This window comes from Heptranchias perlo, chromosome 27 (genome assembly GCF_035084215.1).
Source record: "Heptranchias perlo isolate sHepPer1 chromosome 27, sHepPer1.hap1, whole genome shotgun sequence".
Taxonomy (NCBI): Eukaryota; Metazoa; Chordata; class Chondrichthyes; order Hexanchiformes; family Hexanchidae; genus Heptranchias; species Heptranchias perlo.
The window spans coordinates 11,339,342-11,461,237 of NC_090351.1; the positions used below are offsets into that span (position 1 = coordinate 11,339,342).

Here is a 121,896-nt window from a genome sequence, read left to right on the forward strand (position 1 = left end):
TGTAGGGGTAACATATTAGCATGGATAAAGGATTGGTTAGCTAACAGGAAACAGAAAGTAGGCATAAATGGGTCATTTTCAGGTTGGCAAGATGTAACGAGTGGAGTGCCACAGGGATCAGTGCTGGGATCTCAACTATTTACAATCTATATCAATGACTTGGATGAAGGGACCGAATGTGTGGTTGCTAAATTTGCTGATGACACAAAGGTAGGTAGGAAAGTAAGTTTTGAAGATGACATGAGGAGTCTGCAAAGGGATATAGATAGGTTAAGTGAGTGGGCAGATGAGGTATAATGTGGGAAAATGTGAACTTGTCCACTTTGGCAGGAGGAATAGAAAAGCAGTATATTATTTAAATGGAGAGAGATTGCAGAACTCTGAGGCACAGAGGATTTGGGTGTCTGAGTACATGAATCACAAAAAGTTAGTACTCAGGTATAGCAAGTGATTAGGAAGGCAAATGGAATGTTGTCATTTATTGCAAGGGGAATGGAATATAAAAGTAGAGATGTTTTGCTACAGTTGTACAGGGCATTGGTGAGACCACATCTAGAATACTGTGTGCAGTTTTGGTCTCCTTATTTAAGAAAGGACATAATTGCTTTGGAGGCGGTTCAGAGAAGGTTCACTCGACTGATTCCTGGGATGAGGGGGTTATCTTACGAAGAAAGATTGGACAAGTTGGTTCTGTATACACTGGAGTTTAGAAGAATGAGAGGTGATCTTATTGAAACATATAAGATCCTGACGGGACTAGAAGGGGTAGATGCTGAGAGGATGTTTCCCTTGTGGGAGAGACTAGAACTAGGGGCCACAGTTTAAAAATAAGGGGTCTCCCGTTTAAGACGGAGATGAGCAGAAATTTTTCTCTCAGAGGGTTGTGAGTCTGTGGAACTCCCTTCCCCAGAGAGCGGTAGAGGCAGGTTCATTGAATATTTCTAAGGCTGAGTTAAATAGATTCCTGATTAATAAGGAAGTCAAAGGTTATAGTAGGTAGACGGGAAAGTAGGGTTGAGGTCACAATCAGATCAGCAATGATCTTATCAAATGGCAGAGCAGGCTCGAGGGGCCGAATGGCCTACTCCTGCTCTTAATTCGTATGTTCGTATGTACAGCTTTTAAAAAGTAAGCTTTACATCGTCCAACCACAAAATCTTGGTTTACCACATCTTCTCTCCATTTTTCAAACCTGGCAGAGTCTAACACTATGGCCTTTGGCCCTTGGCTTAGGCTTCTTAATCTAAAAAAAGGAATTCCATACTATGGGATTCAACGGGAATTGAAATTCTCTGTTAGAATCAGCTGTAATCAATACTGCAATTCCAGACTGGGTCACAAAAATCAGCTTATGGGGTACTGGGTGGTGCAGTGAAAGAAGTGAGTTTCACCTCTTGGTTCTGGGTTCAAAGCCAACCCAGAGTAATGGGATGAAAGTCTCCACTCCACACTGACTGTAAGGGTCTGTAGAAACGAGTTCAGTCAGTCTCAATCCCATTCCTTTTGGGCTTGGGCCCACAGTCGAAAAACCCACCCTGGTTCAGCATTAATCGGCATTGAATTGGCACCGTCACTCACGATAGCCTGTGTGGGAAATGGAAGTGGTCACATTGGTGCAGTAAGGGATGTTCTTCTGAGGTTAGGGCAGAGGAGAAGAAGCTTTAATCTGCATCTAACAAAGGTATAATTGGCCTGGACATGTTTGATGCTGGAACTGAGTGACTCCAAATGGAAAATGTTCATTTCACAGCATGAACTTATCTCATTTTGACAAAACTCCTCACAAAAAAAAGAGAAAAGAAGAAAAAAAGGCTTTCATCTCAATGCCATTGTGTGCTGTGCAAGGTAAGTAATATTTTAATTGTCCAAGTCCCCACAATGAAGTTCACGTCATTTGAATACTTAATGCCACCTCACTGATCAAACACAATTTTAAAAGCAGCAACAACCTCAAATAAATAGCTTATGAAATGAACAAATATATTTTATTGTGAGTGAACTCAAGTGAAGCGATGCTGGCAATGAGCTCCCAAGCTATTTACCTATGAGCTCATTCTATTCTCCTATCTCCACCCCTGTATTTACTGTTAAGAGCAGGTCCAGTTACAGTAAGTTGCGTGAATGAATCGACCTCTGGCATTGACCCAGACACGCCTGCCTGGCAAGCAATTAATTGCAGGCATATTCAGGCAGCTTTATAGAAGTGAGACTCGGCCCTTGGGGTCTACAGCGGCTGACTTATTAACAGAAAGAATGCAGCACACCATCCTCCAGTTAAAGAAAATGAAAACAAAAAGCATATTATTTTCATTCAGCGGAAACCCTCATCTATCCAGCAACCTCCTTCCCTCACTCCCCAACCCTCTCTCGTACACTCATCCGGCCACATACTCATAAAGTCCCTAGAAACATATATAGATTATACATACAGATAAAAAGCAGAAGGAGATTATTAGAAAGTAAACACAAGCGAAGTAAGAGACAATAAGTCTCTATAAACCGGAGACGGGAATAGGATAATGGCAGGGAATATAAGTGAAAATGGACTCTCAGGGAGTTTTCACAGCCACCAAAATGTTAAAGTGCAGGTGGGAGCTTTGAAGGGCACGAAAGGTGAGATAGTGTGGGAGGTTGCAGTATGCCAAAGCTTTTAAGAACTGCTTTCACCATAGATGTGATGTAATTTCTAAAAATAGGTATATAAAATGCAAAAGATGCATTTCTGCTTGTGGAGAAAATAAGTGTCAGCATAAGAAAGGCCCAGCCATCCATTAATGGTCATCAAGAGATTTGAGAACTTAAAAACCCTGGAAAAATGTTAGAAGCTGCTGGACGCTGTGATGGGAGAACTAAGGGACTAATTCCACGGTCCCAGAGGGGGGAAATGCACTCAAAGGGAACAAGTGCTATAACATTTTAGCCCCGATTCTTTGGCCTGCACTCCCTGTGACTGTGGTTTTTCACTAGTGCTGTGGAAGATATAATTAGCCCTTTTTTTGTTGCATGAATGAGCTAGGCTTGGAACATTAACCTTCCTCGTCCTACTTATGACCTTGTGAAGATTCACAAAGCACCAGGCTGAGGTAGAATGCTTTAGGGTGATTAAAGATAAACAAGTATAGAAGGAAGGGAATTCTGTGAAGCTCATGGACAAAGGATGGCACAGGAGGATGGAAAAATAACTAATATTGCTCTAAACTTTTACAAAAGTCTGGAGCATTGAGATTAGGAATTATATTCTATTAACTTGACATCTGCAGTATGACAGACATTGGTGTCCCCTGTAAATGATGTAGCTTAAGAATATGTAATATCTAAAGCAATAAATTGAAGTCACATGGATTTATGAGAAGAGAAGTCATGTTTATGAATTCCTTGGAATTGTTTAATTGTGTAACTGAGTTAATGAGTGAGGTTAAGGTAGTGGATATTATATAACTTGCCTTTCAGAAAGTACCTTATAGGTGATTCATGGTTAAAGTGAAAGTTTGCAGGATCCCAAATAAAGTTGTATGTTAGACATCAATTGGCTAGATACCAGGATACAGAGTGTAGGAATCAATTGTAAAAGTTTTTATTGGGGATCTGTGATCAGAGAAATCTCCTAGAGCTCAGTTTTGGAGCCCAGACATCTCATGCTATTTCTGAAGAAAGTTGTTTTAAGTAGAATGTTTAAGTTTGTCATTGGCGTAAACTAAGAAGGAATGCCTGGTGCTCTGTCTTCTGAACCGGTTTGGTGCGCAGTCTATGGAGACCAACAGTATGGAGAGCAGAAATTGTAACAACTCCCTTCACTCTCAATAAAAAAACATGTTCATGAAACATGGCTGTTTGAATCATTGACAAATGTTAGCTTCTCAAAAATATTACTGACAACATGCAACATGGACAAGAAGTGAGGTTGACTCAAAACGCTGATCTCTTTATGGAGAGCTAGTAGATTGCTCGTGGTTCACAATCTGGAGTGTGATTTCTGATTTTTACCGGGGACCCACTGCCGCATGTGACAGTGTGACAGTGATCACCCATTGCTATAATATAGCAAATAGATCACATGACTGACATAACAACTATGACACACCTTATTGATACAGACCTCGTACACATAATATTTGTAACACTATTTACCTACCGCTTAATAAGACTTGCTTAAAATGCAAGTAAATTTTTTTATCGATCATCACCTAACCAAAGACTCCTATTCCCAATTATTTACAATGTATTCTATCTCCACCATTTAACTTGCCCCCAGGGCGTAAATCTGATGTTGGGGCTCAGCCGCCCATTATAGAAACCGTCAGATTCCTATTCCCATCGAAATCAAGCGAGATGAAAACTGGGTTGTTTCTATAACTGGTGGACAAACCCCCAACGCAAGTTAAAATCTACACTCATAAATTTAAGATGCAGCTACGTTATGTGCTGCATCTTAAATTTATGCATTCTTCCTCCCTCCCTCCTCAAAACCGTTCTCTCAGAAGCTGAAAATCCACAGCATCCAAGGCCTTGGTGAATTTTCCAGTTCAAACTATAGGCCCCAAACACGGGTGGCAAGCCTATGTAAAGGAACCTTCGTGCAGGCATCGCCAACATAAATAACAAATCTGTGTCTGTATACTGATATCTTTTATGACAGTTATGTTTTAAATATTGGGGCAAAAGAATCCTTGATCCCACTCCACCACCAGAACGGTGGTCGAGCGATGGCTTCCTCTGCGCTGGCAACTTAAAAGCCCGGACCCATCGGAATTCTTAGTTGCAGGTAGCTTAGATAAAGTAGGCAGGTGCCCACACCAGTATCAGCCCAGTCACGGCGCCCCCAGGTGTGGCGGGAGATATTGCAGGTTGGTCAGCCGCTGAAGCCCAGTGCTGGTAGGTCCGGCCGAAGAGGGAGGCAACACTGAGGGAGGCCAGTCTCCTTATTAAGCAGCTGATCACTCTGTGACCGGCTACAGTCACTCCTCCAGCTCTACAACCCTCCGAGATCTCAGCGCTCCTCCAATTCTGGCCTCTTGCGCATCCCCGATTTTCATCGCTCCGCCATTGGCGGCCGTGCCTTCAGCTGCCTAGGCCCTAAGCTCTGGAATTCCCTCCCTAAACCTCTCTACCTCTCTACCTCTCCCTCCTCCTTTAAGATGCTGTTTAAAACTTACTTCTTTGACCAAGCTTTTGGCCACCTGTCCTAATATCTACTTATGTGGCTTGTTGTCAAATTTTGTTTGATAATCGCTCCTGTGAAGCGCCTTGGGACGCTTTACTACGTTAAAGGTGATATATAAATGCAAGTTGTTGTTGCAGTTGTAAGAAAACTTGCCTTTCCAACTTTGGTGGGCCGCATTTCAACCGGCTTAAAGGACTGCTACATGCATACAGTACATTAGGAGGTAGCCCGAGGTGGTAACTAGCGGGGATTCTGGCAGGTGACATCATTCTGCCAGTCTCCTTTTTTTGATGTCACCTGGAAAAGGGGTGAGCACAAGAGGCGCGGGTCCCACCGCACGAGGAAACTCCCAGTGCAGGACAAATGGAGAGCAGCCCCACGTAACTGGGCTCTGCCGCAATTTCCAACCTGGCTCGCCCCCCCAACCTTCCCCAGTAATGCCTCCAGAAGGCCGAGAGCCCCAAAGGAAATTTGGAGCCATTATTTCTAGATGTATAGGTTGGCCTGAGTGAAGAAGTAAGATGGCAGCTGAAAGTGTTAGTAGAGAAATTATTTAAGAGGTTTGATGGTTGATTTTGCTAGATTGTGAATGGAAGCGTTGAAAAAAACGGAAGGATTCGGTTTTCTGCTCATTAATTATTCCTTATTGGTGCTTTTTGCTACTTTGTGATTTGTTTGCACTTAAACAGTCAAATATTTGATTACCGATTTAACAGGTAAGATATTATTTGAGCCAATCCTGATTTTATTTTGCCTCCGGGGCTTGCAACCATTTGGACATGTTATGGCAATATCTCTGATGTCATGCTTTCAGATGTCACACCGTTGAAACGTGAAAAGCTACAGATGTACGCTAGATGTAAAACTTTTAAGCATAAAGTTGATGTGGCTACACGCTTCAGATTAATCTGTGCAAACTAGGTCACGGAGGAAAAGATTTCTGCAATCAGAATGGTCAGGGACAGAATAGGAAAAGTTAATCAGTCAATAAAATGCTAAAAACTCCCACAGACATAATCAAAGCATTCGTGTAGAGTATCAGCTACCAGAGGCAATACCTTGGAATTATTTAATTTTTAATTGATCTGTAACATAACACTTGATAGATAACAAGTTACATTTCAACACCTTATTAATTATAGTCTGTTGCAGAGGTGGAGCAAATTAAATATGAAGGGAGAGTCACGGAAAAAAAAATATTTAAATGACATTAAATTAACCAATCTTAAGTGTCAATGTCTGTGCACTGTTTTTAATACAACTGGCCATTCTTTGTCTCTCTCTGTCTCTCTCTCTGTCTTTGTAATCTGACCGCTTGCGTATTCAGTGGTCTGGGGTGTAATGTTCCCCTGTCTGAACACCATCCATGCAGAGGTGTGATAACAGGCAGTTGGAAAGATTATCTGTAATCACCAGGCATTGTTCTGTGACTATACATGCGGTGCTTTTATGGAAACCTTCACACACCTGACGAAGGAGAAAAGCTCCGAAAGCTTGTGATTTTCAAATAAAACTGTTGGACTATAACCTGGTGTTGTAAGATTCCTTACATTTGTCCACCCCAGTCCATCACCGGCATCTCCACATCATGTGCACTTCAAAGACGATTTGCACCAGTTGTAGTCAGGCTTATGCCCCTCCATTATGTATGTGTTATCATCTGCAGATTTTCATTGCCCTAAAGCTATTTCACTTAAGATGTATAAAGCATTAATATTTGAGCTTGTAAAAGATGGTGTTAAGCTATCAGTTTGTCAAGCAATAATGTATTTTCTGCCAATTGAGGTCAAATTCCTTTTCTTTTTACCTGTTACCACTAAATGAGTTCAGTTGATGGAGCATCTTGGACCTCCATTGAATTACTTGGCTAGGTAGTACATGGGTTCACGCATCACAATCTCAGCCAGATCACAACCAGAAAGGGCCGAGCTGAGGCCCATGTTTCCCTCACAAGGAGGGAGAGAGAACCCGAGAAAGAGTCACCCAAGCCCCCCTCACAAGATCTCAGCCAGGAATGGTCTGTGGGACTGGGGAGGCAAGCGACAGGAAGGGACAGATACCTTCAAGTTAAACCAAAAAAAAATCAGAACTAGTGATTCTAAGAGCTAAATTAGAGATTTACGTGCAGAGTGATACAAAGGGAGCCTAGCCCAGATTTGGCAGATCTGGCAGATCATAATTACAGTATTGCTTAAAAATTCAGTAGCTGATTTTGACTCAGTGGCAGGTTATTACAACAACTGCAAGTCTCTGAGCTTGTGAGACTGAGTGGAGCCAATGATTCATCAGCAGGAGCTAGTGTGCTCAGTCGGTACTGGATATAATAGGAGGGCGGAGCCAGGAAAGACTGACTCAGCAAATAAAACACACGAGTGAACAAATAGGATGAAAATAAATACAGTGCATCTTTTTTTGGAAGATCCTTTCGATTAGAAGTAAAATTAATATTAATAACTGGAACAAACAAAAATGGCAGTTGTAAGTCAAGGTGGCTTTAACTGACTTCCTTTTTGTCATGTTAGTTGAGTGGATGGTAGATTTGTCACCCTGTGTCACTCCTTAACAACAACAACAACTTGCATTTATATAGCGCCTTTAACGTAGTAAAACCTCTCAAGGGGCTTCACAGGAGCGATTATCAGATAAAAATTGGAACGTTTTTGAAGTCCACCTGGCTTCCATGCTCCTTATTCCCATCAGCCCTCATTTCCATCCAGCAAAATGGATAAAGGACTCTTAAAAGCGTCTCAAACACTCAGCGGGCGCAGAGACAAGCATATCATGCTACCTGGGAGAAAATTTGGTGAAACAAAATCAATTCTGGCTTCACCTTGAGCTAGGCCCTCAGCAGCACTTCTTTACCAAAGTAAAAATGTTTAATACTAAGAAGATTCTTTTAAGTTTATTAAGAGTGCCTGTGGGTCTGCTGTGACATTGGCTTATATTAATTCGAAGGGATACACTGGGCCCGATAGTGGAGGGAGGCGGGTTGGCAGCGGGGGGTCTACTGGGCACGTGTTTCCGGGTTTCCCGTTGCAGGCCTGTCAGCAGGAGCAGCCCTGTTTAAAGGGGCAGTCCTCCAATGCTCCTCCTGCAGCAAAGAACCGAACTAATAGAATGGAGCAGGCCAGAGGCAAGCCTGCTCCAAGGTTTTCTGACTCCTCACTCCAGGTGCTGCTCGATGGGGTGAGGAAATGTTTTTCCCATCAAATGGGAGGAGGTGGCCTGCCTCTGCCACCAAGAAGGCCTGGCTCGAGGTGGCCGAGGAGGTCAGAAGCAGCAGCAATGTCGCCCGAACCTGGGTCCAGTGCAGGAAGAGATTTAATGACCTAGCCAGGTCAGCCAAAGTGAGTATACTTACGCATTCTCCCACACTCCGTCTTCCACATCACCTCCACCACCACACAACTCCTTCTGCACTGCCACCACAATGCTCTCGCATCACTCCTCACATCCACTCAACCATCATCCTCACCTTGCCTGCACATACTGACTGCCCCAGTTCCCATTCGAACACTACCACGCAACCCAGCCATCACTCAATCACGCCTCTCTGTGTTTTGCCTTGATAGGAGAAGAGATGCCAGAATGCCCGGGAGAGGGCAAGGACCGGAGGGGGCCCGCCACACCAGGTGGTCCTAACGGAGCAGCAGGCAATGGAAATAAGCTGCACGCTGGAGTGCCTGCCCGTGGCAGACACCGAGACTGCGAGCACACAAGCGGCTGGTGACAGAAATCTAACACTCAGCACTCCTGATAGCGAATGATCTTAACATCACTTGGCATCTGCAGCACCTCAACATCTGTCCACATGTTCTCTTGCAGGGCCACCTGTGACCGCCGTGACTGCGGAGGGCGATTCCTCAGAGGACCTGCTGACCTCTGAGGGGGCATCATCACATCATCACATCTGAGCCAGCCATCCACCAGCGCAGATACACACACCTCGGTGGGTCCCCGTCCTCAGTTAGTTGGGCTTGCACATGGTGAGTCACCACGCACATGTGAGCACGAGCAGACCCTGGTGGCAGGGGCAGCCGTGGAGAGTCCGCGTCGCTGGGAGCACTCTTCTCCAGGCTCTGCTTAGCTGGACCCAGATGCTGAACCCTGGGGGCCAGCCATGAAAAGGAGAGTCATCGAGGGCCAGCAGCACATTGCCAAGGTGCTGGGACAGGTGCCACGCGCGCTCTCCACAATCGTGCAGAGGATGGAGGAGTCCAACTCCTGCATGAGTGGAACACTGTCACAGGGACGTGAAGGCATCTCTGAGATAGTGTCGCAGGTAGGTGTGGGAATGTCTGCGATGGAGGGAAGGCTAGCCTCCATCGAGCGTCAAGCACGGCTCAACAATGAGTCCATTCAGGCCCTGACAACGGCCGTTCGGATTCAGGGTGAGCAACATTCTGCCGCCTTAAACAGGCTGACAGATACTTTACAACTGGCCTTCCAAGGCTTCACACAAGTCCTCCAAACTGTCATCCAGCAGGGTGGAAGGAGTGATGTGGGCCTGGCCCAGGAGAGGGATGATGGCGAAAGGGGACATGGAAGTGGGGACGCCACTCAAAGCGCTCCCACGTCTCACCCGTTGCCCCCCTCTCAACCAGTACCCGCACCGCTGCCTCGTCTCCAGGTGGCCAAGTCTGCCCCTGCACAGGTGCAGGTGGAGCAGTCTTTGGAGGGGCCCTGACGGGCACCGAAACCTAGAGGGCGTCCGCACAAAGCATCTCATCGGTCAGGGCATGGACAAGAGCAACCTGCCACTACCTCTGCTGAAGCCACAGGGGTAGCACCACATAGGGGTTCCCGCAAACGTAAGGCTAAGGTTTTGTGAGCACAAAGGGGATGCACAAGGGTGTATGACAGAATGTCATGTTTTTCATTTAGTTTTGTTTGTTTTGCCAAGCACATTAAAATTTGTTATCACCACTACTGCCACGTCTTTGCAAATCTTGTCTGGTTTGTGCAATAATTCCCTTTCCTGAGGATCACCATGAAGACCCACACCTGATGCCACCCATTGGGTCACTGCAGAGTGGGTGTAAGTGTATTTTCAGGGTTCTTTTGTGCAGACGACTGAGAGACGCCGGCGATGTCCCCAGTGGCACCCTGGAAGGATCCGAAGGAGAAGTTGTTGAGGGCAGTGGTGACTTTGACAGCGACAGGTAAGAAGATGGTGCTTGGGCCAGCCGGGAGCAGCTCGGCATCAAGGAGGCTGCAGATGTCCACGACTACATGTCGAGTGACTCTGAGCCTACGTGTGCACCGCTCCTCAGAGAGGTCCAGGAAGCTGAGCCTTGGTCTGTAGACCCTGTAGCGTGGGTAGTGCCCCCTGCGACGCATCTCTCTCTGCGGTTGCCCTCCCTCCTGCTGTGCAGGTGGATGTGTCACAGCACTGTGTTGTGGAGCTCCACATGTCAGAGGTGGACGGTGTGGCCGGCGAGGCTGGTGATGCTGCTCGTCCTTCAATGAGATCATGACTGCAGCTATGGCGGCCCCCATCCGCAAGATGTACGTTTGAGGGGGTCCGCGAGGTAGGTAAATGTGTCTGCAGACCGGAGTTGAGGTTCCAAGTTTGTGAATTTTTGTGTTAGGAGGAGGGTGGTGGAGGCCAAACTTTGTCCAAAGTGACAGAGTGGCCTCCTGCAATGAGTGAGGGTCTCCCCCCTCCCCCTCCCACCTCTCAAATGGACCTTTGCAGCTCCCACAGGCTGGTGGCTGCAACGCATCTGTTTCAACTGGGAGTGTTTCCCCCAGTACGGGAAACACGCTCAGTTGATTTGAAAATCCCACCCCTCCTAAAATATCCTCCCAATCAAGTCTGCAAACGACCTGAACTATCTAATTAATTGGTTTAAGTGGGATCCCGCTGGCTTTAATTGCCGGTGGGAGTCCCGTATGCGGGGGCTGCGCGCGCATCTAAGCACGTCACTGGGGAACCCGGAACTGGGCGGGTTGGAGCCGGGATCTGGACCCGCCCCGGGAATCCCAAATTTTAGCAGCCCCCCCGCCACGAACGCACCTGTTTGGCCATCGGAAACAAGCACTGGGGTGTTATGGCAGGTAATGCATAATGTATTATTCTGCTGCTAAGGCGGAGTTGTGTATAAATGGGCACAAAGTGTAATTGCTGTATCTAGGCATATGTTGAAATTAATTAGAGGATAAACACATCCTGGGATCAATTAGAGGGTAAAATAAAGAAAGAACTTGCATTTATATAGTGCCTTTCAGAACCTCAGGATGTCCCAAAGTGTTTTACAACCAATTAAATACTTTTTTTAAGTTTAGTCGCCATTGAAATGTAGGGATACACAGCAGCCGATATGCAAAAGCAAGGTCCCACAAACAGCAATGAGATAAATGACCAGATAATCTGTATTTGATGGTGTTGGTTGAGCGATAAATGTTGACCAGCACACCTCCCCTGCTCTTCTTCAAAAAGTGCCCTCGCTCTTTTACGTCCATTCAAGAGGGCAGATGGGGCCTCAGTTTAACATCTCATCCGAAAGGCAGCACCTCTGACAGTGCAGCACTCCCTCAGTACTGCACTGAAGTGTCAGCCTGGATTATGAGTTCATGTCTCCGGAGTGGAGCTTGAAACCCCAACCTCCTAACTCAGAGGCAAGAGTACGACCACTGAGCCATGACTGACACTCAAGAGTACTCGTGGATCTGGGGTGGCATTGCTTATGTTAATTCAAAGGGCTATACTGTTTTATAAAGACAAGGGTGTTATATCAAGTAACGCACGTGGTAATTATTTCTCTGTGGATTGGTAAGTGCTTGTAAATACCTGGCATGTCCCCAAAATCAGAAGCCCAGCAGGAAATGTTTGGCTTTGTTTTACTTTTTGCATTTTTTAAAGACTGTTTTGAATCTGTAACAAAGTGTGGCACCTTGAAGTGCAATGAATGTGAATGCATGCCAGGAACAGGACAGATATAATAGAGCAGTTTTCCAATTAGCAGCCCGGGTATAGAACTGACGTTGTGCATTGGGCACCATTTATAGAAACCAGGCGACCAATCCCCATCGTCAGTTTTATTGGCAAATTGAAAATCTACCCCCATTATTTGAGATATTATATCCTTCCATATGTTTAGCCACTTCACCTAGATAACTATGAGGAGGTCAGATAAATGAATAATTTGTGTCCTAAACAATGAGAGAGGAACTCAAGCTGTTATTCAATCTTATCAGACCCCCCAGTATATGGTACTAGTTGAAACACATGATCAAATAAACGCTAGGGACATAAGGAATTTTGGGAACAAGAAAAGGCCACTTCACCCAAAAAAAATCCCCTGCCACTTTATTGGTTAATCACAACCCCACTTTCACTGCTGAAGACCTCTGTTCTGGTCCAAAGAATGACTCAACCATTTAACTCCCTTTCCTATTCCCACTTTGTCTTTGGCCTCCTACTCTGCAGCAACCAAGCTCAACGCAAGCTGCAGAAGCAATATCTCATCTTTTGCCTGGGCACTCTGCAGCCTTCTGGTCTGAACACTGTCCTTTATTAACTTTGGACCTTATCTATAATCCCCCATTTGTTTTAACAGCAGGGGATGACAGGGGGTTGACCGCGGTGTTGGTGTCTGGGGCGAGTTGAGAGGCAGATTGCTCTTCTGGATGTAGGCCCTTTGTCAGAATATATTTCTGGTGTTGGGGCTGGATTCTGCGCCCTCAGTGTTGGCTTGTTTTTTCTCCTTCTGGGATTGACGTACCCACTGTTTTCCAGCATTGCATTTAGACGTGATTCTGCAGACTCTATTTTCCCCATTTTCTTCCCTTTCCCTTTGGATAGGTTTCCAAGATGTGTCAGCCATGGCTCAGCGGTAGCACTCTTGCCTCGGAGGCAGAAGGTTGTGGGTTTAAGTCCCATTCTAGAGACTTGAGCACAAATTCTAGGCTGCTACTTCAGTGCGGTAGTGAGGGAGAGCCGCATTGTCAGAGGTGCCATCTTTCAGATGAGAAGCTAAACCGCAGCACTGTCTGCCCTCTCAGGTGGACGTAAAAGATCCCGTGGCACTATTTTGAAGAGCGGGGGAGTTCTTCCTGGTGTCCTGACCAATATTTATCCCTTAAGCAACACCTAAAATCAGACTACCTGGTCATTATCACATTGCTGTTTGTGGGACCTTGCTGTGTGCAAATTGGCTGTTGTGTTTCCTCATTACAACAGTGACTACACTTCACAAAAAGTATTTCATTAGCTGTAAAGTGCTTTGGGACGTTCTGAGGTTGTGAAAGGTGTTATATAAACACAAGTTTTCCTTTCTCACCACCTTCACTATTTGCACGTCTTTTGTTTTTTTAACATCTTTCATTGCCTCATTGAGATGATGTTTTCGATCATCTTACAAACCCCTGCATTTCATTTAACCAGGTTGCAAGTCATTCAACCCATTCACTTTCTCTCTGTGATCAGATAATTGTCTTTTTGTTGCTTTTCCTCCCCTTCCTCTTTTTTTCCGATTCTACTAAAATACTTATCTCTCAGTTTTCAGTTCTGAAGAAGGGTTGCACGTGAGACGTTACCCTGCCTTTCCTCTTTACAGATCCTGACCAACCTGTTGTGTATTTCCAGTATTTTCTGCGTTTGTTTCAGATTTTGAGCATTTGCAGATTTTTCTTTCCATTTTAATTGTTGGATGGTCTTTAACAATCCCTTATCTATCCTATGACTTTTTTTTCAACCACATTACATGACGACGTTATTTCCCCATAATCAACTGTTGGTAATTAACAAATATACAGTTGTTACATTGGAACTGATACTCCTTCAGTGTGAGCATCATTGCCCATCAGTGAATCAAAGATCAACAGTTGTGGACCTCAACATTGTAGGGTGTTGCGAGGGACAAAACATGGATCCAAAACTGAATAGAGCCGCATCTATAAATATGTATTTTAGAATCATACAGCTCAGAAGGAAGCCATTCGGCCCATCATGCCTGTGCCGGCTCTTTGAAAGAGCTATCCAATTAGTCCCACTCCCCTGCTTTTTCCCCATAGTCCTGCAAATTTTTCCCCTTCAAGTATTTACCCAATTCCCTTTTGAAAGTTACTATTGAATCTGCTTCCATCGTCCTTTCAGGCAGTGCATTCCAGATCATAACAACTCGCTGCATAAAAAAATGTCTCCTCATCTCCCCTCTGGTTCTTTTGCCAATTACCTTAAACCTGTGTCCTCTGGTTACTGACCCTCCTGCCAGTGGAAACAGTTTCTCCTTATTTACTCTATCAAACCCCTTCATAATTTTGAACACCTCTATTAAATCTCCCCTTAACCTTCTCTGCTCTAAGGAGAACAATCCCAGCTTCTCCAGTCTCTCCACATAACTGAAGTTCCTCATCCCTGATACCATTCTAGTAAAAATGTATATGGTATAAAAATAATAGACTCTCTGAACTGAGGTCATGGCTTTAACTCTTACTGCACTTGTGCAGAGGTATCTAGCCTGCACACGATCTTCCTGCAGTGTCAGTAAGATATCTGACCAAGCAGTTGAGGTGATCTATTTGGTGTGAAAAAAATAGATGGACCCAGTCATGTCTGCAATCTAAATTATGTCAATCTTTAGACAACTGAGCCTCAATAGGCTGAAAAAACAGCCTGTAGAGCAAATCAAAGCCCAATTTTTTACTTTTGGCTCCGAACTCCACAATGGATAATGAGTCCCAGAGGTAAAGGACTTGTTTTTTTTATATATAAATAAAAAGATATAAAACAAAGTAGGATAAATTAGATAAAGTCAAAGCAAATGTAAAATATTTTTTAAAATACAAGGGAGGAAAAGGGCAGAGAGGAGAAGCCAATGTAAAGTCTCACAATTTTTATTGTTATTTAAAATGGTGTAAATATTGCAGTAATAAAGCTACTGCTGACATCTCAGTGGCTTTATTACACTGTAATGTCTGTACTTGCTTCAACATCACAGACCAGCAGGCTTGGAATTTCCCAGGATCTGCTGGCAGTCTAAGGGTTAATCTCATTCTAGAGTTCAGATGATAGTTATAAACCATTTAAGCTTCTTTCTCTCAGGTTATATTACCTGAACCCTCGAGGCGACTTTTGCCTAGCAATCTCTCGCAAGTGTTCATTAGTCTCTATAGTAATCTGTGTGTACATTATTACCTGATGAGAAACCTGGTACACCTATTGTACTCAAGTGGCATCATGTACTTATTGTCCTTGCACCCTTTCACATACATCATTTTGTCTCTACATTCCTACCTCCCATAAGTAAACTCAAAATTGATATTAAGTTTGACATTCCACCTGCCTAGGTCAGTTTAAGCTGTCAAGGCTCTGATATTCATAACTCACTCCACTTTGCTCTCATAGTAAATGACCTCAACCAAATCATTTGATCGAGTTGCTGCCTTTGATTCATTGCCAGCACTCTGTTACCCTGTGATTGTTACATTGTACATCTTGGTTTTTCTCCCCCCTCAATCTTCCTTTTCACATTTGCTTCTGAACTGATAGCAATGCATTAGCTTTTAGAAATAATTTTATCCACATGAAGCTGTCAGATAATAAGCTGCCCTACTTAAAGTCTGGGTCATAGGACGGTCAGGCTTTATTAACAAATGAACTGAAGGGATAGGGTCTTATTGTGACAAAGGTAAGAGTTTAATACACTAAAGTCAGCCATCACATTCAGCACAGAAGAACAGCCAGTGTCGACAGTAGATCACATTGGTGCAGTGCGCCTCTGTGATAGAGGTTAAGGAGTCGTTGGCAGATTAGAGGCTGCTTTCCTGTTCATCCAAGTGGGCTGTATCTGAACTGGGAGCACCTGATGTAGATATGTAGTACAAAATCCAGGGAAATGTCCCACTTGCAACACTGACAAAGACCCAGATCCCACAGAAAGAATATTTGTGCTTTGTGAGTGCAGAAAATGAAGAGTCCACTCTAAGATTATAAACTTCTATTTCAAACAGAGACAAGTTTGACAAAGTCATATGATTCAGACACATGAGACAGATGGGTTTAGATTTTAAATTTGTTTTTATTTGCAAAATATCAATGTATTCTGTAGGAAAATAAAAAAGTACATACAGATCCATAATTACATGTTTGGTGACTTAAAATCTATCAACCTATTTAGACAATATTTACCCTTGTTTCTTTTCAAAATCATATTTACAGTCATAATCCAGTGGAAATTGTACCAGTCCAGCTGAATAAGTTCCCAACGTTTCAAATTGCCACGAAGGGATGTCAATATATATTTTTATATACACACACAGGTTGTCAAACTCCATAAAACAGATTTTGTACAAAACACACTTCCTGCAATACAGCTACACATAGCTGTATTGCAGGACAAACCACGTCAGCAACACCAACAATGCCAGGATAGAATAAAGAGATTGTTTCTTCGAGCCGTTCACTTTTGCCCAGTGTCTGGAATATCTGTTGTGCACTCAGAGGGTTGTGATCAAACAGCTTGTAGCATGTCCATAACAGTTTAATTGGTTTAATAACCTACTTTGGCCCAAATATAGGCTTACTTTTTCCTGTGCCACCTTTATGACACACACATTTGGCCCTAGAAAGGCTGGAGTCTGATAATGTGGAGAATGAAAAACAAACACAAACATCCATCTTCTCACAAAATTCACCACTTAATGCCCAAGGAGCACATCCCCCAAATGGATCAACATCAGTCCATTGCAGGCCAGGTTATCTCACTCCATCCGATGGAATTTGTTTGCCAGCAAACATCTCTGTAGAGTTTGTGAATTTTATTGGGGGAAAAAAAATAAAGCTTTTTCTGATCATGCATCTCCAACTCTCCAACCACTCGAGTTCTTTCCAAACTTGTAGACCAGCCTTCTCCCATCCACTCGCTCCAGGATTTCACGCTTGTAATAATATCTGCAAGAGAAATGGGAATGGTTAGAGCGGATTATATCCCTGCGTTTCTCTCAACAGCTCTGTACTCCTAGCAAGCATGTTGCTTAGCAACAGAATGTTTAACTAGTTCTTAATTATGATCCTCTCAGTTAAACAAATGAATTAAGTTGTGGAACATATAATCATTCAAAATTAACACTCGTGACACAGATCCATATAGATTGGGTTCCATTTCTAAATACTCAGTTCTTCTTTACCCAAACCATGGGCTGATCAAACAAGATGGCAGACAGATGGTCCACAGTTAGCGTAAGCAGCAGGAGGGGGTGACAGAGTCCCACGCCATCGTGGCTTGGGCATATATCACCGTTCATTCGTGCTCACTGGGTCAAAATCCTGGAACTCCCTACCCAACAGCACCAAGTGTACCTTCGCCACATGGACTGCAGCGGTTCAAGAAGGCGGCTCACCACCACCTTCTCAAGGGCAACTAGGGAGGGGCAATAAATGCTGGCCTTGCCAGCTATGCCCACATCCCCAGAATTTTTTTTTTTTTTTTTTAAATCTACGATCCTCTCACCTCATGGCTCTGCTGAGCTTTTCGTATGTCATGCTGCTGTTCTTTTTCTTCTCTCCCCAGAGCTGAGCGACTGCCTCGGATTTTAGAAATTTAAAGATTCCTTCGGACCGGTCCTCCCATTTCAGAAGGCCGTTGTTGATCTCTGGATGAAGGAGGATATCCCTAATAAACTCCCAGAGATGGGTGCCACGTGGGGCTGCAAAACGAGAGACACACGAATTTAGAAACAAAAACCAAAAAGGATTAAATATATGGGCACAACAGAACATCATAAGTTCAAGGGAGTCCATCAACAAAGTCTCCTTGGTCAACCTAAGTGTTTTGTTGTTACTGAAGATATTAATGGCAGTTCCCAGCTTGGAGTAGTACCAATGAATAAGGCTCAAGTCCAATCAGGTTAGCAAAATCATAATATTAGCATCTCAAAAATGAAATGTCTCAAATTGCTTCACACAATGAAATACTCTGGAAGGGCACTGACTGCTGTTATGTCGGTAAACAGAAGCCATTCTGCAACGACCATGTTTCACAAAACATGAATAATCGGTCCTTCTGGTTTTTAAGTGATAGGAGAAAAAAAAAAATCCAAAAAAGTGGAGGGGTAATGAAGGGAACAGATGTCAAGGGATGGAAGATCAGATTTGATAACAGTAGATGGCTGAATCCAAACTGAATGGATCAGTTAAAGAGCTATCGCCAAGAAAATACATTTAAATCTCATCTGCGAACAACTTTAATGAGAAGGCTCATCCAGAATTGGCTGCCCATTGAATAGAGTTATTTTTGAGGTGCTTTTATTTGGGGATACAGGTTTCTTGTACCATAGTGACAGTACTGACTCACTTACAGTGTTTGCTTTTCTTGGTTTCTACACAGTTCTTTCCTTCCTTGCCAAATTTTCTTGGCCGTCCTCTTCCTCGTTTGGGAGGTTTGGAATCGCCGTTTGAAATTTTGGGAAATCCTTCTGCATTTAAAAAAAAAAGACAGCAAAAATATTAGCCCCATAATATTGGATTATCCACTGGTCAGACTGAAATATATTGAAATTGCTCAGATAGCAATGAGTATGAGGACACGATAATGGACTTTGAGAAAGTGGTTTCAAATGCAGTATAGAAAGGATCAATTACAGTCTTAACTACCAAAAAAATTAATGGTCCTTTATCTTGAAAGAATGGAGCATAAAAGAAGATAAGTCAAAGAAGATAGTAAAACTACACAATTTTTTTTTACATTGTGGGTTTTCTTAAGAAATGAACTTCAATTGTAATAGAAAATATACATAAATAAGGATCTATTGGGATCAGCACAAAGTCCTTCCACCACTATGACCTGGATTCAAGGCCAACTCAGTAGGCAATGGAAGTCTCCTATCCTCTCTCATTTTACTGAGCTCTACAAATAGTGAGGTTTCAACTTTACTGGGTACTAGTCGACAGTGCAAAACAGGCCATAATTCAGCCTTCACTGACACTAAGTGATATGGCTACTGTGAGTAAGACTAACACGGTTGATGTATATGGGAATGTTACAGGAGGGGAGGCTCGTGTAAGATTTGATTTGTTTGGGATGGGGGGGGCCGGCGGAGGGGTGTTGGTTACAGGGCATTGTCAGGACAGCTAACCCTGACCTGGGAGTACATTATACACTGGGTGGAGAGAACAGAAAATATCAGTTCCAATATTCAGCACAAACATCAATTGATAAACAAACCCCACCCTCTTAAAAAAAAGTGAAAGCGAACATAAATGAGAGTTGTTGCATGTCACCCGTCACTTTAAAACAAATTGAAGAAATATTTACCACTGTGGATTGCATATTGACTAGTTCTTGTTGTATGATCAAAATCTGATTCGCTTCCACCGGAGTCTGGGGAGTTAGGTGTCTGGGAACCTGCAACACAAGAAGAATGGAACACATTACATCAAGTGCATCACTGAGTTCATTTAGCTGGACTGTATAACTAAGCAATAAAGGAGAATGTTAAAAATGAAAAAAAATCTTCAATTAACAGGTTTGAATCTCCCAAAGCGATTTACCACAATACAAACCAACATAGCCTTAGGTAATACGGGTACCAAAGACACAGCAGAAGTGAGTATTTGAGCCCCTCTCCCTCCCCAACAGCAAAGGCCTGACTGAGTGGCCCAATAGAACTGCACTTTGCTTGCCTGGTAGACAGGATGGAAGCCAGTGGATGGATCACCATGTGGTGCATGGAGCTGTTCCAACTCAATGGAGAGGAGACAAAAATGGCCTTGCACTTGTTTGCTCACTGAAGATGCCACCTGCTGGCCAACCATGAGCCAGTACTGCCAATGGCCACAATAAGCACACAGCCCAAGCTATCCAACACATCACACTGGGAGATGACCGTCTGGTAACTCCCAAACTAGGGGAGAAAAAAAAATGTATTTTAAAGAAAAAAAAAGTGGAATATAATGAAATCCAGAGTTAGTTCCTACATTGTTTCATGCAGATCTACAGTTCTTATCTACATAAATGGAAATATTTAAATTTCAATACATAAAGTAATGGCCTTTAGCAGTTTATTGTACTGAATGTCTTAATTCAGTACATTGGCTGGTATATTTCACTGGCTGCTCTGATTACTCTCAAACAATGTACAGATTTTGTTTTAATACCTAGTGACTTCAGCCCATTACTTACCCATCAACCGTATAACACAACTAAGCTTGTTGTTTGTAGGAGGCTAGGTCTGCTGTGTACTTTGCGTTGGTGAATCTCACACAGGGTATATTAACAAGGGTCAATTTACCTGGATTGGAGTCATCAATGCTGTATGGAGATGTGGGTGCAGATTCATATCCAGGGTCACTGGGTTGGAAATCAGGCAAGGTTTTCCAATGATCTGGTGATTCTTCATTGTCTAATTCATTCCAGGCTAGGAGCAAAGGAAATGAGTTAGTGAAGATAGAACAGTTTGATGTTTACACAAAACCATGACAGATAAAGGCAACCTTATTAAACACAAACATCACCTCAAGATTTTTTTAAAATGCAGCAAAACTCCATGTTTACTTGGCCAAGGACATAGTAGTTGGCAAGTAAATGAGGACAAACTCCAATAGTTCTAAAAGAATGCAGTTGGCATCATTTCCACTGTCAGGGGTGATGATCACTTGCATCTCCTAGGGACCTTTAAGGGATCCCAAGTCCCTTAACAGCTCTCCCAACTTTTCCTCTTGCCTCCCAATGCAATGCACTGAACTTGACAATCAATTTATTTTGAACGCACAGGTATTGTACCAGCAACTCCTTAGTGCATTTCACATGGAAAAGGAGTTTATAAACTAGCAGCTATAAGCTCTAAAATTGCTGCATGGTCTCCGTCCTCAATCTTCCCTTTTTCTTACCCGCTACAGGCTTTTAAAACTCAAAACTAAGCATCACCTATCCACGATGGGGCATATTTCCTTCTATTCATTAATGTTAAACAAGAAAGTCGAGGTATTGAGTGGGCTCCCAGGCTTATACTCATGCTATTTCACTAATGTAATAAAAGGAATATAGTCTTAATTCATAACTCATCTTTCCAATGTACATCGGGGTCGGCACCACGAACTTTGGTTCCTCAAGAGTCGCACAGTACACCCCTTACTCCAAATTACCAAAGGGTTTTCATTTGGGTCGGCTCAGATTAGTGCAGCCATTAATACCCATGAAATGTTGAATAATAAAAAGCCCTCATTCTTCTCTCAACTCAGTTGAAAGCTTTTTTTTAAAAAAAAACTTACTAATTACTGTGTCCAAGAACTTGTACTCGCTACCATCTTCTGGCAGGATACCTAGCAAGATGTCGTTAATGTCATCGGTCATCAGATCAAAACCTGGCACCAATGAAAAGCAAAATTAATCCATTTTTCTTGCACAACATCTAAGAATATAATCAGTTGCAAGGCTCGTAGATGCTTAGTTTTCTCAACATTCATTTCCAATATCAAACATTAATATATAATCTTCCAAAGTACCTCACACTAGGCATGGGATACATAATATACTGGAGAATTTGCTAACAATGCAGTGACCTTTTAAATGACTGCAACATTAAGGTGAATTGCTAAGTAACAGCAATTCTAACCAAACTAGCTCACTAAGGCAGGATCCCCCCCATTTCTTAAAGGGTACCAGTCAACGGGTACTCGCTGCTACGGCCACTGAAGATCTAAATGATCAACTGCAGCGTCCCCATTTGCCTCAAGTTATTGCTGGCTGACATTAGAACTAGCCACTTGCAAGCAAGTAATTGCAAGTATTAAGTCTAGCAGTAGCCCCTTATGCTCAGTTAGTACTCTAAGTTTACTTCCAATTTATTCAACCATTATTATACATTTCAACTGAGCATTGTCCATTAGGACAGAGACTATGCAGCCACTATGGATAAACAAGCACTTTGCCTAGCTGATGTTCAGCATACTATAACTGCTGCTTTACTTACTGTTTTTACTTAAATCCTGCAGGCTTTTGTAGAGCTCGTCCCCCAGTGGACCAAAGATAGCCACAAGTTGGCCCTTTGTCAGCATCCGGAGAGTGGTTCCATCCATGTCACAGAAGGACAGGTTGATATTGTTGGCATCATACTTGTGCTTCTCGACCTGGTAACTGATCCATTCCAGGACGTGCTGCTTACTCCACAACTGAGGGTCAAGCTGAAACCAAGAGGTGGAATCTAGACAAAAGAAATCAATCCATTAAAGATGATCACGTAGTTCACTCACTGTACAGTCAGCTGCACCGCCCTGAGAAACTCCCCAACCCTACTCCAGAGTTAAGCAATGAATTAGCACAATTCATATTTCCATTTACATCAGCATTTCAGTCTAAGCAAATATGCACTTTTTTTTAGTTTTACTGGCTGCAGATAGAACAGCTGCTCATCACTAACTTTATATGAAGCAATCACCAGATGATTTTAGGTGGGGGTGAGGTCACAAACATTGAAACCAGCAGAAAGTTAAACTGTTAAGAAACCCCAACTGATCCCATAGAATGCTGTTAAAATTGTCCTTTTTTGCAATAATGACAGACTTTTTCAAATTAATGACTGGATATTTTCACCATAGAACCAATTGGCAGGTGTGTTCCAATAGGTTGAGGGCCATCTAGTTAAGCAACACCCAGTGAGGAGCATTCATAATCCTAGCTCTTCAGGAGTTACTTTACTCATTAAACAGTCAGATTTACTTCACATTATACTGCCAAGTCACTGCAACATACAATTTAAAATTAAAACAGATCTACTTCTTTCCAAGATGTGCTATCCTTCAGTCTGTATTTTCCCCCTCCCTTAGCATAGCTTCCTACCCATTGTTATGTATTTTTTCTCTCGCTCACCTAGTATGTCTGTTGGAAGCATTGGGCTGGGTAGCTGTTCCCTGGCGCCAGTAGAGATGGACTGATTCTCTTCAGTCTGATACACAGAGCGCATCACATCAGTCAGAATATTGCCAATCCCATAGGTTGAAGCCATAATAACTCCTGCAGAGAGCATTTAATATTTAGTAAGATACCTACAAGCAAGCACACATTTCTAGAGCTCAAACAGCATTGCAATAAAACGAGTGCACCAAAAAAAATCAATTTGCAATGTAAAAAAGGTGTGAATTTGAGCAAATAAAACTTATTGATTAAATTATTTTAGCTTTTTACTCGCACTGCGGCATCTGTCTATAAACTGGTCAGTAAAATCTACCTTTAAAAGCAGGTCTGGTTCAGCACAACCCGAATTGTAATCCGTACTTTAGGTTGTTCCTCACAAAAAGGTGTTTGAACTCTGACTAAGGATCTCTCACATCCGCACACCTGCCTTTTACCACGACTGCTGGCTGTATTTTGAGAATCGTCATCTTATATAACTCGCCTCGGATCACGAGATGAGATCTCCAGCCAAAAGCCCCACCTTCGGGGGAATTCCTACCTGAGCCCGGGCCATGGTCAACGAGCAGGGATTTGCATAAAAGGGAGAGGAGGGAGATAGAGAAGCACATTATACACCTGGAAATGGGCCAACCCGCCCAGCCAGTGACGGGAAACCAGATCCCTCCCATTAATCATTGTCAGAATTGATCAAATCAACAGGTTTTGCAATGGTGAAGATATGTGTGAACTATTATGGCTTTTATCGCAGGGAAAGTTACAGGGTCGTGATTAAACACGAGCTGGGTGTATTTTCCAATTGCTTCTGTTTGTTTCAAACTAAAAGTTTGCAAAATGGTAAATATTGTCTCTGCACATTTTCAGAGCTGTTAAGGGCACCATCTACTTCACTGGTGTAATTTAAAACTGAACAGTCTGTGACTTGCCCATACTCCCACTCACATAGCTTCTTGACTGCCTGTGTGTCGAGAGTCTGACTCAGGGCCCGCTGGGGACGTTTCATTTTGCTTTCTATCAAACTGCGCCAAGTTTTTGTTGCACCTGCTCCAACTCAGGTGAACAGGTGCATGGCCCTTCATGCTGCTCTCTGCTACCCCCCTACGGTTCATGTGGGAGAAGCACCTCTGTACAACACGCTGGTGTTGCATAGGAACAGCATTAGGCCATTCAGCCCCTCGAGCCTGTTCGGCCAGTCAATTAAATCATAACTGATCTGTACATCAACTCCATTTACCCACCTTAGCTCTATATCCTTTGATACCCTTACCTAAAATCTACTGCTCTCAATTTTGAAAGCTCCAATTATCCCAGCACCCACGGGGGAGAGAGTTCTATATTTCCACTACCCTTTGTTGGAAAAAGTGCTTTCCTTCTAAATGACCTAGATCTAATTTTAAGATTTTGTTCCTTTGTTCTTGATTCCCCATCAAAGGAAATAGTTTCTCTGTATCTACCCAACCGAATCCTTTTAACATTTTAAATAAGTAAATAAACCAGTATTCAGCATTGAATACCAGTGAGGACGATGACTCCTCGAAGGAGTGTAGTCCTGAGCACGGCACCATGGGGCAAAGGACTGCACAGGGGGCATAGTGAAGTGTAGAAATGCAGTAGTCATAGGGGATTCGATAGTCAGGGGGACGGACAGGCATTTCTGTGACCACCGATGTGAGTCCCACATGGTGTGATGCCTCCCTGGTGCCAGGGTAAAGGACATCACGGAGAGGGTGCAGCACATTTTGAGGGGGAAAGGGGAACAGCCAGAAGTCGTGGTCCATCTGGGTCCCAACGACATGGGAAAGAAAAGGGATGAGGTCCTGCAGTCAGAGTTTCAGGAGCTAGGGAGGAAGTTAAAAAGCAGGACCTCAAAGGTAGTAAACTCCTGATTACTCCCAGTGCCATGCGCTAGTGAGTACAGAAATAGGAAGATAAGGCAGGTTAATGCATGGCTAGAGACCAGCATTTATTGCCCATCCCTAATTGCCCTTGAGAAGGTGGTGGTGAGCCGCCTTCTTGAACCGCTGCAGTCCGTGTGGTGACGGTTCTCCCACTGTGCTGTTAGGAAGGGAGTTCCAGGATTTTGACCCAGCGACGATGAAGGAACGGCAATATATTTCCAAGTCAGGATGGTGTGTGACTTGGAGGGGAACATGCAGGTGGTGTTTTTCCCATGTGCCTGCTGCTCTTGTCCTTCTAGGTGGTAGAGGTCGTGGGTTTGGGTGGTGCTGTCGAAGAAGCCTTGACGAGTTACTCACCTCGCCAGTACTCATCCCGCCACTACCACTCAACCCAATCCTCATACAATCTCATGGCTCTATCTCATACTCACCCTCTCGTGCATCTCTTTCATGGTCAGCCTCACTCAACCTGCCACTACCTGTGCTGCAGCCACAGGGCATGCATCAGATATGTGCAGTAGGCAGCGTAAGGCAAATGTGTCGTGAGCATGAAGGGGATGCACAAGGGTGTTTGAGGGTTTGTCATGGTTGTTACTTATATTGAATTTCTGACCACTCACATTACATATTATATTGGCACCACTACTGCCATGTCTTTGCGAATCTTGTCTGGTTTGTGCAATAATGCCCTTTCCTGAGGATCACCATGAAGACCCACAACTGATGCCACCCATTGTGTCACTGCAGAGTGGGCGTAGGTGTATTTGCAGGGCTCTTTTGTGCAGATGGCTGAGAGACGTCGGCGATGTCCCCGGTGGCACTCTGGAAGGATGCGGAGGAGAAGTTGTTGAGGGCAGTGGTGACTTTGACAGTGACAGGTAAGAAGATGGTGCTCGGGCCAGCCAGGAGCAGCTTGGCATGAAGGAGGCTGCAGATGTCCAAGACTACATGTCGAGTGACTCTGAGCCTCCATGTGCACTGCTGCTCAGAGAGGTCCAGGAAGCTGAGCCTCAGTCTGTGGACCCTGTGGCGAGGATAGTGCCCTCTGCGATGCATCTCTCTCTGCGGTAGCCCTCCCTCCTGCTGTACAGATGGATGTGTCACAGCACGCTGTTGTGGAGCTCCACGTGTCAGAGGTGGACGGCGTGGGTGGCGAGGCTGGTGAGGCTGGTGATGCTGTTCGCCCTCCGAGGAGGTCATGACTGCAGCTACGGCGGCCCCCATCCAGAAGATGTACATCTGAGGGGGTCCGCAAGGTAGGTACATGTGTCTGGACCCCGGGGTAAGTGTGCAAGTTGGTGACTTTGATTGTCCGGAGGAGGGTGGTGGAGGCCAAACTTTGTCCCATGTGACAGAGTGGCCTCCTGCAATGAGTGAGGGTCTCCCCCCACCACCTGTCAAATGGACCTTTGCAACTGCCACAGGCTGATGGCTGCAACAGGTCCATTTGAACTAGGAGTGTTTCCCCCAGTACGGGAAACAGTCCCAGTTTGCTATAAAATCCCACCCCTCCTCACATAATCCCTTAATCAGGTCAGTTAATGACCTGAACAAGCAAAATAAATAGCTTCAAGTGGAACCCCGCTGGCTTTAATTGCCTGCGGGATTCCCACCAGCGGGGGCTGCGCGCGCACGCCGGCGCGTCAGTGAGGAACCCGGAAGTGGGCGGGTTGGAGTCCGGTTCCCGACCCACTCCGGGATTCTCCAATTTTAGGAGCCCCCCCGCCAGGAACACACCTGATAGCGGGTGCTAAAATGATGCCCTATGTGTGTAAACGCACAAAGTGTGGTAAATAAGGTTGGTGAGCTGCAGACCAAATAGTCACATGGGAATATGATGTTGTGGCGACAACAGAGTCCTAACTCAAAAAAAGGGCAGGATTGGGTACTAAATATTCCTGGATATAAGGTGTTCAGGAAAGATAGGGAAGGAAAAAAAGAGGTGGGGGGTGGCAGTATTGATTAAGGAGAATAGTGCAGTGCTGGAGAGAGAGGATGTCCTTGAGGGGTCAAAGGCAGAATCTATTTGGTTAGAGTTAAGAAACAATAGAGGTGCCATTACACTACTGGGTGTATTCTATCAGCCATCAACTAGTGGGAAGGATATGGGGGAGCAAATTAGAAGGGAAATTACAGAGAGGTGTGAGAATTATAGAGCAGTGATAATGGGAGACTTCAACTATCCTAATATAGACTGGGATAGTAATAGTGTAAAGGGCAAAGAGGGAGAGGAATTTCTGAAGTGTGTTTTATGCTGATTGGCGGAAGGATTAGAGGGGACATGAGGAAAAACTTTTTTACCCAAAGGGTGGTGGGTACATAGAATTCGCTGCCCGAATTGGTGGTAGAGGCAGGGACCCTCAACTCTTTTAAAAAGTACCTGGACCTGCACCTAAAGTGCTGTAAGCTGCAGGGCTACGTACTGGGTGCTGGAAGGTGGGATTAGAATGGGCACCTGGTTGTTCTTCGAGCCGGCGTGGACACGATGGGCCGAATGGCCCCCTTCTGTGTGCTTTCTATAGTGCTATGGTTCTATGTGTTCAGGAGAACTTTCTTGATCAGTATGTTTCTGGCCCAACATTGCTGGATCTAGCTCTGGGGAATGAGATGAGTCAAGTGGAGCAAGTGTCAGGGGAGGAATATTTCGGGAACAGTGATCATAGTATCATAAGATTTAGATTAGTTATGGAAAAGAACAAGGAGCAACCTGGAGTAAAAATACTTAATTGGAAGAGGACCAATTTCAGTGGGTTGAGAATGGATCTGGCCCGGGTAAATTGGAATCAAAGATTGGCAGGCAAAACTGTAATCGAACAATGAGCAGCCTTTAAAGAGGAAATGGTTCAGGTGCAGTCTAGGTACATTCCCACGAGGGGGAAAGGTAGGGCAACCAAAGCCAGGGCTCCATGGTTGACAAAAGAGTTAGAGAGTAAGATGAAGCAGAAAAAGGGTGCTTATTACACATGTCAGGTTAATAATACAAGTGAGAACCAGGCTGAATATAGAAAGTACAGAGGAGAAGTGAAAAAGGAAATAAGAGGGGCAAAGAGAGAGTATGAGAATAGACTAACATAAAAAGGAATCCAAAAGTCTTCTATAGGCATATAAATAGTAAACCGGTAGCAAGAGGAGGGGTAGGGCCAATTAGGGACCAAAAAGGCGATCTACGCATGGTGGCAGAGAGCAAGGCTGAGGTACTAAATGAGTACTTTGCATCTGTCTTTACCAAGGAAGAAGATGCTGCCAAAGTCACAGTAAAAGAGGAGGTAGTTGAGATACTGGATGGGCTAAAAATTGCCAAGGAGGAGGTACTAGAAAGGCTAGCTGTACTTAAAGTAGATAAGTCACCCGGTCTGGATGGGATGCATCCTGGGTTGCTGAGGGAAGTAAGGGTGGAAATTGCAGAGGTTCTGGCCACAATCTTCCAATCCCCTTTAGATACGGAGGTGGTGCCAGAGGACTGGAGAATTGCAAATGTTACACCCTTGTTCAAAAAAGGGTATAAGGATAAACCCAATAACTACAGGCCAGTCAGTTTAACCTCGGTGGTGGGGAAGCTTTTAGAAACAATAATCCAGGTCAAAACTAATAGTCACCTGGACAAGTGTAGATTAATAAAGGAAAGCCAGCATGGATTTGTTAAAGGCAAATCGTATTTAACTAACTTGATTGATTTTTCTGATGAGGGAACAGAGAGGGTTGATGAGGGCAATATGGTTGATGTTGTGTATATGGACTTTCAAAAGGCATTTGATAAAGTGCCACATAATAGGCTTGTCAGCAAAATTGAAACCCATGGAATAAAAGGGGCAGAGGCTGCATGGATGCGAAATTCTTCGAGGATATAACGTATAGGGTGGATAAAGGGGAACCAGTGGACATAGTGTATTTAGACTTCCAGAAGGCATTCGACAAGGTGCCACATAAAAGATTATTACTTAAGATAAAAAATCACGGGATTGGGGGTACTATTCTGGCATGGGTGGAGGATTGGTTATCGAACAGGAAGCAGAGAGTTGGGATAAATGGTTCATTTTCGGACTGGCAACCAGTAACCAGTGGTGTTCCACAGGGGTCGGTGCTGGGTCCCCAACTCTTTACAATCTATATTAACGATTTGGAGGAGGGGACCGAGTGCAACATATCAAAATTTGCAGATGATACAAAGATGGGAGGGAAAGTAGAGAGTGAGGAGGACATAAAAAACCTGCAAGGGGATATAGACAGGCTGGGTGAGTGGGCGGAGATTTGGCAGATGCAATATAATATTGGAAAATGTGAGGTTATGCACTTTGGCAGGAAAAATCAGAGAGCAAGTTATTTTCTTAATGGCGAGAGACTGGAAAGTACTGCAGTACAAAGGGATCTGGGGGTCCTAGTGCAAGAAAATCAAAAAGTTGGTATGCAGGTGCAGCAGGTGATCAAGAAAGCCAACGGAATGTTGGCTTTTATTGCTAGGGGGATAGAATATAAAAACAAGGAGGTATTGCTGCAGTTATATAAGGTATTGGTGAGACCGCACCTGGAATACTGCATACAGTTTTGGTCTCCATACTTAAGAAAAGACATACTTGCTCTCGAGGCAGTACAAAGAAGGTTCACTCGGTTAATCCCGGGGATGAGGGGGCGGACATATGAGGAGGTTGAGTAGATTGGGACTCTACTCATTGGAGTTCAGAAGAATGAGAGGCGATCTTATTGAAACATATAAGATTGTGAAGGGTCTTGATCGGGTGGATGCAGTAAGGATGTTCCCAAAGATGGGTGAAACTAGAACTAGGGGGCATAATCTTAGAATAAGGGGCTGCTCTTTCAAAACTGAGATGAGGAGAAACTTCTTCACTCAGAGGGTGGTCGGTCTGTGGAATTTGCTGCCCCAGGAAGCTGTGGAAGCTACATCATTAGATAAATTTAAAACAGAAATAGACAGTTTCCTAGAAGTAAAGGGAATTAGGGGTTATGGGGAGCGGGCAGGAAATTGGACATGAAGCTGAGTTCGGATCGGTCAATGCCCTGTGGGTGGCGGAGAGGGCCCAGGGGCTATGTGGCCGGGTCCTGCTCCGACTTCTTGTGTTCTTTAGATTTGTGGTTGGGATCAGATCAGCCATGATCTTATTGAATGGCGGAGCAGGCTCGAGGGGCCGATTGGCCTACTCCTGCTCCAATTTCTTATGTTCTTTCTTATGTTCTTATGAAATTGGCTAAGAGACAGGAAACAGAGAGTAGTGGTGAACGGTTGTTTTTCAGACTGGAGAAAGGTTTACAGTGATATTCCATAGGGGTTGGTACTAGGACCACTGCTTTTTTTGATATATATTAATGACTTGGACTTGGGTGTACTGGGCACAATTTCAAAATTTGCAGATGACACAAAACGTGGAAATGTAGTAAACAGTGAGGAGGATAGTAATAGACTTCAAGAGGACATAGGCTAGTGGAATGGGCGAACACATGGCCAATGAAATTTAACACAGAGAAATGCAAAGTGATACATTTGGCAGGAAGAATGAGGAGAGGCAATATAAACTAAATGGTACAATTCTAAAGGGGGTGCAGGAACAGAGAGACCTGGGGGTATATGTGCACAAATCTTTGAAGGTGGCAGGACAGGTTAAGAAAGTGGTTAAAAAGCATACGGGATCCTGGGCTTTATAAATAGAGGCATGGAGTACAAAAGCAAGGAAGTCATGTTGAACCTTTATAAAACACTGGTTTGGCCACAACTGGAATATTGTGTCCCGTTCTGGACACTGCACTTTAGGAAGGATGTGAAGGCCTTAGAGAGGGTGCAGAAAAGATTTACTAGAATGGTTCCAGGGATGAGGGGCTTCAGTTACATGGATAGACTGGAGAAGCTGGGGTTGTTCTCCTTAGAGCAGAAAAAGGTTAAGAGGAGATTTGATAGAAGTGTTCAAAATCCTGAAGGGTTTAGAAAAGTAAATAAAGAGAAACTGTTCCCATTGGTGGAAGGGTCAAGAACGAGAGGACACAGATTTAAGGTGATTGGCAAAAGAACCAAAGGCGACATGAGGAAAAACTTTTTTACGCAGCGAGTTGCTATGATCTGGAATGCGGTGGTGGAAGCAGATTCAATCATGGCTTTCGAAAAGGAATTGGAGAAATACTTGAAAGGAAAAAAATTGCAAGGCTACAGGGAAAAAGCAGGGGAACGGGACTAACTGGATTGTTCTAACAAAGAGCCGGCACGGGCTTGATGGGCCAAATGGCCTCCTTCTGTGCTCTACTAATTCTATGATTCTAAATACCACCATTAGATCATCCCTTAATCTTCTATACTCAAGGGAATGCAAGCCAAGTTTATGCAACCTGTTCTCATAATTTTACCCACGTAGTCCCGGTACCATTGTGGTGAATCTGCGCTGCACCCACTCTGTGCACAGAATCTCCCAAATTTACTGTTTGGGACAGTTCTGTTCTAATATCTTAGGCTGCAATTCCACTACATCTGTATCACAACTACACTGCAGTTTTAGTGTAAATGCAGTCTAACTCCAGTGTCAGGGCCCAGCAGAGCAATGAAGCAAAGTGACACTCCTGGAAGGGGGCGGTCACATTCCATCTCGCTTCAGAGTGAGTTAAGGCCTTCATATCTGATTTACTCTCCAAGTTTACTGTCAGTGCAAAGTGCTGTTTGCTTTGGGTTGACGTTAGTTAAACTTGTGGAATGTGAATGCACAATGACAAATGAGCCTCAGCATTTACAAACTTTCTTTATTTCTCAAAGTGTAGAAAATCATTTTCTAAATTTGTGATGAATGATTTAAGATTTCATGCGGATAATTTCAAGAACCCCTTTGTGAAGGTGGGGCAACTGTGAACAAAGGACTCCAGTAAGGAGAGTTTTAAACTGAGAGTTAACTATCACTTACTGACCACTGGGCTGCTGAGAATCTGTGCCTTGATTATTCCTATCCCAGTACAATTTATGCATCATTTGGTGCCCCAGTAAAAGAAAGACTTGCATTTATATAGCACTTTTCATGACCACAGGACATCTCAAAATGCTTTACAGCCAATGAAGTACTTTTGAAGTGTAATCACTGTTGTAATGTAGGAAATGTGGCAGCCAATTTGTACACCGCAAGATCCCATAATGACCAGATCATCTGTTTTAGTGATGTTAGATGAGGGATAAATATTGGCCAGGACACCAGGGAGAACTCCCCTGCTCTTCTTCGAAATAGTGCCGTGGGATCTTTTGTGTCCACCCGAGAGAACAGACGGAGCCTTGGATTAACATCTCATCTGAAAGACGGCATCTCCGACAGTGCAGTACTCCCTCAGTACTGCACTGGAGTGTCAGCCTAGATTACGTGCTCAAGTCTCTGGAGTTGGAATTTGAACCCACACCTTTCTGACTTAAAGGTGACTGTTATCAGTGGGCCACAGCTGACACCTAATAACCAGCAGGGCCCATTTTGTGGTGCACCCTTTAATGTTACAGTCATTTCAAACTGGACAAGCAATTAAAGGGGAACTTCCCAAACTTTTGGAATGTTTGTTCAACACAGGCTGGCACGTCAAAGGTGAAAGTAAACACTCAATCCTACCTCCGCTGATATCTTGTTACAACAATACTCCAAAATATTTAAAATATTTGCTTGCAAAGTTCTTCAGTCAGAGCTTATGAAATGTTTATGAAGTTATTTCATTATGAGGTATATTGACTAAATATTTAAAAGAAGCAAACAGGATGATTATGCTGCAATACGCAATACTTTGAGATGCGTTGCTTTATGGCTTGTGTGTGATTCTTCTACGCAGACTATAATAAAATCACAAAGTACTCCAAATGCACAGCAGGCTGGTCATCTCACGGAAGAGAAAAATTAGTTGATTTTTCAGTCTATGTGTCAGCTGTGGTTCAGTTGTAGCACTCTCACCTCTGAGTCAGATGGTTGTGGGTTCAGAGTCCCACTCCAGAGACTTAAACACAAAATCTCAGCTGATACTCCAGTGCAGTACTGAGGGAGTGCTTCACTGTTGGATGGTGCTGACTTTTGGATGAGACGTTAATCTGCCCTCTCAGGTGGATGTTAATGATCCAATGGCAATATTTCAAAGAAGAGCAGGGGAGTTCTCCTCAGTGTCCTGGCTAATATTTATCCCTTAACCAACATCACTAAAAACAGTATCTGGTCATTATCTCATTGCAGTCTGTGGGACCTTGCTGTGCACAAAATGGCTGCAGCATTTCCTACATTACAACAGCGACTACACTTCAAAAGTGAGAAATGGAAAAGAATGTTTGACACTGCAGTTGGAAATATTTATTATTCTCTATTTACTCACCGTTTAATAATAATTGTAACATTTATGTTGTATCATTGCTAGTATTCATTTATTCTTTTACTGTTTAATAAGATTGTTTGGCAGTTAAAGTTGAAGTCGCAGTCTAGTTTCAAAGTCAAGGCAGATCACATGAGGGTCTGCGATAAAATCAGTACGCCGAGATACAGTGAAGAGGGCTCTCTGTTGAGTCCCTGCGCACGTTACTGATTTATCTCACTATCAAAACACCAACTGAAACATAGGGAGTGAAGACTCAATTAGAGAGACCTTCGGAGACGCTGCACCCTGAAAATATCTAGAAAAAAAGATGAGTTTTAAAAAACAACCCAAAATATAACACCATCCTTCTTTATACAATGTCAGTTGGCCTCCTGTGAACTTTCAGAATTTTCTGTATTTCCTGTATTTATGTTCCATTTACATCATTCATGTTTATTCTTTTATTTCTATTATAAGATGGGTAATTTGTGTCCCCAACTACAACAGAGGAGCTGATAGCTAAGAGCGGTACATGCTGTGTTGAAGATCGAGGAACTGCTATTCCATTTATCTAGCAGCAGTATCAGTAGTGTTCTTCTCCTATACGAATTCGGACCTGTGCAAAAGTGTGATGTATGTACAATACATTGGGTCAGTGTAATTATTTACGCAGCACTCGTTTGGCTATCAAGTGCTCTTTTAAAAATCAGTTAAAAATAATCATGATGAATTTTCAATGTCCTTTTTTCCAAATCACTTCATGCGTGGTTTTGGCGATGCATTGATTGCTGATAACACCATTTATGTACTCAGCCCAGAGGAGTTTCTGAACCAGAAGGGTTAATGAGCTGACAGGGTTTGTACTATAAAAGTTACTTGTCATTTGAGTTGGAATAAGAGTGCAAGTCACACTAAAGCCCATAAATATTACAACAACTTTAACATAGTCAAACGTCCCATGGCACTTCACAGGAGCGTAATCAGACAAAAACTGACACCGAGCCAAAGAAGAAGATGTTAGGACAGGTGACCAAAAGCTTGGTCAACGAGGTTGGTTTTAAGGAGCATCTTGAAGGAGGAGCGAGGTGGAGAGGCGGAGACGTTTGCAGAGGGAATTCCAGAGCTTAGGGCCTAGACGGCTGAAGGCATGGCCGCCATTGGTGGGGTAAAAGAATTGGGTGTGGTTAAGAGTCCAGAGTTGGAGGAATGCAAAGTGCTTGGAAGGTTATAGGGCTGAAAGAAGTTACAAACATAGGGAGGGGCGAGGCCATGGAGGGATTTGAACACATGGATGAGAATTTTAAAATCGAGGTGTTGGTGGACCGGGAGTTAATGTAGGTCAGTGAGAACAGGGGTGGTGGGTGAACGGGACTTGGTGCGAGTTAGGATATGGGCAGCAGAGTTTTGGAAGAGCTGAAGTATATTGAGGGTGGAAGATGGGAGGCCGGCCAGGAGAGCATTGGAATAGTCGAGTCCGGAGGAAACAAAAGCATGGATGAGAGTTCCAGCTGAGGCAGGGGCGGAGAAGAGCAATGTTACGGAGGTGGAAGTAGGTGGTCTTTGTGATGGAGGTGTTACTGAATGCTGTTTCTTTAACAAATGGTGCTTTAAACAAGCAATATGGTGCCAGCTCCCATTAAATGTATTCCAGATTCTTTTGTTCTTCACTGTTCCCTAAAGTATATTTTAAATGAAAGGCTGTTTGGCAAAATCGCTTTTGGGGTGCAGTGACTGTAGGCAAAATTCAGCTCCCTCGCACTGCAACCATAACAGTTCTCAAGCAGGATCGTGCCCTCTGACTGAGAATCCTCTCTCACAGCGTTCTTCCTTCTCACCCACTTCCCTCGATGAGGTCACCATCAAGTTCTGTTTTAAACCACAACAAAAAAAAATTAAAGAAAGAAAAACAAACAAATGTTTCCAGTTAAACATAATTCCCTCCAACCATCTGATTCAGGATCCTGGTGGAGGCTCCATTCTCCATTCTTTTTCATAATTAGTTGAACAACCATAAAGTCGGGACCGTAACCTGGCTTTATTTCCGGGTTTAACGTCGATCCACTGGGAATGCAAAGTCCGAAAATTTTGTGATTGCGACCCAAAAAACAACTATTTTCAACTCCCACCACCCCCAACCCACCCGTTCTTGGAGTTTAAAATCACCCACAAGGAGTTTGCCGGGATATAAATAGGTTAAGTGAGTGGGCAAAAATTTGGCAGATGGAGTATAATATGGGACAATGTGAACTTGTCCACTTTGGCAGGAGGAATAGAAAAGCAGTAAATTATTTAAATGGAGTTAGATTGCAGAACTCTGAGGTACAGAGGAATCTGGATGTCTGAGTACATGAATCACAAAACGTTAGTATGCAGGTACCACAAGTGATTAGGAAGGCAAATGGAATGTTGTCATTTATTGCAAGGGGAATGGAATGTAAAAGTAGAGATGTTTTGCTACAGTTGTACAGATGTACAGGGAAGTCTATCGTCAATTTGTCCGACCACACCCTTCAACCAGACGAAATCGAAGTTCTCAGCCGAGGGCTCAATTTCTGCCCCACTACCAACGAACCCAATGAGACAATCAACGATCCGGAACAGCAGACAGAGGGATCCGCGGTACAGCAACCGAAGAGGAAAGAGTCTCACTGGACTCCTCCGGAGGGTCGCTGCCCTCAGCTTGACATGTACGCTCAAGCTGTCAGGAAATGCGTCAATGCCAGATTCATCAGCCGGACTCAGAAGACAGTCCAGAATGTCACCCGAGCACAACGCAACGCCATCAACGCTCTCAAGACCAACCGCAACATCGTCATCAAACCAGCGGACAAAGGAGGAGCCATCGTCATACAGAACAGAACGGACTACTGCAAAGAAGCATACCGACAACTGGACAACCAGGAACACTACAGACGGTTACCCGCAGATCCGACCAAAGAACACACCCACCAGCTCAACAAACTGATCAAGACCTTCAATCCAGACCGTCAAAGCATGCTACGCACTCTCATACCACGTACTCCCCGCGTGGGAGACTTCTACTGCCTCCCAAAGATACACAAAGCCAACACACCCGGACGTCCTATCGTATCAGGCAACGGAACCCTGTGTGAGAACCTCTCTGGATACATCGAGGGCATCGTGAAACCCATCGTACAGGGAACCCCCAGCTTCTGTTGCGACACTACAGACTTCCTACAAAAACTCAGTACCCACGGACCAGTTGAACCAGGAACACTTCTCACCACGATGGACGTCTCGGCACTCTACACCAGTATCCCCCACGATGACGGCATCGCTGCAACAGCATCAATACTCAACACCGACAAGAGCCAATCTCCAGACGCCATCCTACAACTCATCCGCTTCATCCTGGATCACAATGTCTTCACCTTCGATAACCAGTTCTTTACCCAAACACACGGAACAGCCATGGGGACCAAATTCGCACCCCAATACGCCAACATTTTCATGCACAAGTTCGAGCAGGACTTCTTCACTGCACAGGACCTCCAACCAACACTATACACCAGATACATCGACGACATTCTCTTCCTATGGACCCATGGCGAAGAATCACTGAAGAGACTACACGATAACATCAACAAGTTCCATCCCACCATCAAGCTCACCACGGAGTACTCCTCAGAATCAGTTTCTTTCTTGGACACACGAATCTCCATCAAAGACGGGCACCTCAGCACCTCACTCTACCGCAAGCCCACGGACAACCTCACGACGCTCCACTTTTCCAGCTTCCACCCTAACCACGTCAAAGAGGCCATCCCCTATGGACAGGCCCTGCGAATACACAGGGTCTGCTCAGACGAGGAGGAACACGATGGACACCTACAGACGCTGAAAGACGCCCTAGTAAGAACGGGATATGACGCTTGACTCATCGATCGACAGTTCCGACGGGCCACAACGAAAAATCGCATAGACCTCCTCAGAAGACTAGCACGGGACGCAACCAACAGAGTACCCTTCGTCGTCCAGTACTTCCCTGGAGCGGAGAAACTACGCCATGTTCTCCGCAGCCTTCAACATGTCATCAATAACGACGAACACCTCGCTATGGCCATCCCCACACCTCCACTACTCGCCTTTAAACAGCCACCCAACCTCAAACAGACCATCGTTCGCAGCAAATTACCCAGCTTTCAGGAGAACAGCGTCCACGACACCACACAACCCTGCCACGGTAACCTCTGCAAGACATGCCAAATCATCGACACAGATACCACCATCACACGAGAGGACACCACCCACCAGGTGCATGGTTCATACTCCTGTGACTCGGCCAACGTTGTCTACCTCATACGTTGCAGGAAAGGATGCCCCAGAGCATGGTACATTGGCGAGACCATGCAGACGCTGCGACAATGGATGAACGGACACCGCGCAACAATCGCCAGACAGGAGGGTTCCCTCCCAGTCGGGGAACACTTCAGCAGTCAAGGACATTCAGCCACCGACCTTCGGGTAAGCATACTCCAAGGCGACCTTCGAGACACACGACAACGCAAAATCGTCGAGCAGAAATTGATAGCCAAGTTCCGCACCCATGAGGACGGTCTCAACCGGGATCTTGGGTTCATGTCACGCTACACGTAACCCCACCAGCGAACAAATGTTATCTGTTTTTAATATAACGGGTCATTTGCTGTCTTTCTCTTCCTTCCGGATGTTTCTATGTTTCTGCCTCTCTCTCTCTGTTTTTTTTTGGGTGTCTGTATATTCGGTGGCCTTGTAGGTAAAACCTCTCTGTCTGCACACTGTGATTGCCTTGGCAACGGGCAGTTGGAAAGACTTGCGTAATCACCAGGTATTGTTCTGTGATTTATAAATGCGAAGGGTTCGAGGATTTCATTTCCACAACATTCACCTGAGGAAGGAGGAGGCCTCCGAAAGCTTGTGAATTTCAAATAAAATTGATGGACTATAACTTGGTGTTGTAAAATTGTTTACGGTTGTACAGGGCATTGATGAGACCACATCTAGAATACTGTGTGCAGTTTTGGTCTCCTTATTTGAGAAAGGACATAATTGCTTTGCAGGCGGTTTAGAGAAGGTTCACTCGACTGATTCCTTGGATGAGGGGGTTATCTTATGAGGAAAGGTTGGACAAGTTGGGCCTGTATAAATTGGAGTTTAGAAGAATGAAAGGTGATCTTATTGAAATATATAAGATCCTGAGAGGACTTGAAGGGGTAGATGCTGAGAGGATGTTTCCCCTTGTGTGAGAGACTAGAACTAGGGGCCACAGTCTAAAAATAAGGGGTCTCCCATTTAAGACGGAGATGAGGAGAAATTTTTTCTCTCAGAGGGTCGTGAGTCTGTGGAAGTCCCTTCCGCAGAGAGCGGAGGAGGCAGGGTCATTGAATATTTTTAAGGCTGAGTTAGATAGATTCCTGATTAACAAGGGAGTCAAAGGTTATAGTAGGTAGATGGGAAAGTAGGGTTTAAGTCACAATCAGATCAACTATAATCTTATCAAGTGGCAGAGCAGGCTTGAGGGGCCAAATGGCCTACTCCTGCTCTTAAATCGTATGTTCATACGTTCGTATAGTATTTCTAAGCTTCAGTAATGATTCACATTGTCCTTAAAACTCAAATGACTGAAATTCAGAAAATCTTGGTCCAATTCTAAAACCCAAGGAGTACTTGCATTATTTGAATTAAAAACAGAAATTGCTGGAAGTACACAGTAGGTCAGTCACCATCTGTAAAGAGAAAAGATAGGTTGTGACGATTCAGGTGTGTCCCCATCATCAGAACTGCATTGTTTGTTTTTCAAATAGCAAATACACTTATGCCCTTTCAGTGTATTATTATTCTCACAGCACTAGCACAGTTAACACCCATTTGGAGCCTAACGTGGTAACTTGCAAAATTAAACTGGAACCAAGTGAGAACCGGGGGAGATTTTCTCGAATAGATCTACTGAAGCTGGGATTGTTCTCCTTACAATAGAGAAGCTAAAGGGGAAATTCAATAGAGGTGCTCAGAATTATGATGGGTTTTGATGGAATAAATAAGGAGAAACTGTTTCCGCTGGTAGGAGGGTCGGTAACCAGAGGACACTGATTTAAAGTAACTGGCAAAAGAATCAGGGGGTGGATGAGAATTTTTTTTACGCAGTAAGTTGTTATAATCTGGAATTCAATGCCTGAAAGGGTGGTGGAAGCAGATTCAATAGTAACTTACAAAAGGGAATTGGATAAATACTTGAAAAAGAAAAAAATTGCAGGGTTATGAACCTTTATAAAACACTGGTTCGGCCACAATCAGAGTATTGTGTCCAGTTCTGGGCACCGCACTTTCGGAAGGATGTGAAGGCCTTAGAGAGGGTGCAGAAGAGATTTACAAGAATGATTCCAGGGATGAAGGACTTCAGTTAGATGGGTAGACTGGAGAAGCTGGGGTTGTTTTCCTTAGAGCAGAGAAGGTTGAGAGGAGATTTGATAGAGGTATTCAAAATCATGAAGGGTCAAGACAGAGTAGATAGAGAGAAACTGTTCCCATTGGCGGAAGGGTCAAGAACCAGAGGACATAGATTTAAGGTGATTGGCAAAGGCGACATGAGGAAAAACTTCTTTACACAGCTAGTGGTTAAGATCTGGAATGCACTGCCCGAGGGGGCGGTGGAGGCAGATTCAATCGTGGCTTTCAAAAGGGAATTGGATAAGTACTTGAAGGGAAAAAATTTGAAGGGCTACGGGGAAAGGGCGGGGGAGTGGGACTAGCTGGATTGCTCTTGCAGAGAGCCGGCACAGACATGATGGGCCGAATGGCATCCTTCTGTGCTGTAACCATTCTATGATTCTATGATCTTATGGGGAAAGAGTGGGGAAGTGAGGCTAATTATTATAATTATATTAGTTATAATTCTATTAGAGGTTTTTGAGGATGTAACTAGCAGGATAGATAAGGGGGAACCAGTGGATGTAGTATATTTGGATTTTCAAAAGGCATTCGATAAGGTGCCACATAAGCGGTTGCTACACAAGATTAAGGCTCATGGGATTGGGGGTAATATATTAGCATGGATTGCGGATTGGTTAACGGACAGAAAACAGAGAGTAGGAATAAACGGGTCATTTTCAGGTTGGCAGGCTGTAACTAGTGGAGTGCCGCAGGGATCAGTGCTTGGGCCTCAGCTATTTACAATTTATACTAATGACTTAGATGAAGGGACCGAGTGTAATGTATCCAAGTTTGCTGACGATACAAAGCTAGGTGGGAAAGTAAGCAGTGAGGAGGGCAAAAGTGTCTGCAAAGGAATATCAACAGGTTAAATGAGATGGCAGATGGAGTATAATGTGGGGAAATGTGAGGTTATTCACTTTGTGGGAAAAATAGAAATACTGAATATTTTTTAAATGGTGAAAAGCCATTAAATGTTGGTGTTCAGAGGGATTTAGGTGTCCTTGTACACGAAACACAGAAAGTTAACATGCAGGTACAGCAAGCAATTAGGAAGGCAAATGGTATGTTGGCCTTTATTGCAAGGGGGTTGGAGTACAAGAGTAAGGGAGTCTTGCTTCATTTGTACAGGGCTTTGGTGAGGCCTCACCTAGAGTACTGTGTGCAGTTTTGGTCTCCTTAGAGGCAGTGTAACAAAGCTTCACTAGATTGATTCCTGGGATGAGAGGGTGGTCCTGTGAGGAAAGATTAAGTAGAATGGGCCTATACTCTCTGGAATTTAGAAGAATGAGAGGTGATCTCATTGAAACATCTAAGATTCTAAGAGGCTTGACAGGGTAGATGCTGAGAGGATGTTTCCCCTGGCTGCAGAGTCTAGAACTAAGGAACATAGTCTCAGGATAAGGGGTCGGATGACCATTATCCTGAGATGAGGAGGAATTTCTTCACTCAGAGGATTGTGACTATTTGGAATTCTCTACCCCAGAGGGCAGTGGATGCTCAGTCGTTGAGTATATTCAAGACTGAGATCGATAGATTTTTGGACTCTCGGGGAATCCAGGGATAGGGAGGGAAAGAGAAGTTAAGGTTGAAGATCAGCCATGATCTTATTGAATGGAGGAGCAGGCTCAAGCAGCTGGAAGGCCTACTCCTGCTCCTAATTTTTATATTCACATGTTCTTAATTGGATAACTCTTTCAAAGAGCCGTTACAGGCATCATGGGCTGAATGGCCTCCTTCTGTTCTGTATGATTCTATGAGGTTACTCCACCCTGTCAGTTTTAAAACTCACTGTTCTTGTACATTCATTGCCTGCAGGAACTCAAATAAGATGGGCATGCGGTTGGATGATGTGTTTCATCAGTGCCTGGCCAGTCCACCAGCCGGGGTCATTTTACCTCATCGATTTCATCACAGAAGGAGCCATTTGCCTATCTACTTCTTATATTTAAAATGGAAGTTCGAGTCACGACACATTCCAATAGGAACTACTAATGCAGTCTGTGGCCCTCCTAGTAGTTTTGTCTGCCCTATTTTTTGAATGGGCTGATCTGCACTATAGGAAGATGTCTGTACTTGCACTAGTGTGTTCTGCCAGGCAGGCAAAATGGTTGCAGGATACGGTTTGAGGTAAATTTCCAACAACAAAAGGGAGAAAAGATGTAACACTGAAAATAAGCAGTTAAATATAAGGAAAATATTGAAGTGAAATTTTTAAAATACTAATAAGGATGAAAAATTACGTCAAGACAGTGTACAGGAATTCAGGAGAAACTTCTTTAGCCAGAGAGTAGTTAGAATGTGGAACTCGCTACCAGGAGGACTGGTTGAGGCGAATAGCATAGATGCATTTAAGGGGCGCTAGATAAGCACATGAGGGAGAAAGGAATAGAAGGGTATGCTGATAAGGTTAGATGGAGGGAGGTTGGAGGAGGCTGGTGTGGAGCATAAATGCCAGCATAGACAGTTGGGCTGAATGGCCTGTTTCTGTGCTATAGATTCCATGTAATTCTATGTAAAGCAAATGGGAACATAGGGGTAAAAGGTGGGGATCAATGAACTAAAGATCTCAGAAGGGAGGAGGGGAGGGAGCATGCTGCTATAGATATGGGAGGGGAGGAGAGATGGTCCAGCAAGACAATCTAAGACATGGCTGCACCACTTCCTAAATGCTTCCTACAGGCCTTTCACAGTGGATTCCTGTCCAAGCTTCATCAAAATACAGAAAGCAAGCACTAAAGACACTTCCGACACAGGAGAAGTTAAGGTGATCAATCCACTGGCACTCCCAGTTGCTGCTAATGATTAAGCAAGGTGCAGTACGGCATTTAACAGTCACTGCAAGTAAAATAAAAAGATACTCTGTCCTTTTCCCAATCTATCTGACCCAGACCATCCATCTGATTTATCAATTTGTTCCAAAACGTAACACTTTTGAAAAACATTTGGGCCCCTGAAAATGGAGTAGAAATTAGTCTGGGGTGTGCCCAAACAGAGAGTCCCGAGGCTGGCCCGAAACTGGGCCTCAGGCCTCACCTAAATATTCCAAGCGAGCTCCGCAGGCAGCCGCACTTCAGGAGGAAGGTACCAGATGCAGCCACGAGATGCAGGAACTGTTATAGGTGGTGGAATGCCAGTTTTCACTCAGACTTAAACCTGCACCAGAGAGCAGGGTCGGTGCCAGCTGCTCCACCAGTGCAGCTGTCTGTCACCAGCTCTGAATCTCACATCTCGATGTAGACAGATAGATTTCAATTACTGACTAAAACAGATATCATTTATCCAAATGCTGGGCTTATTAAATAGAATTGGGGCATGGTAATGTAGTGGTTATGTTATTGGACTAGTAATCCAGAGGCCGGGACTAATAATCCAGAGAATGTGAGTTCAAATCCCACCATGGCAGTTTGAAAATTTTAATTCAGTTAAAAAAAATCTGGAAATAAAGAGCTGGTATCACTAAGAATGACCATGAAGCTGTCGGATTGTTGTAAAAACCCAACTGATTCACTCATGTCCTTTAGGGAAGGAAACCTGCCCTCCTTACTTGGGTTTGGCCTATATGTGATTCCAGTCCCACACCAATGTGGTTGACTCTTAGCTGCCCTCTGAAGCTAATTTGTTGCATCAAACTGCTACTGCGTTTCCAGAAGATGTCCCGCCACCTCTTTCTCAGGACAAATAGGGATGGGCAATAAATGCTGGCCTGGCCAGTGACACCCACATCCTGAGAATAAATTTTTAAAAATAATAATAATATATGGAACACTATGGTATGCTTATTTTTTTTATCTTTTACATGAAATCGAAAGCAAGGAAAGAAAGTTAAGTCAAAATGTATCATAATCCACCTTAATATAATGTATGTCTATGTATGTATGTGTGTACGTGATGTGAGTACATATGTGTGTGTATGTGTGTATTTGTGTGTATGAGTGTATATGAATGTGTGTGTGTTTGTGTGAGTACGTCTGTGTATGTGTGTTTGTCTGTCTGTATGTGTGTATGAGTATGTCTGTGTGTGTGTGTGTGTATGAGTATGTCTGTGTGCTCGTGTGTATATGTGTGTGTGAATATGTGTGTGTGTGTATTTTCTTCCCTTTGTTCTGTTCCTTTTTAAATGCCGTTCATCTGTATTCACCTTCAATTCTGATGAAGGATCCACACTTGAAACATTGGGCTCGATTTTAGGGTCGGGTTTCCTGCGGGTTTCCAGCGGGGGGGGCCCCGAAAATCCCGATATTTGGTCACGTGACCGGATCGCACCGCGATCCCGACCACTTCCGGGTTCCCCGATGACGTGCGGGGCTGCGTGCGTGGCCCCCGCTGGTGGGAATCCCGCAGGCAATTAAAGCCAGCGGGGTTCCACTTGAGAGTACTTACCTTGCTTGTTGAGGTCATTTAATGAGCTGAATCAGCTGTCAAAAGAGGAAGTGTGGGATTTTACCTTCATCGCAGAGTGTTTCACACACTGGGGGAAACAGTCTCCCCCCAACCAGGCGTGTTGCAGCAGCCTGTGGCAGGTGACAAGGTGCACTCCACGGGGGAGAGCCCTCACCCACGCAGGAGGCCACCGTGTCACATAGGGCAACCCCTGCCCCCCACCACCCCCCGCCAAGCCAGAGGACAGACTGACACAAAACCGCAGCCCCAGTCCGGGGAACCACCCACCTACCCTGCACAACCCCTCAGACCAACACCTGCCAGATGGGTGGTGCGTGGACACCCTCGGAGGACGAACAGCATGACCAGCCCCAGCAGCCTCGCAGTCCACGCCGTCCGCCGCAGAGACATGGAGCCCCCCAACACGGTGTTGTTGCACGCCCACCTGCACAGCAGGAGGGAGGGCTACCGCAGAGAGAGACGCATCATAGAGGGCACTACCCTCGCCACAGGGTCCACAGACCGAGGCGCAGCTCCCCGGACCTCTCCGAGCAGCAGTGCACACGGAGGCGCAGATTCGCTCGACATGTAGTCGTGGAGATCTGCAGCTCTTTCATGCCGAGCTACTCCTGGCTGGCCCCAGCACCAACTGCCTACCTGTCGCTGTCAAAGTCACCACTGCCCTCCACAACTTCTCCTCCGCATCCTTCCAGGGTGCAGCCGGGTACACCGCCGATGTCTCTCAGTCGTCTGCGCGGAAGAGCCCTGCAAATACACCTGCACCTACTCTGCAGTAACACGATGGGTGGCATCAGTGGTGGGTCCTCATAGTGATACCCAGGAGCGGGCATTATTGGACACAACGGACAGGATTCGCGGAGACATGGCGGTGGTGGTGCCAATATAATGTGTGATGTTTGTTGCTCTGAAATTCAATATAGGTAACACCCATGGCAAACCCTCAGACACCCTTGTGCACCCCCTTCATGCTCACGACACGTTTGCCTTACGCTGCCTACTGCACATATGTGATACATGCCCTGTGGCTGCAGCACAGGTGGTGGCAGGTTGAGTGAGGCTGGCCGTGAGGGAGATGCACGAGAGGGTGAGTATGGGATGGAGCCATGAGATTGTATGAGGATTGGGTTGCGTGTTAGTGGCAGGATGAGTACTGGCGAGGTGAGTAGGTGGAGGTAAGATGAGGATGGGGTTTGAGTGGGTATGAAGGGTGATGTGACAGAGTAGTGTTGGCGGTGCCGAAGGAGATGTGGGGTGGGGGCAGTGTTGTGGCAGACGGAGTGTAGGGGAAAGACTTCGTGTTCTCACTGTGGCTGACCTACTGCGGTCATTGCAGCGCCTCCTGCACTGTATGCAGGTGGGCGATATGTTGGTGGCGCAGGTGACCCCCTCTGCCACCTCGAGCCAGGCCTTCTTGGTGGCAGAGGCAGGCCGCTTTCTCCCGCCCGCCGGGGGGAAGATCTCTGTCCTCCCCCTCCTCCTCACCCCATCTGATGATACCTGGGGTGTGGCATCATTAAACTGGGAGCAGCCTTCCCCCTGGGCTGCTCCATGCTGTAATTTGTTCCATTGGTTGCAGCATCTGTCAGTGGAGGACTGCCCCTTTAACTAGAGAGCCTCCAGCTGACAGATCGTACTGCGCATGCGCAGCCCGCCCGACGCGCAGACCAGCGGCGCGGACCCCGGAGGAGCAGGTAATTGATTCCTATTAGTGTGTTGCCTGCTACGATCGCGCGGGCAACCCACTAATTTCGCCGAGCGTGTTGACCACGCTCCCGAAACCCAACCCGCCGGAAACCCGCAGGCCTGGTAAAATCGAGCCCATTAACTCTGTTTCTCTCACCACAGATGCTGCCTGACCTGCTAAGTGTTTCCAGCATTTTCAGTTTTTGTTTCAGATTTCCAACATCTGCACTTCTGTTTTTTTGTTACTGGTTGAAGTGGTATATGTTTAGAAGGGGCACTCTGCCACTGTCCTGCATAATCTTTGGCCCTGCCCTGTGACATTTGACCTCACCGTATAGCCTAATATGTGTTTCACCGTTTCCTAATTTAAATTAATCCAGAAGTAAATATATTCATAACAATTCCAGACATAAAGTTAAAAAGGATGAAAAAGTGTGGTGGAAATGTAGGTTCAGTGATAGTAACTGATTAACTACTGGGAGACAGGAGAGTGGAGAAAGACACGGAGACAGAAATATATCGCCGTTCCTTCTTCGTCGCTGGGTCAAAATCCTGGAACTCCCTACCTAACAGCACTGTGGGAGAACCTTCACCACACGGACTGCAGCGGTTCAAGAAGGCGGCTCACCTCTCAAGGGCAATTAAGGATGGGCAATAAATGCCGGCCTTGCCAGCGATGCCGACATCCCATGAACGAATAAAAAAAAAGTGCATGAGAGAGTTAATGTTTGAATGCATTTATATGTCTATTCATGCTACACACCTCCCCAACCTGAGTGGAACCAGTTCATCTACTCACAGGCCTATGTTCATTACGCTTTATAACCATGTTGTGCAAGAATGAACGTTCCTTTGTGTTTTCCTCATGAAGGGGAGACAGCAACCCCCAGCTTCATGGCTCTGCTCACTGGTGTGGGTCCCCCTCCCCCCACTCCTCCCTAGCAGTGAGGATAAAAAGTTAGCCTCCCAGAAGCTTTTCTTTCCTCTATTTTTCATTTGGATGAATTTTTCTTTTTTAAATTAACCGAAAACAAATGTTATTTGCTTATTTTTGCCTTTTCCTAATTTTATTCTTTCTCTAATCTTGTCCCCCCCCCACTCTCTGTACTAATCCCAAATCAGGAGCCTATGAGCTGGGACAAGAGTTAGAAAGTTTATTATCTTTTTCTAAAATTCCAAAAAATCTATCTGAACTAAATAAAAGAACCATTTTCTCATAATTGATCTCAACCAACTTCACTAAAACAGATTATCTGGTCATTATCCTATTGCTGTTTGTGGGACCTTGCTGTGCACAAATTGGCTGCTGCGTTTCCTACATTACAACAGTGACTACACTTCAAAAGTACTTCATTGGCTGTAAAGTGCTTTGGGACGTCCTGAGGTCGTGAAAGGCGCTATATAAATGCACGTTATTTCTTTCTTTAATTTTAAAAACCAAAATAATTCCCCCAATGGTAGTTAGAGGGAAACAAACCACAGGTGGCACACTAATCTTGAAGTCAGATAAACGTAACAAGCAACACATCACCGAGAAAGGTACCCTGCGACATTCAGCTAATCCTTTGGGCTGAATGGTGGGGTGAAGGGAGGGGGGATGCACAAAAGGCCAGACTCAGAGGAAGGGATAGTTCAGAGGGGGGAGGGGTGGTGTTTGCAGGGCTGGAGGATGTTACAGAGACTGGGAGGGGCGAGGCCATGGAGGAATTTAAGCACAAGGATCAAAATTTTAAATTGGTGATATTGGGTACCGGGAGCCAAAGTAGGGTTAGATGAAGAGGGGTGGAAGGAGGCGCGTGAGGAGCATAAATGCCAGCATAGACAAGTTGGGCCGAATAGCCTGTTTCTATGCTGTAGATTCTATATCATTCTATATATGTAGTTCAGTGAGGGCAGGAATGATAGGTGAGCAGATGCAACTCTCACACTGTTGGAAAATATATGTCGGCATGTGCTGTGAGTTCACATTCAATGGAAGCTGAGTTGAGGCAGTCCATTACAACCAGCAGAGGGCAAAGATCTTGATTAAAACCCAGGCTCGAGAGGAGAAAGAACTGTTACCTTGAATTGGCCTTTTCGCTGTTAAAGCGATATTATAGCTGAACTGGTCCAATCACGAAGAGCATGATTCAACAACCAGCAATCTGTCAATCAAAAATATATGATTTCATTTTTAAAAAATATCAAGGGAAATAACATACCGCAGGCAAGTGTAGTTGCCACAGCTCCACCTACCTATCAATTGCAGCACGTGGGTAAATAACAGATCGGATTGGCTCGTTAGCCCATCCATTACTACAGCTAATTTGAGTTAGTTTATCAAAAAACTTTTTTTGTAAAATTATTATTTTTTAAAATTTGCAATAACACATTCACCTTTAAAATACTCACTCACATACTCAAACACATATATTCACACACACTCACATGTATACTCAAACACATACTCATACACACATACACACACATACAAACATACTCATGTACATACTCACACACATATACTCATGCATACACACAAATACTCACACACATATACTCACACACATACTCACACACATACTCACACGCACATTTTCGCACACACATTTAAGATAAACATACAAAGTAAGAGATACAGCTCACTCATCTTAATGCAATAACTATCTACACTGGTTTCTCAAGTGGCCAGGGAGAGAGAGGAGCCAGGGATTCCATATCTAATTTTAGCAAAATGATGTTGCATGTAAGTAATCTAATGACATATCTGTGACATATAATAGGTTTCAATCGAATCATCAGACTATAAGGAAAGATGTGCATTTATGCCACACGTTAACACGTCTTTTGGAGGCGTCTCAAAGCGCTTCACAGATAATGAATTAAATTGTTGTTATGGAGGCAAACATGGCAGCCATTCTGCACACAGCAAGATCCCACAAACAGCACTGAGATGAATGATCAGTTCACGTGTTTTTGTGGTACTGGGTGAGGGAGGAATGTTGTCCAGGATATCAGGAAAACTCCCCGATCTTCAAATAGTGTCATGGAATCTATGATGTCCACCTGAACAGGCAGACAGTAGCATCTCATTTCAATCTCAGCACCACAACAATGGGGCAAAAGGTTGTGCATGGATCAAACTTGCCTTAAGAATGATTTCTCTTATCGGGTGTCACTTTTCTGGATTTCCGACTATGCCATCAAAGAGGGACCGTGGTGTAATATATGTTAAAGTGCTAAATGTAGCTCTCAAGAGATTAGATTCACAGGAGAGCTGGGCTGGGGTTTTTTTGGGAAATGGTGCAGAGTAGGTAGTCAGACAGTAAAAGGCCGTAAGAAGGATGGAATACACGAGAGAAGGGTTAGAAACACCAGTCAAAAAAGACAGCATACTCTACCGAGGTAATCCATGCAAGCAATCATGAATTGATTGGTTTGAATGATATTATAAACCACAATATGCAGTTTGAGGACCTTATTAACATCCCCTGAACCCAAGATCTGGCTTGAACTTTGGACAGCCTCCTGCCTGCACCACAGGTCCGTGCATTCCAGTTTATGCCTTTACTTGTTTTGCAAAAAACAAAGATGGAATAAAACGGCGGGAGGCAGATGGAAGAAAATAAAATTAAACAAATGGAGGGAAACAGATAAACAAAGATGATTAAAAGAATGTGAACTGGTTGTTGGTACGGCAACATGGGGTGTGCGGGAGATCCAGAGTTCTGCTCCATAGAGTGGCAGCATCTAAACATGTGTCCGATACATCAGGCCTGTTGCTTCCTCAGAAGGAGGGAGGGAAAGATTGGACTACCAGTCACCTCAGCCTCAATCCACCTGTAGCGAAATACAAACAGAGGTCTGGGAGCAGGTCTCCAGTCCCCGTCCTATTGGCTGGGCAGGTTGTGTGCAACACTTCAGGAGGGAGAGGTGGTGAAAAATAACAAATTAAAAATCAAAAAAGAAAGAAAGAAATATACAACAGCTATTTTAAAATCCTCAGTGAGGTTCTGCAAAAGTTCCTCTGAATTTCACTGACATCGAATCCAAGAAGCCATGAGAAAGCGATGTTTGGTCAGGTATTGAAGTTGCTGGGGACAGATGATGAATTCACTCAGTGGAAATTCCATTCCCCTCCCCCTCCCCGCCCCCACCCCCACACCCAGTCCTTAAAGTTTGTTTGACCATGATTGAACTTAAAGGAAAGATAAAGTGTCAATACATTGACAGGGAGTGGGAATTTCCAACTTCCTGTCACACAATCTCTGAATAGGCACAACAGACCCCAGAGGCCCCTTGAACAGCCTTTTGTACAGCGACACACTTTTTTTACGTGGAACCCCAGCATCCTTTCCTACTCATCTCTGTCTTAAGAGCAACCGTATATTTAAATTTTCCAGTTGCTATCATCTTTTTGTTCATAACTCTCTCTTTCCTATTAAGGAAGGCATTGGGGTGGCAGCTGCACTTAATGTTTACTTAAAGAGCGACTGGGAATGAAGAGAAACCGGCTCCTGTCTCAGTCTGTTCACTGATGGGTAATAGAAACTTCAGCATTAGAATTTTAATAAAGCGTTTTCTGACAGAAGCCAAGACAGGTTAGCATATCACACAAAAACTACCTCAGATTCAGCGATATACCTTTATCACTGTGATCTAACTTAATTTATGTCTCCTGACAGTGGATTACAAGATAATTCTATACGGTAAATGACTATAGAAAAACAACCTTACAAAATTGTTGAAGGACAATTAATTAGCACTCTTGTCTTTCTCTGGGGTTCAGTTGAATTTATCTCCACCCCACTTACAGTTGGAATGTGGTTGAGGTGAAGGGCCATTTATTGTAATGACCCATTTCCTGTTTGATTTTCACTGCGTATTGAAGCTGAAATCTCATCCCTCACGAACGCACCAGCCAACACTTTATGTAGCAGTGTACTGCAAGCATATTGGAAAAAGGCTTGGGTGTGATGATTGATCATGCATTGGAGGAATTCTCATTGACATCCCAACACTCATTGGGGTAGAAATCCGTCTTGGCCGTTATTGGATCGCCCTTAAAGCCCACCTCTTTGACCAAGCTTGACATCCCGCCTGATATTCAATTTCATTGACTGCAATTGGACCCCAGAAAACCTGGGTCGATTCAGAGATTAAAAGCAGTCTTTATTTTGAAGATCACCAAGACTCAAGAAAACAAAAGGCACAGTTAAGCTAAATGTCAACCCACAATTATTTACAGAGTTCGCCACTTTTATGGGGCTCATCGTCAGAGTCTCACTTAACGCCTAGATAGCTTTTAACTAAAAGTAAAATTGAAGAATCTTTGGGGTGGAATTTTGTCAGAGTCTGGCGGGGTGAGGGGCGAAATTTGGAGCAGAACCTGCTGGGATTCTGCCCCATTTAAGCTGACTGACAAATTCTGATGCAGGAGGGGCTGGTGCATAACGTATGTCTCAGTAACAGTTGGGGGCATTCGCAGGCTACCCCAGCAGTCCTGCTAGATGCTCCCCTCGGTTTCATCTATGTCTGCTGACAGGAGTTACAGGTGACCTTCTGGGCCTCAAGTGGGCCCCACTACCAAAGGATGGAACGGAAATCGATCCCAGACAGACCTGCCAGCGTTGGATCATCTTGCAGTCTTCAGGTAAGATTCTCCAGGAGTCTCCCAGGATTAGAGATTGATCTCCCATACACCACTGCAAGCAACCCAGGAGGAAAATCACAGGGGCATAAAAAAAGATTGTAGACGGGGAAAAAAGGCTCTTTGACTGATAGTCAAGGATCATCCAGTTGGGTAACGAGGAGTCTGTTCCCTCTCCAATTGCTGTGGGAAGGCGATGCACTGCAGGGATGGACATGTTGGGTGACCAATGGCAGGAGCTTGGGGGAGGGGCGGTTGTAGGCAAGAGGTCATATGAAGAAACCTCCTGGAATACAACCAACCAGAGTTGGCGACCCTGTCTTCAGCTCAACAGGCCTTTGATGCTCACCAGCGGAGTGGCAGGATATTTCAACTGGCCAATAGAGTGACTGTCCCGGTGCGCAACAGCAGCACTAATAACAACATCAGCAACCACACCAATCAACAACTTGCACTTAAATATCACCTTTAACATAGAAAACATCCCAAGGTGCCTCAAAGAGGCATAACGGGGGGCAAAAACAGACACTGAGCCAAAGTACTAGATGTTAGGCGGAGTGACCAAAAGTTTGATCAAAGAGGTGGGCTTTATGGACAACCTTGAAGGAGGAGAGTGTGGTGGAGGGGTTTAAGGAGGAAATTCCGAAGCATGGGGCCTGTGCAGCTGAAGGCATGGCGGCCACAGATGGGATGAAGAGAAGAGGGAATGCACAAAAGTTCAGGGGGTTGAGGGGACTGTAGCACTGAAGAATGTTACAGAAATAGGGAGGGGGCGAGGCGATTGAAGGATTTAAACACATAACTGAGAATTCTAAATTGGAGGTGTTTGCGGACCAGGAGCTAATATAGGGATCAGTGAGGACAGGGTTAAGGGGTAAGCGGGACTTGGTGCGGAATTGGATACTGGCAGTAGAGTTTTGTGGCAGTTGAAGTTTATGGAGGGTGGAGGATGGAAGGAGAATAGTTGAGTCTGGAGATGATGAAGGCATGGATGAGGGTTTCAGTGGCAAATGGACTGAGGTAGGGGCGGAGGCAAGAAATGTTAAGGAGATGGAAGTGGGCAGTCTTTGTGATGTATAGGATATGGGGTTAGAAGTTCAGCTCTTTGGAGATGATATAATTTCTGCATTGTGACAGGTATGAGTGGAACCAAACGAGGGCAGCGTCAGTGTGGAGTGTGGCAGAGGACAGGTGTTGGAGGAGGATGAATGATTGAGAAGAATGAGAAGACAGTGGTGCCACAGTCACACAAGATGTTGTTTGTGACCTTGAACGGTGTAGTCTCTGTGCTATGGGCAGGGTGGAAGCCAGATTAGAAAATCTCAAATAATGGCAGCGTCATGTTTCAAAACTTTGGAAAGAAAGGGGAGATTGGGGGGAGATTGGAGATAGATTGGTAGTTGGAGAGAATGGAGTGATTAAGAGTGTATTTCTTGAGGTGGTGATTAACAGCAGTCTCGAAGGAGGGAAGAAAAAGACAGGTTGATGATGTTGTGTGCTTAGGAACTGGAACAGAAAGAGATTGAGGGACATGGTCTGCCTTTGCTTTTGCCTCTCTCGCTGACCCTTTATTACTTTTCTCACTCTGCCTCTGTTTCTCACTTTGCCTGTTTCTCACTCTGCCTCTGTTTCTCATTCTGCCTCTGTTTCTCACTCTGCCTTTGTCAGATGTCTCTGTTTCAATGTTCCAACCCCAAAAGAATCAAAAATAAGTATTTTTTTTTAAAAAACAAACCGTGTGCTGAAGCCTGTAGTGTCTTGTCCTTCCATCGCCTCACCTGAATTGTCCACACCCAACTCTCTTGGGGTCTGAACTTCAATCATCATAGTTTTGGAAGAGGACATGTCTGCCCAACATGAAGAAGCTGGTGTCAGTGAGGAATGTGTAGAGGCTGAGGAATGTGTAGAGACTGAGGAATATGTAGAGACTGAAGAATGTGTAGAGGCTGAGAAGTGAAGCAAGGTCCATGCAGGGAATAAATCCACGGGTGTACAGTTGCACAGCAGCAGGCAATCCCTTGTATTCGGGTATTCTTTACAGAGCCAAGCAGGTATAAGAAACATACCAACCAGAGTTTACAGATGTTATCTCTCCAATTTGACCATCAGTCTCAGAAGGCAGAACCCAGTCCATATGTCAGAGACTAGGTACACTTGTAGATACAGTGCAGTGTAGATGCAATCATCTGAGTGAGACCATAGGCAATTGCAAAGTATTGTTTTTTAATATCATGGAGTTCACTTGTTGCCATAAGTTCTATGGTCTTCTCGATGCACTCACGGATGAGACTCCTCCTGCCCTTCCTCTATACTACACTGGAACGTTACTATACAGACTTCCATAAGACCAGCCGAAGACCAAAATGGGTATAATGTTTGGGAATTATCTGTTTTCCTTGTGAAGCACCTTGGAACGATTTTCCATGTTAAAGGTGTCACATAAATGCAAGTTGTTGTTGTAATGTTATGGTCCTGAGAATTTTTTTTCCATAGGCCTTGCAGACAGTGAAATATTTCAACCTACAGTAAGGCAGTGTAAATTTCACACATTGGGGTAGACCTTGACATTGTGCAACAGTGCAAAACGGGTGATAGCGAGTCAGCAGCCCGTTTTACATCTCTCCCGAGTTTTATTTCCATTGAAGTCATTCGACTCGCTATCACCTGTTTTACACTATTGCACAAAGATCTACCCCATTGGATCTGGCTAAACTGCCAGCTACAGTAACTGCATGGAAATGTGTTCTGCCAGGTTCAAGGTACTGTGGATGATTCAGACTGGCAGAAATTTAACTGAAGCCCAGCTTTCCGCTCAATTTTCAGTTTCCCGCCTGATGGAAAATGAACGGAGAATTTAGTGGTACCAGAAAGATTCCCTTCACTCCTCTCCCACCCGACAACATGTTCAAACCTTATTAATGTGACTGAGTTTTATTGCATGACAGTCATTATTGCTATATTAACCCTTTCTAAATGCCACCCTGCATCCTATCAATCTGTCTTAGCACCATCTCTAGGCTCCAGTACAATGTGCTACTGTGGAACTATTGGAAGAGTTGTTTAACAATGTGATGTGCGAGCACCAGTAAGTCAACTGAATAGCCTCTTTTGACTTGGGACTACAATTATTTTTGACCAGGCAAATTTGATATTCCAGTCCAGTCAGCTGCCAATAAAAGTACTAAATGCTTACCCACTGCATTAAAGGGCCTGCAGCCAAATACATTGGCCCTTCCAGTGCACACCCACTACAACTCTGGCAGGAGTGCAGTGGTAAGTTTGCAAATTAGACCAAGGCCCGGTGTATCTGAGTCCCGGCCTCACCTGGCAGTTTCCATGGGGCCTTGTAAGGGGTGAAGCCTCCACCCTCCCCAAACAAAGCTAGATGCTTGGAGGGAGGGTGTAGCCGGGGGCCAGAACTCCCAGGCTGTGAATTTGTGCATTACCCGGCCTGGCGGGACATCGGTGGGCCGGTTATTTCTTTTTCGTTCATGGGATGTGGGCGTCGCTGGCGAGGCCAGCATTTATTGCCCATCCCTAAGAAAATGCCAAAAGAAAACCGGTATACTAGATTCCTGATCAGCAGACGTAGGGGTCCCCCAAACATTTTGCAATTTAAAACTTTTTCTTGGCCCCATTTGTTGCACACTAAGAAAATGTTTTGTTGGGGAGCCAGCCATCCCCTCTCCCCTGAGCTGGCACACTCCACTGTATTTTATGGGCTCCTGGGACAGGCAGGCTCCTGGGATGTGCCCCTAACAAGCTATGAAATCCTAACATGAGGAAACATCTGGATGTGCCATTCACCTCAGCTTGATGAATTGCATTGATGTGGAGGCTAATGAACCCCTCTCCCAGCCCCTACTCAGCCACTATGGATTAACGTACTATAGGAGTTTGAGAAACTTCATGCATTCACTACGATCGAACCTGGGGAAATCATTCAAGAGCTGGTGCCCATTTGGGCTTATTGCTAACATTGGATGACAACACTATGTAACAGCAAGCTCAGCCTCTCCCCACCCACAAACACCAACCCCACCCCCCCCCCCCCCAAAAATACATGCTATGCCCGACCCTGGAGGTGCAAAACCTAAAACAGTGTCATTCCAGCAATGATAGCATTCAACTTAAAGATCACACACAACAAAAAAATATCCTTAATTGTGCAATCCAAAGTAAGATTTCTTTGCTAGGTTGTGGTTGAGAAATGGAACAGATGAGTAATGAGTACAGAATGTTATTACATGGGGATATTATGCAGTATCGGCTGTTTGCTTTCATTCATTTTTATTCTTTTTTCACTTTTCTCCTCTTCTTCAAGTAGTGACTCATTCAGATTCCAGTCCCATGTGACCAGCAATCCCTCAGTATCTCGCCCAAGTAAATGCTCTTCATGGACCAATCTAGAATCAAGACGGGCATCACAGCACTTTCCAGCAATGATCGTTGAATAGCAGTCAGGGGTCGGGAGCTGCTTGATACTTTTTCCCGTTTCTAAACCAGTGCATTGAGGTCTATTGCAGCACCCCACTACTGCCCTGACCGAGATGAGCTAATTCACCACAGATCAGAAACTTGAGCCTGGCACCTTCCTGATCTCTATAACTTAGTACCACACTTACCCACTGAGAAAGAAAGGAAAGACCTTAGCGTCTTATTGCATCTCTCAGAAACATCCCAAACGCTTCTCATTCAATGAATCATTTTGAAGTGCAGTCACTTGCATTATGTACAGAAGCACAGCAGCTTATTTGTTGCACAACAAGGCCCCACAAACAGCAATGAGGTGAACAACTAGCTAATCTGTTTTTTGCAGTGGTGTTTTTCAGGGAGGAATACTGGGCAGGACACCAGGAAAGCTCCCTGTTCTTTCAGATAGTGCCATGGATCTTTAATGTTTATTTGAACAGGTAGACGAGACCTCAGTTTAACATCTCACCTGAAGGACGGGACCTTCAACAATGCAGCAACATCAGTAATTCACTGAATGTCAGCCTAGCTTATGTCCATTGAGGAATTATTTTTACCCTTCATGCAATCAATATATCGGCATTTTTCTGAACCGAAACATTCTTTCACTTGACTGAAGTATCTTTAATTTTGAAAGTATCAGTCACACTCACTGGTATAGTGCATTACTGCCATATAAATGGCCAATTGAATAAGGTCTCACTCACTATATCTCACCAGTTAGGGGTGAGGTAGGGGCTAACTTCAATTATCTTTGTGATACTTATTAATTTGATGCTGCACTGACTGCATTTTCTTCTTCTGCTTTGCCTCTTCTTTCAACTATTTTTCCACTAGAATGATTTGGATATGATTTCTAGTTAAAGTAAGTTCACAAAGTTTACAGCCACATGCTAGAGCAGCTGGCACAAAGAAGGGATCAGTATGTTAGTGCGCTTACCTGAGAGGTGATGGGCTTAGGTCAATGTGTTAGCCTAATTGGTAGGCCATTGAGGCATAGCGGGAGCATCACCTGACATCCACATTATGTGTATTTCCAGGAGTACTCGCTAGATGGCGATCAGGAGCAGAAATGCTGCCTAATTTTGTCCCTTCCCATCGCATGGATCCTAAGGCCAATTGTAGCATACCTACTACATCTTAAGCAAGGAACAACACAGGTGTGGAACTTAATTGGTCTGTATTGCTGAGGGCCATTGAGTGATCCCAACTTCCCACTTCACTTTGGCTGGAGGGAGAGCAAATAATATGTGAGATCCTCAGGGCCCATCAAACCAAGCAACATGGTCCCCACTACCACAGCTCATGCCGCAACCAGTTAATGAGACAATTTACCAAGCAGAAATCTTTCTGAAAAACTACAGAAAATCCACCAGAGCTACCCTTCCACCTGTAAACTGGAACGCCACTCCCTTGGAATTTAGGAGGCAGATGAAGTATTTTAAGAGTTAGCATTACAAGGCTGCATTGAATTTCAACCCTCACCTGGGAAAATCTTTACCTGCAAGATAAAATCAACCCAAAAGCTTTGCTCGCCTTTTTACATTTCAAAATGTTGCCTTTACATTGGTGCTTGTTCAGATCACAGGAGAGAGGCATCGGTGTACCAGCTCCCTTCATTAACTTTGCTGGAATCGGCCCCATCGTCCCAGCAGCAGAATCGTACATCTACTTCTTCAGGATTCTCTGATTCTGCAACCGGGGGTCAAGAGGGCTGTTTTTGCCACTGCAAACGCGGGGAGTTCTGCACAGACACCACTCTTCTTCAATGTGAACTAAACTAGCAACGTAGGAACAGGAGTAGGCCATTCAGCCCCTCGAGCCCGCTCCGCCATTTGATAAGATCATGGCTGATTTGTGATCTAATTCCATATACCTAACTTTGGCCTATATCCCTTAATATCTTTGGTTGGCAAAAAGCTATCTATCTCAGATTTAAAATTAACAATTGAGCTAGCATCAATTGCCGTTTGCGGAAGAGAGTTCCAAACTTCTACCACCCTTTGTGTATAGAAGTGTTTTCTAATCTCATTCCTGAAAGGTCTGGCTCTAATTTTTAGACCCTACTCCTAGAATCCCCAACCAGCGGAAATAGTTTCTCTCTACCCACCCTATCTGTTCCCCTTAATATCTTATAAGCTTCGATCAGATCACCCCTTAACCTTCGAAACTCTAGAGAATACAACCCCAATTTGTGTAATCTCTCCTCGTAACTTAACCCTTGAAGTCCGGGTATTATTCTAGTAAACCTACGCTGCACTCCCTCCAAGGCCAATATGTCCTTCCGAAGGTGCGGTGCCCAGAACTGCTCACAGTACTCCAGGTGCGGTCTAACCAGGGTTTTGTATAGCTGCAGCATAACTTCTGCCCCCTTGTACTCTAGTCCTCTAGATATAAAGGCCAGCATTCCATTCACCTTATTGATTATTTTCTGCACCTATTCATGACACTTCAATGATTAAGCACCAATGTAAATGCAACTAGAGTGTCATTAAATTATAGGAGGCATGAGGAAAATCAATTAAAGATGTCATGAATAGAATCCTTTGACAATACAGAGATTTATTACCCATGTTTATTTGGAAATTTCCTGGACACTGCTGTGAGCTACCAGGGAGAAAAATCATAGGGGCATTAAAAAAATGGCATGTTTTTTTCCATTTTCTATGAACACTTTCGTTTATTAGTTATAAAAATATTGGAGATGGGAAAAAGGGCTGTTTGACCGGGCAGGGCGGTTGGAGATGGAAGGTCATGTGATGAAACCTCCAGGACTATGTCCAACCAGATTTGGCAACCCTACTTCTAAAAGGTGGAAGCTAAGATATAGTCATGGTGCTCAAATGGTTAAATGAGGCCTCTGCTTACTGGCAGGATATTCCTTCACATTTACCTGAATCATTAGGCCCAGACAAACTTGCCGTACCTGTTCTGTGTAATCAGATGATAAGTGTGACATTGTGCAAAGGAATGTGGATGAGCTAAGTTCCAAAAGTCAAAATGTACATGATTGCATTAATTAAACTCCATGTGTTATTACATCGATGTATGCTATTATTAGCATAAAGATGTAATGAGTGAAGGCATAAACACCAGATCAATAATTGCACAACAGTTTGGTCATGAGTTTAGAATCCAGGCTGACCATAAGGCTGCTCTATTGTGTAAAAATTTGACCTTTTTTTTGGAAATTGGGCTTCAAAAGATCCACAATTCGGGGATTTGTGAAGCCAAACATCAGATACTGATTCCAACAAACATCTCAATCTCCAAGACACATATACAATCCCCCCTCAGTACCATTAGGGAATACAGGTACACAATGGGCTCTACAGTACCGTAGATCAGATATAGATTTTATCCTCTCACCACTTTCTTCGTTGGAATGGTTGATTAGCAAACTGGCACCTCTGAAAGCTGAAGTATCACACTTCCTGGGATCAGATGATATACCTCCAACCATTAACGCAACAGAGAAATCAGGAACATACTCGAGGCGCCCCCAATGGCTCAGAGTTATAAGTCACCATTTGATGTACACAGATTAGGGAGGTCCCAGATCCAGTCATCAATCTGTGTTGAGTTTGTTGATCTTAGCAGGTCAGCGGTAAGTGGTAAGGCTGCAGCATTCTGGGTTAAAGAGGAGAAAACCATCCAGGATTCCTATTCCTGGTCAATATCCAGTGACCCCCACTGAACACGTGTGTGTGGATATCAGGGTAGGACAGGATGCAGCTCAGTTGTGACATCCTCCACAGTAAACTAGCCTGCCAGCGCTCAGTATCAAGGCTCACATGTAAGTAATGGCCAATGGACAAGGTACCAAAGGCCAAGTGCCATTATGGACTGTACCCCAACCAGGAGTCAACACCTTCAGAAGAAGAGGGAAGGAAGGAAAACTGGAGAGAAAAATAAACTTACTTCTTCCATAGATTACCAGAGACCAAGCAGCATTCCTTTTTGCACGCACACACATATACACACATGTGCACATACACAAGTGCAAATAGACACATATACAGGCACACATTTACACATGTACACAGACATGTATATATACACATACTGTACACACATGCACACACACAAGTGCAAACAGAGGCACATAAACATATGCATACATATACATACACCATACACATACACGTACACACATACCTTGTGGTGTGAGCTGTGTCTATTGTATAGGTAGAACTAAGGCACAAACCAATAAAGTAATACTGAAATAGACTGCATGGGGAAATGGATGATGCACTTTCATGGATCCAAAAGACTATCAGAAATATTGACATAGGGGGCTGTGGAAACAGTTCAGAGGAGGGTCACAACAATCATTCCCAGCTTAAAAAATCATAATTACTCAGAGAAACTTAAAAAGCTGGGTCTATTCAGTTTAGGGATGTGTAGACTTAGGTGTGATTTGACAAAGGTACATAAAATAGTTAAAGGACTAGATTGTGTTCTTATTGATAAGACTATTTCAATTTAATAGATTGGAGAAGATCAGGCGTCATATGTATAAGTTACACAAGGGTAGGGCTAGGTTAGACGTCAGGGAGTTCTTTGTTTAGCAGATAATAGTTGACTTTTGGCATAGGGTACCGGCTCATGTGGTGAGTGCTGACTCTCTGCAAACCTTCAAAAAGAGGGTTGGACCAGTTCCTCACTGCAGCAGAGATCATGGGCATGATTTTAATATGCCAGCAGGAAGGCGGGGGGGGGGGGGGGGGGGTCGATGGGCGCGCAGGAAACCCAAAAAATAAATCTCTACCTTTCCCCACGCGATCAGAACTTAATTGATGGCCCTTAACATTGGTTCCGGATTTGCAGTCTGAAAGCTGCGCAGTGGGCGGACTGCACACCCGCATGACCAGCTGTCAGTTGGAGTGTCTGTATTTAAAGGGCCATTGCATCAATGGCTTTTGATGCACAAAGGAGGAACCGGGCAGAATAGAGCAGCAGAGGGGCAAGCCAGCTCCATGATTTAGTGACACCTCACTTGAGGTGCTGCTGGCCGGGGTGAGGAGGTGGAGGAAAATATTCTACCCGGCGGGCAGGAGGAAGCGCCTCTGCCACCAAGAAGGTCTGGCTCAAGGTGGCAGAGGAGGTCACCAGCAGGAGCAACATCTCCCATACTTGGGTGCAGTGCAGGAAGTGCTTCAATGACCTAACTAGGTCAGCAAATGTGAACACACTTACTGATTCTCCTGCATTCCGTGCTGCATATCACCACCCCCCTTCACATTCTGCTCTGCCAAGACTACTCCATCACATCACTCCTCACACCCACTTAAGGCTCATCGTCAACTTGCCTTCACTTCCTGAGCACTTCCTCACCTCCCCACCTCCCCACCATGACCACTCACCCAAATCCTGATCCAATGTGATGTCTCTGTCTGACACTCACCCTCTGTTGCATCTCTTTCACGGTCAGCCTCACCCAAAGCAATGCATTCATCGGCTGACTACTTCACCCTCACTCACTCACATGTCGGTACTTTCTCCTCTTGTAGAAGAGACCACAAAATGCATGGGAGAGGGCGAGGACAGGAGGGGGCCACAACAAATAGGAGGAAGCCCTGCAGATCAGCCGCACCCTGTCCGTCGGGGATGCCGACTGGCACCCAACAAACGTCTGTTGACACAACTTTAACATTCATCACACACAACATGAATTGATGTTAAGAATGATTGGCATGTTGAACACCTCAGTATGCTCATCGCAACACGACACGTCTGTGATGATTCTTAATATTGCCTCCTGTTCTCTTCCAGGCCCTTCAGCGACCGAAGTGACGGCAGAGGGCGATTCATCGGAGGAGCTCCTGGCCTCTGAGGGCGCACCGTCAGATCGTGAGCCATCCACCAGCGCAGATACTCACACCGCGGTGGGTCCTAGTATTCAGTTAATTGGGTTGGCACCTGGTGAGTCACCACACACAAGTGAGCATGAGCAGACACTGGTGGCAGGGACAGCTGTGGAGAGTCCGTGTCAGTGGGCACGCACCTCTCCAGGCTCTGCTCAGCTGGACGCAGATGCTGAACCCCAGTGGCCAACCTTTAAAAGGTGTATGATCGAGGGACAGCAGCATATTTGTGAGGTATTGGAACAGGTGCCCCGCACACTCTCCACATTAGCAGGGGGGATGGAGGAGTCCACCTCCTGCATTAATCGACTGGTGACACAGGTAAGTGCGGGAATGTCTGCAATGGAGAGAAGGCTAGCCTCCATTGAGCTTCAAGCACGGTTCATAAATGAGTCCATTCAGGCCCTGACAACGGCTGTGCAGACTGAGGGTGAACAACATTCTACCGCCTTAAACAGGCAGACAGATAGTTTACAAGGGGCTTACAAGGCATCACACATGCCCTCCAAACTGTTCTCCAGCAGGGTGGTAGGAGTGAAGTGGCCCTAGCCCAGGAGAGGGATGATGGCAAAAGGGGACATGGAAGTGGGGACGCCATTCAAAGCACTCCCACGTCTCACCCGTCCCCCCACCCCTCAACCAGTACCCACAGTGCTGCCTCCTCTCCAGGTGGCCGAGTCAGCCCTGCACAGATGCAGGTGGAGCAGTCTCTGGCAGGGCCCTCAAGGGCTCCAAAACCCAGAGGGCGTAGGCCCAAAGCATCTCAACAGTCAGGGCATCAACATGAGCAACCTGCCACTACCTCTGCTACAGCCACAGGGAATGCACCACGTAGAAATAGTAGGAAGCGAAAGGCTGAGGTTTTGTGATCACAAAGGGTATGCACAAGAGTTTCTGACAGACTGTCATGTTTTTCATTTATATTTGGTTTTTGTTAAAATCACATTAAATGTTAGCATTCTCACCACTACTGCCACGTCTTGCCCCTTGAGTCCTTTTGTGATGGCGCCCTTTCATCTGCTTCATCATGAACGGCGAGACTTGATGCCACCCAGTGGGTGCGATTACAGTGGGTGTATGTGCAGTTGTAGGACTGTTTTGTGCGAGGGGGTGCGGGGGGCTGGTGTAGGCAATGCTCGTTCCAAGTGGTCTGAGGACTGGACTATCCTCACTATGTAGATGTCCTTATGAGAATCAGTCAAATATTAGTGACTCCCTGGCCTCACAAGCAGCCAGGTGAGCCGCTACTCTGCCGATGGGTTCTTCCTGCTCATGCTCCTCCTCAATGTTGATGGCAGATGTGGATGCTGGATGAGGACATGAGGTCTCATTAACCGGTAACCCTCTCTGTTGCACAATGTTGTGCAGGATGCAGCAGATGACTATAATTCTACCCACTCTCTGGTGCGTATTGAAGCGCTCCCCCAGACCGATCCAGGCATCGAAATCGCATCTTCAGCAGTCCGATCGCATGTTCAGTTACAGACCTGGTGGCGATGTGACTGTCGTTGTATCGACGCTGTTCCTCGCTGATGGGATTTCTCACAGGTGACATGAGCCATGTGTGCAGGGGGTATCCCTTGTCTCCGAGAAGCCAGCCCTTAAGGCTGCTTGGTGCGTGGAAGAGGCCGGGATGTTGGATTCCTGCAGAATGAATGAATTATGGCAGCTCCCAGGGAATCTGGTGCACACGTGAAGAAATTCTTTCCAGTGGTCGCAAACGAGCTGCACGTTGATGGAGTAATATCCCTTTCTGTTGATGAACAGTCCTGGCTCGTGTGCAGGTCCTCGGATTGCTACGTGTGTGTAATCAATTGCACCCTGTACCCATGGGAAGTCAGCCAGAGAGTGGAAACCCATTGCCCTCTCCATCTGGCTGAGGTCGTCCATGGGGAAGTTGACGTAGTGGGATGCCCCTGCGAAACAAACCTGTCGTATGCACTTGTGGGCAGACGACTGAGAGACCCCAGCGATGTCACCGGTGGCACCCTGGAATGATCCGGAGGCGAAGAAGTTGAAGGCAGTGGTCACTTTAACTGCCACGGGCAATACGATGCCAACAGGCCCAGCCGGAAGTAGCTCTGCATGAAAAAGCGCGCAGATGTCTGCGATCATCCGGCGACTCAATCTGAGCCTTTGTAGGCACTGTTCCTCAGGGAGGTCCAGGAAGCTCAGCCTTGGTCCGTAGACCCTCTCATGAGGGTAGTGACATTGGACCCTCTGTTATTGCCCTCTCTGCTCTTCTGCACCTGTAGCGCACCTCTGTGTTGTGGAGCTGCAAGCTGGAATTGCACGCCGTGCCTGCCGCGGATGGTGATGTGCCTCCTCCTCGGATGTACCGGTGAATGCAGCCATTGCGCCCACCATCCTGGTGTTGTCAGTTTGAGGGGGTCCAAAAAGTAGGTAAATAAGTGTAAACAGAACAATTCTGAGTGTGAACCAAGAATTCAAATCTAAACACAAAGATCTCCCAGCCAAAAGTTTGTCTGAGAGAACTGAGTGCCCTGCTGCAATAACTCACCTTCAATCCCCATCTGTCAAACGGGGATTTAAATGGCCAAATGGCTGCCGGCTGCAACCCGCCTAGTTTCCCATGGCGTGCTTCACACAGCACGGGAAACACGTTGAGGCAGCGTTGAAATCGTTTCCCTGCATCAATAACAAGATTAATCACCATTTCAACAAGATTAAATAGCTTAATTCCCGCTTTAAATATTTTCCCGCCGGCGGGATTTCCGGCTTCCTGAAGCGCACAAACAGGTCTGGGTCGTGCACGTGTTTCGGCAGGTTGGAGCTGGGATTCCCTCCCGCTCCGGAAATCCCCGATTTTGTTTGCCCCCCGCCCCCATCCCCAACGCACCCGGACTTCGAAGATAAAATCGTGGCCCACATCTCATAAAAGGTATGTTGTCGAATGAGGAACCTTACCACCTTATACATTTTAGGGTCCAGGTCAGAAGAACTCGGCATTAAGTGTTTGGTTTCTTTCTCTTTTTCTTAAGATTGTTTTGTATCTGTAACAAAGTGTGCCACTTTCAAGTATGATGTCTGGAATGTGACAGACATTCATAGAAATACATAGAAGTTACAACATGGAAACAGGCCATTCAGCCCAACCAGTCCATGTCAGCACTTATTCTCCACACAAGCAAGTAGCTCTAATCACATTTACACACCCTTACCCCTTTTTCTTTATCCACTTATCCAATCTAATCTTGAATGAGGACATAGTTTCTGTCTCAACCACTAATCCTGTATGTGAATTCCACATACTCACAACTCTGTAAAGAAGTGTCTCCTGCCCTCTGTTCCAAATCTCTTACATTTAATCTTTGAGCCCTCATTCTTGACCCCTCAACTACTGAAAACAGTCTGCTTCTATCTACCCTGTCCCATCCTCCCATAATTTTAAACGCTTCTATCATATTGCTCCATAATCTGCATTGTAATGAAGAAAGAAATTGTTCATGTTCATAAACTTCTCGATCTTATGTAATTCGCTGTGCCCAGGCAATCCAGTACAGCCGGACGCAGACCCAGTAAAGTCTCCTCTAAACTCTCTTACCTCAGATTTAATGAAACCATTCTCACGATCTCTGATGTTTGATGTCCAATCAGAACTCGCTCGGTTAGTGCAATGATAGCTGTGATCGGTTTTCTGAGAGTCTTTGGGACGAATAGTACTTGCAGATTTTGAAATTTAACAAGGTCGTAATCACTTACTAAAAGACCCAGGCCTCAAAAATCCATGAGGGGCGATGCAATCCCGGTGGTTTTGCTCAGGTTGGCATCTGCCTGTGTCCTCAAGCACTACATGGGCAGTGGGAGGGCATCTCATTTCCATGGGACGGCAGGTGCCTGTGCCACCACAGGCACATCTCCGGTGTCCACTTACCCCATGAAGCCGAAAGATCCGGCATCTGCCCAATACTGGAGGTGGTTACTCAAGACCACCTATGCCCATACCCCAGTCGTGCACCCTTCGGTCCCCTGTGTAAGGGGGGCTAACCAAGATATAGTTTTTAAAGTTTATTTACCATTAGAGAATCATAGAAATTTACAGCACAGAAGGAGGCCATTCGGCCCATCGTGACTGTGCCAGCCGAAAATGAGCTATCCAGCCTAGTCCCACTTTCCACCACATGATCCATAGCCTTGTAGGTTACGGCACTTCAAGTGCACATAGAATCATAGGGTCATAGAAAATTTACTGCACAGAAGGAGATTATTTGGTCCATTGTGTCCACGCTGGCCGAAAATGAGCCAACCAGCCTAATCCAACTTTCCAACACTTGGTGCAGCCTATCCAATCTTTCCTCATAGCTAAAATTCTCCAGTCCTGGCAACATCCTCATAAATCTCCTCTGTACCCTCTAATGCAAACACATCTTTCCTGTAATGTGGTTTGGAATTCTTTGGAAGTCTAAGCCTCTTGCCTCACCTGGATCCTCTATCCAGTGGTGGCCACTTACACCCATCTGTAGGCTGGTACACCTCATCTCATTGGTTGTACCAGTCTCCAATAACCCGCTGGGACCCGAACAAGCAAGGGAAGCGGGAACACCCGGCGTACGGAGTCCCCACCACCAGCTCCACCCCCGGTGATATTTGCCTTGTTGGGTGGACAGAGCTTACAAGGCAGGCCAGAAAATCATGGACACGATGGATGTCCGATGGCAACCGGGTCCCTGCCATTTTCCAGTTGGTTCTGCTAATCTATCTCCGCCCCCATCACCGACCCCACCCCCCCCCCATAGAAGCAGCTGCAGGCTTGAGAGAGCTGCAGGCCCAAGACTGACCACCAGCCTGGGGCCTTCTGATTGTTGGTGGAGAACAGCAGCCAGAAGAGCCTCCTGTCACAAAGATCTTAGAAAATGCTGAAAACAAAAGGTTCCCTTCTCAGGCCTCGCTTGATCTGAGGTTAACATCAACTTCTTAGGGGCCTCCTCAAAATGGGCGCCTTCACATGGAGGAAACTGAGGCGGAAGGCTGAAAATGTCCCTCCAAACTCATTTGCATGAGGATCTGGTGCCAGAACTGCACTCAGGAAGTGCCAGAGAGAAAGGAAGGAAACTTAGTGGGAAAAATATACGAACATACGAACAATGACGGGCAGGGAAAGACCCTCTGGTCCATCCAGCCTGTCCCACACAATTGTGATACTTTGAGCATCACAGTATATACACTTCCCATCCCACCCGAAACCGTATACACAAAGCATCTAGGCCAGGACATCTTTATTCCTACAAATTGATCTCTACTTTGTCTCTTTGAATCCGACAATATCCTCCCAGAACATGGAGATTGAATGGACTGCTAGTTTCAGAAGCCCAGCTCCAACAGTGTCCCACTCTAATACTGTCTTCCTCCAATAGTGTGCCAAGATGGCCAGCTACCGAACTGCCTTCATCAGTAACTTTGACCCTTTCAGTACTGAATGACGTTTTTATCCCCACTTTTTCGGGGGGGGGGTGAATTTTGTGCTTATCAAGAAGCTGGATTTCCGTACTGGGGAGCACAAGGTTCTTTCCACTTATTGCGCCTAACCCAGGCTCCCCTTGCAGCCTGCAACTTGTTGAATGGCTGAATTCAGACGAGTGCTGGGGCAGGAGTGTGGATATCTGTCGAAGCAGCAAATCAGCCACAGTACTTCCATAGTAAAATAGCCCGCCAACTCTTACACGTGAATAATGGTCACTTGGATCAGGTACTAGAAGATAAACAATGCCAATGTAACCATATCCTAGCAAGGAGTCAAACCCTTCAAGACATTGTGGGAGGAGAGAAAATTGGCTAAGAAAACAAGCAGGAGTAAAAGGAACATACGGTTGGATTGTTTTTTTACCATTCGCAGCCAAAGAGAAATGTTCCAATACGCAAATATTCACCCAATACGCAAATCTTTATACATTATGCAAATCTTTATACATTATGCAAATCTTTATACATTATGCAAATATTATTGCTGACAATCCTGCAAGTTCCACAGGTAACTAACTATCAGTGCTCTAATTCAACTCCATACACTTCAGATCATCCAAAACTCTGCTGTTTGTATCCGATCCCACACCAAGTCCTGTTTGCCCATCATCCCCCGTCCTCACTGACCTACATTGACACCCGGGCCCCCAAATCCTCAAATTTAAAATTCTGATTCTTATATTTTGAATCCCTTCTCACCCCTCCCTATCTCTGTAATTTGCTTCAGTGCTACAACCTCCTCCCCCGAACTCTCCGTTTCTCTAACTCTGGCCTCTTCTGCATTCCACACTCCTTTTGCCCCACCATTGGCGTCTGTCCCTTCAACCTCTTAGATCCCACTCTCTAGAATTCTTTCCCTAAGCCTCTCCATCTCTCCACCTCCCTCTCCTCCTTTAAAACCCTCCTTAAAACCCACCTCTCTGACCAAGCTTTTGGTCAGTCCTCCTAGTCTCTCTTGCACTGCATCCTTTTTTTTAATTACACCTCTGTGAAGCGCTTTGGGACACTTTTCTACGTTAAAGGCACCATATAAATGCAAGTTGTCGTTGTATTTTCCTTGCACACCCTTTGTGAATTTCCTGTATTTGTTTTGTCCTATGCAAGAAAACACTGTATCATTCATGTTTGGAAGCATCCCTCACAATTCCGGGTCAGATTAACTCTTCTTCCACCACTCACCCCCTCCTTCCCACTAGTAAGACTGGAGAGAAAGCTCTACTTCCATTTAATAATCTAAGGCCACATGAGACTGGCAAAGGCTTGGGATTTATACTGAAGCAACAGCTTCACCAAGTATTCTAGCAGAATGCATTTAAAGGGGACAGTCACCATTTTAGGGAAGAGAAAGGGAGGAGCCACATGATATTTTGTCTCAATCGTAGGGAACACAATATGGGACAGTTTTGATACAAATTGTGCAGAAGAAGTAACATTTTCTAGAAGGATCTGAGATTAAACCATTGATTCCATGAGGAGCATTTATAAGTTAGTTTGTTACACAACAACACCTGATCGAACAATGCTGCATTTATTCATTATCAGCCTACATTTGAATTTTCTTTATGTATCATGGCTGTTCTGGAGTGCCTCTAAGACTGGTACCTGGAAATGTCCTGCTTTGTTTAGGTCTTAATATCTCTTGTTTTAATTTGTGCTGAAATTAAGAATGAAGACCACTGTCCATTCCAGCAGTAATGAATGAGGCAGGAATAAACAAAGTGAACAGGACACGGGGTTATGTTGCCATATCAGTTGAATTTGTTACCTCCAGACTCGACTATTCCAATGCTCTCCTGGCCGGCCTCCCATCTTTCACCGTCTATAATCTTGAGCTCATCCAAAACTCTTCTGTCCGTATCCTAACTCACACCAAGTCCCGTTCACCCATCACCCCTGTACTCGCTGACCTACATTGGCTCCCAGTTCGGGAATGCCTCAATTTTAAAATTCTCAACCTTGTTTTCAAATCTCACCATGGCCTCAACCCTCCCTGTCTCTGTAACCTCCTCCAGCCCTACAACCCTCTGAGATCTTTGCACTCCTCCAATTATGGCCTCTTGCGTATCCCCAATTTTCACTGGCTCCACCTGTGGTGGCCATGCCTTCAGCTGTCTGAATCCTAAGCTCTAGAATTCCCTCCCTACACCTCTCCGCCTCTTTATCGCTCTCTCCTCCTTTGTTGTTGTTGTTGAGTTGGAATCCCCAGGAGTCATGCTGAAACTGTACAGTGCTCTGTTCAGGCTGGACCTGGAACACTGTACAGGTCTGGTCACGACACAACATAAAAGTCTACCAGATTCCAGAAACAATGCAGAGAACAGCAGCCAGGCTGATAGGCTATGAGGAATAAACTAATAACGTGGTGCTCTTTAGCTTTGAAAAAGAGGTATCTCAGAGCTGACATTAAAAACTATATGATATTTAACAGGATGGCAAACACACACCTGAAACAATACTTTTAGCAGGGCACAGGATTTTGAAGCGAAATTTAGGACAGATGTCAGCAAGAATTCCTTCACATGGATGGTGATTAACATCTGGAATTAATTGGCAAGAAAGGTGGTTGAGGCCAGGACTATAGGTTCAGTTAAGAAACAGCTGGATGCTGTAATGCACCATTGGCTAAGCCAGTTGTGTGCCAGGTACCCTCAGTTTGTGCCCATTGCACTTGAGGGAGCAAAGATGGCCGTACTGGGGGATGATGGGGTAGGAGACAGTGAAGATTTTGCTGGAAATTAGGCCATCGAAAGGAGAAGTGTGCAAGTGGTTGAGGAAATCAACAGCTGCAATGGGCATAAACTGAGGGTACCTGGTACACAACTGGCTTAGTCATCCCTCACCAGAGCTGGCTTTCCACATCAAGCTCTACTGAGCCTTGTTCTCCTCTGACAAAAGCAGCCACTACCCTCAGATCATCCTGGAGGACATAGATGATCCCAGGCTCCTTTTCTCTACTATTCACCGCCTCCTTAAATCCCTCTCCCCTCCACTCTCATCTCTAACAACAAATGTGAGAAGTCATTGATTTCATTGTCTCCAAGATAGAGGCCATCCATTCAGCTGCCTCCACTGTTTTTCCCCCTTCCCCTTGCCCACGAAGCAAATCTCCATCTCCCTCCCATTCTAGCCCTGAACCTCCGTCCCTCTCTTGTATCTTCCTCACGCTCATCTTGACCTATCTTTTAAGTCTTTGACCCTATTCCAACTAAACTCCTGACCACCTAGCTTTCCTTCCTAGCCCCCATGCTAGTGACACTGTAAATGGTTCCCTCTCCTCGAGCAATGTCTTCCTCCCTTTCAAAACTGCCATCATCACCCGCTCCTCAAAAGACCCACCCTGTACCCTTCTGGCCACACTAACCTCCATATCATCTCTAACTTCCCTGCACTCTTAAGGTCCTTGAATATATTGTCACCTCCCAGATCCGTGCCCATGTCTCTCGGAAGTCCCTGTTTGAATCCCTCTAATTAGGTTTCCACCTCTCTCCCACAGCACTGAAAACAGTCCTAACCTTACTCACAAATGACATTCTCTGTGACTGTGACACATTACCTCTCCTCTTCTTCCTTGACCTCGCTGCAAACATCCTCCCCAATGCCTCTCCTCCATTCTCGGGCTCTGTGGGACTGCCTTCACTTGGTTCCACTCTTAGCTATCCAGTTATAGTTAGAACATCTCTGGATATGGCTTCTCTTCACCCCGCCTCCGCCTCCCGGCGCCACCCCCTGCACCATCCCTCCAGAGTCCCCCAAGGATCTATCCTTGGACCCTTCCTCTTCCTCACCTACATGCTGCCCCATGGTGGCATCGTTGCAAACATGGGGTCAGCTTCCACATGTATGCTGATACACCCAGCCCTACCTCTCCACCATCTCTCTCGCCCCCTCCATGTGTCTGAATGCATTCAAAGTGCCTATCCAGCATCCTTGGATGAGCTCTAACTTCTGGCAGCTAAACATTGGGCAGACTGAAGCCATTGTCTTCAGCCCATGTCACAATCCTCTTCACCAACTTTGTCTCCTCCCTGTACACTGTTTCAGGCTGAACCAGTCTCTGCACAGGCTTCATGTTCTGTCCCACCCATGCTAAGCTTCCAATCCAACATCCTCCCCATCACAAAGACCCCTTACTTTTTCAGCAACAGAGCTACTTTATATATGCAAGTTGATGTTGCAATTAGAGACATACAGATCATGCAATGATGGGTACTGTGGCACTATCAGTGCTGGTTATAGACACATTCATTGATGGTGCACTGCAGTGGAAGCTGTGGCACTGATATCAGTACTGGTTATAGACACACTTATTGACAGGGGCACTGCAGTGGGAGTTGGCAAAGGGAAAGAATTTGTTGTGCAGCTATGGATCTAAACTCAACGTATAATCTAATGCTGCTTATTCACTGCATACCTTGGTTGAACATGCACATTGCTCCATCATGCTCATAGTTGGCCACCTTGGGCAGTTGAAAGAGATGTGTAGGTAGTTTGGCTCAGGCAATGACAGTGAGTATCTGGGTAAGCAAACAGGCAGGCCTAGTGAAAGAGAGAAGAATTGTTCTTTACAGCAGGAATGATCTTTGCATTACATGAAACTGAGCTTATCAAGCAATGGTATGAATTACTATTAATGCTTTAGGCCCATCCAAAATTTTTGCTCTAAATATACAGAAGGTTGCTGAGGGAAGTAAGGGTGGAAATAGCAGAGACTCTGGCCACAATCTTTCAATCCTCCTTGGATATGGGAGTGGTACCAGAGACTGGAGGGTTACAAATGATCAAAAAGGGGAAGAGAGATAAACCCAGTAACTATAGGCCAGTCAGCTTAACGTCAGTGGTGGGGAAACTTCTAGAGACCATAATCCGGGACAAAATGAATTGTCACTTGTAAGAAAATGGGTTAATAAATGAAAGCCAGCACGGATTTGTTAAAGGCAAATTGTGTCTGACAAACTTGATTGAGATCTTTGATGAAGTAACAGAGAGGGTTGATGAAGGTAGTGGAGTTGATGCTGTGCATATGGACTTTCAGAAGACATTCGATAAAGTGCCTCATAATAAGCTGGTTAGCAAAATCGAAGCCCATGGGATTAAAGGGGCAGTGGCAACATGGTTACAAAATTGGCTAAGAGACAGAGAGCAGGGAGTAGCGATGAACGATTGTTTATTAGACCAGAGGAAAGTATACAGTGTTATCCCCCAGGGATCAGTATTAGGGCCTCAGCTCTTTTTGATACATATTAATGACCTGGACTTGAGTATACATGGCATAATCCCAAAGTTTGCTGATGACACAAAACTTAGAAATGTAGTAAACAGTGAGGAGGATAGTAACAGACTTCAGGAGGACATAGATAGACTGGTGAAATGGGCAGACACATGGCAGATGAAATTTAGTACAGAGGAGTGTGAAGTGATGCATTTTGGAAGGAACAATGAGGAAAGGCAATATAAACTAAATGGTACAATTTTAAAGAGGGTGTAGGAACAGAGAGACCTGGGGGGGGGGGAGGGTCACATACACAAGTCTTTGAAGATGGCAGGACAAGTTAAAAAATCATGTGGGATCCTGGGCTTTATAAATAGAGGCATAGAGTACAAAAGCAAGGTACTAAATATTTTAAAACACTGGTTAGGCCTCAGTTGGAATATAGGGGGGTATTTTAATCTACCCCCCCCCCCCCCCGCCACAAGGGGCAGGAGAGGGTTGGGAGGAAGGGGTTAAATTGGTAAATATGTGAAAGTTGACCCCCTACCCGCCACAAACACGCCTACTTCCGGTTTAACAGCAGCGGGTTTGGGGGTGGCCAAGTAAACCCGCTCTGGAGAGGCAGGCACATTGTTATATTTTGTTAATGAGGCTCTGTTCCTCAGATTTAGGGAGATGTTTAAGTTTAATGGCTGTGGGCCGGGATTTTCCAGGGCTCGGGAAACCATGCAGCTGAAGGGAGGCGAGAACGGCCGGTTCCAGCAGGTCTGTGCTTTTTAGAGAATTGCTTGCGGGCCAGGAGGAGCAGGAATTCTTCCCCCCAGCCCCTCAGGCAAATTTTCTGCCATGATCTGCCCACCCCCCCATCCACTGCGATCTGCCAACCCCCCTGTGATTTCCACCCCCCCACAATCTGCCGACCCCCCCTGTGATCTGCCCCCCTCCCCGCGATCTGCCCAGCCCTCCCCGCGATCTGCCTCCCTCCCAACGATCACCCGAACCACGTTCCCCCCCCCACACCACACCACCCCCCCGCCCATTATGCCCCGATCTTACCCTCCCTCCTTCCTCGCTCCCGGCCTTCTACCACAGGCTTTCCCGCCCGGCAGCTAGCCAGCTGGCCTTTCATTCTGGCCGGCTGCCGGGCAGGAAACGGAGTAAAAAATGATAATGAGATCCTGCTGTTAAATTCGGCAGGACCTCCGCCTTTCCGGAATTTCCAGGTTTCCCAGCCACGAGCTTTGTCCCCTTCACCGTCAGGTCGGATTACCTGAAGGTGCTGGGGATCTGGTTCGGGGGAGCCAGGGTGTGCACCAAAAACTGGAAGGAGCTTATTTCCAAGGTGAAGCAGAAACTGGGACTGTGAGATCGACGATCCCTCTCAATCGTGGGCAAAAACCTGGTCATCAGGTGCGAGGTACTCTCGGTGTTGCTGTATTTGGCACGGTCTGGCCCATACCTCACTCCTACGCCGTGACAGTCACCCGAGCCATCTTCCGCTTTATCTGGAGATCAAAAATGGACCGTGTCCGCAGGGACACGATGTACAAATCTCTGGAGAAAGGGGGGAAAGGCTTGCCCAACGTGGCCCTCATCCTGTGCGGCTGCATCAAGCTTTGCGTGGACCCTTGGTACACAAACACAAAATGTCACTACGTGCTGAGGTTCTACCTATCCCCGGTGTTGCGAAGGATGGATCTGGCCACGCTGCCACGGAACACTCCGTCCAGTTGGACCGTTCCGCCCCACCTGTCCTTCGTCAAAATGTTCACACAAAAAAACACCTTTGACCACAAAGCGATCAGTAAGTGGTCCGCACGTAACGTCCTCGAGACCCTGCGGGAAAAGGAGACGATGGATCCTGTCGGTTGGTTCCCCGAGCAGACCGTCAATGTCATTTGGCAGAATGCCTCATCGCCAGAACTTTCAAACAAGCACCAAGACATAGCTTGGCTGGTGGTGAGAAGGGCCCTTCCTGTCAGATCCTTCATGCACTCCTGGACTCTCAGCGCCACCGCACGGTGTCCCCGAGGAGGCTGCGGTGCAGATGAAACCGTCACCCATCTCCTTCTGGAATGCGCCTTTGCAAGGAAGGTCTGGAGAGAGATGCAGTGGTATCTGTCCAGGTTCGTCCCGAGCAGTTCCGTAACACAGGACTCTGTGCTCTACGGGCTGTTCCCAGGTACACACACCGAGAAGGACATCAACTGCTGCTGGAAGACCATCAACTCAGTGAAAGACGCCCTTTGGTCTGCCCGAAACCTGCTGGTCTTCCAGTGCACGGAGCTGTCCTCGACCGAGTGTTGCAGACTGGCACATTCCAAGGTCCAGGACTACGTGCTCAGGGACATACTGAAGCTAGGTGTGGCCGCCGCAAAGGCTCTGTGGGGAAAGGCAACCATTTAGAGCCTTCCCGCCATTGTATACCGAGGGGCTGCAATCAGGGAAACTGTATTGTATGTTTTGCTGCAAATTTTATGAATAAAGTATTTTTTTGAAAAAAAAGGACTGGAGAAGCTGGGATTGTTCTCCTTAGAGCAGAGAAGATCAAGGGGAGATTTAATAGAGGCGTTCAAAATTATGAAGGGTTTTGATAGAGTAAATAAGGAGAAACTGTTTCCACTAGCAGATGGGTCAGTAACCAGAGAACACGGATTTAAGATAATTGGCAAAAGAACCAGGGGAGAGATGAGGAGAAATGTTTTTATGCAGCGAGTTGTTATGATCTGGAATGCACTGCCTGAAAGGGTGGTGGAAGCAGATTCAATAGTAACTTTCAAAAGGGAATTGGATAAATACTTAAAAAGGAAAAAATTACAGGGCTATGGGGAAGAAGTGAGGGAGTGGGACTAATTGCATAGCTCTTTCAAAGAGCCAGCACAGGCACAATGGGCCAAATGGCCTCCTTCTGTGCTGAATGATTCTATTATTCTAAGGAGGGGCAATAGTTTCAGTGTTAAATATGGAATTTATCTTAATGTTGAGGAGACTGAATTACTTATGAGATTCACAGGCACAAGTCAGCTTGTAGTCACCATTTTGGGATGAATATGAACTCAACTGAATGGTGGTGGATATTGCAGAGCATAAAGAACAACCTGCATTTCTATAGTTTTTCTCACATAAAGGAAGATGTCTTAAAGTGCTTTTCATCAAGGAGGAGAAACAATGGACACCAAACAGAGGGAAAAAGGGAAAATGAAGAAGGCTAGGATGGGTGACTGAAGGCACAGTCAAAGAGAAAGTAAGGAGGCAGGGGTAAGGCAAAGGGGACTACATAGAAATTCTAGAGGACAGGAATATAGTGGCTGAATAAACAGTCAGTTTCAGAGGACCAGAGGGCGCATGGCGGACATGATGCTGGAGGAGACGATTAATATAGGATGGGGGGGGGCAAATCCATGGAGGAATTTGAGAGCAAGAAAGCAATGCTTCTTCATTTGTTGGAATAGAAAGATAATGATCTGGGAAGCAGTCTTGGATGCCTAATTCTGTTCCCACGTTCCTATGAAAAAGCATTACCTTTATCCCAGTCTATCTTGGGATAAGTAAAATCATTCATTATTGCCTTGTTGTTCTTACATTTCTCTCTGAATTGTCTACAAACTTCCCCCTTTTATCTTATCTCCACTGTTTGGTGGTCTGTTATACACACTGAGAATTGAACCATTTCCCTTCATATTCCTTCATATACATTCTACCTTAGATTGAACCTAGAATTTTCCTGGTGTATAGGACTCAGTACCACACCAGGCAGTGAATTTACCCACTGAGTCCTTTTTTTTAAAGATAGGATCCAACTGTCAATTATCAAACAGATTGAGGCCGAGGGGGCCCTTATGCATTTTTGTCACTAACGATTTGATTCAAAGCAATTCCTATTTGCAATATAAGAAAACTTATACAACTTATAAACTTGTACAACCAAAGGTGACATGAGGAAAAACTTTTTTACACAGCGAGTGGTTGGGATCTGGAATGCACTGCCTGAGGGGGTGGTGGAGGCAGATTCAAACATGGCCTTCAAAGGGGAACTGGATACGTACTTGAAAGGAAAAAATCTGCAGGGCTACAGGGATAGGGCCGGGGAGTGGGACTAGCTGGATTGCTCTTGCATAGAGCCGGCGCAGACTCGATGGGCCGAATGGCCTCCTTCCGTGCTGTAACCTTTCTATGATTCTACGATTCTTAGCAGTTCTGACTAAAGATCATTGACCTGAAACGTTAAATCCACAGATGCTGCCTGACTTGCTGGGTATTTCCAGCATTTTCTGTTTTTATTTTAAAGTTATGCAACTATTTGGCACTATATGTTGACTGTAAGCAAAGGAATGGAATTACCTGAAGTAGTCTGTCAGGACTGCCTCAATACCAAGTAGCAAGTTCAATGGTTCAAACACCATCTGCTCAACCTCTGTAAAATATTTGACTGGATTGGAACGGGAAGGAGTGGAAATTCACCACGTGGCCACAGCTGGGCCAGAGACATGGTTGAAAGTGGTCAATCACACGGACACCACGTTTGTTAGCTCTGGACTAAACCATTCAAGAGAAGAAGACAAGTCACAATGAAACAGAAGTGATATATCTGTTAATCACAGAGGGGCAAATTTTCTTCATTAGTGCTTGGGTGTAAAGCATCACATGAGTGAAGCACATAGAGGCAAAGTCAGACATGAAGGATCACACACCCGTAACACAACCAGCCTGATTTTACGGCTGTTTAAATTAATGGATGGAGAACTGGCAAGCTGCATTACAGGTGTGAGATCCTCCACGCTCTATCTGTGCAACGCTTTACACCCAAGCACTAATAAGGAGGGAAATCTACTCCAGTATGACCAGAGAATTCCAGCCCTGTTAACCTGCCTGGTGTAATCTAGGTCTTTCTTCATAGTTTGGTAAAAACACAAAATACAAAATACTTGACCCATCACATGCAAGGAGAAAATGGCGGCAGTGACCCAAAATAAAAAAAATTCAAAGGAAAAATTCAGATGTAGTAAGTTGAGTGCTTTGAATTCAAAGCATAATTTAGTGATAGGGCTTCAGGCTGTCACCTCATTGTTTCTTGGCTTTATTTTCAAACCAAGATTGATTGCACCATGTCTGACTGTAACTTATGGCTTCCCAGTACCTCATGCTGTGGAATTCCTTACCTTCCTCACTCTTCTCTTCCTTCTACAATTTACAAGCTTGTAAAACTCATGCTTGGCATCTCCTCACCTTTTGACTCGTTATGTCTTCCCTCTTACTCAGTTTAACTTTGCTGGTATCGTGCACTATGAGCCTTGGCCCTTCACATTTCACCTGAGGTTCAAAAGACGACGACAGAGTGAGGAATCAGTTACTAGAGTGCACAGGCCAAAATTAGGCATGGTATCTGTGGTAATGACGTTGTTTGCGGCTGCTTGGCTTCAAACAGTGAGGTAGCATATGTTTGAACAACTAGTACAAACTGGCTCTTAGCCACAGAAAGGGCCCCACAGTGTTATTGTGAAACAGAGATAAAGGACACACAGAGTAGAAAAGAAATCTACAGAATCTGTTGTAAATAGGGGCAGTATCACACATCTGCTGCATTGTTTTAGAAGCAGGTGAGGTTGGAACACATCAATGTTAAAAAGAAAGAAGCAAATATTATGCAAATATTTCTAGGGCTGAGCTCCAATCTCCACTGGGAGATAACCCTAATGTGCTTTTATACTGGAGGAGTGCAACTGCCTGCAGAATGGTGATTCTCCCACCATGGGCTGCACTCCTGATGGACCTGCAGGGAACCAATGGCATCATCTACCAGCATACATAACGACACAGAAAGCGAGGAAAAAACTGGCACTGCCTCAAAACAATTGATACCGACCACAAAAACAGCCCTGAATACAGGCCTCTGACGTGTAGTTACACTGAAAGTGCTGTGGAACATGGATTTGTCCGAATTTAAGCTGCGGGTATATCCAACATTCTATCACTTGTATAGTTGACGATTGTGGCAAAAATAACGCAGATTATCCCTCATTTCTTGCAGAGATATTGTGAGTTATTGTCGATATGTGTTAGTACTGGTACTTAGTCTGATATGTAAATTGTTTTAAAATTGTTAATACGACTGTCACAGCAGCATGGAGACACCCTCCTCCACCGTCCCTCCCCAAAGCATGGAGACACTCTCCTCCACCGCCCCTCCCCCAGCACATGTAGACACTCTCCTACACCGCCCCTCCCCGAGCCCATGGAGACACTCTCCTCCACCGCCCCTTCCCCAGCCCATGGAGACACTCTCCTCCACCGCCCCTCCCCGAGCCCATGGAGACACCCTCCTCCACCGCCCCTCCCCAAAGCATGGAGACACCCTCCTCCACCGTCCCTCCACAAAGCATGGAGACACCCTCCTCCACCACCCCTCCCCCAGCCCATTGAGACACCCTTCTCCATCGCCCCTCCCCAAAGCACGGGGACCATCTCCTCCACCGCACCCCACCCTCAACACATGGAGACACCCTTCTCCACCGCCCCTTCCCAAAGCATGGAGACACCCTCCTCCACCACCCCACCCCCAGCCCATGGAGACACCCTCTTCCACCGCCCCTCCCCCAGCACATGGAGACACCCTCCTCCACCGCCCCTCCCCCAGCAAATGGAGACACCCTCCTCCACCGCCCCTCCCCAGCCCATGGAGACACCTTCCTCCACCGCCCCTCCCCAAAGCATGGAGACACCCTCCTCCACCGCCCCTCCCCAAAGCATGGAGACCATCTCCTCCACCGCACCCCCCCCACAACACATGGAGACACCCTCCGCCAACACCCCTCCCCCAGCCCATTGAGACACCCTCCTCCACCGCCCCTCCCCAAAGCATGGAGACACTCTCCTCCACCACTCCTCCCCAGCCCATGGAGACACTCTCCTCCACCACCCCTCCCCAGCCCATGGAGACACCCTCCTCCACCACCCCTCCCCAGCCCATGGAGACACTCTCCTCTGCCACCCCTCCCCCAGCAGATGGAGACACTCTCCTCCACCGCCCCTCCCCCAGCAGATGGAGACACTCTCCTCCACCGCCCCTCCCCCAGCAGATGGAGACACTCTCCTCCACCGCCCCTCCCCAGCCCATGGAGACACTCTCCTCCACAACCCCTCCCCAGCCCATGGAGACACTCTCCTCCACCGCCCCTCCCCAGCCCATGGAGACACTCTCCTCCACAACCCCTCCCCAGCCCATGGAGACACTCTCCTCCACCGCCCCTCCCCCAGCCCATGGAGACACTCTCCTCCACCGCCCCTCCCCAGCCCATGGAGACACTCTCCTCCACCGCCCCTCCCCCAGCAGATGGAGACACTCTCCTCCACCACCCCTCCCCAGCCCATGGAGACACTCTCTTCCACCGCCCCTCCCCAAAGCATGGGGACACTCTCCTCCACCGACCCTCCCCCAGCACATGGAGACACTCTCCTCCACGACCCCTCCCCAGCTCATGGAGAGACTCTCCTCCACCGCCTCTCCCCAAAGCATGGAGACACCCTCCTCCACCGCTCCTCCCCAAAGCATGGACACACTCTCCTCCACCACCCCTCCCCAGCCCATGGAGACACTCTCCTCCACCGCCCCTCCCCAGCTCATGGAGACACCCTCCTCCACCGCCCCTCTCCAAAGCATGGAGACACCCTCCTCCACCATCCCTCCCCCAGCCCATGGAGACACTCTCCTCCACCACCCCTCCCCAGCCCATGGAGACACTCTCCTCCACCGCCCCTCCCCAGCTCATGGAGACACCCTCCTCCACCGCCCCTCTCCAAAGCATGGAGACACTCTCCTCCACCGACCCTCCCCCAGCCCATGGAGACACTCTCCTCCACCGCCCCTCCCCAGCTCATGGAGACACCCTCCTCCACCGCCCCTCTCCAAAGCATGGAGACACCCTCCTCCACCACCCCTCCCCCAGCCCAATGAGACACTCTCCTCCACCGCCCCTCCCCAGCCCATGGAGACACTCTCCTCCACCGCCCCTCCCCAGCCCATGGAGACACTCTCCTCCACCACCCTTCCCCAGCCCATGGAGACACTCTCCTCCACCGCCCCTCCCCAGCCCATGGCGACACTCTCCTCCACCGCCCCTCCCCAGCCCATGGAGACACTCTCCTCCACCGCCCCTCCCCAGCCCATGGAGACACTCTCCTCCACCACCCTTCCCCAGCCCATGGAGACACTCTCCTCCACCGCCCCTCCCCCAACCCATGGAGACACTCTCCTCCACCGCCCCTCCCCCAGCCCATGGAGACACTCTCCTCCACCACCCCTCCCCAGCCCATGGAGACACTCTCCTCCACTGCCCCTCCCCAGCCCATGGAGACATTTATCTTCTCCCCAGTTCATGCTGGCACTGTTCTCCCTTCCCCCAGTTCATCCACGAATGTGGATAAGGGGACACTGACCCCAAAACACCGATGGTCCACATGAAACCTAGACGGATGGCACGTATGGACACATAAAAAAGTGTGCCTGGGAATCCGCCATCAGGTTAAGGCCTCCTGTCACAAGCTAAACACAGGAGCCAGTCCCATGAATTTGCACTCTGGGACTCCATATTACAGTAAAGTCTAGCATGTTATCAGAGGCTAGTACCCAATGCCAAATGTTATCTGGCGAGCGCAGTGCAGGTGGAGATCGCTTTCTCTAGGGCAGGAGCTATAAAAGTCAGTAAAGTACAAACTATCAAATGTTTCTAAGTGCGAGGTAAATTTTTGTGAAAAGAATATTCTTCCAAACTGACTGGTTAGATTGCATTTTCCCAAACATTCAATAAATTCATGATATTCAACTATTTGGGTACAGGGTATTTTAAACCCTGAACTAGCAATTGTATCAAGTCAAACCATGCACAAGATGCCCAAGCTTCGTGAAATATCACGTAACACTGGCCAATATTTTTTACCTTAGTCATGTCAAAAGGATTGAGGTGCAAGTTCTCAGCCTCTTTGAAGGTCATGACCTAGATGTATGATTCTATGCATTTGGACAGTTACATGGGGAAGATGGGTATTGAGGGATATGGGCCAAGTGCAGGCAATTGGGACTAGCTTAGTGGTATAAACTGGGCGACATGGACATGTTGGGCCGAAGGGCCTGTTTCCATGTTGTAACTTCTATGATTCTATGATTCTATGTAGAGGGTGCATGATGGGTAGTTGCCATTGGTAATGGCATTGTACAGGTCTCAGGATGCGTAGTCTGGCTCGTTGGAACACAGGCGCTCGGCTACATCCACAGGAATGTTTTTGATTCCCTGGTTTGTCAGAGTCAAAAGCAAAGAATGGTACGAAAGGCAAGTTAAAATGTCCATTCACTTTTTATGGGCTAGTCATTGTGAACGTTTATTGAGGGCACTGCTCAGCTATTTTGGAGATAAGCTGTTACAAACATTAGATATAGAGCGCCCCCGGATGGCTGAAATAGTAATTTCGGTGCCCATTATGGAATTGAACTGAACGGATGAGGAGGCTTCCAGGTTCAATCCCTGGTCTGTGCTGAACTAGCACAGGTGATGCTGCAACTTAGAATCATATAATCATAGAAAATTTACAGCACAGAAGGAGGCCATTCGGCCCATTGTGTCTGCGCCGGCTGAGTAACGAGCCACCCAGCCTAATCCCACTTTCCCGCATTTGGTCCGTGGCCCGCAGGTCACGGCTCTTCAGGTGCACATCCAGGTATTTTTTTAATGAGTTGAGGGTTTCTGCCTCTACCACCCTCTCAGGCAGTGAGTTCCAGACCCCCACCACCCTCTGGATGAAAAAACCTTTCCTCATTTCCGCTCTAATCCTTCTACCAATCACTTTAAATCTATGCCCCCTGGTTATTGACCCCTCCGCTAAGGGAAATAGGTCCTTCCTATCCACTCTATCTAGGCCCCTCATAATTTTGTACACCTCAATCAAATCACCCCTCAGCTTCCTCTGTTCCTAGGAAAACAACCCCAGCCTATCCAATCTGTCATCATAGCTAAAATTCTCCAGTCCTGGCAACATCCTCGTAAATCTCCTCTGCACCCTCTTTAGTGCAATTACATCCTTCCTGTAATGTGGTGACCAGAACTGTGCGCAGTATTCAAGCTGTGGCCTAACTATTGTTTTATACAGTTCCAGCATAACATCCCTGCTTTTATATTCTATGCCTTGGCTAATAAAAGAAAGCATTCCTTATGCCTTCTTAACTTGCCTCAATACAACTTGGTTAGCCCAACAGCAATTGTCCCTCCCACACCCAGCAGATGCAAAAGATGCTCCTCACCCCATAAGAGGATTTTTCACCCTCTACCACCAACAACACCCTTCTCTCTCAGTGCTTATCCAGGCTGACACAGCCCACATCCTCCCTTTCATTCCCATTACTCCATCTTTGCCAAGCTCCCCTGGCTTTGCTCCATCCTACATCTGAGACATCCTCAAGCCGTATGTTCCTGCCTGCACCCTCTCCTTTTCCAGTACCAGTTTACTTTTCATTCCCCACTCCCTCTGCTTTGCAGCCATTATGCCGTTTGGAATTCCCTGCCAAATCCCTTTGTTTCACCACCTCTATTCTGGTTTTCAAAAGTTTCCTTAATACTCCACCCTCGACCGTACTTTCACCCTGCCCGCTCCCAATCCTGTTCTTTTCTCTTCTTTTTTTCTCCACCTTGGTAGCCACCTTTCAGTAAAGTGCCTTCAGGCATTGTTCTCTATGTGAGCAGTGCTTTCGAAATGCAAGCTAACTACTCAGAAAAACGTCCAAAGGGGGAGCCAAGACCGGGACGTGTGAATTGCAGTATTATGCAGTCAACAATATTCTATAATATTTGTGGGGAATTAAAAAAAGATGTCTCTTTTGTGGGACCTGAAACGTTAGAGTAAATTTTAACCCCCAAGAACGGGTGGGTTTTGGGGGCAGTTGGGCAGTGAAAATACTAAGTTTTCGGAGCGGCACCGCATCCCGAATGCAACGCGCCTACTTTCGGGTTTGACCCAGACGCGTTCGGATGCGCGTGCGCTTCTGACGCCCGGAAGTCCTGCCGGCACTTAAAGCCGGCAGGCCAATATTTAAAGGGCCAACTTAGGCATTTAAACCACTTAAGGCGATTAACTTTTTGTGTATTGAGTTACAGAAACTGTTTTAACTTCTCATGAGCATGTCTCCCATGACCTCTGAAACACGCCATGGAAACGAAGGAGAGTTGCACCCGACCCTCATTTGGATCTTTAAACCAGTGATCAACACATGTGAATAAAAGGTGAGTTTTTGCAGCAGGGCACTCAATTCCCTCAGACAAACCTTTGGCTGGGAGTTCTTTGTGTTTAGACTGAAATTTCCTTGTTCGCACTCAGAATTCTTGTGTTCAGACATATTTACTTATATTTTGGACCCCCTCAAACTGGCAATATCAGCTTCCACTGTGACGACATCAGCCAGACTGAGAGGGCAGTGGGTTTCAACTCTCTCACTGGCTTCCCACGTGTGCAGGGCGCAATTGATTGCACACACGTAGCAATCCGAGGACCTCCATATGGGCCAGGACTATTCATCAACTGAAAGGGATTTCACTCCATCAATGCGCAGATGGATTGCGACCACCGGAGGAGGGTTCTACAGGTGTGTGCCAAATTCCCTGGCAGCTGCCATGATTCCTTCATTTTGTCCAACTCCAACATCCTGGCCCTCTTCCATGCACAAGACAGACTTAAGGGCTGGCTCCTTGGAGACGAGGGATACCCCCTGCAGACGTGGCTCATGACACCTGTCCCACCAACGAGGCACTGCAGGGGTGCGACAGTCACATCACCACCAGGTCTGTCATTGAACAAGCCATAGGAATGCTGAAGATGCGCTTCTGGTGCCTAGATCGATCGGGGGGAGCCCTTCAGTACTCGCCAGCAAGGGTGTGCAGATTAATAAGTCGTTTGTTGCGTCCTGCACAACATCGCTCAATAGAGAGGGTTACAGGTGGAGGAGCTCGAATGCGCTCATGAAGCATCCTTATCCGCCGGCAACATTGAAGAAGACGATGAGAAGGAGGAGGAGGACAAAGATGGGCGACCCATCGCCGGAGCAGTGGCGAACGTGGCTGCCCGTGAGTCACTCGTATTGAATAGGTTCTCATAGGGAGGTCTGCAAAGTGAAGATGGTGAACTAGTCAGACTGCCTGGAACAACCACCGCCAACACCAGCCCTCCCGCTCGCACAAAACAGTCCTTCAACCACACATACACTCATTGTAAATGCACCCATGGGGTGGCATCAAGTTTTGGCGTTCATGATGAAGCACATGAAAGGGCGCTTTCACAAAAGGGACTCAAAAATGGACAAGACATGGCAGTGGTGGTGATAATAACATATAATGTGCATTTAACAAAAAACAAACATAAATGAAAAATATGACATTGCGTCAGACACCCTTGTTCATGCCCTTGGTGATTACAAAACCTTAGCCTTCCTCTTCCTACTGCTTCTACGTGGTGCAGCCCCTGACTGCTAAGATGTTCTCGACCTACGACCTCTGGGTTTTGGAGCCCGTGAGAGCCCCGCCAAAGACTGCTCCACCTGCACCTGTGCAAAGGCAGACTCAGCCATCAGGAGAGGAGGCAACATGATGGCTACTGGTTGAGGGGGGACAACGGGTGAGAGGTGGGTGTGCTTTGAGTGGAGTCCCCACTTCCATGTCCCCTTTCGCCATCATCTCTCCTGGGCCAAGGCCACATCATTCCTACCACTCTGCTGGACAGCAGTTTGGAGCAGATGTGTGACGTGTTCTAAGGCCACGGCTAAAGTATCCTTCTGCCTGTTTAAGGCAGCAGACACGTTAGCATTCAGAGTCTGAATAGCCATTGTCATGGCCTGAATGGACTCATTTGAGAGCTGTGCTTGAAGCTCAATGGAGGCTGCCATTCTCTCCATCACAGACATTCCCACACTTACCTGCGCCACCAATCCACTAGCGATGGAGTTGGACTCCTCCATCCTCTCCGCTATTATGGAGAGTGTGCGTGGCACATTTTCGCAAAGGTGCAGCTGTAACTCTGTCATTCTCATTCTCAACGATGGCCCCCGTGGTTCAGCATCTATGTCCAGATGAGCAGAGCCCACCGACGCGGACTCTCCACAGCTGCTCCTGCCACCAGTGTCTGCTTGTGCTCAATTGAGAGTGGTGAATCACCAGGTGACAACCCAACTATCTGCCTAACAGGACCCACCGAGGTGTGAGTATCTACGCTGGGCATCGGCTGGATGTGATGAGATGGTGCACCCTCAGAGGCATGGAGTTCCTCCGAGGAATCGCCCTCTTCCATGGCACGTGCCTCATCATCAATTCTTGAAGGCCCCGGAAGGGAACATAAAACAATATTAACAATCATCGCAGAAGTTAGTTTCCAGTGAGCATACTGAGATGTGCTACAGGTCAATCAATGATAACATCAATTCTTGATGTGTGTGAGGGATGTTAAAGATCTGTCACTGGCCGTTTGCAGGTTGCCAGTCTCACCATCTCCGACGGCCAGGCATTCAACTGTGCAGCCCAGATCCAAGGCCTCCTCCTCTGCATCTGTCAGGGGCACTATTTGCTGTGGCACCCTCCAGACCTACTCCTCTCCTGTGCATTTTGCACTGACTTCTCCTACAAGGGGAGAAAGATCAGACATGTGAGTGAGCGAAGGTGACGTGTTTACTCGAGGGATGCATTGCTTTGGGTGAGGCTGCCAATGAAACAGATGCATCAGAGAGTATCAGACAGATTCATCACATTGCATCAGGATTGGGGTGAGTGGGAGTGGTGGGTTCACAAATGGGAAGGTGAGGAAATGCACAGAAAGTGAAGGTAGTTTGATAACGAGCCTTAAGTGGATATGAGGAGTGATGTAACAGAGTATGCTTGGCAAGACATAGTGAGGGGTAATGTACCCCACAGGGTGTGGATAAATCAGTAACTGTACGGACTTTTTCTAACCTGATTAGGTCACTAAAGCGCATCCTGCACTGTACCCACGACCTTGCCACCATGCTCCTGCTGCTCAGCTCCTCTGCCACCTCCAGCCATGCCTTCTTGATGGCAGAGGCAGGACACTTCCTCCAATCAGCCAGGTACAGTATTTCCCTCCTGCTCCTCACACCAGCCAGTAGCAAGTCAAGAGAAGAGTTGTTAAAGTGGGGAGCTGCCTTACTCCTTTGATGCTGCATCTCTGCACATTCCTCCTTTCTCCCTCAAAATCCATGGTTGCAATGGCCCTTTAAATACTCTAGTTCACAGCACGTCATCCGGGTGAGCTGTATGCCCACTGTGTAGCTGGGAGACCCGAAACCTGGAACTTACATTAAGGGCCTTCAATTTAGTCACAATCACTCAAGCCAAAGCGCAGAAATTTTTTCCAAGTTTCCCATGCACCTCCCCCCCTCAATGCTGACTTCCCACCGCCATGTTAAAATTATGCCCGTTAACTATCTTTCTCTCTCCACAGATGTTGCCTGACCTGTTACGTGTTTTCCAGCATTTTCTGTTTTTATTTCAGGTTTCCAGCATCCGCAGTATTTTGCTTTTGTTTCAGAAGAGCTGAGGATGCACACAGGGATATATGGCTAGGCAAGACCACTGGGAAAGGTGAGGCTTTGGTGGCATTTGGAAGGCAAAGATAAGGACCTTGAACTCAATTCACTGAGGCATGGGGATTCAGTGGAGCTTTGCAAGAACAGCGGTATTGGGAGTGTAGTACTTAGTGCAGGTGAGGCCACGGATTGCGGTGTTCTGAATGATTGGTAGTTCCTGGAGGGTGGAGGCCAGCAAGGAGAGCAATGGAGAAGTCGAGTCTCCAGGTGATGAAGACATGGACTAGTGTTTTGGCAGTAGTGGAGTGAGGTAGAGCAGTCAGGTAAGGTTTTGGAAGAAAGTAATCTTGGTAACAGATTGTATCTGAGAAGGAAGCAGAGATCAGGTTGGAGCAGTCGAAGAGGCCAGAGGCACATAGGTGCTTTCAAGTGCCAAGGAGGATGGCTTCCATTTTGTTGATATTTAGTTGGAGGAAATTTTGGCTCATCCCAGGGCTTAATGTCAGACAGGCACTTGAATAATTTCGAGGATTTCATTTCACATCGTTCACCTGACGAAGGGGGAAGCCTCCGAAAGCTTGTGAATTTAAAATAAAATTGCTGGACTATAACTTGGTGTTGTAAAATTGTTTACAATTGAATAATGTAGTAATGGCCTTGGGGTCAATGGTGAAGTAGAGCTAGGTGTCATAAGCACCTCATGCTTCTTGATGAGGTCACCCAGCAGTAGCATATAAATGAAGGAGAGGAAGGGGCCAAGGACGGAGCACTAGGATACATTGGTTGTTGTGCAGGCACAGGAGGAGAAGCTGTTGGATGAAATGTGAGGGGTAATTTTCCAACTTTACACTTCCTGCAGGGTGCCTCATCCGCTGGGAGTACATATCGGAGATTTGAGCACAAGGGGCACACTTTCTTTCGGCCCCTGGTTCAAATTATCAGAAAATCTATTGCAGTATACACATGAATTTCTGAAAGGCACTCCCAGTGGGTGAGGCTCCCTGTCTCAAGTTCAAAATCGAAGAATGGCCTCCGTAATGTTTACAGTGCAACAGGTAGGACTGGAACAAGAGGCAGCAGTGGCACGGAGGTGAGCTGCAGTGGGGTTACTTGGAGGACGGTGGAAAGATCAAGCAGTGTTGAAAGTAGCAGTGGGGCCAAGGAGGATAAGGAAGGATGGCAAGGACCAATCACAATCACAACAGATGTCTTTTCTACATGCAGTTTCAGGCTGTGGGTGGGACAAAAACTGGATTGGAGGGTTCCGAGTCGGGAGCAAGACAATGACACTCCTAAAAAGAATTTAAATGTTTTGTATCTCTGAGTGAGTGCTTCAGCTCTCTCCTTGAATATTCAGTTTGAAGTAGACAGCCATGTCAACCCAAAAAACCCAGGAAAGCTGACAAACAGTTTCAAAAAAAGCCAACTCAAAAACAACCAGCCACTCAAACACAGTGTTGAATTCCAGCCTTTGAACAGGGCCACTGCTGAATAGATTAAATTCTGTTTTTACTACATAGGATTTTGCGAGTTGTTTTGAGGATCACATTTTGCAATCCGGCCCCAGCTTTCAGTGAAAAGCGATACCTGGTGGCCTTTTCTATGACATGTGAAAACCAGTAGTTACACTGAGAGTGCAGTGGAACGTGAACCTGCTCTAATTTAAGCTTCAGGTATACCCAATAGAGCTGATTTCCCAATCATACACTTCCAGCGAGAAACAGCGCTCGCTGGTATTGCTAATCAGGAAATTGTGGGCTCACAGTCTCTGATTTTCCATCTATTAATTTTCCGACCAGCGCTGCTTGTGAGTGCCGTTCCTCACCGGGAGCACTCAATCATGGAATCAGCCCTAATATTCCGTCAACTGTAGTGTAAGGAAAAACTAAACTATGAAAAGATGTGGTTTTAGTCAGATTTAGAAATTTTTGAAACCCAATGAGTGACACTGGACAATCTTGTCTCATTCCTCTTTTGACAGAAATAGGTTCAGTGAATTTCCCATTTAACCTTGCAAGGATCCTGGAGTTGCCGTACGTATCCAGATAAAATCCAAGATTGTATCCAGTTTCTCCATGAGGGCTTTATGAGGCATAACAACAACAACTACTTGCATTTATATATAGCCTTTAACCTAGGTTAAAAGTCTTGCAAAAATCAATGAAAACAGTATAAATGGATTCCCCCTGAGCTTTACAATCCCCTATAATCTTTTATAAAACCACAACCTACCCTACACATTCCTCATGAGAGCAAATAATAGCCTGATCCTTTCTGTAGGCCCTTAGAGCATCAGATATGTGTACTGTGACAACATGAGAAACCACCTTAACAGCCACTGATATCAGTTAGATTTTCAGGTTCACCAGGTCTCCCTTTTATGGATAGAAACCACAAGTGCACTCTGGAATATTGAGTATATATGTATCTCAAATGGAATCCTATTCACCAAATGCAGACAAGTAGGGCCAAATATAAAAGTGGAATATACATTTTTTATCTCAGGAATGTGCTTGCCTCTAACAACTGGAGAATGACTGTTTCCAGTCATGACCCAAATTGCATTGTCCATGTTATCTATTCAATTCAAGGGCACCCTAAACAGAAATAGCCACCAAATCTTATAAGGTGCTTCTACCTTTCTATTATCACTGCAGCTACAACTCCCAGCAATATGATCAATATTTTGTACAGATAAATTGTGCTAATGGAATATTTTATGTAATTGTTTTTATAAGTCCATGCTATGGAACAGAAAAAACATATTAGCCAGTAATTAATGTCAATTCCACTCACATGATGTACGGACTCAGTCCGCAGGCTGAAGAACACCCACATATCAGGGTCATTCAGGTTGGTCTGCGGATTCCTCTTCAGACAGTGAACAAACAATGAGAACTGAACAAGGAAATCAAAGCCTTAGAGCGATTTAATGTCAGTATTTGGAGGTGGCTCCTCATTGAGAAGACCTCTCTGAGATATTGTCCCATGTCCTGGAACTGATATTTGCAAATTGCTCCAGTGTATAACTAGTTTGATGGAAGTACAGAAAGTAGGCTGTACATTCAGCAGAAGGTTTCACAACCTGGTACTGATTAACCACATTGACTATTAAACCATAATTGTATAATCAGCTGTTGAGACCAAAGTAAAAGACATCTATAATGTTTTGTCCACCAGTTGCATTGTTTTCATGGTGATAGACAACTGCCAAGAATTAATAGGTTCTTTAGCCTTTTAAAATCTTTCCCTTCACACCAGGAAAAATTAGATCTTTTATTTGTTTTATCAAAAAAGGGCTAATCAATTTACATGATTTGTAAATTGTTTCAGTGTCTAGACACCAAAATATCTGTCATTTATAAATACAATATCTATGTATCTTAATCCATCACTGAACACCAAAGTGTGAAAGTTTTTTTCTGGTGCTTGCAGACTTCATTCCACCACTTGCCAAGTCCAAAATCAGATGGGCAGGGGAGGGGTAAATCATTAACTCAGTTCTTTTGTTTTTTTTTACTGATTAAAATTTATGTCTCTGTATCGAAAGACAAAGGCATAAGCCAAAAATGAGTCTTCAATTTTTAAAAGTTTTTTATATCCGGTTTACCTTTTATAACTTGCTGGAAGCATAGGGAGGAGCTGGAAAATCTGTTGCAACCTTTGTATTTTTAAACTGTCTAGTGCAGGCCAGAGACAATCCGAGAGGGAAAACAGCACTGCTGTAATGCTGGAACTTCAAACAGCATCAACAGCAAAGAGGCTGGATATTATAATATGTTAGCACACTGTCTGCTCATGTGAAAGCTGGGTTCAAATCTGGCCCAGACTACTGGGGTGAAGCTCTCCTCTCTATCTGCTGGCTATGACCAGTGGATAAAGTGAATTTGTTATGAGAAGATACTCAGTCATTACTCCTCCAGTAAACATTTTGTAACTTTTGATCCAGGACTGTATTTTTCTGCTTTTACTGAGTCGCTTCTAAAACCTGTGTTTTTCCTGCCTTGTCTTCCTCTAGTACGACAATTAAAACACTTCAATTTTTTAAATCCTAGGGGGCTGCATAAATCCCTCAAACTAGTGTTTCAAAGCCCTATCTACCAATTGGTGATTTTTGAAAAATAAAATGTTCACTTTAGAACTTCTTTTCCCCAGTACTACAGATATTACTGGAGGAAAGAGACTTAAACTTTATGCAGGATGGAGACAGACAATGGGAGAACCCATCCAAGAGGAGACTCTGAGGATTTCAGTAAAATGTGATGGTGAGCATCATCACCAACTGGAGTTGCCGTTCAGCATGTTAAGTAGCTGCTTTGTTTCTTTTCCATTTTTTAAATTTTTTTTTTCCCCTTTATCAATTTCTCCCATAATCGCAAAAGGTTGAGAGTTGAGAGGCAAAGCTTTCCCAGGCTGCTCAAAAAGATCAATACCATTGTTGGAATTATAGCAATTATGAAGTGTTTTCCCTCTGAGAGAAAAGTCCATCTGCATTTGCATGAACCTGACTCTCACACTAACCGGGCCCGAGGATAGTCCTGTGGCACTATGTGTGGCAGTACTATTGTTGTGCCATGGGGAATCGGATGCAAGTTCATCCCTGCCCATACCTTACTCCGTAGATTGAAAGACCCAATCTCAGCAAAACTACTGAATACCTTATCCCAATATTACCTCAGCAAGACTACTGAGAGATGCAGCTGGCACACGTGGAGCATCAAGCGGAAGTTAGCCCTTGCTGTTTTCATAGAATTACATAGAATGTACAGCACAGAAACAGCCCAACTGGTCTGTGCCAGTGTTTATGCCCCACTCGAGCCTCCTCCCACCCTACTTTATCTAACCCTATCAGTATATCCTTCTATTCCTTTCTCCCTCATGTGTTTATCTAGCTTCCCCTTAAATGCATCTATGCTATTCGCCTCAACTACTCCTTGTGGTAGCGAGTTCCACATTCTAACCAATCTTTGGGTAAAGAAGTTTCTCCTGAATCCCCTATTTGATTTATTAGTGACTCTTATGTTTATGGCCCCTAGTTTTGGTCTCCCCCATAAGTGGAAATATCTTCTCTACATCTACCTTTTCAAACCCTTTCATAATCTTAAAGACCTCTATTAGGTCACCCCACAGCCTTCGCTTTTCTAGAGAAAAGAGCCCCAGCCTGTTCAGTCTTTCCTGATAGATATAACCCCTCAGTTCTAGTATCATCCTTGTAAATCTTTTTTGCACCTTCTCCAGTGCCTCATTATCCTTTTTATAATATGGAGACCAGAACTGTGCACAGTACTCAAGTCTGGTCTAACCAAGGTTCTAACCCAACAAACTGAGCAGCATTAGTTTTTTAAAAAAGCAAATCCATATGGAGCTGTGTTTCTAAGAGTGACAGACTCAGGGGTGACACTTGATACAATGCTTTAAAGTAGCAAAAACTAAAAATGGATAATATTAATGCTCAAAGAGTGACAAAAGTCTCCCAGCCGCCTGTGACTTTTGCGGCTTGGGTGAGTCTGTGTCTATGGAGAGGGAGCACGCAGTGTCTGCTGGTACATGTGAGGCCTTCTGTGACCGGTGGGCACCGCAGGGACTGGAGTGCATTGTCAACACTAGTAATAACATTATGATTTAATTTGATGTTTCCTTTGTCCTTTTTTACGATTTGGGTTTTATTTGTTGTGTCCCTTAAAAATAAAAGTGACAAAAGTCTCCCAGGCTGCCTGTGACTTTGGTGACCTGGATGAGTCTGTGTCTCATATCTACAGGGAGTGTGAGAGTTTGCAGCCCCTCTTCCACCATTTGAAGGGCTGCTCCTCAACTTCTGGCTCCACTTCAGTCCCACGCTCCTGATGGGTCTCGTGGGTCTCTTCCTGGGCCTGGCCAAGGTGGCCTTCCACAGGTCCAGGTTGGACTCGGCCCATGGGAGTGGTCGCTCTGTCTGCCTGCCACTCTTCCACGACCTTGTCTGCCCCCACGTGGCCCTGGAGAGGGAGCACGCCGTGTCCGCCGGTACACTTGAGGCCAAGATCAGTGGGCACCGCAAGGACTAGAGTTCATAGTGGATAACAGTAATAACATTATGATTTAATTTGACCCTTTATTGTTTTTGTGGATTGGGTTTTATCAGTTGTGCCCCTCTAAAAAAAAGGGAGAGAAGAAAAAAAAGTGACAAAAGTTTGAACGATTAAATTGCCAAATAAAAAAAAGCATGGGAAGGTTCAAACTGCAGCTGGAAACCATCAGAGGAATGAATGGGCTTTTCTGGTCGAGAGATGGATGCACACGTGATCCAGCCGGGTTTATCTGTCGTGTGACAGGGCCGCCAGTCCCGCCGCTGGATCCCGTGCCCACAGGTAGGGGGCGGCCTCTAACACGGGAAGCGATCGCTGCGCTGCTACCCTAGACCCTATAAATAATGATTGTAATGTACCGGATACAACCAGGCGCGGCTTGGATCCGGAGCCTCTCACCGAGTATGAGGCCGGCCGATCATCACGTCCACAGGGCCGGATCCGGAGCGGGGGCTGCTTGGCACTGCCCCTGTTCGTATGGGCGCAGGCCCGCCGCCTGTTGCCGGGGTAACCGAGCCCCGTCCCTGCCCACTGCCTCCCTTTGTGACGACAGTAACGGCATTAAACATCCTCCGACGTTAAATCCAGTTGACCTGAAGTTTACGGTGAGAAGCCTGTTGGGCAGTTTCAATAAGTGATGCAGTCACTCTAGTGGCTCTTAAATGGGTTTATGCTCCATTCTGGTAAAATTATTTGGCTGTTTTTGTCAGGCTTACTGCATTTTTTTTGTGTAATATGATTTGTGGTGCACTGATCTAATAGTATCAAAACCATGTAACTGATGGAATCCAATTTGCAATTACAAACACTGCCTCTTTTAACTGTTCAGTGTCATATCACCCCACTTCATACAGGCAACACAGAAAACCAGCAAGTGCTGATGTAGTCCCAGAAAGCTAGCAACTCAAGAATGGCCCTAATTTAAAGCTAATCATGGCATTCCTTTCCCCTCAAACCAGTTCAACCTGGTACTCTTCTGCCCCTCTCTGGTTCAAGATGGTGTATTTTCCCCCACAGCCATATCAGTTAATGCTAGTATTCTCCCTCCTTGTTTTCTTCCTTCCTTGCTGAATACAGCTTGGACCACCTCCCACTCCCTTTCATTTCCCCTTTACTATCTGTTTCCTTCTTTCCTTCATCCTTCATTGCTCTGCATTCCCCTGACTCTCCTCAGTGCTGCTAATACCTGAGTCCTGTTGCTAATGGAAGTGATTTGGACTGCTGCATACTGTATTGTACTGCAAGTGTTATCTTAACTCCGTGGTAGAGCTCTTGCCTTTAAGTCAGAAGGATTCAGGCCTCTCTACAATGTATTCAGCACATATTCTAGGCTGACACCTCAGCTGTACTGAGGGTGTGCTGCATTTTTGGAGTTTTTTTTTAACATGAGATGTTAAACTGTGGCCCCATCTACCTGTTCAGGGGGATGTAAAAGATCCCACAGCACTAACCAAAGAGCAAGGGAGTTCTTTTGGGATCCTGGCCAACATTGCTCCACTAAAGCAGATTAACAGATCATTTATCTCTCTACTGTTTGTGGGATTGTGCTGGATGTAAATTGGCTGCTGCATTTGCCTACATAACAATTGTAACTGCAGTTCAATATAATTGCTTTGGGACATTGTTGACATGAAAGGTGCTATTATAAATGCAAGATGTTAACTCTTTAACATCTTCCAGTTCTGATGGTCTTTGACCTGCAATGTTAATGTCTTTTCTCTACAGATGCTGCTTCACTTGCTGAGCATTTTCTGTTTTTATTTCAGATTTGCAGTATTTTGCTTTTGATTATAAATGCAAGGTCTTGTTGTAGGTGGGGACTCCTATTCTTATGAGAATTCCCACCCATGTGGTGGTCAGAATCACTTCCATTAGCAGGCGGGACTTGGATAGGAGCAGTGCTGAGGGGAGAGGCATCTTGTCCATGCTGGTTTTTCTTAGCAAACCAACTGATGGCTGGTATGTATGTATGTTTGCTTGATTTTTTTAGTATTTGTTGGCCTGTTGAGAGAATTGCAGTGCTAGTGATTCTGTTGTCAACAATATAAGTTTGAAGTAAGTTCTCCTGAACTTCCTTGCAAAAAGTCCAAGTTTAGAGCTACGGTGTACATTCGCATTTTTGATTCTCCATACAAGAGTTCCCAATGTAAGTCTTTGTCTGAAGGAGCTCCCAACAAATGTGCCCTTTCCCACAGAGGACAAATTGGAGGTTTCATCAGTAATCTACAGAACATGTAAATGTACAACGACAATTTGTATTAATATAGCACCTTTTAATGTAATAAAACATCCTAAGGTGCTTCACAGGAGTGTTATCAAACAAAATTCAATACCAAGCCTCATTAGATATTAGGACCGGTGACCAAAAGCTTGGTTTTAAGGAGGGGAGGGAGCTGTAGGGAGGGCATTCCAGAGGTTAGGGCCTAGGCAGCTGAAGGCGTGACTGTCAATGGTGGAGCGATGAACCAGAGTGGAACATTTCAGTCCTTCAGACTGACCGTAGAGGCAGGTGATTACAGAAAGGCATTGGCAGAAGGTAGGAACTGGAAGGAGAATGTTGCAGTTAAAAGTCTGTTTATTTTGCTGTGTTTAGCAGGTAGAAGCACAAAAGGAACTGAAATGAGTGAAATGGCAAATTCCACAGACAAACCACCAGAGGACAATGTGAGTGTATGGATGTCACTCAACAAATACTCTGCACACTTTTTTGTTCTGCTCCTCTCCTGAAGCTAATAGTTCTTCACCTGGTATAGTTCAAAAGATATCTGCAGTCCTCTGCAGATGGAAGGTGTCATTGACTGACTCACCAGTAACCTGATCACCGATGCTCAGTTTGGGTTCCGCCAGGACCACTCTGCTCCAGACCTCATTACAGCCTTGGTCCAAACATGGACAAAAGAGCTGAATTCCAGAGGTGAGGTGTGAGTGACTACCCTTGACATCAAGGCAGCATTTGACTGAATGTGGCTCCAAGGAGCCCTAGTAAAATTGAAGTCAATGGGAATCAGGGGGAAAACTCTCCAGTGGCTGGAGTCATACCTAGCACAAAGGAAGATGGTAGTGGTTGTTGGAGGCCAATCATCTCAGCCCCAGGACAATGTTACAGGAGTTCCTCAGGGCAGTGTCCTAGGCCCAACAATCTTCAGCTGCTTCATCAATGACCTTCCCTCCATCATAAGGTCAGCATTGGGGATGTTCACTGATGATTGCACAATGCTCAGTTCCATTTGCAACCCCTCCGATAATGAAGCGGCCCGTGCCCGCATGCAGAAAGACCTGGACAATATCCAGGCTTGGGCTGATAAGTGGCAAGTAATATTCGTGCCAGGCAATGACCATCTCCAACAAGAGAGAGTCTAACCACCTCTCCTTGACATTCAACGGCATTACCATTGCTGAATCCCCCACCATCAACATCCTGAGGGTCACCACTGACCAGAACCTCAACTGGACCAGACATATAAATACTGTGGCTACAAGAGCAGGTCAGAGGCTGGGTATTCTGCAGCGAGTGACTCCCCAAAGCCTTTCCACCATCTGCAAGGCACAAGTTAGGAGTGTGATGGAATACTGCCCACTTGTCTGGATGAGTACAGCTCCAACAACACTCAAGAAGCTCAACACCATCCAGGACAAAGCAGCCCACTTGATTGGCACCCCATCCATGACCCTAAACATTCATTCCCTCCACCACCGGCGCACTGTGGCTGCAATGTGTACCATCCACAGGATGCACTGCAGCAACTCGCCAAGGTTTCTTCGACAGCACCTCCCAAACTCATGACCCCTACCACCTACAAGGACAAGGACAGCAGGCACATGGGAATAACACCACCTGCACGTTCCCCTCCAAGTCCCACACCATCCCGACTTGGAAATATATCGGCGTTCCAGGATTTTGACCCAGTGACTATGAAGGAACTCCCTTCCTAACAGCACTGTGGGAGAACCTTCACCACATGGATGCAGTGGTTCAAGAAGGCGGCTCACCACCACCTTCTCGAGGGCAATTAGGGATGGGCAATAAATGCTGGCCTCGCCAGTGACGCCCAGATCCCATGAACTAATTTTTTTTAAAACCTTGCCTGAGAGTCCAAAAAAGATGGCCCACTACCAATAAATCTGACCATAGCATATACTTAATTGACTGAGTAAGCTTAATGATCTGATGGGCCTTTTCTCATTCCTATTTGTTCACTTGCTTTGTCAGATGGCAATATCCCTTTTTAATATTTGTTTAAGCTATATGAATGCTTTCAATGGGGAATATACTCAACTAAGAAAAATACTTCCTTGGGTGGGGGGAGGAATAGCAAATGTTCCATGTACTACAAGTACATAACAATGTCTCATTGGCCACTACAGAGCTTTAAGATCCATTATGTGACTGGTGATCTGTTCACGTGTCCAGAGGACAACGCACTGGCACACTGCATCAGTGAAGACTGTCGTATGGGGGCAGGGATAGCAGTAGTCTTCAAGAAGTTGTTTCAATCTGTTAAGGAGCTGCAGAATCAGGGTAAGAGATTAAAGTTATAAGAGAAGTAAAGTTTCATTACTTTTACCATTGGTATGTTGGCCAGCTTATCAGTTTGTAGCTCCACATCAAATTCTTTAAAAATTAATAACTTCTTTCAGAAGTGGAAGTGTACTCCATTCTCCAGCAATGATATGTGCACATAATTCATCCCCCAAAAAATTAGCAGAAATATAAATTTCTAATAGTTATGCTGTACTAGCTCCTCAAATAATTCAGTTGTGCTAAAACTATGATTATAGTTTTTAATCTTTTGCTTACAAACTATAGAAATTGTCTTTGACTTATTTTGAGGTTCCAGTCCAACTTCAAAGGCTCATTAAACTCAATGATTGGAAAAAGACAGGCTGATAAATCCCTCAAACTGTCACCAGAAGAATTTGAATAACTGGCAGATTTTAGAGTTTAACAATCAAACATATCTTAAGAAATCGCATGTTTGTATTTGAATTGACTTGGCTCCTCCCTCAGTAACTGTCTAGCAACCAATCGACAAATCAATACTATACCCAATCTTGGGACAATGCTTCTTTTGTTATACCTGCACTGCCTGAATTGTACAGCAAGTGTCCACTGTAAACATGTCACTACTGTTTTTTTTTAGGGTTTCATGGCAATGAAATGGTGGGTTAGCTCCTTTTTACATAACAGCCTGCACATTCTAAGGGGTTAACACAATAAATGGAAAGTTTATTGTTTCTATAATTGAAAGAGATGGACCTCATTAATGGTCCTTAATCTACCTCCTTTCCTAAATCTATTGTCTCCCTTCCTGATTTGTTAATGTAATGAGGTGTATCATTTTATCCATCCTCTTGTCACATCTTTGCAAGGCATTTACCTAAAATGACCATTTTTTTTTTAAATTGGTGATTTTCTCCACAGACAAGAAGATTGGGGATGTGGCAGTGCTGCAGATGAAACAAAGATACATTTACTATTTGGTAATGAAGAGGAGAATATTTTAATCATTTAAGTAATGGAATTGATCACCATTTGAATGGTTTAAAATTCTTTGAAAGATGCAGAATACATTTTTTAAGCCCATTTGAAACTACATTTTCTTTGGTTTTCCAAAATACAGTACAATGTTGTACCAGGTTTGTGATGTGTGCTGAAGTATCTGTTCTATTTTCTTTGATAACCAGAAGAAAAACTCCATTTTAAAAATACAGTAATCGGGGGTCCCACCATTTTAAAAATAGAGTTGCTCATGGACTAAGTTTGGAGAGGCTCCAGGCTTAACTGTAATGTCTTCAACCTTCAGACTCCAGTGCACTCACAGATTCTTATCTGTTGCTCACATGCCTGTTACTGCTTTGTGTAACCTTCAGCTGTTTAAATCAGTAACAATGCATTTGTGTTCTGATTTGATGTTAAATAAGCTTTAGTTCCCATTTACTCATCAGTACCTTTTTTTATTTTAAATGTCCAAATCTAAGGCAACTTAAATATAAAACAATTTAAAGTTGCAGTATCTTCTTGACACCTTCCCCAATAAACACCATACAAAGTAGTCTTAAGTTTTGGAGGTGGACAGAAACTACCCTGGATTGTAAGAGGTACTGCATTCAGTTCTGGGCACTGCACCTCAGGAAGGATATATTGGCCTTGGAGGGATGCAGTGCAGAGTCACCAGAATGATATTGGGGTTAAAAGGATTAAATTATTAGGTTGCATAGACTCTGTTTGTATTCTCTAGTATAGAGGATTAAAAGGTAATCTAATTGAAGTGTTTAAGATGATTAAGGGCATAGTCGCAGGATAAGGGGTCAGCCATTCAAGACTGAGATGAGAAGGAATTTCTTCACAGAGGCTTGTGAATCTTTGGCATTCTCTACCCCAGAGGGCTGTAGATGCTGAGTCGTTGAATATATTCAAGGCTGAGATGGATAGATTTTTGAACTCTAGGGGCATTGAGGGATATGGGGATCAGGCAGTAAAGTGGAATTGAGGTCGAAGATCAGCCATGATCTGATTGAATGGCGGAGTAGGCTCGAGGGACTGTATGACCTGCTCCTATTTCTTATGTTCTTATGTAAGTTGATAGGGTGGATAAAGAGATTATTTCCATGTGGGCGAGGTTTGGATCATTGTTAGAAATTTAGGGCTTATTTTTGTATATAGTTGGTGGATGATATTTATCACCATGTTATTGATAGCTTTGTTGCTCACTTGTAATAAAATTTACAACATTTATACAGAAAATATTCTAATTACCAATTGGATACAAGCATAGTGTTTGGGTCTGACTGCTTCTCGAACAATCATTTAAGATAGCCTGAGACACAGCAGAGGAGTGGCACATTTTGAGCGTGCCACAATTCTCTGGCTCTGTATGTTCACTTAATGTGGGGCAGGTTTTCAAATTTACAGGCAATTGAATTTAAATATTGTGCTAAATACCATGGACAAGTTTGTTACAATTCGCATTGATACTTTGAGTGAGAATAAAAGAAAGACAGACTTGCACTTATGTAGTGCCTTTCACAGTCTCTGGCCGTCCCAAAGGGCTTCACAGCCAATGAAGTACTTTTGAAGTGTAGTCACTGTTGTAATGTAGGAAACATAGCAGCCAATTTGTATACAGCAGGTCCCACAAACAGCTATGAGATAATGACCAGATAATCTGTTGGTGTTTGGTTGAAGGATAAATATTGGCCAGGACAGTAACAGTAAGTTCAAATAGTAGTGCCATGGCCCTAAACATCACTGCATTGCCATATTAATATTTCAATCTGACAATGCCAGGAAGGAATGGTTTCTGCTACTGCAGGAAGTTTTACCGTATTTTGCTATACTGAATCCTCAGTGGCTATAGCACCGTTGCAAACTCTTTAAATTCCACATTGCTCCACCCATAGCAATGCAGTGTGAAATTTGAGTACTAATAGTGATGAGGGGTAGGAACTAAACTATGAAACTAGTTTGTGCTTCATCATGGTGTAAAATTTCTGTTGAAGGTACTGTATTCATTTCATAAAATTTAATCATCTTCTGTTCTGACTCGAGCCATACTAAGAATGCAAAAAGCTGCTTTTAAATTAAACTTGTGTTCAGCTATGTGTTAATCTTCTGCAATGCCCAGTTAGAAATTTTTACTTTTTAAACTAATTAGTCACGATAACTCTGCCTTTCAACTCAAGAAACAACAAATATCTAATACCCTCGTCTCCTCCATCATATATATCTCATAGTATGAGTTACAAGGGACAATTAGGTTGTGAATACTTGGTTGATATTAAGTGGTTTGATTCTTCCACAGATCACTAAAAAGAGGGCCTCACACAAGCCAACTTATGACAGTCTGCAGAGCAGCCTGCAGGCCATGAAGCAACACTGCCTGAAAAATGGAGTCACACACATCTCAATGCCTAGGTAATGTTGGGGAAGTTGAGTTTGTTTTGTATCAGTTTGCTACAGTTTATTTTAAAGAAAAATTGAGAAATATACGAATACGAGGTGCTTTTAAACTTTACTTAGCTGAGCACCTTTTACATATTAATATAGATTCATCTTGTCATTAAATGATTGGAGGTGGCAGCTGCATCTGACATAGCATCCAATTGGCCAAAAGGTTCCCAGACCTTTTTTCAGCCCATTGATGCCCAGAACCCTGAAGATTGAACATAACTTATCTCATCTCTAGCACTGACAGCGCAATTGTGCTGGAGTTGTCAAACCATCACTATTCTGGGCTTTGGGGGTTTTGTAGTCTATCAAGTTCTGCATCACCATGGGACCTGGATGGACTGCATTGTTAACGGGTATGACTGTTTTCCCTGCAGGATCGGATGCGGACTGGACAAGCTGAAGTGGAACAAAGTTGCTGTGACAATTGAAGAAGTCTTTAAGAACACGGATATTATAATCACTGTGTACTCTTTGGAAAGTTATACATGTTAGTTACCTCTTAGCACAAGTATTCTATGCAAATAGAATGTGGGGATAGACCCAATCAATTGTTGGGTGATTGTTGAATTCTTACCATAGAATCAACTATAAATAACAAGTTATTTCAAACAGATTTTGAAGCTATTAAGTAAATGAATTTATTTGTAAATGAAGGTTATTTAACTTAAGATGTGATGGATGAAATTTTCCTTTTTTAAAGAAAAGCAGAAGTGCCTGTTTTTCACTATTAGCCAAATTCTGTTCTCAAGAATTCTTTGGCTTTCGCTCACACACGGCCTCAGGAAGTTCAACAATTTTTCCCCCCTGAGTTTGTCACTGATAAAACAAAGTGTTTATTTAAATTTACCTGCTCATATGTCCTTAATGTCTAAGTTTCTTGTGCTTTTCTTAACATTTGCAATGGACATGGGTTTGTAAACAATTTATGGAGTTGAGTTTGCTGAAATTTTTTTTTACTATTGCAGTTCAACATATCAGTTAACTTCATTTCTGCGGTTTAGACATTGATTTTTGGGGTACTCTGCCAAGGAGGTTTGCACACCAATAACAAAACCCGCTGAATGTTCTCTGCATTGAAACTAATGCAAGGAAAATCGAGCGGATTCTGTTACCAATATGCAGACCTCCATCAGGCTTTCCAATGTATGCTCTACCCAGGAGGTGAAGACTAAAATCTACCCCCCAAATGGGTCAACACAAAGTCTTTTTAATGTAGAGAATGCATGTACTTGGACACAATGAAGACACAACTGATTTTTGATGGTCTGATGTTAATATGGTTATAGTTATGATCCTGGACACAATTGGAAACTGACAAAGGCTTCAAATGGGCTGAATGAACCATTGTCAAAATTTAGTGTCTGGATTAGGGTTCAACTGCTAGTAATAAACTCAATGATTCAGTATTAATTATGTGTTCAGTTGCCTGCACTGTAAGGCTTGGTAACCTTCCTGCCCAGTACACTCAATTATACCATCAGTGCACACTACACAAAATAATCTTTTTTAAAAACCTGACTGTGGCACAGAATTAGAGGATGTTCATCAGAATCCTGCAGGATTACAATTGAAAAGATGGAATTTATGGGAAAACTGCACAACCAACCAGTGTGATACTGTAACAAAAGCAAAATACTACAGGATGCTGGCAATCTGAAATAGAAAAAAATGTTGGAGGCACTCAGTGGGTCAGGCAGCACCTGTAGAGAGAGAAACAGTTAACATTTCAGGTCTATGACCTTTCATCAGAACTCGAAGAAGTTTGAGACTTAACAGTTTTTATGCAAGTACGGGGCCAGGAGGAGGGAGAGGAAAGCACAAAGGGATAGGATGGAAGGCAGGAGTGATTAAATGACAAAAGGGATGATGGTGCAGGGCAAGGAGGGGGTGATAATGGGACAGTAAACAAAAGTTGGGTCTAGAGGTGTAAATGATAACAGCAAAACAATCTAGAAAGTGGGTTTTGCAACAAGTTCGTTAGATGTGTTTAAAATATATTACTGCTGGTTTTAAATTTGAAGATAGCCCATGAGTTTTAATTTTTTTGTTTGTAAACTTAGTTTGTGATCATCTCAGGCTGTAATGAAGCTTCTTGCTGCTACATATGAATAGCCCTTGCCTGGTGTGTCATTCTAGTCCTGATAATTGTAAACAATTTTACACCACCAAGTTATAGTCCAGCAATTTTATTTTAAATTCACAAGCTTTCGGAGGCTTCCTCCTTCGTCAGGTGAACGATGTGAAAACATCGTTCACCTGACGAAGGGGGAAGCCTCCGAAAGCTTGTGAATTTAAAATAAAATTGCTGGACTATAACTTGGTGGTGTAAAATTGTTTACAATTGTCAACCCCAGTCCATCACCGGCATCTCCACATCATGACTAGTCCTGATAGTGTTGGATCAAATTTATTTGGACGCATCCTTTCATGCCCAGGTTACAGTGTAGCTGAAGTGTAATTTATTCATGCGTCTGTGAATTTTAGCTCTTTCAAAGACTTTAATTTTTTAACTCGCACTATTTTGTGATTGCTGAAGAGCTGATTCTCTGCAAATTTCTATGGTATTTAGAAAGCGTATTTATAAAATACACAGAATCGTGGACTTTGCTTTGATTTGTGCTATTCCTGAAGCCTTCTAAAACTCCAACTCTTGTTATGTTTTTGGTTGGGGGGAGGGGGGGTTGGTGAGAGCAGAGCCACTACTGTCCTGAAATGACTTGGTGATTTACTCAGGTGGAGCAAGCTTTGGAATAGTTCAGAATGGTTTATAGCACAGAAGGAGGCCCTTCGGCCTATTGAGCCTGAGCCAGCTCTCTGCAAGAGCGAGCCAGTTCTCTGCAAGAGCAATCCAGCTCGTCCTGCTCCCCAACTCTTTCCCTGTAGCTTTGCAAATTTTTCTGCTTTTTTAGGTACCTAGCTAATTCCTTTTTGACAGCCACAATTAGCCCTGCTTCCACCACCCTTTCAGGCAGTGCATTCAGATCCTAACCACTCACTACGTTAAAGTTTCTCCTCATGTCACCTTTGGTTCTTTTGCCAATCACCTTAAACCTGTGTCCTCCAGTTTGCGACCCTTCTGCCAGTGGGAACAGTTTCTCTTTATTTACTTTGTCTAGATCCTTCGTGATTTTGAAGAAAATGGCCGTTTGTTGTGTTGGCTCTGTGGTACAGCCTCTCCCTGTAATTGGTACTGATAAACAAATCCCTGCAAGAAATTCCCTGGAGAGTTTTATGAATGAAATAAGCTACTTAGCTCATTGTTCCATTAAATTTGAACTCACCCTTTGCCTCTGTCCCCCTTGATATCAGAAGTGGTGAGTTGTTGCCATCTTAGAACCAAGGTGAAATTCGGTTCAGTCTGTCCCTGCTTTTCAACATTTACCTTATTGCACTCACAGACATGGTGTGAAAGGAAAAGGCTGGAAAAGCCCTTCAGTCCTCTGGGGTTGAGCATTTAGTGCAAGCCTCATGTACTTAATGATTTTAATGTTTTTTATTAAAGTAAATTAGAATGCTATATGTATGATGTCATGACTTATTATTGAAGATAGGATTTCAACTGTGTACTGTAAAAGGTGATGTAGATTAGGGGAACTATAGCTACACCTTGGAAATGTTGAATTAGTGCAGAGGGACTGAATATAGAAACCCAACCAGCTGTTGGAGTAATTCGCCAGGATAAAGGAACTGCACAAATGGACAAAATGATAGTGCAAATTTGCACTAACTCAGTACCACCCTATCCCTTCGTCTAGTGTGGAATAATCTGCATTGAGATTACAAGGATGAGAGCTATCCATCATTGTGTGCACTGGAGCCTTGAGGACATAGCTTTACTGATACAAGTTTATTTTGTTCTTTTTTATAAGAACTTTTTTAATAAGAATCAAAACATTGATGGGCCAGCTAAGTTTACCTCAATGATGGTAGCATTGCAAGTTTGTGAGGCTTATTATGCCACCAGATTACTTTGTATAAGAACCTGGAATCCACAGTTTGTACTGTATGAAGACTGCAAACACAAGTTATCATTTGATGGTACAGCTGTTTTCAAGTAAATTCTGTGACATTCCAATGCAAGTAATGTCTATTGAGCAAATACCTGGTTTGTAGCCACTTAGCATTTCCAGAGGAGTTCGCAGTGAAACGTAAATGTTGTGATGGGTATTATCAGTCTGTTTATTGAGGCAAATGATAAATCCTGCCCTTGGCATATGTACTGTGAGTTTTCTTCCTCAGTTCCATGATTGTATAGACATGCACAGGAGGTTATATAATGTGAACTGGACATTTGTCCTTAGTAGAGAACCCATCACACTGTATTGGTTCAAACTATATTGCTTGAAATTGTGTCCTTTTACATTGAACTCTGTATCTTTAAATTTTATGAAATAAAGTAGGTTTCCTTTATATTTCAAAATATAATCATTTGTGGGTTCGGCAAGCTCTATGATGGAGGGGCTAATATTTTAATAGAATGTCTATGATTTGCCTGCATCTCCTGTTCAAACCGTACAAATGTCAAGAACATCAAGCTCGCCCCCAGTGAGTCCATGTAGGACTATGGAGACATGAGCTTCCGCCTACTGATCCCTTACTTCAAGGAACACTAAGTCCTGTTACTGTATCTTTAATACTTCATTCCCCCTTCTCAACCAATATCAATTTAATGTTCAGTTACGGTTGCCAAATGATCCAAATTAACTACCTTCTGTGATATCTCATGCATGTCCCAATTTAGGTAGGAACAGTCACCCTTTGTTTATGGTACCCTGTGGCCAATACACCACTTTGATGGGGTCATGATACAGTTAGAGAAACCACAAACTCGTAAACACACCCTCCTAGGTGAAGCAAGCATACTTAGAAATAAGCAGGGGTGTGGGGTATGCTTGATCAAAGGCAATGAGTTAATTCGAAATGTTAAATTTTATTAAACATTTTTATAATACAGGAGTGTTCAGATTTTTTGGTCTTAATGGGCAGTATAAGTGCATAATAGAGAGACTTGGGCCTACATACAAAGTTTAAATCCATGTTACCATTAATTGGCATCAAGTTGCTGATAGGAACAAAAACATTTATTCCATTGGCCTGACCCAGCATTCAGAAACAGAATACACAGTTCACTGCCTATCTCCCTCAATTGATTTCATGCCAAATACCTGTCCAACTCCCTCTTACAGATACTCATGCAACAACTTTGGTTGCTTCCCAGGGCAGTTCATTCCAAACATTCAGTACCCTCTGTAAAGTAGTTATATCTAGAGATGTCCATTCACCTTTCCTTTTCTGAGCTTCAGATCATACCCTTCATTATTATTGTTGGGGTCATGATAACAAGTTTCTCAGGGTTCACCTTATTGATGCCCTTAAGGATCTTGACTACCTGAATAAAATCCCATCTCAGTCTTCTGTAATGTAACAAACTCAGCTTGTGCAGTCTCTCCTTGTAGTTTAGCTGCCAGATGCCTTGAATTATCTCCTTTGTTGCCCAATGTTTCCTATTATGTTTCTTACCCAGCATCATAAGTTAACTTTAATTCTTTCATTGTGCATTTGAAATTATCCCACTTCTCCTAACAATCTATTTCAGTCCATCTCCATTAACTGCTTCTTCATTCCCCTAAAATCTGTTTCCTAAAATTAAGAGTCTTAACTGTACTTGTCTTATCAATAGAGAGAAACATGCCAAACTCATTGAACAAACTTAACTTTAATCATCTCTGGTTTGGTACACAACACCAGATTGAGTCACCTCTTGTGCTTCTTCACTCTCTGGGTTTAAAAAGCAGTCTATTAAAATGTACAGAAAGTAAATTTCTTTGCTCCTGCTCCCAGTTCCCAGTAGATTAAAATGCCCCATGACAATCACGTTTGCACTCAAACATACCTCACTAACCTGTTTCCACAACTCAGCAGCTGTGGCCTCTGATTTGATGACCTGTAACATATCTCAACAACTAGGTACTAACAATTCTCAGTCTGATTTAGAAGTTATCCAACAATGAGGCAACAGAACCAAGAACAGCCCATTTCAAACCTTCAGGTCCATACCAGTGAATAACAAATATAAGTGCAAATCAGAGTGATTTGCCATATTTTTGAATATCCTTGATCTATATATACTAGTTAATTTGAGATGACAAAGATCTCAGTGTGGATGTTGCAGTGAGACCAAGAATTGGAACAGCCTGAGGGAAATTAAATATTCCCATATATAAGATACCTCCATTAAGCAAAGTAAATCACTATTGATTTAAATATATTGAAGCACTGCTCAGCTCCACGTTGGATGGCACCATGGAATCCTTCAGAAGGCAGAACATAGTGAGAGCAATTTACACAGCCCCTCTAAACAAAAGTCCCCGTCGGCCATAGCAACAACATACTGAGGGAGTGACCACTTTTACTAATGAGGAATACTTAAACAATGCATGTCATAACAAATGCATTGGTCTATTAGAGAGTTTGTTATAGCTGTTGTACATATTGTTTATTAATGTAAATTGCTCTTTATTAGTATGAATTCCATTCTGATTTTTAAATAAGACAATGTATGAGTAGAAATGGTGATAAGTGCATGTCTTGCTATTGAAATGAAAGCATCAGCAAAACAACAATTATTTTTAGACTGAACAAATTATTGTGAAAGAGGATTTGAAATTTATGAGCCTGTGTAGGTTTCAGAACAAACATGAAAATCTTAGCAGGAATCTTATAGCTAGGGCCTTTTTCTCAATTTCAGACAAATCGCACCCTAATAACTACAGTCTATTATTCCTCGAGAACAGGCATTTTAAAGGTGCCTTTACCGGGTGCTTTGGGGGACAAATAACTTCATCAGATGATGGAAGAACTGAGCAACACAGAAATACGCAGTCGGTATTTTATTGTAAAACAAAAAGTGTCGGTGGTGACTGACGTATTTTGGATATTAAATACAGTCCCATATTGGCAGCTATGATATCTGCTACAAAACACAGGCGTTCTATATGTAAAACATAGTATTTTATTACCATATTCTAAACCTATATAAATGCAAACTTTACAGACTTAAGTTAATTCTATATTTGAAATAACAGTGCATTATTAGGCAGCTCTGAACGACCTTTCCAAAGGTACAGGTCGCAGTGACTATTTTCTAAGAACTGAAGTTGGAGTCAAACGGAAAATGTAGTTCAATAAACTTAAAATGCATGGTGAGAGAAGTTAAAGCAAATCCTTTCAGTTCAGTCCAAGTGAAAAAAAAAATAGGTTCAGCAACATCCCAGATATCTCACTGCATCATGTAGAGCTATTGAAGTGATTGGCATACAGCATCCAGTATACTCTATAATAAAGAAAAGTATACAATTACTGTTCATAAATCACAGTGAGTGCAGAGCATTGACGAGGTGTTACTTTTCCTGGTTGATTTTTGGCTTAATGGAAACAAATGTGTTTTCCTTAGAGTAACATTTCAATAGACTAATGGCAATATATTTCAGCCTTATATTGGGTAATATGATAGTCAATGCGGTATTGCTTTGTACACCTATTTTAAAAGGCATATGAATACACTCAATTTGGACTGTCCAGTCACCCACATAATCAACTCAGACACGGTCCCAACAAATTTTATTTGCAGGGATTGTTTTCACTGCAGTACTACACAGGATATTATAAAAGGTAAAAAGAGAGAGAACTTGCATTTATAAAGTACATTTCATGACCTCAGGATGTCCCAAAGAACTTCACAGCTAATTAAGTAATTTTGAAGTGTAGTCACTTGTAATGTATGAAACGCAGCAGTCAATTTGTGCACAGCAAGCTCCCACAAACTTCCCTGCTCTTCTTTGAATAGTACGGTGGGTTGTTTTACATTCACCTGAGACAGCAGTCAACGACTCACCCAAAAGATGGCACTCTGACAGTGCAGCACTTCCTCGATACTGCACTAAAAGATCAGGCTAGATTATGTGCTGAAGTCTCAAGTGGGGCTTGCACATTTAACCTTCTGACTCAGAGGCAAGGGTGCTACTGCTGAGCCAAGGATTATTGGGAGTGGATTGAAGGGGTGAATGGGTCCTGTATTGGTTTGCAGCTCCTGTTTATTTCAGGCTGCACCTACCATACGCACACTAGCTTCAAGTTGATGCAAAACTGCATAAGCTTTTGCAAAACGTTCCAGACCAGATATCCACACGTACATTAAAAGATCACCATCAGTGCTGATTGCAGTCAATTCATCACTACCACATAATTAGAAAAGTTTCCATCCTCATTGTACTCCTGACTAGATTACCCTGGTTCTTTGGTGTACCCTCTCCTATACTGGTTGACCTATAAATACCAGGACAGCTGAAATTGTGTAAGGAAATATGAGACTCTCACATGTCATAAAACAATGCAACAAAGAGTAAGGCAGTACGGGATCTGGCAATGAAGTCTAAAGCTGTAACCCAGGTCTAATGCTTTAGCCTGGGTATTTCCCAGTAGTATCAAAATCTTTTAGGTGAATATTTTTATTAAGTGCCTAAAATTTGATTATCAATTTCCTAGAATGATACAGCACAGAAGGAGGCCATTCGGCCCATCGTGCCTGTGCCGGCACCAATTAAATTAATTTTGGGTATCCGAATAACATTAGAATTAAGTTCCCTGTAATATTTTGCTAGGATTGTGCCATTTACCATGTTTACAAGTAGAACATTGGAACATTAGGAATATGGAAATAAAAAAGCTGGTGTATCAGGAGAGTATTTGAATTATGGCTAGTCTCAAAGGACAAGCCTAAGTACCGTTTCCTGGCTTACTGCATAGTTTTTCACTTACAGAACTTTCATTCAAATATGTGCATTTATCTAGATTTTAATATGTCTGTCACTTTTGGCAACACCTTTAGGAATCATCTCCTCTGTTTGCAGCATCATTACCAGAAGCAAAAATATTTCATCTGGTTAGCATAAATTGTAAATGCATTCAAAAAACAGCCCGAGGAAATTATCCGCAGTTACACACAATGACTACTGATATACTGCACTTGTACTAATTAACATGAAATATTTCATTTTTAATTTATGTTTCTTTTTGTGCTTTTTACAGTAAAAACGGCTAACCATGAAGAATTGTGACATTTACTTCAGGGGATTAACCAAGCCAGCATAAAGAAGCTAACACCATTGGAGGGAATCCAATTTCCTTGCTGTTTATCCAATCTGGAGGCCTTGAAATGGTCACTAATCCCAGATTATAGTTTATTGCTGGCTCTCTTTGCCTGCCATTGGCTCCATGGGTTACAGCAGCACTGTGTATGTTTTAGTTCCTAATTTCTACATCTCGTAAGAACCTGCTTGGTAACTGTTGCACCCTGCAACATTGCTGCGATTTACTAGAACGAATCTTCATCAGAACAGGCTGACAGGTGAGCCTCTTTCTCAAAAATCTCTCACAAAGGTGGCTCATGAAATATATGAGTTTATAAGAACAGTTGCAAAGTGACAGTCCCAACCTTGGTCTGGTGGTAGCCTTCTCACAGAATTGAATTCACGGATCTTCTAAATTTAAAATGAAACAAAAACAGCTGCTGTTGCTAGAGACACTCTGATGTAATGAAAGCTATACTTGACAGGAACAGCTGATGCTGCTTGGATCAGGCGGGATCTTCAACCCTATCCAATTATTATCAGCTGCCGGCCAAACCATTACTTACAAGAATCTCACTTACCAGGTCTACAAATTGTCTTGGTTCTGATGAAGGACGATACCTGATATGTTAACATTTTTTCCTTTTTTTCTTTACAGATACTGATGGGTCTACTGTGTATTTCCAGCATTTTTTGTATTTGGTTCCACAAATATTAACAGCTTTTCAAGAGTTGCTTCAAATTTGAAGAATGTTCTGAATCTTAAGTCTGAAGTGTCAGCCATGGCTCAGTTGGTCGCACATTCGCCTCTGAGTCAGAAGGTTGTGCGTTCGAGCCTCAGGGACTTGAGCACCATAATCCAGGCCGACCCTCCAGTGCAGTACTGAGGGGGTGCTGCACTGTTGGAGGTGCCGTCCTTCAGATGAGATGCTAGACCAAGGCCCCATCTGCCCTCTCGGGTGAATGTAGAAGATCCCATGGCACTATTCCAAGAAGAGCAGTAAAGTTATCCCCAGTGTCCTGGCCAATATTTATCCTTCAGTCAACATCACTAAAACAGATTATCTGGTCATTATCACATTGCGGTTTGTGGGACCTTACCGTGCGCAAATTGACTGCCATGTTCCCTACATTACATAGAGTTACATTGAAACCACAGCACAGAAACAGGCCATTCGGCCCAACTGGTCTATGCTGGCATATATACTCCACACGAGCCTCGTCCCTCCCTGCTTCATCCAACTCTATCAGGATACCCTTCTATCCCTTGCTCCCACATGTGTTTATCTAGCTTTCCCTTAAAAGCATCTATTCTATTTGCCTCAATTATTCCTTGTGGTAGCGTGTTCTACATTCTTACCACTCTTTGGGTAAAAAAGTTTCTCCTGAATTCCCTATTGGATTTATTAGCAACTATTTTATATTTATGACCTCTAGTTTTGGATTCCCCCGCAAGTGGAAACATTTTCTCTACGTCTACCCTATCATTATCTTAAAAACCTTCAGGTCACCCCTCAGCCTTCTCTTTTCTAGAGAAAAGAGTCCCAACCTATTCAGCCTTTCCTGATAAGGATATCCTCTCAGTTCTGGTATCATCCTTGTGAATCTTTTTTACACCCTCTCCAATGCCTCCATATCCTTTCTATAATATGGAGAACAGAACTGTGCACAATACTCCAAGTGTAGTCTAACCAAGGTTCTATACAAGTTTAACATAACTTCTTTGCTTTTCAATTCTATCCCTATAGAAATGAACCCCAGTGCTTGATTTGCCTTTTTTATGGTCTTATTAACCTGCGTTGCTACTTTTAGTGATTTGTGTATCTGTACCCCTAAATCCCTTTGCTCCTCTATCCCATTTAGACTTTTCATCCAAGCAGAATGTGGCCTCTTTATTCTTCCTACCAAATGCTTCCACCTCACACTTATCTATATTGGCTGCTACCACATTGCTAATTGTGGGACCTTACTGTGTGCAAATTGGCTGCCATGTTTCCTACATTACAACAGAGACTACACTGCAAAAGTACTTAATTGGCTGTGAAGCACTTTGGGACATCCTGAGGTCATGAAAATGCGATATAAATTCGTTCCTTTTGTAAAATGATGCTTCATCCACCTAGTGGTTCATCATTATCACATGAAAATGTCACAAAAGATGAACTTCTGTTTTCTATCAACTCTCAACTCCTGCATTATAGTTGGCTGCTTTTGCCAACTCCAAGACCATTAAAGTTGATCTCAGGCAGGCAGCGGTAGGCCTCAGGGATCTTGGCTAGCAAGGGAAAAATTGGCCAGGGTTTCCATTCCTGATCATTATCCAGCAATCCCTGCTGGAAGTCCAGGTTGGTGAACAATGGGAGAGGGCAGGATCAGACTCAACTGTGATAGGAAACACTTTTACACACAAAGGGTGGTAGAAGTTTGGAATTCTCTTCCATAACGGCAGTTGATGCTAGCTCAATTGTTAATTTTAAATCAGAGATTGATAGATTTTTGTTAACCAAAGGTATTAAGGGATATGGGGCTAAGGCGGGTATATGGAGTTAGGTCACAGATCAGCCATGATCTCATTGAATGGCGGAACAGGCTCGAGGGGCTAAATGTTCCTACTCCTGTTCCTAAGTTCCTATATCCTGTCTTCCCATGTCCCAAACAGTTGATCAATCAGAAGACACCATTTCACAAGGTTAGAAAACATTCTCAGTGTAAAGAGAGACATCTGAAATGTAAACTCGCCATCCCACTGTGTTCTGCTTCCATGGCAACTCTCAGTAGTTAAGAACCCAATGCTACACTGTAGCACCAAACATTTTTTTAAATTTCAAGTACTTTCACAGTGACCTAATTATTTTAGAGCAAAATGTTGTTTTCCTTTTTTGTAAAATTTGGACACTTTGTAAAATTCTAGTAACTTTATACAGAGGATTGATTTGGGGGATTTCACTGATGTTTTCAAAATCATGAGGGGTTTTGAAAGAGTAAATAAGAAGAAACTGTTTCCTGTGGCAGAAGGATCGGTAACCAGAGGACACAGATTTAAGGTAAATTGCAAAAGAACCAGAGGCGACATGAGGAAAACATTTTTTAAGCAGCGAGTTGTTATGATCTGGAATGCACTGCCTGAAAGGGTGGTGGAAGCAGATTCAATAATAACTTTCAAAAGGGAATTGGATAAATACTTGAAGGGGAAAAATTTACAGGGCTATGGAGAAAGAGCAGGGGAATGGGACTAAATGGATAGCTCTTTCAAGCACCTAACACAGGCACAATTGGCCAAATGGCCTCCTTCTGTGCTGTATCATTCTATGATTCAATGCGGACATTTACCTCTGCAGAGAGAGAGTGCATTCTCCAAACTCCCTCCCATAAAAGTACTCAACTTCTGCCTCACTGTTCTGCTGCACAAGGCGGAGTGTCAGGAAGCTGCTCTCAATATAGTTATGAACACCTCTGAGCGCTGTTATAATATTAGAATATTCCTGCAAAAATATGCACAATGTCACTAGGAGTTTTCAGCAAGGTTGAAGAAAAAAATCACACTTAAGCCAATGCATTTTAATGTTCTGCAATATGTTTCTCATGTGATACCTTTAACCCATCATCAGAAATTGCTCTCACTCCCACCAGTGATAAACCTGGAAGCACCAATATTTCATCCTGGCATTATGCACCTCAAAATGCTCTCAAGTTTGGAAGGACAAATCTATAATTGTACCACTATATGTTTTTTAACCACTTAAATGTATAACTATCTATTATATATTAAAAATTTTCAGTCTCTGCACACTTCCTGTCCAAAAAATTTCACTTCCGGTTGTTACATTTTTATCACATCTTTGTGTTAGCTTTTTCCCATTCTAAATTTCTAACTCCACATTTATAATGGAAACTTGTCAATGTAAATCCTCACGTCACAATTATACCCTCCCACCAGTGGCAGTGCTGTCGCACCTCAGTTTTGCATCTCCCAGCTCCTCAGTCTGTATTACAGTAAACTCCAATGCTTCCATATTGCCTCAAGTATCGTGATTGAACTATATATAATAGTATAAAATCAATGTATTTAAAAATAAGGATAACGTATCATTTTGAAATAGGAACTGAACTCAGTGCACCCTGTTCCAATTATCCCTCGCCCACTAATCTTATTTCACCTGAAAACTACACGGCCTTGACTCTATGTGCAATACCACAGGAATTTATCTGTATAAAATTCTTCAGACTTCCTGATTGTCGTGCTTATTTCTTGTTGTCATCATTTAATAATGTATTTGTTACATTGGTAATGCCTGCAAGTAAATCTATAGTGTAACGGTAAAGCTTGCTTCTATTACTCCTGATAGGTAACTCTGTGATGCCTGCTATTCGGTCCTCCAACCACTAATGGCACTGTGGTGAAAGTCACTCAGGTCTGCCATCCATTTTAGCCGATGAACAACAAACCGTTTGTTTTGACTAACCATGAACAAGGCCACAGCAGATTAATTAATAATGCAAAAAATTCACAAGCACATCATTACACTTTGCCAAACTTCTAGTGAAAACATTGTAGGATGTATTCCTTCGTAACTGGTTGCGACACTAACAGCATTACTAACACTGGCAATTTGGTGAATAATTGATTTTGCTCTGTTGTGTTAATGTACACAATTCACAGGAATAGAAGGAAAAGAGAGAGATTTTTCTATCTTTATTCCTGTTGTTGTTTTCGTATCTTGGGGACTAGTGTGAACTAGTGGAAGGATTCGCAGGCTGATTAACAGTCTGACAGGCTGCAACATGAACGCTTCTTCCATGGCCGTAGCCATCTTTATACCAGCTTATAATTATAGTCCCCTACGGCCAGGGGGATTTTATGGATTTCCACAACTCATACGATGATGGGAGGGGCGGGGGTGCGATGGGCACCCACACTCACTGGACATGAGTCAGATTCAGAGCTCCGGTCTCCACTCACTGGGACTGTCTGAAGTGGGGTTCAAACCCTAAGCCTATCTGACTCTGAGGCGGGAATGCTACCACTAAGCCAGAGGCTCAGTCCCTCTATTGCTGTGAATTCCAAATGTTAACACAATGATGCAAAAGCAATAAGTCGTTAACCAAACTGCCAGTGTTGGCAACACCAATCTTACGTTGCCTTACCTTTTCTAAATTAATAAAAACAATCAAGAATGCCCACAGCAAAGGATGCGCCGAAAATAAAAGAGAAACAGCAAGAGTGTGGCAACCCCCAAATTTGGGAAAATGTCTGAATGCCTCACCTTTTTAGGCATGTTGTACAATTTCATGTAGTTTCTCTTCATAAAACATGCTGCTGTCTTGAAGGTCCTCCCAAGGCGCAAAGGTCTCCCCTTCATTTTCAACGTATGTGTTCCAGCAGTAATTATACTCCGAAGTCTTCATGACCCTCAATCGGCAGCCGGCCGCTTTCAGCTGCCGCAGGCCCTGCTGGATCTCAGGCTCTTCCCACATGAACAAACGGGCCATGAAGATGGTAAGTTTGACGTTGGGGCACTTATTCAGATACTCAGCGATTTTTGAAGCACAGATCGCACAAGGACTGGAGGATACGTACCAAATGATGGAATAACTGAGGTTGCCATCGCAGGTCTGGAAGACTGCTGTGAAGAAGGCCTCTTCTGCGTGTTTGCTTGAGTGCTCATCCTCCACGTATCCCTCAGACCTCTTACACTCAGTGCCCTGTTCTTCCACTAAATAGCACAAAAATGTCTTATTCCTTCCTGACGAGTATTCTACATTTTTGAACTGGAATTTGAAGAAAATGGATGGCATGCGTTGTCTGGAAAAGTAAGAAGCAGATGTTATTGGACATAACAGGAAAACAAAGTATTTCTGTCTTACCAATACAGCGCTTGTAAAAAAAAAATACAATGGTCGGAAAAGCCTTGCCACTGTGCACAACGATTTACATCTAATATATACCAGATGACCTCGGTCATCTAATTCGAGATCTTAGCCGTGTGTCAGCGTGCTTCAGATCCCTGATCTCTGAGTTAGAAGGTTGTGGTTCCATGCTCCAGGACTTGAATGCGTAATCTAGGCTGGTACTCCAGTGCAAAACTATGGGGTTGCTATATTGTCAGGTGTCGCTCTCCAGGTGAGAGGTTAAACAAAGGCTACAGCTGTCCGTTCTGGTGGTTTCATATGGATGTTAAGTAAGACTTGCATTTATGTAGTACCTTATCACATTTCTGAGAAACATTGCAATATACTTCAAACAAATTGCTTTTGAAGTGTAATCACTAATCTTATGTAGTCGGCAAATGCAAGAGTCAATTTGCACACAAGGTCCCACAGACAGCAATAAGAGGAAAGCCAATTATTCTTCTTTTTGATCATGTTGGTTGAAAGATGAATCTTGGGCAGGATCTTTAATATTCACCTTGACAGGCAGACAGGGCCTTGGTTAAATGTCTCATCTAAAGGACGGCACCTCTGACAATACAGCACTCTCAGTATTGGAGACTGGTGTGTCTGCCTAGATTATGCGTTGAATGGGGCTTGAACTCACAATCTTCTGAACCCACAACCTTCTGACTCAGAGGCAAGAGTGGCACCAACTACGCTGCAGCTAAAGATCCCATGGCTGTAGTCAAAGAAGAGCATGGCCAACATTCATCCCTCAAAAACACCATCAAAATCAGATCAACTAGCCATTCATCTCATTGCTGATTATGGGATATTGCTGTGCATAAGATGGCTGTTGTCATAAATGTTTGCTTACATAACAGTCAGCACACTACAAAGCAATTCATTGTATGTGAAGCACTTTGAAATGTTTCTGAGGGAACTGATAAAAGTTCCATATAAATGAAGGTTTTTCTTTATGTGACATAAAAAGTTATGTGGTCAGCCTGTGTTGTATTGTGACAGTAATTAAATCAGTTTATTAAGAAAGTTCACTCTCTGATACATATGAGCAATAAAACATTAATTTATGGTTGAAGGCTCTTTTGAAATATCGCAATTCAGGTGACATTAACAAACCATTTGAGATGTGCACAGCAGTTCTGGTGTCATCTGAAGCTCACAGCTGAGTTTCTGCTTCTCTCAGATCGGCACTCTCCCCCACATCGTCCTGTCCTGTGAAGCCTGTGACACATCGTTCTGTACTTTCAGCAGCATCTCAATGAATAGAATTTCAGACTTATTTTTAACTCTCCTTATCTCAGCTGTGCTGGCAGGAGGAGGCACCAGAGGAAGAGCACAGATATCCCCCACCACCATCTACCCAGCACAGGGAGGGAAGGCAAATTTGAGGGTGCTTCAGCCTAGACGGTTCTCGCACACACACAGGACCGATTCAGAGGGAGGAGACCTTGCGGCCCATTTGATCCCATCCTCTCAGAACACCAACCCCAAGCAACACTGGCAGAGACCTGGTCGTTAGTTGCCTTTTGCCTTCACGCTTTATCGAATGAAATAAAGGCCGACAGCACAAGACAGACCAACAAAGATGGGAGAAAGAAGTAGAGACGGAATGGGTAGGGAACACTGTGTCAGTCTTTGTACTGCACAACACTGGGATTCACAATCAAACGTACAACTGGGGCCGAGTAACAAGAGTTAAAGGCTTGAAGTAGCTCCATAACAAACTGCAGGGAAATCAAATCTGGGGTTATTGCAAGTCCGAACTTCAAATCTAAATCCCCACTGACCTATATTTACTCTCTTTGCCTCATTTTTAAAAATCTGAGATTGGACAAAATTGGTTTGTTTCTATTATAGAAAAAGACAGCGTCCACTAATGCATTAGAACAGTCATTGGTTATTGCACAGAATTCCAGGTTTAGCTCACTGACAAGAAAGACCCTCATAACTTATAAATGAGCTCATTAATCTTCAGTTCCTCGTTGTTCTGAATTCATCAGATAAACAGGGTTTCCACAGTAAATCAACAAACATCCTACCTTATTATAAACATTGAAATAATCTTTTTTAAAAAGTTATGATTTCATGAGCTGTCTAATGGTGGAACCCTGCCTATTAATATATCCAGTACACTCTGCAAATTCACTGTCACTTCAGCTCTGCATTCTCGTCTATTTACAGCACCTGTAGAGACTCAGGCCCCGATATTTACGGGGAGGTGGGGAGGGTGCGGGGGAGGCTGAAAGTGGACGAAGAACCCGGCTAGGCCGGGGAGGCGGAGTTCTTGCCGACCTTAACGGCACGACCTCATTATCATTTTCTCATCTCCGTTTCCTGTCTGGCATCCGGGAGGGAAAAGCAGTGGCAGGAGGCCACAGCCGGGGACAGTTGAGGACAGTCGCCAGCAATCGGGAGTGGGGGAAGGTCGGCCATCACGGTGGGGGGATGATTGGACATCGGGACTGGAGCAGGGGTGGTCGGCGATCGGGAGTGGGGAGAGAGAGGCTGCAATCGGCAGGGGGGAGGCCGAAGGCTTACTTGAGACACCGGAGGAGCAGTCCTGCTCCCCTTGGCCCACAAGGAGTGCTGGAAAAGGCACTAACATTGTGGAGCCGGCAGCTCCCACCTCCCTTTCATTGCCAGGTTTCCCAATCCCCCCAATCATGACCCTATCGCAGCCATGTGGGCGGGTTAATATCGCGGCCTCTGGCTCAGTCCCTATTGCAGCAAACTAAAGGAGACAATGATCCCGATAAATAACAGGAAAAATGGCTAAATAGACTTGAAACAGGCCTTCTTAGCATGAGGTTTATTTGAACTTCTGAACACACACACATTGATATATATTTCATGTAAACTGCATAACACATTGTACATATGTATCTATATAGCGCCTTATCACATCTCTCAGAAACATCTCAAAGTGCTTCAGATAGAATGAACTACTTTGTAGGAAACACATATACACCTACATATCCTACACTGTACTTATCCACGTTCATACCGCACTTACATATACACCTACATATCCTACACTGTACTTATCCACGTTCATACCGCACTTACATATACACCTACATATCCTACACTGTACTTATCCACATTCATACCGCACTTACATATACACCTACATATCCTACACTGTACTTATCCACGTTCATACCGCACTTACATATACGCCTACATATCCTACACTGTACTTATCCACGTCCATACCGCACTTACATATACACCTACATATCCTACACTGTACTTATCCACATTCATACCGCACTTACATATACACCTACATATCCTACACTGTACTTATCCACATTCATACCGCACTTACATATACACCTACATATCCTACACTGTACTTATCCACATTCATACCGCACTTACATATACACCTACATATCCTACACTGTACTTATCCACATTCATACCGCACTTACATATACACCTACATATCCTACACTGTACTTATCCACGTCCATACCGCACTTACATATACACCTACATATCCTACACTGTACTTATCCACATTCATACCGCACTTACATATACACCTACATATCCTACACTGTACTTATCCACGTTCATACCGCACTTACATATACGCCTACATACTCATATCATATTTGACACAATATATGAGGGCCAATGTGTACTCCTGCTGGCAGCACCTATCAGGAAACTGCAGGTGTGTTGCCCATCATGGACTGGCCAATTTTGGGGTAGCGTGCCCACAACTTCTCGATATGAGCTCCTGGCACATGAGGCTCTGTGCCAGGTCCGCGCAATCATAAAACCAGACCAATGTTGTACTTGTAACACAAACAACACCTTCTTCAGAAACTCCGACACACAGAAATATAAATCCAGAGATAACTGTTAGTGATATTAGTGAATTAATGCTCATGCAGGCCTTATTTTAATTAGATTAATACCTGCACTAAAACAGCGAAAAAATAAATGTCATTGGAATGTGTTAAAAGCTTATTCACTAATATCACTTAAATACAGTACCGACCAGTGTTTTTAACTTGTGGTTGTATGCACTCCAGTTTAAATTCCCTGCATCACTTTCTCTCTGTCAAAGAAATGTGCTTGTCACAATTAAATCTTGTCTGACACTACTTGATCTGTGGTAAGAGTTATAAACTGCAGTTCTTTGTATATAGTGTGTTAGCATGGTCAATCTTTGGTCAGTTCATTTTCATCAGAGGTGAAATATATTTTAAAATAGCTCTTCAGTCTGTAGATTTTTTTTTGTCAAATCTCTATCTAACTTTTCCTTCTTTCCTGAAATGCCATCTCTGTATAGAAAGAGGTTTGACACTCACCCGGTAATTATTTCAAAAGGCCCCAGATCAGGGAGCTCTATGTTCTCTTCACAAGCCTCTCCATCCGCTTCGCCCTCTACATTTTTTCCACTGTCAACTTTCTTGGTTTCTTCTTTAGCCTTCTTTTCAGCCATTGCGGTCAGAAAAGTGACAGATCAGTGCGACGTGGACAGACCAAAGGCAGCTCTGCACTGAACAAGCGAAAGGTCCCTGTTACATTACTGCCGCAAACACTAAATAAGGGAGCGAAGGAGGAGGAGAGGTCTTCCAGCCCAAAATAAACTGCAACCGTGTCATCACCATCAGCCCTGTCAATCACAGGCAACTCTCCCTAATCGTCACATTTTTCCTGCTGGGTTCACAATATTTTCTTCCCAACACATTTGTTCCTTCCCTTCATCCTTTATTTCTTTTTCTACCTTCGTTTGAATCTTTTATCAAAAAGGAAGGAAAAGAAAAAGGTAAAATAATACAGCAGACTTTTAAGTTAAGTTTCTTATTAAATTTATGTTTCTTAAAAGAACAGTCCTCCATACAATAAATCTTTTCTTTAATTTCCTCCCTCCTTCCCTGAAGGCGTTGAGATAGACCTCCATGGGTAGCAGTTGGCACCTTGCCCAAGAGACTGTTCTTCATGTGCGAGCTTTGGCAGTAAGGGCCAGCGGGCTATTCTATCAAAAAAGGCATCACACCCTAGCCAGGTCCTGCCCTCACTTACCATCCATGCACACTGCACTCTCCAGGAGGAGTCTCTGGATAGAGTTCAGGAGCAGGAATCCTGGCTGACTGTTGGCCTCTTTAGCGCAGGTGCTGAGACCAATGGCAGTACCCCAATCGCTTCCCATTGATAAACTTTTCCTTTTGGTTTGTTTATCAACACCCAATTTAAGGGGTCCTAATGTAGCTTGCATGTGTCGTGATGCCTACCTATTCGCCCTCCCCACTCTTTCATAAAATGCCACCATGAAGCATTTTATTGGCACAGGTTGAGTTCTTCCATGGTTCAACAGTTATAATCACTTCACCAAACAGAAGTTTGAAACCCATCACTTATTCTCGTTGTTTATTTTCTTGACAGGCCTTTTCTGTTCAAGTTAGAGTTGACCTGATGGTTCAGAGGCATCCCGCCTGTTGGGAAACTGGTGGGATCGGGTGCAACGTTAGTTTTAACCCTGCCTGACTTTACTCGACATTGAAGTCAGTGGAGAGTAACATTGGGCGGGGTGTAAAACCATCGTTTCTCCCAATCCCATGGGTTTCTCATGCGGCGAGTTAGGTTAAAATGACCCCCTCTGTCTCTGAGCCATAAATTCTGGGAAGGTCCAGGTTCAGTCCCTGGTTTGGGCTGTTGGCTTATCTCTACTAAGGTGGGGGTAGTGACTCTACAATCAGCGTCAATGCCCTTGTTTCAGAGAATGGTTCTTACTCCCGATTATTATACAGTGACACCTACTGAAAAAGCATGAGCACGGATGGTGGATGAGGACTGCATGAAGCCTGACTGAAGATGTCCTCCATAGATAGCCTGTTGGCACTTATCGTCATGATTTGTGCATAGGTACTGACCACTTGAGTGAGGGCAACT

General features: G+C 44.5%; 3 protein-coding genes and 1 long non-coding RNA gene across 10 annotated transcripts; 1 reads left to right on the forward strand and 3 right to left on the reverse strand.

The window, feature by feature from the left end:
• Positions 1-16,165: 16,165 nt before the first annotated feature.
• Positions 16,166-23,469, reverse strand: LOC137344396 (ETS-related transcription factor Elf-3-like). The gene is made up of 9 exons (XM_068007317.1): positions 23,330-23,469; positions 22,972-23,115; positions 22,076-22,306; positions 21,375-21,467; positions 20,396-20,521; positions 19,420-19,509; positions 18,464-18,580; positions 17,617-17,812; positions 16,166-17,057 (listed from the first exon to the last, which is right to left on the reverse strand). Exons 2-9 carry the CDS (start codon positions 23,105-23,107, stop codon positions 16,958-16,960), a joined length of 1,089 nt encoding a protein of 362 aa, XP_067863418.1. The 5' UTR covers positions 23,108-23,115; positions 23,330-23,469; the 3' UTR covers positions 16,166-16,957.
• A 9,604-nt stretch (positions 23,470-33,073) lies between these two features.
• Positions 33,074-93,571, reverse strand: LOC137344398 (uncharacterized). Its single transcript, XR_010968345.1, has 4 exons — positions 93,369-93,571; positions 71,581-71,705; positions 47,781-47,863; positions 33,074-35,069 (listed from the first exon to the last, which is right to left on the reverse strand). It is a non-coding gene; the product is annotated as an uncharacterized lncRNA (long non-coding RNA).
• Positions 93,261-102,370, forward strand: LOC137344397 (ADP-ribose glycohydrolase OARD1-like). 6 transcript variants are annotated; one of them, XM_068007319.1, is made up of 7 exons: positions 93,261-93,291; positions 94,776-94,968; positions 95,603-95,673; positions 97,375-97,528; positions 98,432-98,490; positions 100,812-100,924; positions 101,335-102,370. In XM_068007319.1, exons 2-7 carry the CDS (start codon positions 94,857-94,859, stop codon positions 101,450-101,452), a joined length of 627 nt encoding a protein of 208 aa, XP_067863420.1. In that variant the 5' UTR covers positions 93,261-93,291; positions 94,776-94,856; the 3' UTR covers positions 101,453-102,370. The 6 variants fall into 6 exon arrangements, with proteins under 6 accessions (XP_067863420.1, XP_067863419.1, XP_067863422.1 ...); XM_068007318.1 differs by lacking the exon at positions 93,261-93,291 and adding an exon at positions 93,391-93,614; XM_068007321.1 differs by lacking the exon at positions 93,261-93,291 and adding an exon at positions 93,391-93,614 and having other exon boundaries at positions 95,606-95,673.
• Positions 102,371-107,835: 5,465 nt separating this feature from the next.
• apobec2a (apolipoprotein B mRNA editing enzyme, catalytic polypeptide-like 2a) lies at positions 107,836-120,557 on the reverse strand. Of its 2 annotated transcripts, XR_010968346.1 has the most exons (4): positions 120,312-120,557; positions 115,353-115,891; positions 113,419-113,570; positions 107,836-108,293 (listed from the first exon to the last, which is right to left on the reverse strand). XR_010968346.1 is itself a non-coding variant. In XM_068007325.1 (3 exons), exons 1-2 carry the CDS (start codon positions 120,443-120,445, stop codon positions 115,357-115,359), a joined length of 669 nt encoding a protein of 222 aa, XP_067863426.1. In that variant the 5' UTR covers positions 120,446-120,556; the 3' UTR covers positions 107,836-108,293; positions 115,353-115,356. The 2 variants fall into 2 exon arrangements, 1 of the variants encoding a protein (XP_067863426.1); XM_068007325.1 differs by lacking the exon at positions 113,419-113,570 and having other exon boundaries at positions 120,312-120,556.
• Between the last annotated feature and the right edge of the window lie 1,339 nt (positions 120,558-121,896).

What these genes read in the sequence shown, in the direction of transcription:
- LOC137344396 (XM_068007317.1), bottom strand. Translation starts at nt 23,107, where the DNA reads ATGGCTTCAACCTATGGGATTGGCAATATTCTGACTGATGTGATGCGC. An exon ending in TCAATATGCAATCCACAGTG is followed by an intron (nt 18,581 to 19,419) that starts GTAAATATTTCT and finishes TTTTAAATGCAG; the next exon opens with AAGGATTTCCCAAAATTTCA. An exon ending in AACCAAGAAAAGCAAACACT is followed by an intron (nt 17,813 to 18,463) that starts GTAAGTGAGTCA and finishes CTCGTTTTGCAG; the next exon opens with CCCCACGTGGCACCCATCTC.
- LOC137344397 (XM_068007319.1), top strand. Translation starts at nt 94,857, where the DNA reads ATGTGGTGGTCAGAATCACTTCCATTAGCAGGCGGGACTTGGATAGGA. An exon ending in AGCAAACCAACTGATGGCTG is followed by an intron (nt 94,969 to 95,602) that starts GTATGTATGTAT and finishes TGCTGTGTTTAG; the next exon opens with CAGGTAGAAGCACAAAAGGA. An exon ending in ACACACATCTCAATGCCTAG is followed by an intron (nt 100,925 to 101,334) that starts GTAATGTTGGGG and finishes TTTTCCCTGCAG; the next exon opens with GATCGGATGCGGACTGGACA.
- apobec2a (XM_068007325.1), bottom strand. Translation starts at nt 120,445, where the DNA reads ATGGCTGAAAAGAAGGCTAAAGAAGAAACCAAGAAAGTTGACAGTGGA. An exon ending in CCTTTTGAAATAATTACCGG is followed by an intron (nt 115,892 to 120,311) that starts GTGAGTGTCAAA and finishes TTACTTTTCCAG; the next exon opens with ACAACGCATGCCATCCATTT.